Source organism: Lynx rufus, unplaced genomic scaffold, assembly GCF_022079265.1.
Source record: "Lynx rufus isolate CCGP_SWC_20201006 ecotype Redwood Valley unplaced genomic scaffold, mLynRuf1.p SCAF_14, whole genome shotgun sequence".
NCBI classification, from domain to species: Eukaryota; Metazoa; Chordata; class Mammalia; order Carnivora; family Felidae; genus Lynx; species Lynx rufus.
In genome coordinates this window covers 63608005-63752183 of record NW_025814828.1, presented here as the reverse complement: position 1 = coordinate 63752183, position 144179 = coordinate 63608005, and the positions used below count along the sequence as shown (strand labels likewise).

At 40.4% G+C, this 144179-nt stretch overlaps 3 protein-coding genes across 3 annotated transcripts in view; 2 read left to right on the top strand and 1 right to left on the bottom strand.

Moving 5' to 3' along the window:
- Nucleotides 1–77170: 77170 nt before the first annotated feature.
- SYTL4 (synaptotagmin like 4) lies at nt 77171–100101 on the top strand. The gene is made up of 16 exons (XM_047075708.1): nt 77171–77280; nt 77532–77747; nt 77881–77990; nt 78233–78335; nt 85073–85174; nt 85651–85726; nt 86168–86258; nt 86370–86473; nt 86965–87057; nt 88349–88527; nt 88853–88955; nt 89464–89625; nt 93171–93279; nt 95120–95219; nt 96113–96321; nt 98462–100101. The coding sequence occupies exons 1-16, from the start codon at nt 77171–77173 to the stop codon at nt 98608–98610; spliced, it is 2016 nt and encodes a 671-aa protein (XP_046931664.1). The 3' UTR covers nt 98611–100101.
- Nucleotides 100102–104521: 4420 nt separating this feature from the next.
- On the bottom strand, nt 104522–127596 carry SRPX2 (sushi repeat containing protein X-linked 2). Its single transcript, XM_047075707.1, has 10 exons — nt 127515–127596; nt 122904–122984; nt 112783–112974; nt 110279–110455; nt 109850–109976; nt 109577–109698; nt 108297–108476; nt 107825–107958; nt 105795–105916; nt 104522–104702 (listed from the first exon to the last, which is right to left on the bottom strand). Exons 1-10 carry the CDS (start codon nt 127594–127596, stop codon nt 104522–104524), a joined length of 1398 nt encoding a protein of 465 aa, XP_046931663.1.
- A 10583-nt stretch (nt 127597–138179) lies between these two features.
- TSPAN6 (tetraspanin 6) overlaps nt 138180–144179 on the top strand; it is a 6464-nt gene continuing 464 nt past the window's right edge. Inside the window, exons 1-7 of the mRNA XM_047076290.1 lie at nt 138180–138355; nt 139328–139516; nt 139796–139870; nt 141014–141112; nt 141612–141746; nt 142139–142222; nt 143578–143683. Of these exons, the coding sequence (XP_046932246.1) occupies nt 138269–138355; nt 139328–139516; nt 139796–139870; nt 141014–141112; nt 141612–141746; nt 142139–142222; nt 143578–143646 (738 nt within the window). The 5' untranslated portion in view covers nt 138180–138268 and the 3' untranslated portion in view covers nt 143647–143683. The remainder of the gene's footprint in view (nt 138356–139327; nt 139517–139795; nt 139871–141013; nt 141113–141611; nt 141747–142138; nt 142223–143577; nt 143684–144179) is intronic.

Sequence of the window (144179 nt, the reverse complement as noted above, 5' to 3'; positions counted from 1 at the left end):
CCTTTCCCTCTCTCTTCCTCCTCTGGGATACCAATTATGCGTATATTATTTCTTTTTAGTGTATCACTTAGTTCTCTAATTTTCCCCTCATACTCCTGGATTTTTTTATCTCTCTTTTTCTCAGCTTCCTCTTTTTCCATAACTTTATCTTCTAGTTCACCTATTCTCTCCTCTGCCTCTTCCATCCGAGCCGTGGTGGTTTGCATTTTGTTTTCCATTTCCTTTAAAGCGTTTTTCAGCTCCTCGTGACTGTTCCTTAGTCCCTTGATGTCTGTAGCAAGAGATTCTCTGCTGTCCTGTATGCTGTTTTCCAGCCCAGCGATTAATTTTATGACTATCATTCTAAATTCACTTTCTGTTATATTATTTAAATCCTTTTTGATCAGCTCATTAGCTGTTGTTATTTCCTGGAGATTCTTCTGGGGGGAATTCTTCCGCTTGGTCATTTTGGATAGTCCCTGGTGTGGTGAGGGCCTGCAGGGCACTTCCCCTGTGCTGTGGTGTATAACTGGAGTTGGTGGGCGGGGCCGCAGTCCGACCTGATGTCTGCCCCCAGCCCACCGCTGGGGCCACAGTCAGACTGGTGTGTGCCTTCTCTTCCCCTCTCCTAGGGGCGGGATTCACTGTGGGGTGGCGTGGCCCGTCTGGGCTACTTGCACACTGCCAGGCTTGTGATGCTGGGGATCTGGCGTATTAGCTGGGGTGGGAAGGCAAGGTGCACGGCGGCAGGGGGGGCAGGCTTAGCTCGCTTCTCCTTAGGTGATCCACTTCAGGAGGGGCCCTGTGGCAGCCGGAGGGAGTCAGATCGCTGCCGGAGGTTTGGCTCCACAGAAGCACAGAGTTGGGTGTTCGCGCGGAGCGAGCAATTTCCCTGGCCGGAGCCGGTTCCCTTTGGGCTTTTGGCTGGGGGATGGGCGGGGGAGATGGCGCTGGCGAGCGCCTTTGTTCCTCGCCAAACTGAGCTCTGTCGTCCGGGGGCTCCGCAGCTCACCCTCCCTTTGTCCTCCAGCCTTCCCGCTTTCCGAGCAGAGCTGTTAACTTATGACCTCCCAGACGCTAAGTCGCGCTTGCTGTCGGAACACAGTCCGTCAGGCCCCTCCGCTTTTGCAAGCCGGACTCGGGGGCTCTGCTTGGCCGGCGAGCCGCCCCTCCGCCCCGGCTCCCTCCCGCCAGTCCGTGGAGCGCGCACCGCCTCGCCGCCCTTCCTACCCTCTTCCGTGGGCCTCTCGTCTGCACTTGGATCCGGTGACTCTGTTCTGCTAATCCTCTGGTGGTTTTCTGGGTTATTTAGGCAGGTGTAGGTGGAATCTAAGTGATCAGCAGGACGCGCGGTGAGCCCAGCGTCCTCCTACGCCGCCATCTTCCTTCTCTCCAGTTGAGATCTTCTAATGGCGTAAATGTCAGTGCTTATTGCTTCTGCTGGAGTGATTGGTTAGGCGGTTGTGCTGCTCTTGGCTGTACCTGCTCACTTGTCAGGGGTGGGAGAAGCTTGTGTTCAATTTTATGCCTTTTCAAAAAACTAACTGTTTCATTGTTTTTCTGTATGTTTTTCTATTTTCTATTTCATTTTTTCACACTCTAATTTTTATTATTTTACCTTCTATTTGTTTTTGATTTAGGGTTTTCTTTTTCCAGTATCTTAAAGTCGATAGTTACATTATTTATTTGAGATTTTCTTCTTTTTTTAGTGTAGACATTTACACTACAAATTTCTCTCTAAGCACTCTTTAAGCTCTATCTCAGAAGTTTTGGTATGATGTGTCTTCATTTCTTTCAACTCAAAGTATTTTGTAATTGTTCTTTTAATTGTTTCTTTCATCATCATTTATTTAGGGATCTGTTGTTTAATTCCTACATATTTGTGGATTTCCGACATATGTTCTTTTATTAATTCATTGTTTCACTTCATTTTTATAGGAGAGCATACTTTGTGTGACTTAAATCCTTTTAAATGTATTGAGGCTTGTTTTATGGCTTAGCATAAGGCCTATCCTAGAGAATGTCCCATGTGCACTTGAAAATAATATGTATTCTGCTGTAGTCAGATGGAGTGTTATAGATATCCGTTAGGTCTATTTGATTTATAGTGTTGTTCAAGTCTTATGTTTCCTTGGTGATCTTCTGTCTGGTTTTTCTATCCATTGTTGAAAGTGTAGTATTGTAGTCTCCAATTATTACACACTGTGTTTAGAGAGTCTAAAGTCCATTATGTGTGGTGGGTAATTGAACTGTGCAATTCTGATGTTGCATTGTGTATTTCTTGCTTCATTTCTGTCAGTTTTTGCTTCATTTATTTTAGGACGTCTTTTATTAGGCCTATAAGTTTGTAATTGTTATATCTTCTGAAAGATTAATCATTTTGTCATTATAAAATGCCCATCTTTACCTTTAGTGACTTTTTTGTTTTAAACTCATATTTGCTGACATTTGTATTGCACTCCAGCTTTCTTATAGTTGCTGTTTGCATTATTTAACTTTTTCCATCATTTTACGTTCAGGCTATTTGTACCTTTGAATTTAAAGTATGCTTCCAGTGCACAGCATGTGCTTGGACCTATTTTTTAATCCAGTCTGACAATTTCTGCCTTTTGGTTATACTGTTTAATTCATTTACATTTAATGTTATTATTGATATAGTTGGATTTATATCTGCCATTTTAAATTTTATGTTTTCCGAGTCTCATGTGTTTTTGTTACTTATTTCTCTTTTACTCTTTCTTTTGCATTATATGAATACTTTTAATGTAACATTTTAATTATTTTAATCATATTTTATATTTTTATTTTTATGTAATACTTATATATATTTATTTCATCTTTTATTGTATTTATATTACCTTTTTATATTTATTTTTTTCAGTGGTTGCTCTAGGATTTACCATATACATCTTAACCTATGAGAATCGATTTCAAATTTATACTAATAATTCAAGTGAGTATAGAAACATTAGCCTTGTATAGCTCTATTTCCTCTTTTTTAAAATGTTTATTTATTTTTGAGAGAGAGAAAGAGAGAGCACGCACATGTGCTTGTGAGAGAGAGAGAGAGAGAGAGAGAGAGAGAGCAGGGGAGAGGCAGAGAGAGAGTGACAGAGGACCTGAAGCAGGCTCTGCATTGACAGCGTCAAGCCCGACGCCCGGCTCAAACTCTTGTACTGAACCATGAGATAATGACCTGAACCGTGAGATCATGAACTGAGCTGAAATGGGCCACTCAACCGACTGAGCCATCCAGGTGTCCCTCCTCTTTCCCTTTTTTAATGCTATTATTGTTATAATATTATATTTGTATGTTGCCAACCAACAGCACATTATTATAATTATTATTTTATATGATTTTGTGTCTATTAAAGAAGCCAAGAAAAGAAAGGAGAGTAAGTATACATTTATAGAATTTGTGGTCTTAACCTTCCTATGTACCATTTCTGGTTGTCTTCCCTTGTTCTTATGGATTTGAGTTACAGTTGAGTCATATCAGAATTCCAATACAGCTTTTCTTCCACCCACTCCTGTCTGCTGTTTTTATCATATATATTATTACATTAATGTATGTAATAGACTTAACAATACAATTATATACAAATTGTTTTATATAATTGCTTTTTAAATAAGAAAGGAGAAGAAATAAGCAATTATACTATTTTTTATAATTGTATAAATGCCTTTACCAGTAATTTTTTTTTTTCCTGAGTAGTTTTAAATTACCATCTATGGTCACTGGCTTTCTGCTTTGATGAGCTTTCTTTAATATTTCTTATAAGGTACATCTAGTAGCAATGAATTTTCTCAGTTTTTCCATTGTCTTAGAATATCTATTTTGCCATCATTTGAAAAATAGTTTTTATATTTATTTATTTATTTATTTATTTATTTATTTATTTATTTTTAATGTTTATTTATTTTTTAGACAGAGAGAGACAGAGCATGAATGGGGGAGGGTCAGAGAGAGGGAGACACAGAATCTGAAACGGGCTCCAGGCTCTGAGCTGTCAGCACAGAGCCCGACGCGGGGCTCGAACTCACGGACCGCGAGATCATGACCTGAGCCGAAGTCGGCCGCTCAACCAACTGAGCCACCCAGGCGCCCCAGAAAAATAGTTTTTAAGATATATGATTCTTGGTTGACAGGTTTTTTTTCATTCAACACATTGAATATGTCATTCCACAGCCTTTTGGCCCTCATTGTTTCATATGGGATTTCCTTGTATGTGATGAGTTCATTTTCTCTTGTTACTTTCAAGATTTTCATTTTCTCTTTTGCTATTGACATTTTTACCATAATGCATTTTGGTATGAACTTTTTGTATTTATCCTATTTGAGTTCACAGATTCTTGGATATGTAGAATTGCATTTTAAGCAAATTTTGGAAGTTTTCAGCCATTATTTCTTTGAATTTTTTCTGCTTCTCTCTTTCTCATCTCCTCCCAGTACTCACATTATGTGTATGTTGGTGTGCTTAATGGTATCCCACATTTCTCTGAGGCTCTGTTTATTTAGCTCTTTTCTTCTACTTTTCAGATTATATGATAGCTCTTAACCAGTCTTCAAGTTTGCTGATTCTTTCTTCTTCCAGTACGAACTACTGTTGAATCTCTCCCCTGAATTTTTCATTTACATTATTGTACTTTCAACTTCAGAGTTTCTATTTGGTTCTTTTTTATAATTTTATCTCTTTAGTGATATTCTCTACTTGATGTGATATTGTCATTATACCTTCATGTATTTCTTTAAGCATGATTTCCTTTTACTTATTTGAACATATTTATAATGGCTACTTTGAAGTTGTTTTCTGTTAAACCCAACATCTTGGTCACTTAGGCACTTTTTATTGTCTGATTTTTTCTTGTATATGGGTCACTCTTTCCTTTTTTTTTTTTTTTTTTTTTTGCATGTATCATGATTTTTTGTTGAAAACCAGACATTTTAGGTAATATATGGTAGGTAGCAAGTCTGGATATTTTCCCCTCTAGTTTGTTTTGGTTGTTGTTTGCTTGTTTATTTGTTTAGTAGCTTGACTAGACAATTTTAATAAAGTGTATTTTCCAGGCAGTGTGAAGCCTTTGATATTTCTTCTCAGATAGTGCAGACTTGAACATATGTTTCAGCAGGTTCTCTAAATGTCTCTCTTCCTGTTCTTTCTGTTAAGATATCTACCTCTGTTGGTATCACACTCAATTGTTGGACTCCACTAATGCCTGGTTGATTGTTCTATTGTTTTAAACAATTCCCTAGAGCTTAAATTGCTCTACAGTTTGATCCAATTAAATTTGGGCTCCTTTGTAGGAGAAGTTTCTGAGGCACAGGTTTGAAGTTTGTTCTGATACCTGGAGGGTTAGTCTTAACTTTCTATGTCCCTAATTCTTTCTGTGAAATTTGTCATCCTACTATTTACCAATGTTGCTTTAATGGATTTATCAGTCTCTTCTTTTTTTTTTAATATGAAATTTATTGTCAAATTGGTTTCCATATAACACCCAGTGTTCATAACACTCTCCAGTTCCATCCACATTGCTACAAAAGGCCATATTTCAATTGCTTACTACCAAAATGTCCATTGTTTCTAAGACCACCTTTAATCTTGAACTTCCCCACACACCATTTCAAATTAAGTCAGTTCCTAGGAGGAGAACTTTGGAACTCTCTGTTATGGGCTGCCTCTCCCCATAGGAAAAAAAAAATCTCTGAACTATTCTCTGGGTATTGTATGGGTACAGAAGCCTCTGGTCTTCTCAGTTTTCTTCTCCTGACATGGAGCCTTTACACTTAGAGTGAGCTGGAGCAAAGGTGATTGGGGCCCCAGTATTCTGGCCTGCTGTGCCTGGTGTAGAACCTCTGCCTTGTGAAGGGGCTGGGTAAGGGAAGGCTGCTGCCCCAACTTCTTGGCCATATTCACCAGGAACTTAGCATTTTCAACTGGGAGTGGGAAGGAATAAAAAGTGCTGGTGGCTTGCTTCTCCCAGTGAAGTATGGTAACCCTTGATTTGAAGTAAAGGGTGAGAGAGACCTGTCTTTTTGGCCACATCCTCCTGGAGAGGAGCTCCATTTAAATTCAGCTGGGGTAGGGGCGCCTGGGTGGCGCAGTCGGTTAAGCGTCCGACTTCAGCCAGGTCACGATCTCGCGGTCTGTGAGTTCGAGCCCCGTGTGGGGCTCTGGGCTGATGGCTCAGAGCCTGGAGCCTGTTTCTGATACTGTGTCTCCCTCTCTCTCTGCCCCTCCCCTGTTCATGCTCTGTCTCTCTCTGTCCCAAAAATATATACACGTTGAAAAAAAAAATAAATTCAGCTGGGGTATGAGGAGGAAGGGAATGTGTCTTGGCTGAACTGCTACAGATTCTTGATTTTCTTACTGGTTTTTAGTAGATTTTCTTAAATAAATGTTTCTGCATTTGCTATTTACCCTATGACAATTTCCAGGGACTTTAAATGGTTGGCTTTTAAAATTATTTTAATCAGTTATGCTTGCTTCTGGAGTGGATCTACAGTGCTCCCTATATGTCATTCTGGATATGAAATTTCTTCACTTCTACCTTTAACAAAATGCTACGTTGTGTGAGGAACTATGATTTGGTGGATCAGATAGTACTCAGTTTATGAAAACAAATGTGGTTTGTATAGTCCCTTTGTATCTTATGGTCAGGTGGTCAGTCCCTACCAGGGTCCAATAGTAAACCAGTAGGTATTTTTTCAAATGCAGAGAAGTTGGCAATAGAGGAGGGCATATCCTTACTCATAAGTGATAGTGATCTTCATAGTGATTCCTACTGGTACTTTCTAGAGGTTTCATACTGCTTCTCTGCCTGCCACAGACATGAAATTTAGAATAGTATTGGGTCTGCTGGGACCCAGTAAGACCCAAGGGTCAGATAAACTTCCATCGGAATCAGGACCTGTCTCAAAGCTGTTTCTTGTTTTGAGGTTCATTCAAAAGTGCAGCCCTACAAGGTTCCTATTAAATGGGTCAGAGCAGCATAATCAAATATGGTAAATATTACCTTCAAAATTCAAAGAGGCTCACTGAGCATTGTCCCTCTTTATTCATGTTATATGGTACAAGGGCAGGAGGGTATATCCTATTTTATAAGGAATATACAGACACACCCCATACCACTTGACCCTTAGAAACTTCATCAATGTGGCAGATACCTGAAGGTTTATCCCCTACCCTCTGGCATACATATGTCTTGCTAAGATATTTATTTTTTTGTTCTTTCATACTCATTGGGTTCACTTAGCATAATATCATCAATATACTGGACTATTATTACATTGTGATATCAAGACAATCAAGTAATTTCTGGAGTATGACAGTGAGCAGAAGAGTTGACATAGCCTGGGGCAACAGTAAAGGTATATTGTTATCCTGTTGTCTCTGCCCTGTAAATGTAAATTGTTTCTGATTTTGCTTGTTAATTGAAATGAAAAAGAATGTATTTTCTGGGTCAATAACTGCATACCAACACAGATGGCACATATGGAACTCCAGTTTCAAATGGTATCACTAATTTAAATTTGTGATAATTTACTCTAATTTTCCACAAACCATCTGACTTACAGTGGCCAAGCAGATGAGTTAAATGGAGACTTGGTAGAAATTGGCTTTTTATAGCATCTCTTAATTTTTGATATGGCATTGGTTTTTGCAGTTCCCCCAGGGACACAATAATGTTTTTGGCTTAACTATCATGGTAGGGGTGGGGGCTCTTCCACGGGCTTCCAATTGGATTTTCTTCCCATAAATAGTTATCATCCCATGAGTCAGAGAATCATTTTGTGAGGTCTGCCAGTTAGTAAGTCTATCTACTTCCATTATATATTCTGGGTCTTGGGAAAAAAAACTGTAGGATGTGTCCTTAGTCCCAACATAAGACATTCAAGCCAAGACTCCATCTATCATCTAAACTTCATAGGTTTCCTATTGTCAGTGGATAATAGTGGTTATTTCAGTTGCTTAGGGATCAGCATTCCTTCAGAGCCAGTATCTAATAATCCCTATAATGTCTGGATATTTCTTTTTCCAGTTTTCCAGTTTTCTGTACAGTTACCCTGATAAATTGCCATAAGACCCTTGGGGGCAGATTCATAGTACATATCTGTGGCTGCCTTGCAAGATCCTTATTTTTTTTTTTTAATTTTAAAAATATTTTACTTATTTTTGACAGAGAGAGAGAGAGACAGAGCATGAGTGGGGGAGGGGCAGAGAAGAGGGAGACACAGAATCCAAAGCAGGCTCCAGGCTCTGAGCTGTCAGTACAGAGTCTGACGCGGGGCTTGAACTCACAGATCGCAAGGTCATGACCTGAGGCTAAGTCAGACGCTCAACCAACTGAGCCACCCAGGCGCCCCAATGCAAGATCCTTATTTGATTGGGGTCTCTGAACTGGCTTATGACTGGGAACTGAGCCATGAATTTCCTCTATGGTGACCAAAGAAAGTTAGGTTTCTGCCCAGCAGACCTATAATTTTTCTCCACATATATGCCAAGCAGAACTTTTGTGGACTAATCATACACTCTATTTCATTTCCAGGAACGCTAAAATCAATTAACCATTGCCACAGATTCTTACGGGTCAAAACGCTCATATTACCATTCTGTCCCTGCGTTTTATTGTGGTAATAGTTCTTATTTTGTGCTAGGCTGCCACCTGATTTTTATCACTTTGAGATCCTACTAAGTTCTGTTTGAGATCAGGGAACCCAATTCCACCACAGTATTTCCCATCATTACCTCTGACCTTCAGAGTATGGCCACTACTGAGTGTGTCAAGGATGCAGGTACTCCCCTTAGTAATGTGTATTTTTGTGAATTTTTTTTTTTTATTTTGAAACAATCACAAGTATATAGAAAACTTACAGAAAAGTTGCAAATATAAGTAACCTTTTTTTTCTTGGGGCCTTTAGACACTAAGTTGCCAACCTGCTGCCCTTCTACTTCAGAATACTGAAAGTGTATATTTCCCCAGATACTTAAGTATGCATTTCTGATAAACAAGGACATTCTCCTAAATAATCACAAGACAACAATCAGTATCAGGAGTTTACCACTGATACATTATTACCATATAATCCTCAGACTTCATTCAAATTGTGCCGATCATCCTTCAAAGCAAAGGGTTTCAGGACAGAATCCTACATTGTATTAAATAGCAATGTCCAGGATTAAAGGAAGATGGCGGCGTAGGAGGACGCTGGGCTCACCGCGCGTCCTGCTGATCACTTAGATTCCACCTACACCTGCCTAAATAACCCAGAAAACCGCCAGAGGATTAGCAGAACAGAGTCACCGGACCCAAGTGCAGACGAGAGGCCCACGGAAGAGGGTAGGAAGGGCGGCGAGGCGGTGCGCGCTCCACGGACTGGCGGGAGGGAGCCGGGGCGGAGGGGCGGCTCGCCGGCCAAGCAGAGCCCCCGAGTCCGGCTTGCAAAAGCGGAGGGGCCTGACGGACTGTGTTCCGACAGCAAGCGCGACTTAGCGTCTGGGAGGTCATAAGTTAACAGCTCTGCTCAGAAAGCGGGAAGGCCGGAGGACAAAGGGAGGGTGAGCTGCGGAGCCCCCGGACGACAGAGCTCAGTTTGGCGGGGAACAAAGGCGCTCTCCAGCGCCATCTCCCCCGCCCATCCCCCAGCCAAAATCCCAAAGGGAACCGGCTCCGGCCAGGGAAATTGCTCGCTCCTCGCGAACACCCAACTCTGTGCTTCTGCGGAGCCAAACCTCCGGCAGCGATCTGACTCCCTCCGGCTGCACAGGGCCCCTCCTGAAGTGGATCACCTAAGGAGAAGCGAGCTAAGCCTGCCCCCCCTGCCGCCGTGCACCTTGCCTTCCCACCCCAGCTAATACGCCAGATCCCCAGCATCACAAGCCTGGCAGTGTGCAAGTAGCCCAGACGGGCCACGCCACCCCACAGTGAATCCCGCCCCTAGGAGAGGGGAAGAGAAGGCACACACCAGTCTGACTGTGGCCCCAGCGGTGGGCTGGGGGCAGACATCAGGTCGGACTGCGGCCCCGCCCACCAACTCCAGTTATACACCACAGCACAGGGGAAGTGCCCTGCAGGCCCTCACCACACCAGGGACTATCCAAAATGACCAAGCGGAAGAATTCCCCCCAGAAGAATCTCCAGGAAATAACAACAGCTAATGAGCTGATCAAAAAGGATTTAAATAATATAACAGAAAGTGAATTTAGAATAATAGTCATAAAATTAATCGCTGGGCTGGAAAACAGCATACAGGACAGCAGAGAATCTCTTGCTACAGACATCAGGGGACTAATGAACAGGCACGAGGAGCTGAAAAACGCTTTAAAGGAAATGGAAAACAAAATGCAAACCGCCACAGCTCGGATGGAAGAGGCAGAGGAGAGAATAGGTGAACTAGAAGATAAAGTTATGGAAAAAGAGGAAGCTGAGAAAAAGAGAGATAAAAAAATCCAGGAGTATGAGGGGAAAATTAGAGAACTAAGTGATACACTAAAAAGAAATAATTTACGCATAATTGGTATCCCAGAGGAGGAAGAGAGAGGGAAAGGTGCTGAAGGGGTACTTGAAGAAATCATAGCTGAGAACTTCCCTGAACTGGGGAAGGAAAAAGGCATTGAAATCCAAGAGGCACAGAGAACTCCCTCCAGACGTAACTTGAATCGATCTTCTGCACGACATATAGTGAAACTGGCAAAATACAAGGATAAAGAGAAAATTCTGAAAGCAGCAAGGGGTAAACGTGCCCTCACATATAAAGGGAGACCTATAAGACTCGTGACTGATCTCTCTTTTGAAACTTGGCAGGCCAGAAAGAATTGGCACGAGATTTTCAGGGTGCTAGACAGCAAAAATATGCAGCCAAGAATCCTTTATCCAGCAAGTCTGTCATTTAGAATAGAAGGAGAGATAAAGGTCTTCCCAAACAAACAAAAACTGAAGGAATTTGTCACCACTAAACCAGCCCTACAAGAGATCCTAAGGGGGACCCTGTGAGACAAAGTACCAGAGACATCACTACAAGCATAAAACATACAGACATCACAATGACTCTAAACCCGTATCTTTCTATAATAACACTGAATGTAAATGGCTTAAATGCGCCAACCAAAAGACATAGGGTATCAGAATGGATAAAAAAACAAGACCCATCTATTTGCTGTCTACAAGAGACTCATTTTAGACTTGAGGACACCTTTAGATTCAGAGTGAGGGGATGGAGAACTATTTATCATGCTACTGGAAGCCAGAAGAAAGCTGGAGTAGCCATACTTATATCAGACAAACTAGACTTTAAATTAAAGGCTGTAACAAGAGATGAAGAAGGACATTATATAATAGTTACAGGGTCTATCCATCAGGAAGAGCTAACAATTATAAATGTCTATGCGCCGAATACCGGAGCCCCCAAATATATAAAACAATTACTCATAAACAGAAGCAACCTTATTGATAAGAATGTGGTAATTGCTGGGGACTTTAACACCCCACTTACAGAAATGGATAGATCATCTAGACACACGGTCAATAAAGAAACAAGGGCCCTGAATGAGACACTGGATCAGATGGACTTGACAGATATATTTAGAACTCTGCATCCCAAAGCAACAGAATATACTTTCTTCTCGAGTGCACATGGAACATTCTCCAAGATAGATCATATACTGGGTCACAAATCAGCCCTTCATAAGTTTACAAGAATTGAAATTATACCATGCATACTTTCAGACCACAATGCTATGAAGCTTGAAGTCAACCACAGGAAAAAGTCTGGAAAACCTCCAAAAGCATGGAGGTTAAAGAACACCCTACTCACGAATGAGTGGGTCAACCAGGCAATTAGAGAAGAAATCAAAAAATATATGGAAACAAACGAAAATGAAAATACAACAATCCAAACGCTTTGGGACGCAGCGAAGGCAGTCCTGAGAGGAAAATACATCGCAATCCAGGCCTATCTCAAGAAACAAGAAAAATCCCAAATACAAAATCTAACAGCACACCTAAAGGAAATAGAAGCAGAACAGCAAAGGCAGCCTAAACCCAGCAGAAGAAGAGAAATAATAAAGATCAGAGCAGAAATAAACAATATAGAATCTCAAAAAACTGTAGAGCAGATCAACGAAACCAAGAGTTGGTTTTTTGAAAAAATAAACAAAATTGACAAACCTCTAGCCAGGCTTCTCAAAAAGAAAAGGGAGATGACCCAAATAGATAAAATCATGAATGAAAATGGAATGATTACAACCAATCCCTCAGAGATACAAACAATTATCAGGGAATACTATGAAAAATTATATGCCAACAAATTGGACAACCTGGAAGAAATGGACAAATTCCTGAACACCCACACTCTTCCAAAACTCAATCAGGAGGAAATAGAAAGCTTGAACAGACCCATAACCAGCGAAGAAATTGAATCGGTTATCAAAAATCTCCCAACAAATAAGAGTCCAGGACCAGATGGCTTCCCAGGGGAGTTCTACCAGACGTTTAAAGCAGAGATAATACCTATCCTTCTCAAGCTATTCCAAGAAATAGAAAGGGAAGGAAAACTTCCAGACTCATTCTATGAAGCCAGTATTCCTTTGATTCCTAAACCAGACAGAGACCCAGTAAAAAAAGAGAACTACAGGCCAATATCCCTGATGAATATGGATGCCAAAATTCTCAATAAGATACTAGCAAATCGAATTCAACAGCATATAAAAAGAATGATTCACCATGATCAAGTGGGATTCATTCCTGGGATGCAGGGCTGGTTCAACATTCGCAAATCAATCAACGTGATACATCACATTAACAAAAAAAAAGAGAAGAACCATATGATCCTGTCAATCGATGCAGAAAAGGCCTTTGATAAAATCCAGCACCCTTTCTTAATAAAAACCCTTGAGAAAGTCGGGATAGAAGGAACATACTTAAAGATCATAAAAGCCATTTATGAAAAGCCCACAGCTAACATCATCCTCAACGGGGAAAAACTGAGAGCTTTTTCCCTGAGATCAGGAACACGACAGGGATGCCCACTCTCACCGTTGTTATTTAACATAGTGCTGGAAGTTCTAGCATCAGCAATCAGACAACAAAAGGAAATCAAAGGCATCAAAATTGGCAAAGATGAAGTCAAGCTTTCGCTTTTTGCAGATGACATGATATTATACATGGAAAATCCGATAGACTCCACCAAAAGTCTGCTAGAACTGATACATGAATTCAGCAAAGTTGCAGGATACAAAATCAATGTACAGAAATCAGTTGCATTCTTATACACTAACAATGAAGCAACAGAAAGACAAATAAAGAAACTGATCCCATTCACAATTGCACCAAAAAGCATAAAATACCTAGGAATAAATCTAACCAAAGATGTAAAGGATCTGTATGCTGAAAATTATAGAAAGCTTATGAAGGTAATTGAAGAAGATTTAAAGAAATGGAAAGACATTCCCTGCTCATGGATTGGAAAAATAAATATTGTCAAAATGTCAATACTACCCAAAGCTATCTACACATTCAATGCAATCCCAATCAAAATTGCACCAGCATTCTTCTCGAAACTAGAACAAGCAATCCTAAAATTCATATGGAACCACAAAAGGCCCCGAATAGCCAAAGGAATTTTGAAGAAGACCAAAGCAGGAGGCATCACAATCCCAGACTTCAGCCTCTACTACAAAGCTGTCATCATCAAGACAGCATGGTATTGGCACAAAAACAGACACACAGACCAATGGAATAGAATAGAAACCCCAGAACTAGACCCACAAACATATGGCCAACTCATCTTTGACAAAGCAGGAAAGAACATCCAATGGAAAAAAGACAGCCTCTTTAACAAATGGTGCTGGGAGAACTGGACAGCAACATGCAGAAGGTTGAAACTAGACCACTTTCTCACACCACTTACAAAAATAAACTCAAAATGGATAAAGGACCTAAATGTGAGACAGGAAACCATCAGAACCTTAGAGGAGAAAGCAGGAAAAGACCTCTCTGACCTCAGCCGTAGCAATATCTTACTCGACACATCCCCAAAGGCAAGGGAATTAAAAGCAAAAGTGAATTACTGGGACCTTATGAAGATAAAAAGCTTCTGCACAGCAAAGGAAACAACCAACAAAACTAAAAGACAACCAACGGAATGGGAAAAGATATTTGCAAATGACATATCGGACAAAGGGCTAGTATCTAAAATCTATAAAGAGCTCACCAAACTCCACACCCAAAAAACAAATAACCCAGTGAAGAAATGGGCAGAAAACATGAATAGACACTTCTCTAAAGAAGACATCCAGATGGCCAACAGGCACATGAAAAGATGTTCAGCGTCGCTCCTTATCAGGGAAATACAAATCAAAACCACACTCAGGTATCACCTCACGCCAGTCAGAGTGGCCAAAATGAACAAATCAGGAGACTATAGATGCTGGAGAGGATGTGGAGAAACGGGAACCCTCTTGCACTGTTGGTGGGAATGCAAACTGGTGCAGCCGCTCTGGAAAACAGTGTGGAGGTTCCTCAGAAAATTAAAAATAGACCTACCCTATGACCCAGCAATAGCACTGCTAGGAATCTACCCAAGGGATACAGGAGTACTGATGCATAGGGGCACTTGTACCCCAATGTTCATAGCAGCACTCTCAACAATAGCCAAATTATGGAAAGAGCCTAAATGTCCATCAACTGATGAATGGATAAAGAAATTGTGGTTTATATACACAATGGAATACTACGTGGCAATGAGAAAAAATGAAATATGGCCTTTTGTAGCAACGTGGATGGAACTGGAGAGTGTGATGCTAAGTGAAATAAGCCATACAGAGAAAGACAGATACCATATGGTTTCACTCTTATGTGGATCCTGAGAAACTCAACAGGAACCCATGGGGGAGGGGAAGGGAGAAAAAAAAAAAAGACGTTAGAGTGGGAGAGAGCCAAAGCATAAGAGACTGTTAAAAACTGAGAACAAACTGAGGGTTGATGGGGGGTGGGAGGGAGGGGCGGGTGGGTGATGGGTATTGAGGAGGGCACCTTTTGGGATGAGCACTGGGTGTTGTATGGAAACCAATTTGTCAATAAACTTCATAAAAAAAAAAAATAGCAATGTCCTTTTAGTCACTTTTAGTCTACAGTGATTCTTCATTCTGTCCTTAACTTTCATGATTTTGAAACTTTTGAAGGTTACAGTTACTTTGTAAACTGTCCCCCAATTTGGATTATTTTGATATTTGTTCATGATTAGATTCACATTATGTATATCTGTTGACATTGTAATGCATCAGCTGGTTAGGGTGAACTCCATTTTCAAAAATTTTCTGTATGTTTCTTATTGAGGTGGTCACAAAAGAGATTTTTGTGGGAGATTTGGAGGATGGAAGTGAAGCAGCAACCATTTTGTAGCTTACATAGATGCTCTCCTCATCCTTCTTGGCTGCTGACACCCTATACTAGTCTATGTTTTTGTGGGTATACCCATTCCACCCCACTAAGTTTCTGATATTGCACACTGCCCACTCCACCTCTCCTCCACAGTGTGAATGTACTTTTAACTACACATAGGTTGTGACATCACATGCCAGGCCACCGCTTTGCAAGAATTCTTTTCACACCCTTTCCTGCTCAGGTTCTGATCCCTCAATGCCAGGATGTCCCCTTTCCCACATGGATGCTTTTCTTATACTGTTTGGGCTCTGATACCCCACATGAGGCAGCCTCTCCCTGGAGACATCATCCTCACTCAGTAGCTCAAACATCCCTCCCTTCCTTACCTGTATGGAAACCGTTCTCATCCTGTTTGGACTCTCATATCACATGCTAGTAAGTATTTTCCTTGTATGGAGACTCTTCTCACCCTTCTTGGGCCTCATTCCAGGCCTCACACCTCATTCCAGGCCTTACCCCTGAATGTATGCCTTCCTTGGCCTTCTCAGGCTCTGACATCTTGCTTTAGGTTGCCATATTACTCTTATGGATGCACTCTTCATCTTGTTCAGGATCTGATTTCCTGTACAAGGCTGCTTGCCATCATGGACACCTTTCTTACTCCATTTGGGCTCTGATACTGCATACTAAGTTGCATCTGTGTTTATGCCTTCTTCATCCTGCCCAATTCTGACTTTGTATGCTGAGTTGTGCTCCATTATGGATACCCTCTTAACCCCACTTAGGCTGGGATATCCCATTCCAGGCCACTTCTTCCATTGATGCCTTTCTGTCATCAGGCCACCCCCCCTTCAAGGGGCTTTGATTCCCCATACGAGGCAGCCCCTTTCATTCTATGTGGATGGTTTCCTCACTGTATTTGGACTCTGATAACTCATGCAAGGTCACCTCTCCTTGGGAATGCCCTTCTCAGCCTGCCCTGGCTGTGACTCCCCATGCTGAACTGACCTCTAGTATGAACACTCTCCTGACTCTAGTTGGGTGCTAGCACACTATGACCCTGCATGAATCCCCTCCTTTCCCCATTTGGGCATTGACACTCCATGCTAGGCTGCCCCCATGTGTGATTCCCTTTATATCTGCATAGGTGCCCTCCATACCTTACTTGGGCTCCATAACCCTATGTCATGCCTTTCTTTTTTTTTTTTTTTTTAAATTTTTTTTTCAACGTTTATTTATTTTTGGGACAGAGAGAGACAGAGCATGAACGGGGGAGGGGCAGAGAGAGAGGGAGACACAGAATCGGAAACAGGCTCCAGGCTCCGAGCCATCAGCCCAGAGCCCGACGCGGGGCTCGAACCCACGGACCGCGAGACCGTGACCTGGCTGAAGTCGGACGCCCAACCGACTGCGCCACCCAGGCGCCCCTGTCATGCCTTTCTTGCCCCACTCAGGCTCTAACTGCCCTGCCCTCCAAATGCCTCTCTTGCTCTGCCCCCACCCAATGGCTTTCAGATGGAATTTCTCAGGAATGGGAGGTAAGTGGAAGGGCATCAATGCATTTCTTAAATGCCTTGGAGAGGGGAGTATCATAGGTATCTTCCCAGGAGGTATGGTTAAGGGTAGCCAAATAGTCTGCAAGTAGACCCATTCCATTATATCCAATTCCCTGAACCTTTGAACTCTTTCTGAAGGATGTCAGAGAAGGTCAGGCATTTTGACTTCAATGACTGCAGGCCATCTCTGTCTACACTTTGATTAGCCAGTTTAATAGACTATTACCACATATCTTGTTGCTTGAGCCAACACTTTAAATTTTGAATTCTAGGTGAGTACATGAATGAATTTCACCCTATTAATTAAGTCTTACATTTCTTCCCCCTTGGTCAACACCCTTAGAACTCACTTCTGTATATGCTTTCTGTGCTCTTGTCAATACAGGCTGGTGAAGTCTTAATGAGTCTTTTGAGGTAGAGGCTTTCTCTAATTTGTGCTATGTTGGGCTCAAACTGTCCTTATGGACTTGGAGCATATAAGAATGTGGATCTAAAGGAGGCTAATTATTATCTTGTTTGGCAACTGCCCCAGGGCATTTATTGAAAGGACTGTAAAGGTTATGCATATTTTATGTTACTCAGTTATCGCTTTTTCTCACTTCTCTTTCCTAGCTTCATATATATATAGGAATCCCATATATAGGAATATAATTGAATCAACACCACCTCATGATGATATGATGTCTCATAAATTTTCTGTGTCCTCTGTTGGAGATGAGAGTTCTTCCTTTGTACGAAGGACAGGAATCACTTCTGAGTGATAAAAAGCGTAGACCATGCTGAAGTGACCTAGGAGGTTTACCCCTGCAGACTTTATATTCCTGGCTCTTTTCCTTTTGGCTTGTAGTTGAGTATGGTAAAGGGGTAGTAGAAATGGTAAAAGATTAACTAGTAGGAAGAGAGGGGGGTCAGGATATTTCTCCCTTACTCTCTCCCTCCTCTGGCTCTGTGTCTCTGGCAGCAGTTGCATCCCTGTACAACTGGAGCACCTACTGGGCTCCTCTTCCATGGTTCTAGCACTCACTGGTCTCTGATAACTCTATTACTTCCACTGACTCCTTGGCTTTAGGGGTACTAATATTTTCCCACTCATACCTCATTATCCATTGTTTCTTCTTGTGACTCCGACCACTCACTGTAAATAGTATTTTCACAAACTGTATTAATACGAACCATCTGGAGTGAATTATTTTGTTGCCGAGGCCCTGCTGATAAAGTCTGTTTGTATCTTCATCCTTTGTTTTATCTCCATGATTTTATTTAAAAAAAATTTTTTTAACGTTTATTTATTTTTGAGACAGAGAGAGACAGAGAATGAACAGGGGAGGGTCAGAGAGAGAGGGAGACACAGAATCTGAAACAGGCTCCAGGCTCTGAGCTGTCAGCACAGAGCCCGACGCGGGGCTCGAACTCACGGATCGCGAGATCGTGACCTGAGCCGAAGTCGGCCGCTTAACCGACTGAGCCACCCAGGCGCCCCATCTCCATGATTTTAAAGAACAATGATGCTGGAAGTGGAAAACTCCTCACTTGGGTGTTTTTCTGTACACTTTCTGGGCTGTTCTACAGTGCTTGGAGATAGAGCACCAAGGAAATAAAAATGACTCATCTAGGAATGTTATCTTTTTTAAAAAAGAAGTTTAAAAAAATCTATATAAGTAATAAATATATGGTCCTGATGGAAAATTTAGGAAACTACAAAGAGAAAATAAAAATATCCAGTATTCCCTTTTCACAGAAATAACCACTGATAACATTTTGATAAATACCTTTTTAAACTAAGTTGTGCACTTCTTTAAAACATCCACATTTCCCGTAGCAATGGTAGCTTGAATTCTTGGGCTTTTAGAATTTTCATAACTTCCCCTATCTGTGGGAGTATGTACAAAGCAGGGGCAATTGAAGAAAAGAGAAACACAGTGGAGCAGGAAACAGACATGGGGTGGTTTTATAATTAAGCCCCTATCTGGACTGTCATAATTGATGCACTGGATGGACCCCACCCACTCCAAGTCCTGGTATGCTGGGCTGGGCTTGTGTGCTCTCTGGGAGGGGCTGCCTTTTCCAGTTCTCACACTCGAAGGAATCTAAGCCAGAAGCATGGGTAAATAAGCCACAGTTGCACAGCTGGCTGCCCTGTACAAAGCTCCTTTGGAATACATGGAAGCCTCTAGAGCCCAAGGCAGCCAGAGAGAGAGGTTAAGAACCAATTAATTCTTCAGCAGTCCTGAAAAGGTTAATCCCAAATTGACTGCAGAACACAAATGTGTTCCCACAGGGCAGAATCTAATCTTATTGTGGGTAATAACTTCAATCTTCAGAACTGGAGCTTATTTTCTAGATGCCAAGGTCATTATGTTTTCCCTCAGAATGAGAAGAGGTAAAAATCCCTATTTGATTCCTGTGTCTCCTCAAAAAAATTATACCAATATGAATGTGTAGAACATCTTGTACCTATCCCCTGTATTTGCTTTTCCACTGCTCAGTGTTATGCTGACCCCAGATAATACAGCCTTTTGTCATCAAGTTTATAAATTAGACTGGGTCTATAAAATAGACCCCAGAGAGTGGGGAATCTGCACAGGCAGAGATGTACACAAGACTTACTCTAAGCTAGATGATTGGTGCCAATGCACAATTTTTCTTCCTGGGGAATGTCCTCTCTGATTATTTGTCTCACTACTTCATAGCAACTGGAGCATCAACTTTCTACTAGTTTCCTCCTCTGGAGAGTGAGCAGTAGTAACAGAAGGATGGAATTTAGACATCATCCTTATTGCTTGTCCTTACTTTCTTGTTCTATTATTCTTCAAGTCCCTAGCTTCACCCTAAACAGATCCTATTGTGACTCTGCTTTTATAAAGACCTGAAGAATGAGATATCATGTGGAAAATCTGTCATAGGCCAATTATATGACTTAAAGTACAGAGAGAACCAATCTTCCTATTTACAAAAAGACTACTTTCACTTTAACTCTGCTAGTCATATATGTTCCTTTTGGAAATCTTGTTGCACCTTTTAAGTTAGTGTTGAAGTGAACTAGTTGTCAGTTTACTGAACTTCAAATAGAAAAGTATGTGGGAAGGGTGGACTCTGAGTAAACTTGTTTGCTCAAAATGAGTGCCAGGATTCAACAAATTTGCTGAAGCTTCCTAGTAACTACCTGCACATCTAATTGAAATCTATTTTCATCAAGCTTCATTCTCACAGGCCTTTGGCTACACATTAAGAAGAGCTTTAAGACTGTCGAGCAGGAGTGCAAGAAGAACCACAAAGAGAATTTTAGTAGCAAGAAGCAGGAATTAAACCCAGGTGAGGAGATGTGCAGATAGTCCCTCCTTTTAACTCTGAAGAGGGACATTTTGATACACTTTATCAAAAAGGAATGGCAACAGCAAGTTAGATGGAGATAGGACCTCAAGATCCTTGAAGATGAAGCTTGTGATTTTAGAGGAAGGTATAAATAGAGTGGGAGGAAGGCTAATAACACAAGTTGTGGTGTGAAATGGTCAGACTATATATCAGCACAAATTGTCCTTTGCATTGAGGCTACTGTTGACAATTGAGTAATTGAAACATTATAAGGCAGGAAGGATTTTATTATAATGACCACTATTCCTGTGAACCATTACGTATGGTGCTAGAGCAGTGTTCAGTGTTGTTCTTAATAAAAGAGAGACGTTGTGCAATCCATGCTTTCCTCTGATTCTGGTCCACCCAATAGTTACTACCTGTAAGGGAAGGATTAGCTTAGTAATGATATAAAAGTCTATGCAAAAAGAACTCTTTGTGATTGCTTTCTGGAATACTGAGATTGTTTCCCATTCTACAGAATGGGGGAAGGAGAATATTGATGAGAACGCTGAGGAGATAGCAGCACTTTTGGAAAGATGGAAAAGTAGACTGAATTGTAGACACCTTTGGCTAGGGAGTGGGTCTGGGTCTGCAAACGGACCATGAAGTTGCACATTTAAAAGGCCTATATGTGGAATATATCACATCTATCATAGCCTGTTGTTACCATAATCAAACATTATCATTTTGCAGATGAGAAACCAAGGAATAGAGAGATAAATGCCATAATCATTTTTTCAAGTACACATGATTAACTTTATGAGTTAATATCTTTTGATTCCCAGCTCAGGCATGATCTTATTGGATTATAGTGCCTCTAGATGGAAATGTACCAAAGGAAGATGGGTCCTACTCAAGTAGGAAGAATCAAACAAGGGTTAACTGGTTTTAGAGTGGATGTAAAAAATGTTTTTTTCTTTTTAAAGTTTAATACAAGCAAGCAAAATGTTGAAAGTACTAGAAGATATCTTCTGCCTTGAGAACTCAATTTTTATGTGCTTTGAGCACTGAATCATCCTACCATGGTATAATAGAAGGACATTGGATTTAAGGACTTACTTCTTCACTTAGAATTAATGTTATCAAACTTCTCTGACCCACAGCTTCCTCATTTGTAAAATGGAGATAATAAAACTGCCTAATTTATACTGCTATTGTGAGCATTAAAAGAGATAATGCATAGAAGCACTTTATACAGTGTTTGGCATATAAAAATAGCTCAACAAATGCTCATTTCTTTTTCCTTTTCCACTTATACAGAAGTTTGTCTAGTATGCTTAGCTTGAATCAAAAATGGTGGCTCTAAACAGTTCTCTGAATTTAGTTAAAGCCCTTCAGACCATATGTAGAATGGCCCATCTCCCTGTAAGTGAGCATTTTTCCAAATATGGGTTTTAGCATACATTCAAGTGTAATTTTGTTCATCCAGAAAGACCAAGTGAAACCCCAGGCCACAAGAACTTTATCATTATGACTTCTTTGTCCTCCTCCCCATTATCTTAGACCCCAGAAGACAGGACTGAATTTCATAGGCAGCTCTGTAATTCAGCACAAGAGAAATAAAACTAGAAAGTACATCATCGTTGAGAGACTTTCCTTGTCCTCATGCAGGGTTTCTTAGCCTTAGCACTATTGATGCTTTCAGCTGGATAATTCTTTGTTGTGGGTGACTGTCCTGTGCACTATAGAACATTTAGCAGCATCCCTGGCCCCAATCCATGAGCTATGAGTAGCACCCCTTCCCTGAGTTGTGACAACCAAAAGTTTCTCCAGATATTGCCAAATGTCCCCTGGGGAGGGGGATAATATTGTTACCAGTGGAAAACTAGTTTTAGGAGAAACAAATCAGCTAGCTGTTTGGCATACAAACATCCTGTACTGGAAGACTAATGAAATCTTTATGGATGATTGGAAATTCAAAGGGCAAGGAAGAGTGAGGGAAAGAAAAGCTGAGGCAGAGGAACAGTCTAGGCTTAGGAAGAGAACCTAGTTCATATGCCAGGCCTTATGGATACAAATATTAAGAAGACGTAGGTCCTGCTTTTGGGGGGCTCACATTTTAGTGGAAGAACACTACAGTGAGTGCTAGAGGAGGGGCACCCATCCTCCAGAGTGCAGGGAAAGCCTTCCAGAAGAGATTACATTTGAACTGAAGAATTAATAAATATTAGAATGGAAAAGATAAAGGGAGAATGGAAGAGATGTAAAAGAATTTGGGGTTTGGAGGGAAATGCAAATCATTTAGATTGACTGGGAGAAGAGTAATCAGGAACAAGGAGTGGTAGAAGAGAAGGCTTAAAAGATAGATAGGAAGCAGATCTTGAAAGTCCTTCTAAGCTATGTAAAAGACTCAGTTCTGAACTACCAAGAGTCACTGAGTTTCTCCATGATCCAATTTGGATTTAGAAGAGATTACTTTGGCAGCAGTGTGGAAAATAGATTGGAAGTAGGTGACCAGTTAGGAGGCTATTGTTGTAGTCCAGGTGATTATGGCCTAAGTAGTGGCAGTGGTATGAAATTCAAGATCTATTTAGGTAGCTAGAACAACAGGATTTGGGGACTTATCAGATATGAGGACAGTCTCTGGCTTGTGATACTCAGTAGATTCTAGTGCTGTTCACTGGGTTGGAAACATTGGTGGCAGAGTTTCGAAGGAAGAGAAAGTTTGAGGTGGTTGCAATCATCAAGGTAGGGATATTTGGTAGCCATTAAATGTCTGAGTCTGATGATTAGGAGAAATTTAATGACAGAGGTACAAGATTGAGAGTCATCAGGGGAAATTGAAGCCATGGGAATGAAGGAGATTGTCTAAGGAGAATGTGTGAAAAGAGATGAGGGGCAAGGATATTCCCATGGCTTGCTTCTTCACTTGATTTGTGTCACCTCCTCTGGGAGTCTTCCTTAGAGTGTATACAATTATCACCCCTATAGCTCTATATTTCTTTACCCTGCTTTTTTTTTTATATCATTGCTATCCTTTGTTATGTATGTAACCCGTTCGCTTTTTGGTTACTCCGACATATTTACAGTAGTTTAATTCACAGGCATTAAAATGTTCAGCAATTCAAAATAAAAATTTCCAACTCACATTCATTTTAAGCTTCTCCAGCTCCCAACCTCTAGTGCAGCTTGATTAGAGATGGACAGATCTCCAGTGGAAAAAAAGTGACTGTTCTTTCATTCTTCTTTCTGCACCTCGTCCCCTAATGCTGTGCTGCTACTGGCTCCTCTGGGGTTGAGGAGTAAGGTGGTCAGGGAGAGGGAGTCTTAAAGGAAAAGTGAGAGGCTTAATTCACTGAAGCTGGTGTAATCAGGCTATCAATATCCTTTGTGAGGTTGATGCCCAAATACTGGGTTTTATAGCGCTGTGCTTTTGTGGTTTCTTTATATATGTAAAGATGGTTTATATATACATATATATGTATATGTATATATATATGTATATGTATATGTATATGTATATGTATATGTATATGTATATATATATGTATATAAAGATGGTTTATATATACATTATATATATATATAATGGTTTATATATACATATATATATGTATATATAATGAAATTTATTGTCAAATTGGTTTCCATACAACACCCAGTGCTCATCCCAGCAGGTGCCCTCCTCAATACCCACCACCCAACCTCCCCTTCCTCCCACCCCACATCAACACTCAGTTTGTTCTTAGTTTTTAAGTCTCTTTGGCTCCTCCCTCTCTAACCTTTCTTTTATTTTTTTTCCTTCCCTTCCCCCATAGTCTTCTGGTAAGTTTCTCAGGATCCGCATAAGAGTGAAAACATATGGTATCTGTCTTTCTCTGTATGACTTATTTCACTTAGCATAACACTCTCCAGTTCCATCCACGTTGCTACAAAAGGCCAGATTTCATTCTTTCTCATTACCACGTGGTATTCCATTGTGTATATAAACCACAATTTCTTTATCCATTCATCAGTTGATGGACATTTAGGCTCTTTCCATAGTTTGACTATTGTTGAAAGTGCTGCTATAAACATCGGAGTACATAGGCCCCTATGCATCAGCACTCCTGTATCCCTCGGGTAAATTCCTAGAAGTGCTATTGCTGGGTCATAGGGTAGATCTATTTTTAATTGTTTGAGGAACCTCCACACTGTTTTCCAGAGTATCTGCACCAATTTGCATTCCCACCAACAGTGCAAGAGGGTTCCTGTTTCTCCACATCCTCGCCAGCATCTATAGTCTCCTGATTTTTTCATTTTAGCCACTCTGAATGGCGTGAGGTGGTATCTCACGTGTGGTTTTGATTTGCATTTACCTGATGAGGAGTGACATCGAGCATCTTCTCATGTGCCTGTTGGCCATCTGGATGTCTTCTTTAGAGAAGTGTCTATTCATGTCTTCTGCCCATTTCTACACTGGATTATTTGTTTTTCGGGTGTGGAGTTTGGTGAGTTCTTTAAATATTTGGGGTACTAGCCCTTTGTCCGATATGTCATTTGCAAGTATCTTTTCCCATTCCGTTGGTTGCCTTTTAGTTTTGTTGATGGTTTCCGTTGCAGTGCAGAAGCTTTTTATCTTCATGAGGTCCCAATAGATCATTTGTGCTTTTAATTTCCTTGCCTTTGGAGATGTGTCAAGTAAGAAATTGCTGCGGCTGAGGTCAGAGAGGTTTTTTTCCTGCTTTCACCTCTAGGATTTTGACGGTTTCCTGTCTCACATTCAGGTCCTTTATCCATTTTGAGTTTATTTTTGTGAGTGGTGCAAGAAAGTGGTCTAGTTTCATCCTTCTGCATGTTGCTGTCCAGTTCTCCCAGCACCATTTGTTAAAGAGACTGTCTTTTTTTCCATTGGATATTCTTTGCTGCTTTGTCAAAGATTAGTTGGCTGTACTTTTGTGGGTCCAATTCTGGAGTCTCTGTTCTCTTCCATTGGTCGATGTGTCTGTTTTTGTGCCAATACCATGCTGTCTTGGTGATTACAGCTTTGTAATAGAGGCTAAAGTCTGGGATTGTGGTGCCTCCTGCTCTGGTCTTCTTCAATATTACTTTCGCTATTCAGGGTCTTTTGTGGTTCCATACAAATTTTAGGATGGCTTGTTCTAGCTTTGAGAAGAATGCTGGTGCAATTTTGATTGGGATTGCATTGAATGTGCAGATTGCTTTGGGTAGTATTGACAGTTTAACAATATTAATCCTTCCAATCCATGAGCACGGAATGTTTTTCCATTTCTTTATACCTTCTTCAATTTCCTTCATAAGATTTCTATAGTTTTGAGCATACAGATCTTTTACATCCTTGGTTAGGTTTATTCCCAGGTATTTTATGATTCTTGGTGCACTTGTGAATGGGATCAGTTTTTTTATTTGTCTTTCTGTTGCTTCATTATTAGTGTATAAGAATGGAACTGATTTCTGTACGTTAGTTTTGTATCCTGTGACTTCGCTGAATTCACGTCAGTTCTAGCAGACTTTTGGTGGAGTCTATCGGGTTTTCCATGTATAATATCATGTCATCTGCAAAAGGTGAAAGCTTGGCTTCATCTTTGCCAATTTTGATGCCTTTGATTTCCTTTTGTTGTCTGATTGCTGATGCTAGCACTTCCAACACTATGTTAAACAACAGCAGTGAGAGTGGACATCCCTGTCGCGTTCCTGATCTCAGGGAGAAAGCTCTCAGTTTTTCCCCATTGAGGATGATATTAGCTGTGAGCTTTTCATAAATGGCTTTTATGATGTTTAAGTATGTTCCTTCTATCCCGACTTTCTCAAGGGTTTTTATTAAGAAAGAATGCTGAAATTTGTCAAATGATTTTCTGAATCAATTGGCAGGATCCTATGGTTCCTTTCTTTTATTAATATGATGTATCACATTGATTGATTTGCGAATGTTGAACCAGCCCTGCAGCTCAGGAATGAATCCCACTTGAACATGGTGAATAACTATTTTTATATGCCGTTGAATTTGATTTGCTAGTATCTTGTTGAGAATTTTTGCATCCATATTCATCAGGGATATTGGCCTGTAGTTCTCTTTTTTTGCGGGTTCTCTGTCGGGTTTAGGAATCAAAGTAATGCTGGTTTCATAGAATGAGTCTGGAAGTGTTCCTTCCCTTTCTATTTTTTGGAACAGCTTGAGAAGGATAGGTATTATCTCTGCTTTAAATGTCTGGTAGAATTCCCCAGGAAAGCCATCTGGTCCTGGACTCTTATTTGTTGGGAGGTTTTTGATAACCGATTCAATTTCTTCACTGGTTATGGGTCTGTTCACGTTTTATATTCTTCCCTGTGTGAGGTTTGGAAGTGTGTGGGTGCTTAGGAATTTGTCCATTTCTTCCAGGCTGTCCAGTTTGTTGGCATATAATTTTTCATAGTATTCCATGATAATTGCTTATATTTCTGAGGGATTGCTTGTAATAATTCCATTTTAATTCATGATTTTAATCTATTTGGGTCATCTCCCTTTTCTTTTTGAGAAGCCTGGCTAGAGGTTTGTCAATTTTGTTTATTTTTTCAAGAAACCAACTCTTAGTTTCATTGATCTGCTCTACAGTTTTTTTAGATTCTATATTGTTTATTTCTGCTCTAATCTTTATTATTTCTCTTCTTCTGCTGGGTTTGGGGTGTCTTTGCTGTTCTGCTTCTAGTTCCTCTAGGTGTGCTGTTAGATTTTGTATTTGGGATTTTTCTTGTTTCTGAGATAGGCCTGGATTGCAATGTATTTTCCTCTCAGGACTGCCTTCACTGCATCCCAAAGCGTTTGGATTGTTGTCTTTTCATTTTCATTTGTTTCCATATATTTTTAAATTTCTTCTCTAATTGCCTGGTTGACCCATTCATTCTTTAGTAGGGTGTTCTTTAACCTCCATGCTTTTGGAGGTTTTCCAGACTTTTTTCCTGTGGTTGATTTCAAGCTTCATAGCATTGTGGTCTGAAAGTGTGCATGGTATGATCTCAATTCTTTTAGACTTATGAAGGGCTGTTTGGTGACCCATTATGTGATCTATCTTGGAGAATGTTCCATGTGCACTCGAGAAGAAAGTATATTCTGTTGCTTTGGGATGCAGAGTTATAAATGTATCTGTCAAGTCCATCTGATCCAATGTATCATTCAGGGCCCTTGTTTCTTTATTGTTCCAGTGTCTAGATGACCTATCCATTGTTGTAAGTGGGGTATTAAAGTCCCCTGCAATTACCACATTCTTACCAGTAAGGTGGCTTATGTTTGTGATTAATTGTTTTATATAGTTGGGGGCTCACGTATTCGGAGCATAGACATTTATAATTGTTACCTCTTCCTGATGGTACACCCTATAATTCTTATATAATGTCCTCCTTCATCTCTTGTTACAGCCTTTATTTTTTTTTTATTTTTTTTATATGAAATTTATTGACAAATTGGTTTCCATACAACACCCAGTGCTCATCCCAAAAGGTGCCCTCCTCAATACCCATCACCCACCCTCCCTTCCCTCCCACCCCCCATCAACCCTCAGTTCTCAGTTTTTAACAGTCTCTTATGCTTTGGCTCTCTCCCACTCTAACCTCTTTTTTTTTTTTTCTTCCCCTCCCCCATGGGTTCCTGTTAAGTTTCTCAGGATCCACATAAGAGTGAAACCATATGGTATCTGTCTTTCTCTGTATGGCTTATTTCACTTAGCATCACACTCTCCAGTTCCATCCACGTTGCTACAAAAGGCCATATTTCATTTTTTCTCATTGCCACGTAGTATTCCATTGTGTATATAAACCACAATTTCTTTATCCATTCATCAGTTGATGGACATTTAGGCTCTTTCCATAATTTGGCTATTGTTGAGAGTGCTGCTATGAACATTGGGGTACAAGTGCCCCTATGCATCAGTACTCCTGTATCCCTTGGATAAATTCCTAGCAGTGCTATTGCTGGGTCATAGGGTAGGTCTATTTTTAATTTTCTGAGGAACCTCCACACTGCTTTCCAAAGCGGCTGCACCAATTTGCATTCCCACCAACAGTGCAAGAGGATTCCCGTTTCTCCACATCCTCTCCAGCATCTATAGTCTCCTGATTTGTTCATTTTGGCCACTCTGACTGGTGTGAGGTGATACCTGAGTGTGGTTTTGATTTGTATTTCCCTGATAAGGAGCGACGCTGAACATCTTTTCATGTGCCTGTTGGCCATCTGGATGTCTTCTTTAGAGAAGTGTCTATTCATGTTTTCTGCCCATTTCTTCACTGGGTTATTTGTTTTTCGGGTGTGGAGTTTGGTGAGCTCTTTATAGATTTTAGATACTAGCCCTTTGTCCGATATGTCATTTGCAAATATCTTTTCCCATTCCGTTGGTTGCCTTTTAGTTTTGTTGGTTGTTTCCTTTGCTGTGCAGAAGCTTTTTATCTTCATAAGGTCCCTGTAATTCACTTTTGCTTTTAATTCCCTTGCCTTTGGGGATGTGTCGAGTAAGAGATTGCTACGGCTGAGGTCAGAGAGGTCTTTTCCTGCTTTCTCCTCTAAGGTTCTGATGGTTTCCTGTCTCACATTTAGGTCCTTTATCCATTTTGAGTTTATTTTTGTGAATGGTGTGAGAAAGTGGTCTAGTTTCAACCTTCTGCATGTTGCTGTCCAGTTCTCCCAGCACCATTTGTTAAAGAGGCTGTCTTTTTTCCATTGGATATTCTTTCCTGCTTTGTCAAAGATGAGTTGGCCATACGTTTGTGGGTCTAGTTCTGGGGTTTCTATTCTCTTCCATTGGTCTGTGTGTCTGTTTTTGTGCCAATACCATGCTGTCTTGATGATGACAGCTTTGTAGTAGAGGCTCAAGTCTGGGATTGTGATGCCTCCTGCTTTGGTCTTCTTCTTCAAAATTCCCTTGGCTATTCGGGGCCTTTTGTGGTTCCATATGAATTTTAGGATTGCTTGTTCTAGTTTCGAGAAGAATGCTGGTGCAATTTTGATTGGGATTGCGTTGAATGTGTAGATAGCTTTGGGTAGTATTGACATTTTGACAATATTTATTTTTCCAATCCATGAGCAGGGAATGTCTTTCCATTTCTTTAAATCTTCTTCAATTACCTTCATAAGTTTTCTATAGTTTTCAGCATACAGATCCTTGACATCTTTGGTTAGATTTATTCCTAGGTATTTTATGCTTCTTGGTGCAATTGTGAATGGGATCAGTTTTTTTATTTGTCTTTCTGTTGCTTCGTTGTTAGTGTATAAGAATGCAACTGATTTCTGTACATTGATTTTGTATCCTGCAACTTTGCTGAATTCATGTATCAGTTCTAGCAGACTTTTGGTGGAGTCTATCGGGTTTTCCATGTATAATATCATGTCATCTGCAAAAAGCGAAAGCTTGACTTCATCTTTGCCAATTTTGATGCCTTTGATTTCCTTTTGTTGTCTGATTGCTGATGCTAGAACTTCCAGCACTATGTTAAACAACAGCGGTGAGAGTGGGCATCCCTGTCGTGTTCCTGATCTCAGGGAAAAAGCTCTCAGTTTTTCCCCGTTGAGGATGATGTTAGCTGTGGGCTTTTGATAAATGGCTTTTATGATCTTTAAGTATGTTCCTTCTATCCCGACTTTCTCAAGGGTTTTTATTAAGAAAGGGTGCTGGATTTTGTCAAAGGCCTTTTCTGCATCGATTGACAGGATCATATGGTTCTTCTCTTTTTTTTTGTTAATGTGATGTATCACGTTGATTGATTTGCGAATGTTGAACCAGCCCTGCATCCCAGGAAGGAATCCCACTTGATCATGGTGAATAATTCTTTTTATATGCTGTTGAATTCGATTTGCTAGTATCTTATTGAGAATTTTGGCATCCATATTCATCAGGGATATTGGCCTGTAGTTCTCTTTTTTTACTGGGTCTCTGTCTGGTTTAGGAATCAAAGGAATACTGGCTTCATAGAATGAGTCTGGAAGTTTTCCTTCCCTTTCTATTTCTTGGAATAGCTTGAGAAGGATAGGTATTATCTCTGCTTTAAACGTCTGGTAGAACTCCCCTGGGAAGCCATCTGGTCCTGGACTCTTATTTGTTGGGAGATTTTTGATAACCGATTCAATTTCTTCGCTGGTTATGGGTCTGTTCAAGCTTTCTATTTCCTCCTGATTGAGTTTTGGAAGAGTGTGGGTGTTCAGGAATTTGTCCATTTCTTCCAGGTTGTCCAATTTGTTGGCATATAATTTTTCATAGTATTCCCTGATAATTGTTTGTATCTCTGAGGGATTGGTTGTAACCATTCCATTTTCATTCATGATTTTATCTATTTGGGTCATCTCCCTTTTCTTTTTGAGAAGCCTGGCTAGAGGTTTGTCAATTTTGTTTATTTTTTCAAAAAACCAACTCTTGGTTTCGTTGATCTGCTCTACAGTTTTTTGAGATTCTATATTGTTTATTTCTGCTCTGATCTTTATTATTTCTCTTCTTCTGCTGGGTTTAGGCTGCCTTTGCTGTTCTGCTTCTATTTCCTTTAGGTGTGCTGTTAGATTTTGTATTTGGGATTTTTCTTGTTTCTGAGATAGGCCTGGATTGCAATGTATTTTCCTCTCAGGACTGCCTTCGCTGCGTCCCAAAGCGTTTGGATTGTTGTATTTTCATTTTCATTTGTTTCCATATATTTTTTAATTTCTTCTCTAATTGCCTGGTTGACCCACTCATTCGTTAGTAGGGTGTTCTTTAACCTCCATGCTTTTGGAGGTTTTCCAGACTTTTTCCTGTGGTTGATTTCAAGCTTCATAGCATTGTGGTCTGAAAGTATGCATGGTATAATTTCAATTCTTGTAAACTTATGAAGGGCTGTTTTGTGACCCAGTATATGATCTATCTTGGAGAATGTTCCATGTGCACTCGAGAAGAAAGTATATTCTGTTGCTTTGGGATGCAGAGTTCTAAATATATCTGTCAAGTCCATCTGATCCAATGTCTCATTCAGGGCCCTTGTTTCTTTATTGACCGTGTGTCTAGATGATCTATCCATTTCTGTAAGTGGGGTGTTAAAGTCCCCTGCAATTACCACATTCTTATCAATAAGGTTGCTTCTGTTTATGAGTAATTGTTTTATATATTTGGGGGCTCCGGTATTCGGCGCATAGACATTTATAATTGTTAGCTCTTCCTGATGGATAGACCCTGTAACTATTATATAATGTCCTTCTTCATCTCTTGTTACAGCCTTTAATTTATTTTTTTTATATGAAATTTATTGACAAATTGGTTTCCATACAACACCCAGTGCTCATCCTAAAAGGTGCCCTCCTCAATACCCATCACCCACCCGCCCCTCCCTCCCACCCCCCATCAACCCTCAGTTTGTTCTCAGTTTTTAACAGTCTCTTATGCTTTGGCTCTCTCCCACTCTAACGTCCTTTTTTTTTTTTTCCTTCCCCTCCCCCATGGGTTCCTGTTAAGTTTCTCAGGATCCACATAAGAGTGAAACCATATGGTATCTGTCTTTCTCTGTATGGCTTATTTCACTTAGCATCACACTCTCCAGTTCCATCCACGTTGCTACAAAAGGCCATATTTCATTTTTTTCTCATTGCCACGTAGTATTCCATTGTGTATATAAACCACAATTTCTTTATCCATTCATCAGTTGATGGACATTTAGGCTCTTTCCATAATTTGGCTATTGTTGAGAGTGCTGCTATGAACATTGGGGTACAAGTGCCCCTATGCATCAGTACTCCTGTATCCCTTGGGTAAATTCCTAGCAGTGCTATTGCTGGGTCATAGGGTAGGTCTATTTTTAATTTTCTGAGGAACCTCCACACTGCTTTCCAGAGCGGCTGCACCAATTTGCATTCCCACCAACAGTGCAAGAGGATTCCCGTTTCTCCACATCCTCTCCAGCATCTATAGTCTCCTGACTTGTTCATTTTGGCCACTCTGACTGGCGTGAGGTGATACCTGAGTGTGGTTTTGATTTGTATTTCCCTGATAAGGAGCGACGCTGAACATCTTTTCATGTGCCTGTTGGTCATCTGGATGTCTTCTTTGGAGAAGTGTCTATTCATGTTTTCTGCCCATTTCTTCACTGGGTTATTTGTTTTTCGGGTGTGGAGTTTGGTGAGCTCTTTATAGATTTTAGATACTAGCCCTTTGTCCGATATGTCATTTGCAAATATCTTTTCCCATTCCGTTGGTTGCCTTTTAGTTTTGTTGGTTGTAGCCTTTAATTTAAAGTCTAGTTTGTCTGATATAAGTATGGCTACTCCAGCTTACTTTTGGCTTCCAGTAGCATGATAAATAGTTCTCCATCCCCTCACTCTGAATCTAAAGGTGTCCTCAGGTCTAAAATGAGTCTCTTGTAGACAGCAAATAGATGGGTCTTGTTTTTTTATCCATTCTTTAACCCTATGTCTTTTGGTTGGCGCATTTAATCCATTTACATTCAGTGTTATTATAGAAAGATACGGGTTTAGAGTCATTGTGATGTCTGCATGTTTTATGCTTGTAGTGATGTCTCTGGTACTTTGTCTCACAGGGTCCCCCTTAGGATCTCTTGTAGGGCTGGTTTAGTGGTGACAAATTCCTTCAGTTTTTGTTTGTTTGGGAAGACCTTTATCTCTCCTTCTATTCTAAATGACAGACTTGCTGGATAAAGGATTCTCGGCTGCATATTTTTGCTGTCTAGCACCCTGAAAATCTCGTGCCAATTCTTTCTGGCCTGCCAAGTTTCAAAAGAGAGATCAGTCACGAGTCTTATAGGTCTCCCTTTATATGTGAGGGCACGTTTACCCCTTGCTGCTTTCAGAATTTTCTCTTTATCCTTGTATTTTGCCAGTTTCACTATGATATGTCGTGCAGAAGATCGATTCAAGTTACGTCTGAAGGGAGTTCTCTGTGCCTCTTGGATTTCAATGCCTTTTTCCTTCCCCAGTTCAGGGAAGTTCTCAGCTATGATTTCTTCAAGTACCCCTTCAGCACCTTTCCCTCTCTCTTCCTCCTCTGGGATACCAATTATGCGTATATTATTTCTTTTTAGTGTATCACTTAGTTCTCTAATTTTCCCCTCATACTCCTGGATTTTTTTTTATCTCTCTTTTTCTCAGCTTCCTCTTTTTCCATAACTTTATCTTCTAGTTCACCTATTCTCTCCTCTGCCTCTTCCATCCGAGCCGTGGTGGTTTGCATTTTGTTTTCCATTTCCTTTAAAGCGTTTTTCAGCTCCTCGTGACTGTTCCTTAGTCCCTTGATCTCTGTAGCAAGAGATTCTCTGCTGTCCTGTATGCTGTTTTCCAGCCCAGCGATTAATTTTATGTCTATTATTCTAAATTCACTTTCTGTTATATTATTTAAATCCTTTTTGATCAGCTCATTAGCTGTTGTTATTTCCTGGAGATTCTTCTGAGGGGAATTCTTCCGCTTGGTCATTTTGGATAGTCCCTGGTGTGGTGAGGACCTGCAGGGCACTTCCCCTGTGCTGTGGTGTATAACTGGAGTTGGTGGGCGGGGCCGCAGTCAGTCCTGATGTCTGCCCCCAGCCCACCGCTGGGGCCACAGACTGGTGTGTGCCTTCTCTTCCCCTCTCCTAGGGGCGGGATTCACAGTGGGGTGGCGTGGCCCGTCTGGGCTACTTGCACACTGCCAGGCTTGTGATGCTGGGGATCTGGCGTATTAGCTGGGGTGGGTAGGCAAGGTGCACGGCGGCAGGGGGGGCAGGCTTAGCTGGCTTCTCCTTAGGTGATCCACTTCAGGAGGGGCCCTGTGGCAGCCGGAGGGAGTCAGATCCGCTGCCAGAGGTTTGGCTCCGCAGAAGCACAGAGTTGGGTGTTTGCGCAGAGCGAGCAATTTCCCTGGCAGGAACCGGTTCTCTTTGGGATTTTGGCTGGGGGATGGGCGGGAGAGATGGCGCTGGCGAGCGCCTTTGTTCCCCACCAAACTGTGCTCTGTCGTCCAGGGGCTCAGCAGCTCTCCCTCCCTTTGTCCTCCAGCCTTCCCGCTTTCCGAGCAGAGCTGTTAACTTATGACCTCCCAGAGGCTAAGTCGCGCTTGCTGTCGGAACACAGTCTGTCAGGCCCCTCCGCTTTTGCAAGCCGGCCTTGGGGGCTCTGCTTGGCCGGCGAGCCGCCCCTCCGCCCCGGCTCCCTCCCGCCAGTCCGTGGAGCGCGCACTGCCTCGCCGCCCTTCCTACCCTCTTCCGTGGGCCTCTCGTCTGCGCTTGGGTCTGGTGACTCCGTTCTGCTAATCCTCTGGCGGTTTTCTGGGTTATTTAGGCAGGTGTAGGTGGAATCTAAGTGATCAGCAGGACGCGCGGTGAGCCCAGCGTCCTCCTACGCCGCCATCTTCCCTGGGAGCTCCTCTTGTTACAGCCTTTAATTTAAAGTCTAGTTTGTCTGATATAAGTATGGCTACTCCAGCTTTCTTTTGACTTCCAGGAGCATGATAGATAGTTCTCCATCCCCTCACTTTCAATCTGAAGGTGTCCTCAGGTCTAAAATGAGTCTCTTGTAGACAACAAATAGAGGGGTCTTGTTTTTTTTTTTTTATCTATTCTGACACCCTATGTCTTTTGGTTGGAGAATTTAGTCCATTTACATTCAGTGTTATGGAAAGATATGTGTTTAGAGTCATTGTGATATCTGTAGGTTTCATGCTTGTAGTGATGTCTCTGGTACTTTGTGTCCTTGTAACATTTCACTCACAGAATCCCCCTTAGGATCTCTTGTAGGGCTAGTTTAGTGGTGATGAATTCCTTCAGTTTTTGTTTGTTTGGGAAGACCTTTATCTCTCTTTCTATTCTGAATGACATACTTGCTGGATAAAGGATTCTCATCTGCATATTTTTTCTGTTCATCACATTGAAGATTTTCTGCCATTCCTTTCTGGCCTGCCAAGTTTCAGTGGTTAGGTCTGCCACTAGTCTTTTTTTTTTTTTTTTTTTGTAATTTAACTTTATTTTTTATTTTTAAAAATTTACATCCAAATTAGTATATAGTGAAGCAATGATTTCAGGAGGAGATTCCTTAATGCCCCTTCCCCATTTAGACCATCCCCCCCTCCCACAACCCCTCCAGCAACCCTCAGTTTGTTCTCCATATTTATGTGTCTCTTTTGTTTTGTCCCCCCTCCCTGTTTTTATATTTTGTTTCCCTTCCCTTATGTTCATCTTTTTTGTCTCTTAAAGTCCTCATATGAGTGAAGTCATATGTGTTGTCTTTCTCTGACTGACTTATTTCACGTAGCATAATAACTCCATCCATGTAGTTGCAAATGGTAAGATTTCATTCTTTTTGATTGCCGAGTATAACTCTATTGTATATATATACCACATATTCTTTATCTATTCATCCATTGATGGACATTTTGGCTCTTTCCATACTTTGGCTATTGTGGATAGTGCTGCTATAAACATGGGGGTGCATGTATCCCTTTGACATAGCACACCTGTATCCCTTGGATAAATGCCTAGTAGTGCAATTGCTGGGTCATAGGGTAGTTCTATTTTTAATTTTTTTGAGAAACCTCCATTCTGTTTTCCAGAGTGAGTGCACCAGCTTGCATTCCCACCAACAATGCAAAAGAGATCCTCTTTCTCTGCATCCTCGCCAAAATCTGTTGTTGCCTGAGTTGTTAATTCTAGCCATTCTGACAGGTGTGAGGTGATATCTCATTGTGGTTTTGATTTGTATTTGCCTGATGATGAGTGATGTTGAGCATTTTTTCATGTGTCCATTGACCATCTGGATGTCTTCTTTCGAGAAGTGTCTATTCATGTCTTTTGCCCATTTCTTCACTGGATTATTTGGTTTTTAGGTGTTGAGTTTGATAAGTTCTTTGTAGATTTTGGATACTAACCCTTTGTCCAATATGTCATTTGCAAATATCTTCTCCCATTCTGTCGGTTGCCTTTTAGTTTTACTGATTGTTTCCTTCGCTGTGTATAATCTTTTTATTTTGATGAGGTTCCAGGAGTTCATTTTTTGCTTTTGTTTCCCTTGTCTCCGGAGACGTGTTGAGTAAGAAATTGCTGGGGGCAAGATCACAGAGGTTTTTTCCTGCTTTCTCCTCGAGGATTTTGATGGCTTCCTGTCTTACATTGAGGTCTTTCATCCACTTTGAGTTTATTTTTGTGTATGGTGTAAGAAAGTGGTCCAGGTTCATTCTTCTGCATGTTGCTGTCCAATTTTCCCAGCACCACTTGCTGAAGAGACTGTGTTTATTCCACTGGATATTCTTTGCTGTTTTGTCAAAGATTAGTTGCCCATACGTTTGTTGGACCATTTCTGGGTTCTCTATTCTATTCCATTGATCTGAGTGTCTGTTCTTGTGCCAGTTGCCACTAGTCTTATGGGTCTCCCTTTGTAAGTTAGAGCCTGTTTATCCCTAGCTGTTTTCAGAATTTTCACTTTATCCTTGTATTTTGCCAGTTTCTCTATGATATATGGGCCAGAAAATTGATTCAAGTTACTTCTGAAAGGAGTTCTCTGTGTCTCTTGGATTTCAATGCCTTTTTCCTTCCCCAGATCAGGGACGTTCTCAGCTATGATTTGTTCAAGTATACCTTCAGCACCTTTCTCTCTCTCTTCCTCTTCTGGAATTCCTATGATACGGATATTGTTCTATTTGATTGCATCACTTAGTTCTCTAATTCTCCCCTCATACTCCTGGATTTTTTTATGTCTCTTTTTCTCAGCTCCCTCTTTGTCCATAATTTTATCTTCTAATTCACCTATTCTCTCCTCTGCCTCTTCAATCTGAGCTGTGGTTGCCTCCATTTTATTTTGCAGCTCATTTATACCATTTTTTAGCTTCTCATGACTATTTCTTAGTCCCTTGATCTCTGTAGCAGTAGATTCCCTGATGTCCTCTATGCTTTTTTCAAGCCCAGCGATTAATTTTATGACTATTATTCTAAATTCTTGTTCCTTTATATTGCTTAAATCGTTTTTGATCAATTTGTTAGCTGTCACTACTTCCTGGAGTTTCTTTTGAGGAGAGTTCTTCTGTTTCATCATTTTGGGTAATCGCTGTGGTGGCTCCAAACTGCAGGGCACTCCCCCTGTGCTGTCTGGAGTAACATGTGTTAGTGGGTGGGGCTGCAGTCAGACCCGATGTCTGCCCCCAGCCCACCGCTGGGGCCACAGTCAGACTTGTGTGTACCTTATCTTCCCCTCTCCCAGGGTCAAGACTCACTGTGCAGTGGTGTGGCCCCTGTCTGGGCTACTTGCACACTGCCAGGCTTGTGATGCTGTTTTGATGGGATCTGGCGTATTAGCTGGGGTGGATCCAATTGGTGCACAGCGGTGGGAGGGGTAGGCTTAGCTTGCTTTGTCATTGGTGGTCCCCTGCGGGAGGGGCCCTGTGGCACTGGGAGGGAGGCAGACTCATTGGAGGGATGGATCCACAGAAGCACAGCATTGGGCGTTTGTGTGGTGCAAGCAAGTTCAGTGACAGGAACTGGTTCCCTTTGGAATTTCGGCTGGGGGATGGGTGAGGGAAATGGCACTTGCCAGGGCCTTTTTTCCCCCACTGAGCTGAGCTCTGTCTTCCGGGGCTCAACACCTCTTCCTCCCGGCGTCCTCTCACCCTCCCTGCTCTCTGAGAGCAGAGCTGTTGACTTTTAACATTCCAGATGTTAAGTCCCGCTGGCTGTCAGAACTTACAGAGTCCGGCCACTCTGCTTTTGCAAGCCAGACTTTTGGGGCTCTACCTTGCCAGGCGGGTGCCCCTCCACAGCCCCAGCTCCCTCCTGCCAGTCCGTGTAGTACACACTGTCTCTCTGCCCTTCCTACCCTCTTCCGTGGTTCTCTTTTCTACGCTTGGCTCTGGAGAGTCCGTTCTGCTAGTCTTCTGGAGGTTTTCTGGGTTATTTAGGCAGATGTGGATGGAATCTAAGTGATCAGCAGGACGAGGTGAGCCCATTGTCATCCTTCGCAGCCATCTTCCTACTTTTGTGGTTTCTTTAGAGACAGCTTCACTCCACACAACTGTCTTCTCATGAGCTCCTCATTCTTCTGCCTGGGTTGCCATCTACACACAGAGGAAACTATCTGGCCTGTACAAAACATAGTTCCTTGGAAGTCTAGATGCTTTTCTTTGCCCTGAAACTGTGAACAACTTCAACCAGACTTCTGCCTTTAGACTTTTTCAGGTAAAACTCAAGCACAAGTTTCTTTCTTCTCCAGACACCACATGACATAGGTGAGGTTCTCTCATGAACTCTTTCTGTTTCAGTGGCAACACAGCAGGCCTAAAAATTTCTGTAGCATAGTCAGCCTTCAAGCTGGAAGTAAGATGCCAGTCTCCCCTATGGAAAGGTTTAATTAGGACCTGTTTGCTCAGCTACAGGAGAGGTACCACAGTGATCTTTATTCCCATGAATTCCCTTAAAAAAGCCTCCTTTTTGGGGTGCCTAGGTGGCTCTGTCGGTTAAGCGTCTGACTTCGGCTCAGGTTATGATCTCATGGTTTGTGAGGTTGAGCCCCACATCAGTCTCTGTGCTGACAGTTCAGAGGCTGGAGTCTACCTCAGATTCTGTGTCTCCCTCTCTCTCTGCCCCTCCCCCGCTTGGGCTCTGTCTGTCTCTCCCAAAAATAAATGAACATTACAATGTTTTTAAAAATGGGATGCCTGGATGGCTCAGTCGGTTAAGCATCTGACTTTGGCTCAGTTCATGATCTCACAATTCGTGAGTTCAAGCCCCGTGTTGGGCTTTGTGCTGACAGCTCAGAGCCTGGAGCCTGCTTCAGATTCTCTGTCTACCTCTCTCTCTGCCCCTCCTCCACTCACGCTCTGTCTCTCTCTGTCTCTCAAAATAAATAAACATTAAAAATTTTTTTTTTAAAAATTAAAAAAAAAATTAATCCTCTTTTCCTTCCTCTAATTAATCTCTAGAATTCTACTATATAGACTGGAGTTGAATGGTGAAGAGTGATAATTGAAATACCAGTTTGGCCACCTCTTAGGAAGTCCTATTTGATATATTTGTTTATTGTTAAGAGGCCATATGGAGTACTAGTTAAGAACATGGACTCTGGAGCCATACTGTCTGACTTCAAATCTTAACTTAATCATTTAACCTCTCTGTGCCTCAGTTTATTTGTAAAATGGGAATTATAATAGTATTTATATCATAGGATTTTTGTGAGGACTAAATGTGTTGTGTATATCTTAGATTAATACCTTAAAACAGTATTTAGAGTAATAAGTGCTATGTGTGTTTGTGATTAGTGCTATTGCTTATTTTTCTTTGATTTAGAATGTAAGCTCCATGTGTACAACATCTTTTTTTGCTTATTGCTGCATTCCCAGCTCCTAAAACAGTGCATAGGAGAAGCACCAGTAAATGTTAGTGCTCTCAGACTTCTTCTGAATAAATTAATATGACATTTAAGTCTTAAGTGTCAAGATGTGGACATAGAAAGTGGGGTTTGAGGTGATTAAGAAAGATAGCCAGAGAGATAGGAGAGCCAGCAGGCTGTGATGCTCCAGAAACCACAGGAGGGGAAAATTTAACAAGGAAAGAAGGGCAACAGTATCAAAACATTACTAGAATATCAAAGGAAAATAAAACTAAAATACAGTCAGTACATTTTGTAACAAGGAACACTATGTTTTGCTTTTATATCCTGGTATGTAATGTTTTTCTTTCCTCCATAGATGCTTTTATTAAAACTAATAACCACTCATAATAAATCTTTGAATAGGTCTTCAAAGTTTTTAGCCCTGCATTATCAACCTCCAAGGAACAAACCAGTCCAGCACTTACTTATTTTTGTTCATAAACACAAAGGACCCAGCCTCAATACAATTTAGTACATTTTCCCCTGACCTGGACTCTCCTCTTGAATCAAACAATGAAACCTGCTGTGAACATCTGCTTCTAATTCTATGATAGTTCCTTTCCTAAGAATGTTCTTCCCCTTTCTCCCTACCCACTTTCCCTCCTCTCAAAAGTATAAGTGGAATGTATAAAAAACTCTTATAACTCAATAATAAAAAGACAAATAATCAAATTTAAATATGGACAAAGGATCTGAATAGGCAGTTCTTCAAAGAAGATATCCTAATGGCTAGTAAGTACATGGAAATATTATTAACATCATTACTTATTATGGAAATGCAAATCAAAACTACATAATTAGATCCTACTTCACACCCACCGGGATGTCTATGATAAAAAACAAAAACAAAAACAAAAACAAAAACAGTACTGACAGGTGTCACTGGGGATGTGGAGAAATTGAAACCCTCATGCATTGCTAGTAGGAATGGAAAATGGTGCAGCCACTTTGGAAAGCAGTTTGGTGATTCCTCAAAGGTTACCCATAGAGTTACCATATGACTTCACTATTCCACTCCTAGGTATATACACAAGAGATTTGAAAACATGTGTTCAAAAAAATTTGATACATAAATGTTTATATCAGCATTATTCATAATAGCCAAAATGTGGATATTACCCAAATGTCCATCGACTGATGAATGGATAAGCCAACTGTGGAATATTCAGTGTCAGCCCTAAAACAAGAATGAAGAACAATTTGAATAATGTCAACAATAATAACGGAGTAAAGAACTCCAGGGCTCCTTGAATTGTTGCAGTTAGCCACTGAATAAAGTCCAAATTCCTTAACATGACGGATAAGGCCTCTGAAGTTCTAATCTCTACCCATCCGTTATGGGTTTCATTGTGTCCCCCACCCTCAAATTCATATGGTGAAGTCCTAACCCCCAGTACCTCAGAATATATTCCAATTTGGAAATAGGATCATTGCAGATGTAATTAGTTAAGATGAAGTTATCTGGGTGGGCCCTAATGAAATAGGACTGGTATCTTTATAAAAAGAAATATTGACACAGGGACACACGCACAGAGAGCACCACGTAAAGATGAAGGTAGACATCAGGGCAATGCTTCTATAAGCCAAGAAATGCCAAAGATTATCAACAGGCCACCAGAAGTTAGGAGTGAGTCATGGAGCATATACTTACGGCCCTCAGAAAGAATTAACTCTACACCTTGATCTCAGACTTCTAGCCTCTAAAACTGTGAGACAGTAAGTTTCTCTTGGTTAAGCCACTCACTTTTGGAACTTTGTTATGGCAGGCCTAGCACACTAATATACCATCTTTCTAGCCTATCTACTATCACTTTTTCTTTACACTTTATGCTCCAGCAACGCTAACTTTCTTGTACTTCCTTTGCGTAGATTTAGTGTTTCCAGCCTTTTTGTTTTTGCTTATGCTATTCTTCTGCCTGCAATGCCTTTTTGGTCTAGCTTAGTACGACTCATCCTTTAAGATTCAGAGACGCTATTACATTTTCCAAGGACCCTTCACTGACTACTCACCACGAGGATGGTGTAAATAGCCTTCCTAGGTGCTCCCACATATCCTGTGCATCTCCCCAGCTTTATACTTTCCACATTGTATTATAATTTGATGTTTTCTTTCTGCCTCCTTCCACTCCACACAATACACTGTTAACTCTTTAAGGAAAGGGTCACCAAAATACTGGGGTCTAGCATAGTATACTTTGCACATAATAGAGGCTCAATATATTTCTTTGAATGAAGGGACTTTTTTTCAGTATTTAGTCATTTTCTTTTTTTTCCCCCATACACCTACTAAAGTGCTTCACATATAATGGGTGCTCAGTATATCTTGGCCAGTGGTTCTCAACTAAGGACATTTGGCAATATCTGGAGACATTTTTGGTTGTCACTTCTGTCATCTAGTGGGTACAGACTAGAGATGCTGTTAAACATCTTACAATGCACAGGATAGCTCCCCACAACAAAACATTATCCAGTCTAAAATGTCATTAGTGTAGAGGCAGAGAGACCCTAATCTTGACACAATAAGAGACTGAATCTACTTTTTATACCATAAACTCACTGTAGACCACTAGTGTACTAAATCTGCTTTGTCAGAAAGCCTGATTGTTTTTAATAAAAATAAACTATTTCCCAACAAGAAATATAGAGGGATTGTCCTGGCATCCAGAATTAAGATTTTGACAATTGAAAAGTACCTGATCCATAGGAGAACAGCCATATCAGTTACAATATCTTTAAATCTGAAATGCTCTATAGCAGTGAAAAATGAATGAATTAGAGCTACATGTATCAACAGGGATAAATATAAGCATAATGGTGAGTGAGGAAAGCAAATTGCAGAAGGTACATACAGAGTGATACTATTTCTGTAAAGTACTACATATTGTTAAAGTATAGACACATATGTAGTAAATGTATAACAATATACATGGAAAAGATCAAGATCAAATCTGGCAAATAAAGAAATAGTGAAAACCTCAGGATAGCATTGTATACAGTGGGCTTCAGCTGCAGTGGTAATGTCTTATTTCTTAACCTGGATACTGGGCATATCCTTGATATATGGTTCTATACACATTTTATAAAAGAGCAACTGCTTAATACTGAGGCATCCTGTCACCTGGGGCTGAGGAAAATCTAATCTCTATCCTACTAGTTTGTACTAGCCAGAACTCCCTCAATGTGGTAAAATCGAGCAATTCATTGAATCTAATCTTTCAGTATGGGACAGGAGCTTACATACTATACATAGGATAATATTCCATAAGTTCCTATTTGTATTGCCCTGAAATGTCTACATTTTGTGATAAGCACATATTTACTGAAATTTTGTGTTTTACAGTCTAAAATATCGTTAATTTTATTATTATTCATTATTTTTCAAAACTATGAATATATCCTTTGATGTTTATCATTTAAAATAACAAGATAATGTGAAAAGGACACTCTTTCCAACAAATGATGCTGGGAAACTGGTTGGACCCTTACAACATATATAAAACATAGGCAAAAATTACTTCAAACTGGATCAAAGTCCTAAGCATAGAGCTAAAACTATAAAGCTATTAGAAGAAAACACATGGATATTGGATATGGCATATTTTTCTTGGATGTGATACCAAAGCACAGACAACAACAACATAACAGATAAACTGAACTTCATTAAAATTAAAAAGTTTTGCACATCAAAAGATACTATTAAGAATGAGAAGACAACTCACAGAATGGGAGAAAATATTTGCACAGCATATATCTGATAAAGGATTAATACCCAGAATATTTAAGGAACTGCTACAAGTCAACAACAACAACAACAACAACAACAAATCCAATTCAAAAATGGGCAAATGACTTGAATAGACATGTCTCTAGAGAAAATATACACATGACCAATAAACACAAGAAATGATGATCAACATCACAAACCATTAGGGAAAATGTAAATCAAAATCAAAATGAGATACCACTCCACACTCATTAGGGATGGCTATTATATAAAAAAGCAAAAACAAAAAACCCCAGAAAATACCAAGTTTTTGTGAGGATATGGAAAAACTGGAATCTTTGTGCATTGCTGTTGAAAATAACTTGGCAAGTCCCCAGAGAGCTAAATATAGAATTACCAGTTAATATAGTAATTCCACTTCTAGATATATACCAAAAGACTTGAAAGCAGAGACAGATACTTGCACACTAATGATCATGGCAGCATTGTTCACAATAGCTGAAATATGGAAACAAATCAAATGCCCATCGACAGATTAATAAACAAAATATGGTGTATTCATACAATGCAGTATTATTCAGCCTTAAAAAGAAATTCTGATACATGCTACAACATGAGTCTGCTTGCATTGGACCCCTCATGATATTTGGTTATAAGAATTTAAGTGCAGAATCCTTGTGGCAAGCAAGGAGGACCAAACAGAAATGGACACCACAGAGTCTATGCGGACAGGCTACTGACTAATTTTGTTTTGGTTCACTGTTTACATTTGTCTCTTTCTGTGTATTTTCAGTTGGTTCACTGAGATCGTCTTAGAGTAAAGGAGTCAGATCTCCACATCCTCTTTAATGAGGTAGACCATACAAAGGGAGAAACTGCACAAGTAGAAAGAAATAAAAACATAAAACATTATCTGGAAGTTTTGCTTAGGAATAAGGGGATTGGACCAAATGTTTTCTGGAGGTCCTTCTGGCTGAGGGTATTTCCAGCTCCTGCCAACCACCACCTGCCAAAAAAGGAGCAGAAAAGTGCTTGGTCTGAATTCCCACAGGCCAGGTGAGGGAGATGGAGCACAGGCAAAGGCCTAGGGTTCAGCACAGGGGCCCTGAGGGCTGAGTTGGCAAAACTAAACAGATCAAAAGGATTTCCTCTTTGAAGTGGCTTCTTCACACTTCAGGCTGTGCACAGGGTACTGAAGCTAAAATATGGAAGAAAACTTTGGGTAGAGCCTGGGGGCTAAATTTTACTTTTTTGCCTATCACAATTGAAATGATTTTTTCTTTACTTTTTAAGATTTTTATTTAAAAAAAAAATTAAGTTTTATTTATTTATTTATTTATTTTGAGAGAGACAGAGACAGCGTGAGCGGGGGGAGGGGTAGAGAGAGGGAGGGAGAGAATCCCAAGCAGACTCTGCACTGCAGAGCCCAATGCGGGGCTCAAACCCACAAAACCATGAGATCATGACCCGAGCCGAAACTAAGAGTCGGACACTTAACTGACTAAGCCACCTAGGTGCCCTTCCTTTTTAAGATTTTTCAAAAGAATTCTTTATGTTATCAAAGCTGCACACTTCTCATTAGAATAAAGTTGAAAAATACAGAAAAAAGTAGGAGGAAAACAAAATTTCATTTAGTTCCACCGCCTAGAAACAGGTACTACTAATATTTTGCATATTTTGTTTTAGTCTTTTTCTCATGCATTTTCATTAATTGTTGTGATCATATTTTATATTAAATGTTGTATCCTACTTGCAATTAATATTAGAGCATAAGCATTTTCCTGTCATAAACTATGTGTAAATTTCAGTTTTTATTGGCTAAAGAATATTCCATTGTATAACTATACTGTAATTTACTTAACCATTGAACCATTAGGTTTTTCCATAGTATTTTATTATTCTAAGTAATACTAGGATTAACATAGTTGTACAAAAAATTTGTGTACATCTGTTTTCCTTAGGATAATTTCATTCATGCATTATATAAATACTAGTGAGGGCCTACTATGTGCCAGGTACTATGCTAAATGTCATGTTTCTGCCTTGAGTAGCATGCTATCATTTACTGAGATAGGAAAGACTGGAGGAGGAGCAAATTTAAGAGACAATATGGTGTGTTCAGCTTTGGATGTGTTGAATTTGAGGTGCCTGGAAGATGTCCAAATGGACATGTCAAGAACACAGAGCTCAGTGAAGAGGTCTGGATAGAGCTATAATATTACAGTTGTGGCCATATAGATAGTAATTAAAACCAAGTGAGTGAAAGAGATCATTTAGGGAGACAATATACATAGCCTAGCTCTGAGAATGTCTGACTTCCAGAGGTTAGATAGCAGAAGTGGAATCTACAAAATGATTCTGAGGAGAGGGCAAAGGGGTAGGAGGAAAAGCAAGAGTGTGGCATTATAGATGCCACAGGAAGACTTTCAAGCAGGAGGAAATAGTTAACAGCGTTAAATGTAAGGGAGATGTCAAGCAAGGTAACGATTAAAAATATCCCCTTTATTTTTGAATTTATTTCTGTAGATTTACTGACACAGAGGTCAGTCATTGGTTGGGTATTTTGTTGAGCACAGTTTCAGTGGAGTGTGGGGGAATGACGCCAAATTGCTAAGTGAGAAGAAGAAAATGGAGATGGCAAATGTACCTGCAAAGTACATTTGCAATAAATTTGCCCATAAAGAGTAGCTGGAGAAGTACCATGTGTGTAGGGAGGATTTTTTTTTTTAAGATGGCAGACCTGAGCATGTTTAATTGCTGATGACAGATGAGAGGGACTTGAGCATGGTTAATGGCTAATGAGAAGAAGGTAAGAGAGAGGGAGGGAGAGAGGGGGAGAGGAATCAACCATTACTGGGTAGATCTAAAATTTTAAAGCCTATTGATATACTGTATATTGCTCACATGCCTTCTTAAAGGGTTTTTAAACAAAACACACTCCTGCCAGCATTTATGGAAGAGCTTTGTTTTTGATACCACTTTGTCATCAAGTGTTATAAAAACAAAAAAACCTTTGCCAAAGAATCACATTATTGTTCTAATTTGCTCTTATTTTTTTTTCTACTGGTGAGTTGAATGTTTTAAACAAGTGTGTGTGTGTGTGTGTGTGTGTGTGTGTGTGTATTTAGTCTATATCCTTTGCCCCAAACATTTCTATTTTAGAGGGACACTTTTATTTGCCACAAAAAGCTCAAGGTTAAAGGATCAGAATGGTATCATATTTTATCTTCCCAAATTATATGGTCTAGGGTCTTCATCTTCTTATAAGTACATGGCAGTTTGACAACTTTTGGCTCAGCTAAGCAGAAGAGGCAGGAGATTGATCATCTGAGAAAGTGAAAAAGGGGGCCATGTCCAGTCTTAGACCCCTATCGTCAGTCCTTAACCTCCCTTTCCTAATCTGGGAGGGCATCCTTCCAGAGACTTAAGGCTTTGGCTCTGCGAGCACCCTTTCCGGGGGCACGGCCCCCTACTAAGGGGCCCGGAGAGCTGTACGGCCCCTTTAAGAGTCCAGCTCCTCCCCACTCCGGGGAAAGTTGCAGCTTTTTCCGCCTCCCGGGAGGCTAAGTAGGGCTGCCCACTTGAACAGGATTGCAGTCTTAGCGGAGCAGCCCTCCCCCGAGTCCAGCACTGAGACGTCTCGCCCTCTCGCGGCACCTGTTGCAGTTGACAGGTAAGTCCGCGGCCAGCGGCCTCCCCTTCACTCTCGGTCCCAGGCTCCTCCTGGGCCCCTTGCCCTTTTTCGCTGCCTAAGCGTCCCCCACCCCTATTTCAGGCACCTGAACCCTTCCCTCACCCCCCTTCTGCTCTCCCAAGTTTTCCTTCTCCCCAGCTGACCGCCTGTTCCCTCTGTCTCGTCTGCCTGTCTTGACCGCACCCCCCACGCTTTGACTCCCGTCTGCTTGGGGCGGTCCTTCCCCGCCAGTTTGCTTTCTCTCGGGCCTCTTCTGGCCCCTTCCCTGGCCCACCTGTCGCTAACTCGAGCGGTACCCCTCTGGGCTCTGCCTCTCCCGGGTCTCGCTTGGCACAGAGTGGCTCGACTTTTCCCGCCAGCCGGAGCTGAAGCCACTCCCGAGCTGGCCCTGGGGGCGGGGATGGGGCCGAGCTCCTAAACGGGAACTGCACCGTCGGAGAAGTCGAGTCACCTTTTCCGTGGTTCCATTCTCAGCGCTGGGTCATTGCGCCCGGTCTCAGTCTCTCACTGTTTCCGGACCTGGGATCTCATGGTGTCAGCTTCTCTGGCCTCTGTAGGTCCGCCAAAGGTAAAGGCTGAGCCCCGCGTCGGTGGGCTCCCTCTGTGCTTGGGGGTGGGGACCCAGCTGTGTGCTCTGGAGTTGAACCGGTTTATTTTGCCACCTTTCAAGGTGGCTTCGGAGATCTGCTCCTGGAAGAGGTTCCCTAGAGCCCTCAGAAGGGGCACAGAACTCTCATATCCCCTGTGATGGTTTGTCAAGCGTCAGATGTTCCTTTAGCCCCTAAAGTTGAATGAGATGGTTGGGTTTTTGGCGATGAAATCATTTGGTTAGAATTTTGGTGAATGAACAGGTGATTTGTTTTTCATTAGCCAACATTCTCTTCCACCCAGTAAATACCCGGCTTCTTCAGGACCAGAGGACCTAGCATTCCAGAATATTGCTTTTGGCAGGGTTGACCCTAGACCTTGTACATTTGTGACAGAAATTGGTCTTCATTGCATCCTGGACCTCCTATTTTTAACTGGCTTGTTTTCTGTTCTTTCAGCTCCCCACACCCTACTTCTCATAAATCCATTAATATTAAGGTGTTAATGACTTAATGTGTTTACCTCACTGGGCTGTGGAGAGAACAATGTTGAGGCCCTGATGAAGTTTTTTGTTGTAGTTGTAAATTGTTTTTAAGCTCCTGTTGGAAATCCAAGTAGAAAAAGACCACTGGCTTGGCTTGTGGGACTTCTCCTGGAAGGGGATGAACATTTCTGGTAACATGATTTTAGGTGCCTCACTTTAGGTCAGAGCAGTGAAATGGAACTTGGAGGCCTATTCTGGGATAGTTTGTCAGTGACTGTATGTAGCATTCTAGTTGATGCTCTCTGAACTTATCCCCTTAGTGCTACTAGTAATGATTGTTAGCATCTATTGAGCCATGTACTGTGATCAGTTCTTTACATAGTTTTCTCATGTAATCCTCATAATAACTCTGTGTTGTAGGCACTACAGTTATAGCCATGTTAGGATGGAAAGGAGACTAAGAGGTTAAGTGCCTTGCCCCCAAATCACCCAACTAATGAGGGGCTGAACTGGGCCATCTGACTTGTGTTCCTATCCCCTGTTACACCACTTGTGCTGTCTTATATTTTAGGAACACCAAATAGCTCACAGGTGAGGACTAAGTGATGAAAAATTTATCTTCCAAGCTGAAGCATGAGTTTTGTTCCTTGACTCCATCTCAGATGCGCTGCAGAGACTTTGGGCCACTCTTACCTCACTGATTTCTTACCCTCTTCACAACTTAACTTTTAACATGGGGCCAATTGCCACATTACCACTATAAGCCCCCACCCTTGAGTATACCTGGCTTAATGAAGCTTCTGGGGCTCTCAGTTCAGTAGTAATTATCCTGAAGTTAGGAGACGGTAACCCTGGATTCTAGGGATGTGTGCCTGACTCAACTTCTTCCTTTCCTGCTAGCTAGGGAAGAAATGAGGGTGGGGTAAATGATAAGGATTTCCCAGCAGCCATCCCAGAGAGCCTGAGGGTGAGTGTGTGCTTGTTTTATCTGGGATGGATGGAGCACTTTAGGCAGGGACACCACAGGAGAAAATGTCCTCCTTGATCCCATTTCTGGGCCTTTGCTCAAACTGTTTCTTTTTCCTGAAAAGCTAACTTGCCACCTGTACCCATCCTCCTGCCTTTAATTCCTATTCATCTCTCAAGATTTAGCTCTAAGGCCATTTCCTTTGTGACAACCTTACCACACACACAGTTCCTTCCGCCAAGCCAGATTACCGGTTATCCTGTCCTAGAGCACTTTTTTTACACCTCAGGGAAGCCCTGACCATCTCCCTTAGTTGTTTTTCCACCTGGAAGGTTGTAACCTCTTTTTATTTTAATTTTTTTTTTAATGTTTATTATTTTTGAGAGAGAGAGAGAGAGTCACGAGCATGAGTGGGGAGGGACACAGAGAGAGGGAGACACAAAATCTGAAACAGGCTCCAGGCTTTGAGCTGTCAGCATAGAACTGCATGTGGGACTTGAATTCACAAACCATGAGATCATGACCTGAGCTGAAGTCAGATGGATGCTTGACCACCTGAGCCACCCAGATGCCCTTAGAAGGTTGTAACCTCTTTAAGGGCAAGGTCTGGCTCTTGGCGCTCCCTTTCTCTTAAGTACAAGAGATTAACAAATATTGGTGCCAGCCTGGGGATACTAGGCCTTTAAGGGCCTGAGGTCTGGTGGTGGTGGGATTAAAGTACACAAAACACCTTCCTGAGGCACTAAATCCTAGAACTAGGAGTTTGTACTTATAAATGTCACTTCAGTGAGGCCTTATCCAATTACCTATTTAAACTTGCAACCCCATCCCTGAACATTCTGTGCTCCTTCTCTACGTTATTACTCTAATGTAACATATTGTGTATTTTTTTTTCATTTTTCTTATTATCTGTCTCTCCCTTGCCCCTCCATAATGTAAATTCCATGTGGGCAGGATTTGTGTCTGTTTTATTCATCAGTGGACCCCAGAACCCATAACAGAGCCTGGCACATCATAGGTGCTTAACTAATAGTTGTTAAATCAGTTAATGAATTATAGTACCATTCTAGGAATTGGCTCTTTTGTGCTCTCCTGGACCTGAAACTAGGTATCCCTAGACTGTCACCTTACAGCTATAAGGTTGCTTCAGGCTCAGTTCTCACACAGCTTTCCTTCTGCTGAGTTTTGCTTTGAGACTGTATTCCTGATGACAACTTTGACCTAGTTGGAAGTACTTCCTCTCCTTTTTTAAGGCCCAAGTTTCTGAATGGAAACTTCTTTTTTTTCAGCTATAAGCATTATTTTTATTTATTTATTTATTTATTTATTTATTTATTTATTTATTTAATTTAATTTTTTGTCCCCTTTTATTTATTTATTTTTTCCTGAATGGAAACTTCTAAAGTGAAAATGTAAAGGGGCTGTACTTCTTGTTGGTAGGAAGGTGGACTTACACTGAGAGGAGAGGGTGTAGATTCTCAGATGTCTCGAAGCCTTTCAGGCATTTGGCAAGGAAGAAAGTTATTGTGCAATGGGGAAGTGTGCAGCTCCAAAGAATAAAAGGTGGCCCAAGTTCGGTTTCTGGCCTCAAGTTTCCCTTAGCTTTTTAGGCATGAGGAGACTATTGGATTATAAACTTTATGGAAAAGACACTGCTGAGTGCTATGTGTGTAGTACTTGACTAGTTTTATACTAGGAGAATTATTCAGTGTGAGGAAACCACTATGTGACATTAAAGAAAAAAAGTTACCATTGTGTTTAAATGTTGTTTGAAATATTCAGCAAGAAAAAAAAAAAAAAGCTAGAATTCCCTAAAAGACAGGCTTGGAAGGAGTTGGGTCTTTGACAGGGTGGTAAATGTGTGATTTTCTATCATGTGATGTGTGTTAAATTCTTTAAAACTGACATTTGTATTAAAAAATGTCTGCTCAGCCTCCTCTTCTCCTAAATTTATCTTCCCAGCTTCTGAACAGTGAAGTGACCTAGGGCTCAGTCCATGCACTTTTTTCCATCCAAAATCTTCCCAGAAGCACCCATCCAGCCCCATGGCTTGAAATACCATCTATCTATACACTCGTCACTCCCACATTTATTTGTGTGACCCAAGTCTTTCTTCTAAGCTGCAGCCTCATACATCCAATGGCCTATTCGACATCTCTACTTGGGTGTCAAATAGATATCAAATGTAACAGGGCCAAAACTGGATTCCTGATTCTTCTCAAATCTCCAGCCCTTTCCCTCAGCCTTCCCCATCTCAGTAAAATGGCACCATCATCCACTCAGTTGCTCAAGTCAAGAACCTAGGTTTGCCCTTGATTCCTCCCCTTCTCTCACCTCTCCATATCCAATTCATCAGCAAGTCCTGTTGACCTGATCTTCCAGCTGTGTCATATATTCTGCCACATGTCTCCATCTTTTCTGCCTATTACCCTAGTCCAGGCAACACAAGGCCACAATAAACATATTTGCACAGTACTCAAGAATGGATGTAGATATATATAACACACACAAATATTTCTATGGGATAGCTTTCTAGTAGAATTGTTGGGTCAAAGGATATTTACATTAAAAAATGTGAATAGGCTGTGCCAAAGTGACATCCAGGAAGGTTTACATTCTTACCACAGAGAATGCTTTTCTGTATGCCCTTGCTGAGGATGGCCAGATTTTTGCTAATCTGGTAGGTTAAAAATGGTATCTAACTGATTTAACTTTCATTTCTCTAATTACTAGTAAGGCTGAGTATTTTTGTGTGTATACTAGCTATTTGTATTTTTTCTGATACTTGCTCTTTAATATCCTTTGAACACTTTTCTTTTGAGTTATATATTTAATTTGTTTGTAAGAACACAATGTTTATTAGGGGTATTTATTCATAGCCTGTTACACAGTACAAGTTTTTTTCTCTTGTCATATGTCATAGCTTTGTTCATGATGTGTACCCCTCTTGTAATCAGATAAAACACACTATAAAACATTTAAAAAAACCATGTTCATGGGATGCCTGGGTGGCTCAATTGGTTGAGCGTCTGACTCTTGATTTCAGATGGGGTCATGATCCCACGTTCGTGGGGTCGAGCCCCATGTTGGGCTCTGCACTGAGCATGGAGTCTGCTTAGGATTCTCTCTTTCTTTCCCTCTCTCTCTCTCTCCCCCCCCACCCCACTTCCTCACTCGTGCACACTCTCTCTTTCTTAAAAAAAATGTTCATTAGATTTAACAATTAGGAGATCAGTGATGACATCAGTGCAGCAGGAGAAGAGAAGGCAGATTGTAGAGGATTAGGGAGTAAGCACTAAAAATGACTGATAAGGAATATGGTATACACTTTGAAAGGTTGTCTACAATGAGAAGGAGAGAGTGTTTCTTATAGACAGTTGGGCTCAAGGAACAAGATAATCTTGTAAATTTTGTTTATTTTAGGAGAGAGATGAACCCATTTATGTGTAGATGGCGTAGAACTTGATACGTCATTGCTGAGGAAGCAGAAGGGTGAGGGCTCCAAATTGAAAGAGGTGGAAAGACTGGCCTTAGAGAAGGGGAGATAGTTCTTCCATTGAGACAGGAGGGAAAGGGGCAGGATTCATGAAGCTGTCGAGAAGGAAGGAGCTGTGGAAGGACAAGATTTTGAGGAAGGTCCCATGTGATGCAAGCAGTGAGGGATTGGGATAGCATTTGAGAGGGATGAAAAGAGGAGCTTTTTAGAGGCCTATAATCCAGACTACGACATCATAGGGAGCCAAGAAAGGCTTGAATAACTTGAATTTGTCTCCATGCCTACTCACAGAATCCTGTGTCCATTCTCTCCAGCAGCACTCATCAGCCCAGGTGTAGAAGCAGAGTGTAGATGATCTAGTTTGGGGGATTTTTCTGGGTAGCTGTGACAGAAATACAAAAGGGCAGGAGATTGGGCAGTGCTGGCAGAATAGAAATAGAAACGGAAATTGAAACGGAAATTGAAATGGAAATAGAAATAGAAATAGAAATAGAAATAGAATAGAAATGGTGGAACTCTGTGGCTTTCGTATCTGTGATTATCTAATTCTACTTTGAACTTGAGTAATTCTTTTTTTTTTTTTTTCAACGTTTATTTATTTTTGGGACAGAGAGAGAGACAGAGCATGAACGGGGGAGGGCCAGAGAGAGAGGGAGACACAGAATGGGAAACAGGCTCCAGGCTCTGAGCCATCAGCCCAGAGCCCGACGCGGGGCTCGAACTCACGGACCGCGAGATCGTGACCTGGCTGAAGTCGGACGCTTAACCGACTGCGCCACCCAGGCGCCCCTGAACTTGAGTAATTCTTAAGAGATGGAAAATTTTCATGGCATCTTGCACTATTTTTTGTTTGTAGCTGTATTAATTCAGGCATCAGAATAGCTTTACTAACAGTGTCCTTAAAGTATTGTTTGTAACTTGCCAGAAAGCATTGGTTGATTTACTGAGGGCCTACAATGTGCTAGTTTCTAGGCTAGGCACTTGAGAGAGAGTGGAGAAGAAGACCATAGCCTTTTGTTCATGGAACTTACTTCATCAGGAGAGGTATGTGTTAAATGTTTAACTATCACATAATTAGTGATTTCATTGCATTTGTGGTAAGTTCAGTGAAGTTTAATTTTTTAGAAATCAAATTGTCACATTGCTTTCTCTAACAGGTTTTACCAATTTACATTTGCCAACAAAGTGTGAGAGTACCTCTTACATCTTCCCTTTTTAAAATTGAATATTGTCTTTTAAAAAATTGCTTAATTGATAGGCACATATGAAAGCATTGTTATTACCAGTAAGACTAAAACTTTTTCTTTGTTACATCTACTGGCCATTTGATCTTCCTTCAAGAATTATCTGTTCATGCTCTTCTTCCGTTACTTACCTCTCCTTGTTTTTAGTAGATCTCTCCTCAGTGTTTGAACCCATTAGCCACCCTTCTCTCTCTCCTCCCTTAGCTCTGGAAATTATAAAATATATTTTACTTAGTCTCTGGCCATTCCCTTTGGATCTCCTTTGAACTTCTTTCTTATCTACCTTGGAAATGTTGGTGTGATTAGGGATCTGGCCACATTTTATTCCTTGACCCAACAAAAATATAGCAAACATAAGTCTTATGTTCTTCTCTCCATATCCTACTCCCCAGAGGTAACAGTATTAAATTTATATCTCTTCCCAGACATTTTCCATGCATATATAAAATATTTCCTTCCTTCCTTCCTTCCTTCCTTCCTTCCTTCCTTCCTTCCTTCCTTCCATCTATTCATCCATCCATCCATCCATCCATCCATCCATTCTGTCTTCACTTATATGTTAAAAAATACACATGGAATCATCATGTATATGTTTTGCAATTGATTTTTACTTAATATTTGAGGCAAGCCTTTGATGTCAGTAAAAATAGAATTATCTCTTTCTTTTTAACAGTGGCATAGTATTCCATTATATGTATATGCCATAATTTATTTAGTCAGTTTCTTATTGATATATGTTTATATTGTATAACTTTTTTGATTATTCAAACACTGAGCATCCTTATGATATATACAGTAAAACCTTGGATTGTGAGTAACCTGTTCTACAAGTGTTCTGCAAGATGAGCAAACATTTCTAATAAATTTTAACTTGATAAATAAGTGATGTCTTGCAATATGAGTAGTATGTGATGCTGAATGTCACATGATCACAACTGAGCCAATGGTTCATGAAATTAACTTTGATATACAAGTGCTTTAGATTACAAGCATGTTTCTAGAATGAATTATGCATACAAACCAAGGTTTTACTGTATTTGTGTATATACTTGAATATCATTAGGATAAGTTTTTCAAAATGGAATTGCTCCATTGAAAAATGGTAAGTGGTAGGGTGTCTGGGTGGCTTAGTCAGTTGAGCGTCCGACTTTAGTTCAGGTCGTGATCTCACAGTTTGTGGGTTCAAGCCTCATGTCAGGCTCTGTGCTGATAGCTCAGAGCCTGGAGCCTGCTTTAAATTCTGTGTCTGCCTCTCTCTCTGCCTCTCGCCTGCTTGCTCTCTCTCTCTCTCAAAAATAAATAAACATTAACAAAAAATCTAACAGAAAAGTGGTAAGTGGTGCTAAAGATCCAGAGAAATTTAGGAAGATAAAGGCTGACTACTGTCCACTGGATGGAGGTTTCTGGTGAACTTAGAGCAATTTCAGGGGGTGAGTGGGTTAGAATGCTTCTTTTGGTGGGTTAAGAAATGATTGGGGATAGGAAGTGGAGGTAGTGAATATGGACAATTCCTTAGAGAAATTTGGCTCTGCAGAGCAGTGAGAGTGGTAGTAGGGGAAGGGTTGAGATTTATGGATTTTTTTTTAATTTAGGAGGGACTTAGACGTCTTTAAAAGCTGATGGGAAGGAAGGGATAATTTTTTATACAAGATTCTTTTTTTTAGTTAATTTTATTTATTTTTGAGAGAGAGAGAGCAAGCGGGGTAGGGGCAGAGAGAAACGGGAGAGAATCCCAAGCAGGCTCTGCACCATCAGCACGGAGCCCCATGTGGGGCTTGAACTCATGAACCTCAAGATCATGACCTGAGCTGAAACCAAGAGTTGGGGGCTCAACAGAATGAGCCACCCAGCTACCCCGGAAGAAAGGGATAATTAATGGAACAAAGTCCCTACAGGGTGAAGTTTTTATGCCAGATGAGAGAGGATCCAGAATGAAGTGGAGGGGATTACCCTGAAATAAGAGGAAGAACATTACAGTTGGGAAGAACAAAAAGTGAACATAGATGAAAATAGGTTTAAAGATTTGGTGACGGGAACTTGTCTGAGGGCATTTATTTTTTCTGTGATGTAAGAGGAAAGGTCATTCTTTTTTAAAAATATTTCTTTATTTTTGGGAGAGGACAAGCAGGGGAGGGGCAGAGAGAGGGGGACAGGATCCAAAGTGGGCTCTGCACTGACAGGCTGACAGCAGTGAGCCCAATGTGGGGCTTGAACTCATGAGCCATGAGATATGACCTGAGTTGAAGTCAGATGCTCGACCAACTGAGCCACTCAGATGCCCTGAGAAAAGGTCATTCTTGTTTTTTTTTTTAATTTTAATTTTAATTTTCTAAAATTTACATCCAAATTAGTTAGCATATAGTGAAACAATGATTTCAGGAGTAGATTCCTTAATTCCCCTTACCCATTTAGCCCATGCCCCCTCCCACAACCCCTCCAGTAACCCTCAGTTTGTTCTCCATATTTATGAGTCTCTTCTGTTTTGTCCTCCTCCTGTTTTTATATTATTTTTGCTTCCCTTCCCTTGTGTTCATCTGTTCTGTGTCTTAAAGTCCTTATATGAGTGAAGTCATATGATATTTGTCTTTCTCTGACTAACTTTGCTTAGCATAATACCCTCTAGTTCCATCCACGTAGTTGTAAATAGCAAGATTTCATTCTTTTTGATTGCCAGGTAATACTCCATTGTATATATATATACCACATCTTTATCGATTCATCCATTGATGGACATTTGGGCTCTTTCCATACTTTGGCTATTGTTGATAGTGCTGCTATAAACATGGGGGTGCATGTGTCCCTTCGAAACAGCACACCTATATCTCGTGGGTAAATGCCTAGTAGTGCAGTTGCTGGGTTGTAGGGTAGTTCTATTTTTAGTTTTTTGAGGAACCTCCATACTGTTTTCCAGAGTGGCTGCAACAGTTTGCATTCCCAGAAAAGGTCATTCTTTAGAGCAGGGGTTGCAGTGGGGTAAGGTGTGGGTTGGAGATTTTTAGTGCTTGAGGAAGGTTTGAAATAGTTATTGTGGTGAACAGGAAAGCATAGTTGGAGTGTCAGGCAGTATTGAGGTGAGCTTGGTGACAAAGAATTCATATTGATAATCATCTACCAGATTGTGTTTTTTTTTCCCCACTAGATCTCAGTAGCTCCAGTGCAGGCATAAAGCACAACAGTTGGGCTCTTCTAGAGTTACATTTTTATCAGATATTTACAATGAAAATGGGTTATTGAGGATATTGACAGAGTGAAGTTGAAACATTAGAACTCAAGCTATCTAGGAAAGGAAGTGAAGACAGGAAGGAGCTGACATAACAGCAGCAGAAGGGTGTTTGAATTCATGATATGAAAAGTAAAGTCCTGGATGATAAACTCTTAGGTGTGACTGAATATGATATTTGATATTTTTGATGCCAGCTCAATCAACAAATATTTATTGTATGAATATTATGTGCCAGTGCTCTAGGCACTGAAGATACTGAGATGAACAAAACAAAGTCCCTTTTCTCATCCAGCTTACTATCTAGTGGGGGAGATTATTCATTTTTATAAAAGGTCATCCTCCTTGATATGCTGATTACTGATTGTGTAGTTTTACTTAGAACTAATAATAAAGTCAAATATTTACATATACAGGGTGAGGAAAGTCCATCTAGACATTTTGAGTGCCTTGCTTTATTGTAAGTTATAGTAACTGGATTATGAAAATGCATACCTCCCCCCATAAAACTTTTTAATGTACTTTCATATGCTATGTCAGAACTGAAGATAAACCAAATATATATGTGCATAATTTGAACATTTTAGCAGTTTTAATTTTTTATGCTTTAGTATTTTTGAATATCAGGCATTGTTTCTAGCTTAGACCAGATGTTGATAATGCATGTAGTAATCTTGTTCCGGGGATTTGATGTAATATGTAAAGTAATTATGGATAAGCAGTTTAGAAGGGAAGGAGGGCTTGTAGTACATTCATATTTTACCTTTATTTTATATTCTCCATGTATACCTACTCTTTTGTGTATATATTTTATGTATATATTTATTAATATTTTATTTGAAATAAATTAGCATTTATTTTATGTCTTATAGGTCTTAAATAAACCTTAAGATTGTCTGCCACAGGTATAGTTAAGTTTAACCACAGGTTATTTGATTGTGTTTAAGGTTTCTGTGGCCATAGCTAGGTCACAGTATCCCTAAAATTAAAAAAGAAACCAAATGCATGAAATCACAGTTAGGTGTGAACATGGGCTGGATTAGTCACAAACCATCATGATTTCTCATCTAAGGGGACTGTGTGGGTGAGTTTTAGGTGACATGGCCTGCAAAAAAGAATTGGATGCTTAACTAGAGTTCAGTTAGAAATCCCCATCATCGGTGACCCTGGTAGAAGAGGGTCTTCTCTGAAGGGATGATGGTTTATAATAGCTTGTTGACTAAAGAAAGATAATGGTGTTACACACAGTCATGAGACTTAATGAAGAATGACAACGTGTTGGTTCTCACCACACTTTAAAAATGTTTTATGCATACAAATGACCTGGATTTATACCACAATTTCTTTATCCATTCATCAGTTGATGGACATTTAGGCTCTTTCCATAATTTGGCTATTGTTGAGAGTGCTGCTATGAACATTGGGGTACAAGTGCCCCTATGCATCAGTACTCCTGTATCCCTTGGATAAATTCCTAGCAGTGCTATTGCTGGGTCATAGGGTAGGTCTATTTTTAATTTTCTGAGGAACCTCCACACTGCTTTCCAGAGCGGCTGCACCAATTTGCATTCCCACCAACAGTGCAAGAGGGTTCCCGTTTCTCCACATCCTCTCCAGCATCTATAGTCTCCTGATTTGTTCATTTTGGCCACTCTGACTGGCGTGAGGTGATACCTGAGTGTGGTTTTGATTTGTATTTCCCTGATAAGGAGCGACGCTGAACATCTTTTCGTGTGCCTGTTGGCCATCTGGATGTCTTCTTTAGAGAAGTGTCTATTCATGTTTTCTGCCCATTTCTTCACTGGGTTATTTGTTTTTCGGGTGTGCTACGTGGCAATGAGAAAAAATGAAATATGGCCTTTTGTAGCAACATGGATGGAACTGGAGAGTGTGATGCTAAGTGAAATAAGCCATACAGAGAAAGACAGATACCATAGGGTTTCACTCTTATGTGGATCCTGAGAAACTTAACAGGAACCCATGGGGGAGGGGAAGGAAAAAAAAAAAAAAGAGGTTAGAGTGGGAGAGAGCCAAAGCATAAGAGACTGTTAAAAACTGAGAACAAACTGAGGGTTGATGGGGGGTGGGAGGGAGGGGAGGGTGGGTGATGGGTATTGAGGAGGGCACCTTTTGGGATGAGCACTGGGTGTTGTATGGAAACCAATTTGTCAATAAATTTCATATATATATAAAAAAAATAAAAATAAAAAAAAATAAATGACCTGGATTTTAAAACGTTGTGGTTGTTTTTAGTTGGGGATTTTTGATCTTTTTAAGTTTTTGAGCTGTTAAGGAAGGGACTTTGGCAGAGAAGAGGATGAACTGGCCATCCTCCCCGGCCCCTCATCAATCTCATGGCGCTCTCATGAGACTGCCTGGCTCGTATGAGAGGTAGCTCTAAGTGTAGGTCTTGCAAGCTGGAAAGAAAAATGCAATTTGACTTATATATGCATTTCTCCTGTTGCCAAGGGTGGTATTTGGACACATGGTCTCATTTTTATGATCTTTTATATATACTTACTTCTATGTACCATGTTTATGGATATCTGCCTTCCAGAACTGGTGGTAGGTTTAAGACATCTGGAGTTGCTGAGGAGCAGGAAAAAGTGTGAAATCATGAAAATAAGACCATATTTTCATGTATCCAAAAAAACCACTCTGCAGGAGAAATATGTGTATTAAGACAGCTTCCCTCTGGGACTTACTTTAGAAAAGTATGTATTATTTTAAGTGGGAATTTCTTCAAACCACTTATGACCAGAATTTGGTGGCATTGAAAGGTAACCATGTGGTTTCAATCGGGAGGAAATTATCCCCACCTGTGTGTGATTCTAAGCACTAAGGAAACATTATATTTTAGTTACTTCCCCCATATATTCCTACTGTCCTTTAGAAGGGAAATGCTGGATGAGGGGAGGTCAGGGGACTGAGAAAGTAAGCCAGACTGAGGGCCTCTCAAATGTTTATCTGTTACTAGCTGAAGACTTTTAAAAAACTCTTTTCCAGTTACTTAGGGTAAGATGTCTCTTTTCCAAACATTACCATGTATAAGCAATATTATCAGACAAAGAAGAGACTGTATAACATGGTGGTTAAGAGCTCAGACTCTGGAACCAGACTGGGTTCCAAAACCAGACTGTCACTTATAGGACAAATGACCTTGGGCAAGTTGTTTGCTCAATATGTGCTCCCTACCCTCATTTGTAAACATAATAATGTAGTATCTGCCTCACAGTATGCTCATGAGGACTAAATGACTCCATCTTATATGAAGTGCTTAGAAAAGTGTTTGGTCCATAGTAAGCATTCTAGAAGTGTTACTGGCTTTCTACTCCTCTTCCTCTTTCTTCATCTTCATCAGCTGGTGGCTATCTTTAAGATATCTAAAACTGCTCAATGCCTCACTATATGCAAACTCCACTTTTATGGAACCTGTTTTGCAAAGGATTGTAAGGGGCAAAAGAACCATGGTGCAAACCCAAAATCAGAATCTTGTAAACTTGAGAACTAGTTTATAAATTTCTCGTTGTTAGGGGAAAATAACAACTTGGCTACCATAACACTTCTAAGAATGGACCTCAGTGTAGGAAGGCCTGGACACATTGTCTGAGGCATGGATGTGCTCTGTGGGTGAGGTTGTGGGAGTCTGGACCCCAGTTGACCATTGGGAAGCCTAAGTTGCCCTTTGGGTTTGGAGCCTTGATTCTGCTCTTCTACATTATCACCACTCTTGTTTTTCTTCTTTTTGATTCTATTTTTAAAATTTATGCTATTTTGTTATGTTTTATGTATCTTTGTAAGTCATTTTAAATCCTGTCTGGAACAGTGTATAAATAAATATCTTTTAAACTGATCATATCCAATTACTAACATTTACTTAATATTTATGCTTGTCAGCCTACCTCCATGCAGAGAGATATGGTGACTTTCCATCTGGACAAGACTGCTGATTAGATTTCTCAAATTTCATAGTAAGATGTCAAAACAGCCATATGCTTGTATCTTTTTCAAAGCATATGGTGAATGATAATTAAACATCTACCAAATTGGCTGCTTATTGTAGACTGGGCACTATGTTCTACCCTTTATTCATGATGTACACTGGAATCCTCACAGCCTTAGGCAGGAGCTCCTATTATTTATCACTGTTTTTATAAATGGGGAAACAGAGACTCAGAGAGGTCAAATAACTTGCCCAAGGTCACACAGCAAAAAAAAAAAAAAAAGTAGGAAAGCTCTGATTGGAACCCAGGCAGCCTGCCCCCAGATTCAGTGCTTATAGGCACTATTCTAAGCAGTACTACTCGTAATTAGAAATCTAGCACATCAGAGCCCCAAGTCCTAGTAGAAGAGGCTGTTCTGTGTTACAGAACATTCACAGGTTCTGAAGGTTTTACCTCAGTGTTATGTCTTTAATATGCCCCTTTCTATCTCTACTACCACTGCCTTCTACTTTGTGCTCTCATCATCTGCCCTCTAGATTTATATCACAGCCTTCTCAAATCCATATTCTGCACAACTGTCAGAGTGTTCTAACAAGCGTTTGCATTACGTAAAACCCTTCAATGGTTCCCATTGTGAAAGGTTGATTATACGTTTCTGAGCACAGTATATCAAACTCATGGTATGATCCCACCCTACCCCCTGTCTCTTTCACATCCTCCTTTACAATTTACTATCCAGTATTGCTATACTGCTTGCCCATACTGTGTTGCTTTATGCCTCCATGCTGTGTTCTCTACTTGATTAATCAACACATACACATTATTTATAGCTAGTTCATGTGCTATTATTGTTGGTATCTCTTTCTAGTTCTCTTTCCCCAAGCTGGACTTAGTGTCCATCCTTGGTATTTTCAATAATACCTTGTGAATATATATCTTTGATCACCATGTTCTTTTATGATTATCTATTTAAGTATCTATTTCAATAGACTGTGAACTGCTTTGGGGCAGGGGCTATGAATTATTTTATCCTTAGCCAGTTAGCACAACACTTAACATGTAGTTGGTCCTCTGAACTAGTGTGTATTCTGTAAACAGTGCAAAATATAGAGCTGCAGGTCAGGGGAAGAAGTCGGATTTTAAAGGCCTGAAACCACACAGACATTCAAAGGTAACTACCAAGACAGTAGAGGGAGGTGTCACAGAAGAATCTTTGGGCCAGATACATTTACATTATTTAACCCAGGGGCCAGAAGGGCTCAGGGAGATGGGAGTAGGGGTCTGTATCCAAAGAAAACTTGGAAAAAGAGAAACCAGATTTAGCAGCTTTATAGTTTGAATCTACCTTAAATTTGTTTGCATGGCTTTGATTAGATGTCTAAGACAGATTTTAATAAAATATTTAGAGTTGTTTTCTTGGAGGGACATCACCCTAAAATTGAAAGAGACAGTTGAGGGGCACCTGGGTGGCTCAGTTGGTTAAGCATCCGACTCCTGATTTTGGCTCAGGTCATGATCTCACTGTTTGTTGAGTTCGAGCCCCATATTAGCCTGCATAGCCTGCTTGGGATTCTCTCTCTCCTTTTTTCTCTCTCTGCCCCTACCCTGCTTGCTCTCTGTTTCTTAAAATAAATAAATAAACTTAATAAGAAAATTAAAAAAGAGAGACAGGGACAGTTGATAAAATGACCAACACAGTATCCCAATGTAAACATTTTATTGACTGTAAGCAGTGTTACATGTTCACTCAGTTGTTACCAACCAAAAAATGTTATCAGTTGGTGCCTTTGTGCATAGGTGGCTGGATCCAGACAAGGGGATTTAGGGAAACCCTGCATTTCTGGAAGCTTTCCTTTAATGGATTTTTTTTTTTTTTTGGTATAGTGTGCAGACTTATCACATAATCTGTTTTGGTCTCACTTTTCTGTGCTCTAAAATTCACTCTTTTACCTTCAGATTTTCAAGTAGTATTTTTTTTTCCAAAAGGGGATGGATTTGCTGGCTTTTAAGGGCTATGCTTCATTTATGTTTTGGAAAACCCACACATATAATAGGTATTAATTCTGACAGTGCTTTAGATAGGTCTGCCTCAGATACTGTAATTGCTGTGGTCACAATTAGTTAATAGAGTTCACTTCTGAATATACTTTATGGCAGCACAAATCCATATTCATTATGCTACCCTACATGCATCAGGGCAACTGTATTTTACAATCATCAGAATGATTTATTCTTTCCTAATTAACATACATCATAAATATATGCAAGGAGAATCACAATGACATATGGCAATTTGTAAGAATGGTTTCCCTTCACCCTACTTTAAGCAAAGCATTTCACAACTTTTTTGATCAGTCTCTCTCACCACCAAAAAATTTTTATCACCCCTAATATATGTATATTTCCTTATAAAGTGTATATTCACCACTGTACTAGTATTATATAAGACATTCATTTCTATAAAAATAGAAATACAGTTGAAATGAACACTTTACAGTTAATTTTAATATTTGTTAATGGTGTCATAACCCTTACTCTCATTTTGGTGAGAAAACTGACATTAATGTGCTTTATTTATTTATTTATTATTTTATTTTTTACAATTTAAAAAAAATTTTTATTTTTTTAAAAATTTACATCCAAATTAGTTAGCATATAGTGAAACAATGATTTCAGAAGTAGATTCCTTAGTGCCCCTTACCCATTTATCCCATCCCCCCTCCCACAATCCCTCTAGTAACCCTCTGTTTGTTCTCCATATTTATGAGTCTCTTCTGTTTTGTCCCCCTCCCTGTTTTTATATTATTTTTGTTTCCCTTCCCTTATGTTCATCTGTTTTGTCTCTTAAAGTCCTCATATGAGTGAAGTCATATGATTTTTGTCTTTCTCTGACTGACTAATGTCACTTAGCATAATACCCTTCAGTTCCATCCACATCGTTGCAAATGGCAAGATTTCATTCTTTTTGATTGCCGAGTAATACTCCTTGGTATATATATACCACATCTTCTTTATCCATTCATCCATGAATGCACAATTTGGGCTCTTTCCATACTTTGGCTATTGTGGATAGTGCTGCTATAAACATGGGGGTGCATGTGTCCCTTTGAAACAGCACACCTGTATCCCTTGGATAAATGCCCAGTAGTGCAACTGCTGGGTCGTAGGGTAGTTCTATTTTTACTTTTTTGAGGAACCTCCATACTGTTTTCCAGAGTGACTGAACCAGCTTGCATTCCCACCAACAATGCAAAAGAGATCCTCTTTCTCTGCATCTTTGCCAACATCTGTTGTTGCCTGAGTTGTTAATTCTAGCCATTCTGACAGGTGTGAGGTGGTATCTCATGGTGGTTTTGATTTGTAGTTGCCTGATGATGAGTGATATTGAGCATATTTTCATATGTGTATTTACTATTCATATATTTTCTTTGGTGATGTATTTGTTCAAAGTTTTGTCCACTTAAAAATTTTGGTTGTGTAGGGTTTTTTTTAAATTATAGTTTTGAGAGTTCTTTGTATATTCTGGATACAAGTCCTTATCACATACACTATTTACAAATATTTTCTTCCAGTAAAGGGCTTGTCATTTTATTTTTTTATTAGCATCTTTCAAAGAGAAGAAGTTTTTAATTTTACTGAAGTCTAGTTTACTAACTTCTGGATCATATTTTAAGTGTCATAACTAGGAAATCTTCACATTTTTAAAAATTTTACTTTTGGATATCCAGTTTTTCCAGCATCATTTGTGGAAGTGACTATCATTTCTCTGCTGAATTCTTTTGTACCTTTATCAAAAATCAAGTGACTGTAAACATAAGGTTTTATTTCTGGACTCTTATGTTCTGTTGTTCTCTTTATCTTTCTGTATGCCAATTCCACTCTCACTTGATTATTGTAGATTTACGATAAGTCTTGAAATCAGGTTATGTAAATCTTCTAACTTTGTTCTACATATGTTTTGAACCTCACAATATATTGTTACATATTTTTTTTACTTTTAAAAGTCAATTATTGGGGCGCCTGGGTGACTCAGTCGATTAAGCCTCCAACTTCGGCTCAGGTCATGGATCTCACAGTAGTTTGAGCCCTGTGTCGGGCTCTGCACTGACATCCCAGAGCCTGGAGCCTATCTCAGATTCTGTGTTTCCCTTTCTCTCTGTCCCTCCCCCACTCACACTCTGTTTCTTTCTCTCTCAAAAATAAATAAACATTAAAAATTTTTTTAAAGTCAAGTATTTTTTTATGTTTATTTACTTACTTTTACAGAACAAGAGCATGAGCTGTGGAGGGGCAGAGGGAGAGGGAGAGGTAGAGAAAATCCCAAGCAGGCTCCATGCTATCAGCATAGAGCCCAACACAGGGCTTGATCTCACACACCATAAGATCATGACCTGAGCTGAAACCAAGAATAGGATGCTTAACCAACTGAGCCACCCAGGCAGTCTGGCAGTCAATTATTTTTTATTAAAGTGTAGCTGACACACACTGTTACATTAGTTTCAGATGTACAACATGGTGATTTGACAAGTTTGTACATTATGCTCTGCTCACAAGCAAAGCTACCATCTGTCACCATACAATACTATTACAATACCATTGTCTGTATTCCCTATGCTATACCTTTTATTCCTGTGACTTATTTACTTCATAACTGGAAGCCTGTATCTCCCATTACTCTTCACCTATTTTGCCCATACCCCCATGTTTCTCCCCTCTAGAAACCATCAGTTTATTCTATATATTGATGGGTCTGTTTCTGCTTTTTGTTTGTTTGTTTGCTCATTTGTTTTGTTTTATAGATACCACATGTAAGTGAAATCATATTTTGTTTGTCTTTCTCTAACTTATTTCACTTAGCATAATATTTTCTGGGTCCATCCATGTTGCAGATGGCAACATCTCATTTTTTTATGGTGAGTAATATTCCAGTGTGTGTGTGTGTGTACACCATATATTCTTTGCCCATTCATCTATGAGAAAAAAATATTTTTAGGGTGCCTGGGTGGCTCAGCTGGTAAATATTTGAGTCTTGATTTTGGCTCATGTCATGATCTCACAGTTTGTGAGATCGAGGCCCGAGTTGAGCTCTGTGCTGACAGCATGGAGCCTGCTTGGGATTCTCTCTCTCTTCTCTCTCTGCCCCTTCCCCTGCTCATGCTCTCTGTCTCTCAAAAAATAAATAAACATTAAAAGAAAAACTATTTTTACCCACATAGTTTGCCATTGCATGTGCTCTTCATTCCCTTTTGCAGGACCACATTTGTATCTGGATTATTTTTCTTCTGCCCAAAAGACTTTAACAATATTTATAGTGCAGGTCTACTGGCAATTAATTCTTTCAACTTTTTCATGTTTGAAAAAAGTATTTATTTCACCTATGTTTTTGGGTAATATTTCACTGTGTTTGGAATTCTAGGTGGACAGGTTTTGGTTTTTTTTTTTTTTTTTTACTTTCAGTATTTTAGAGATGTTCCACTGTCTTCTCATTTCATTGTTTCCAGTGATAAATCTCCTTTCATCATTGTCTTGTTTCTTCGTGTGTAACATGTACCCCTGGCCCTAGCTGCTTTGAGGATATTCTCATTATCTCTGGTTTAAAAAAAATTGACTGCAGTGTGCCATATGGTGTGTTTTTCTTTATATTTCTTTTGCATAAAGTTTATTGAGTTTCTTGGATCGGTGAGTTTATAGTGTTCATCAAATTTAGAAAAATTTTGGCCAATTTCTTCAAATATTTTTTGTGTTCCCATTTCCTTTGGTTACTCCAATTACATATGCATAGCCAGCTTAAAGTTGTTCTACAGTTCATTAATGCTCTCTTTTTATAAAATTATTTTTTCTTACTGTTTCATTTGGATAGTTTCTGTTGCAATGTATTCAAGCTCTCTAATCTTTTCTACTACAATGTGTAATTTGATGTTAATCCCATCTTGGGTATTTTTCATCTTAGACATTGTAGTTTTTGTCTCTAGGTTTGATTTGGTATTTTTAAATATCTTCCATATCTTTATTTAACTTTTTAAAATTAGAATACAGTTATAATGACTGTTTTACTGATTTTTTTTGTTAATTCTAGCCTTTGTGTCAGTTCTTGGTCAGTTTTTGATTGTTTTATCTCCTCATCATGGACAGTATTTTCCTGCTTTTCTGCATGCCCATTAATTTTTTTTATTGAAGTATAGTTGACACACAATGTTATATTAATTTCAGGTGTACACCATAATGATTTGATAACTCTGTATGTTATGCTATGTTGAGCTCACCTCAAGTGTAGGTACCATCTGTCACCATACAACACTATTAAAATGCCTCTGCTGAACCTTTCATCCTTGTGACTTATTCATTCCATAACTGGAAGCCTGTGCTTCCCATTCCCCTTCACCCATTTACCCCTTCTTCCACTCCATTCCCTTCTGGCAACCACCAGTTTGTTCTCTGTATTTATGATTCTTTTTCTGTTTTTTTTTTTTATTTGTTGTTTGTTCATTTTTTTTTTTTAGATTCCACATTTAAATGAAATCATATGGTATTTACCTTTTCCTGTCTGACTTGTTTTACTAGCCTGATACCCTCTAGGTTCATCCATGTTGTTGCAAATCATGCCTGTTAGTTTTTTATTGGGTACCAGATATTGGGAATTTTACTTTGCTGGGTACTGCATTTTTTTATATTATTATAAATATGCTTGAACTGTGTTCTGGGATGCACTTGAGTTACTTGGAAACAGATTGATCTTTTCAGGCTACTTTATTTAGATTTGTTAGGCAGGACCAGAGCAGCACACAGTATAGGGCTAATTAGTTCCCAGTATGGAAGCAAGACCCTTCTGAGTACTTTGTCCTATGCCCTGCGAATCATGAAGTTTTCCAGTTTGGCTGGTGAACAGGCACTACTCCTGGCCCTGTGTGGTTGACAGACACTGTTGCTTGAATCCTTTCAGTTGGTTCTGTCCTTGGCCTAGGTAATTTCCTCACAGGCATGCCATGCACTGATCAGTGCTGTGCTGAATACTCAGGAAGACCCTTGATAACTCTCCAAAGATCTGTGTGTGGCTCTCTCAGTACTCTGTCCTATGAACTTTTGCCACGTGGGTTTTCCCAGACTCTCAGCTCTGTCACCTCAGCTCAAGCAGTGCACCAGGTTCTGCCTATATTCCTCTTCCCTGCACCATAGTCTGGAAATTGTCTCGAGACCGTAAACCTGGAAAAAATTGGAGGTCTTGCCCTATTGTTTATTTTCTTCCAGGGATCACAGTTCTTCACTGCCTGAAGCCACCACTGTTTCACGTATTTTATCCATTTAGGGTGGTGGCTTATTTTAGGCAAGGTGGAAATCCACTTTTCGTTACTCTGTTTTAGCTAGAATTAGAAGTCCACTGACTTTCTAAAGTTACAAATTTCATTACCAAGTATAATTTGTAGCCCAGTTTCAATTAACCTTTCAAAAATGTAGACACCATCACATTTCTTGTCATAGCCTTATCAGTTCTGATTATGTTCAAAAGTATACAGGATCTGACATGTAGCAGTGTAAATCTTCTCACATCACTAGTTTCTGTGTAAAACCGAGTATCATTTGCTTAACAATACCAGTTTCTATCCTTTGAAAGACTCTGATTCACTTTTTTGTGTTTAGTGAAGTATAAATTTTACCAAAATTGCTTATTTTCCTTGGCCCAAAGAGCAAAATTCTCTTATATCACTTTAGTGGGACATAATTGATATTCCAATAGGATTTATATGCAAAACCGTCAATAGTTACTACTTGTAGGTTTAGAGGAATACTTTAATACCAATTCAGTCTTTTTGCCCTTGAGCATGGGTCACTTTTTCTGAGATTCTTCTGTAATCTTTAATATTGTTAGCATAGTTTCTCACTTTTAAAAACAATGCTTGAAACTTTAAATGGTGTATAGATGCACTTTAACTCACTGTATTCTTTAAAAGGAAGTACGTGTCCTTTTTCAAGGACATTCAGGTAAGTCTTAAAGCATGAATACATATATAAACCTGACAAAATAAAAATAGCTAACACTTAGCATTCTTTGTGTTCACATTACTTCAAGCACTTTACATATTTTAGAAACTCATTTAATCTTTATCACAAATCCAAAAAGGTAGGTAAAGTTATTATCTTCATTTTACAAATGAGAACATTGAGGCAATGATTAGTAACTTGCCTAGGGTCACACAACTAGTAAATGGTGAAGTTGGGATTCAAATTCAGGCAGTCTGGCTCCAGAGCCCATGCTCTTAACCACGACACCATACTACTTCAGGAAAACAAAACCACTTTTGTCTCAGCTCTATTACTGCTCTTCAATTTCTGTGAGTTAAGTTTAAACATATAAATTAGATTTATTTCTGGGTGAAGACATTCAGTAAACATTTATTGACCTTATACTATGTATCAGACAGTGTGCTAAATACGTTCCTTGGAGTATGAAGTCCAGATACAGTGTCTGCCCTCAAGGAGGTTACATATGGTAGAAGTTTCTAGTTTGAACATGCCCTATATATATAGGAGACGGGGAGGTACCAAGGTGTCCAACAAATGAAACACAGCAAAATCTGTTTATTTGCTGCCCAGTCCAGGGACATTATGTGATGTTTTTTCTAATTCACATCAGTTTCCATTTGGGGAACACCAACAATGATTTTTAATGTACATACTATTCTTATAAGGATTTCTATATTTTTGATAATCTTTTTATATTTTGGGCCCTTGTCCAAGGTCATATAACTAATAAATAGCAAAGCTAGAATTTGAACACAAGTCTGTCTTACACCACTATATTCATTATTCCATGATTCCTATCAGTTTGGCCCAGTTTTTCATTTTTATAACTGGTATTCAGAATTTAAAATAACTTGAGAGAGCTCTCCCCACCCTTCTTGAAAACTAGCTGTTAATGTTCACTTATTAATTAATGTTATCTCCTAATCTATAGGTTTAGGGTATAAATTAGATATATCCATTTGGATATATAATCAAGAGAGGTATGTTAACCTTTCATTTTCATAGATTTTTCCGTTCCTTCTTGCTTTTGTGTTTGCATTAAAATATTATCTTGGATTTTGAGCACTAAATGTACATAATTTTCTGAATAAACAAACCATCTTTTCTAAAATAACTTCTTGGGGCGCCTGGGTGGCTCAGTCGGTTGAGCATCCGACTTCGGCTCAGGTCATGATCTTACAGTCTGTGAGTTCGAGCCTCATATCGAGCTCTGTGCTGATGGCTCGGAGCCTGGAGCCTGCTTCCGATTCTGTGTCTCCCTCTCTCTCTCTGCCCCTTCCCTGCTCATGCTCTGTCTCTCTCTGTCTCAAAAATAAATAAAAACATTAAGAAAAAAAATTAAAAAAAAATAAATAAAATAACTTCTTGTGTGTATGAGGTCCCACAAGGATGCTATATTAAAATATTTAATCTGAGTCTTGACACCCCACGACTAACATAGAACAAATTGTCCATCAGAGCTTGGGTTCGGACACTCATGTTATCTGAGCTATGGTTTTCTCAGTGGATAATCCTTGCTCTTTTGGCTTCACATCTGTGGCTGAATTTCAGTGAACAGCTTTAATAAGTTTTTTGGACTTTGGTCTCTCCACTAAACCCTAATATTCATCAGTTGGGAGAATATGAAAGGTCACAGATTTCCTAACTTCAAATCTGTCTGGTTTCATTTGTGCTTCCATTATTTTTCTGAGTTATGTTTTTCAAAATGTGTTATATCATTTACCATAAAACTTTGCATATGAAAGCATTATTTTTATTCCATATTTTCCTTTTTGAATTTCTAGAATACATTCTATGATATGGGAGTGGTAGTGGTGGTAAAGCAGGCAGCAGATTTCTTCTTTAAGATATTAATGATAGATTTAGTACAATTATAATTTTTCTTTGACATATAAGTTATTTAGAAATGTCTTTAAATTTCTAAAATGTTTTAGGATTAAAAATGATCTTTTGTTATTAACTTCGTATTTAATCTTCTTGAGGTCAGAGAGCATGATCTGTAGGAGAATGATTTTTCTGAAATTTACTGAGACTTGTATTATAACCTAGTACATGATTATTTGGGGAGGTAAATGGTCCATATGCACTTGAAAAGAATGTGATTTTCCAATTGGATATAGATTTCTACATATGTCCACCAAATCAAGCTTATATTGTTGTTCAACTTGTCTATATATTTACTAATTTTTTATCTCCTTGTGCCATTAATAACTGCAAAGAAGTTATATTAATGTCCCATTTTGATGCTTGATTTTTCAATTTCTCTCTAGCGTACTTAATCTTCCTTTATATATTTAGAAGTGTTTTTATGAGTGCATACAGGTTTATTTACTCTATGTACTAATTTTCTTTATTATTATAATGCTTTTATTGTCTTAAAGTTTTATTGTATAGGTGTTAATATAGCTGACCCAACTTTCTTTGGGTTGGCATTTACCTGGTATATCTTTTTCCATATTTTTTATTTTCAATCTTTCCTCATCTTTGTTTTAGATGTGTCCCTTGTAAAATGGCACATAGCTGGATTTTTAAAAATTTTATACAATCTGTTAACCTCTGCATTTTAACGGGTGAGTTTTGCTCATATATGTTTTTTTTTATGTTTATTGATATATTGGAGTTTGTTTTTACCATCTTCTTTTTTCTTTTTTTTTTTTTTTGGCCTTTTATTTTCATTTATTATTATTTTTTTTTATATGAAGTTTATTGACAACTTGGTTTCCATATAACACCCAGTGCTCATCCCAAAAGGTGCCCTCCTCAATACCCATCACCCACCCGCCCCTCCCTCCCACCCCCCATCAACCCTCAGTTTGTTCTCAGTTTTTAACAGTCTCCTATGCTTTGGCTCTCTCCCACTCTAACGTCCTTTTTTTTTTTTTTTTTTTTCCTTCCCCTCCCCCATGGGTTCCTGTTAAGTTTCTCAGGATCCACATAAGATGAAACCATATGGTATCTGTCTTTCTCTGTATGGCTTATTTCACTTAGCATCACACTCTCCAGTTCCATCCACGTTGCTACAAAAGGCCATATTTCATTTTTTCTCATTGCCACGTAGTATTCCATTGTGTATATAAACCACAATTTCTTTATCCATTCATCAGTTGATGGACATTTAGGCTCTTTCCATAATTTGGCTATTGTTGAGAGTGCTGCTATGAACATTGGGGTACAAGTGCCCCTATGCATCAGTACTCCTGTATCCCTTGGGTAGATTCCTAGCAGTGCTATTGCTGGGTCATAGGGTAGGTCTATTTTTAATTTTCTGAGGAACCTCCACACTGCTTTCCAGAGCGGCTGCACCAATTTGCATTCCCACCAACAGTGCAAGAGGGTTCCCGTTTCTCCACAGCCTCTCCAGCATCTATAGTCTCCTGATTTGTTCATTTTGGCCACTCTGACTGGCGTGAGGTGATACCTGAGTGTGGTTTTGATTTGTATTTCCCTGATAAGGAGCGATGCTGAACATCTTTTCATGTGCCTGTTGGCCATCTGGATGTCTTCTTTAGAGAAGTGTCTATTCATGTTTTCTGCCCATTTCTTCACTGGGTTATTTGTTTTTCGGGTGTGGAGTTTGGTGAGCTCTTTATAGATTTTAGATACTAGCCCTTTGTCCGATATGTCATTTGCAAATATCTTTTCCCATTCCGTTGGTTGCCTTTTAGTTTTGTTGGTTGTTTCCTCTGCCATCTTCTTTTTTCTATTTGTCTCATTTTTTTTCCTATGCTTTCCTTTTTCTCCTTGCCTCAGAAATTTTTTATTATCCTGTTTTCTTCTCCACACTACTGATTGTGCAAGATTGCATCTCAAGTGAACTGGCTGGCAACAGGGTTAGTGTTTGAAATAGCAACCCATGGTCCAAAGAGGGGTTGGGGTGGGATATGACTTTTCTGAAAGGAGTCAGATTGGCAAGTAATGGGAGAGGAGGTGGGGAGCTGAGGAAGTCATGAGTGGTGTATTCTTTACAAGTGTGAAATAAAGATGTCTGATGGGAACTGGAAGAAAGGGAAATGGGAGTGTGAGATCAATGAAGGCTTAAAAATAGAACCTGAAAAGACTAGGCAAAGGAACTGGACTAAGGGCAAGTAAAAAGACTTATGAGTAACAGTAAGGGTCCAGCTGAGGTTGGAGACTGAGAATTATGTAGGACTTGGGTATAGGAGCATACAAGGCAAGACTATATTATTGGTACAGGTTTGGGATTTTGATGGGCAGATGCAACAGAGGGATGAAGGTATATGCATATGGAAGATACTGGTGAGAGTAGTTCAAATGTTGAGCCATCTGGAGACCAGAATGGGTTGGAAAGGAAAATAAGTAGGAATCAAGTAGACCAAGAGAAAATGGGACATGGGCTCAAGAGACTGTGGTCTTGATTAGGTTGAAGAATAGGTATAGTGAGAGTGTGCTATGGTCAGAAAATGGGGATTCCTGAATTTAAGATTTTAGAAGAAGGCAATTCCGGTTGTTCAAGTCCATGAGAGCGAAAAACAAGAGATATATAGTATTAGCAGTTCCATTTTCTTATGGTGCTATCTTTATTTCCTCAAGGATTTTCTTACTTCCCTGGATTTTGATGTTACTTGGTCTCATTATTGTGCCAATGTGCCTATCTCATCACAGAACTCTGCTGCCACTCCACAAATCTGACTTCATTCTCATTTCCAATGTGCCAGTAGTGCCATCTTTAGTCTTTAACTGCCAGGCAATTGGTGATATCTATTTTATCCATGAGCTGCTGATATTTTGGCCAGTGCTTCACTCATAATCACCCATATGAGAATCAATTTGTACAATGCTTTTAATTGCCCTGTTCAATATTTTATAATTGTTTTGGCCATGATCCTGCCTGGACAGGGCCAGTAGAGCACTAGCTCTAGAATCAGATTGCCTGGGCTTGAATCCCAGCAACTTCAGTTGCTTTTTGTTTATTAATGGGCAAGTTAACCCAACCTCTCCTGGGTCCTCATCTATAAAATGGGATAACAATAGTACTTCATTCTTGGGGTTGTTGTGAGGATTAAATTAGTTAATATATAAAGTACTTGTTGCCTGGCATATAGTAAATTCTCAATAAATGGAACTGGTGGGATGATGATAGTGATGATGATCAACAATAGTGGCAGCATATGCAGCACTATGTGCCAAATATTGTGTTAAGTGGTGGGCCAGATACATAGAAGAATATTGAAAAAGTCTTTGTTCTCACAGAGTGTATACATTCTCCATGGGTATAAGAACTAAGAATTCTTGGGGCACCTGGGTATCTCAGTTGGTTAAGTGACTGACTCTTGGTTTCCACTCAGGTCATCATCTCACGGTTAGTGGGATCAGGCCCTGCATCAGGCTCTGCGATGACAATGCAGAGACTGCTTGGGATCCTATCTCCTTCTCTTTCTGCCCCTCCCCTGCTCACACTCTGTCTCTCTCTCCAAATAAATAAATAAATAAATAAACATTAAAAAAAGAACTAATCATTCTTCCTCACGATTATCTAAGAAAGGGTCTATGAAGGAAGCTTAGTATCTTATAGTTCAGTAAAGACCAGGAAATAGCCAAGTCAAGAAACTGTTGAGGTTTCAGGAACCTTGTAACTGTGCTGTGTTGTTTATACTCTCAATTGTCCTGTAGGTAATTAGTAAAACAAAACAAAAGAGTGAAAAAGGGCTCTTGGTCTAGTTTCAAGGGGGGAGCAGAGAATGTAAATATGGGCCTCACTTCCTTTCTCACTGGGTCTACCCTGAGCTCTTTGACTCCCATGACTACCAAATCTATACTTTCAGATACAGTCTCTCTTCCTGAGGACCAGCCCTGTGCCTCCAACAATTTTCTGGGTCTAATTACCTGGATGTCCTGTATATAGTACAAACACAATTATGACTAAAATGAAACTTCTTGCCTTACTTCCATACCTGTTTCTTCTCTTATAGCTCTTATCACAGTTAAGATTATCACTAATCTACCAGTTGATAAACCCAGACATGCAAGGTGGGCATCTTTGACTTTGTCTTCCTTCTTCATCCTCTTAGTCACTCCATTCTGTCAGTTCTGCTTTGCAAACTTTATTCTCTGTTCTTTGACTTGCTGCCCTGGTTTACACCTGCCCTGTAGCAGATTCATCAAGTATGTGTATTCCAAACATGTGTTCCAAATATTGTGATTAATTAACACACATTATTTCATTTTCTTGAGAACTTTTTGAGATAGGTCATTTTTGTGAATGAGAAACCAGAGGGTGACGGAAATAAAATGGCTTGCCAATTTGGTTAGAGGCACACTTAGTAAACTGAAATTGTCTTTTGTCTGGACTATTACAATAATCCTCCTGTCTCTTCTGAATTTTCTTTTTTGGTATTTAAAAGTAAGACACTTTTATGTAAAAAAAATCATAACCATACAAAGCAAAAATTAAACGTTGCCCCTCCCAATTGTAGTCCCCAAGAAAAACCAATGATCATGGTTTTTGTTCCAGACCTTTTTTCTCTACATATGCAAGTGTATGGATAAATACTTTATCAAAGGTATTCAGTATAGTCCTGCAACTACCTTTTTTTCTACTCCAAGATCCATCTTCATACAGATCTACCACATTTTTTAAATGGTTGCATAATATGCGGTTATATGGAAGTATTATTTTGTTTAAAGAACTATTTTGTTTTGCTCTTACAAATGTTGCAGTAACATTCTTGTGTATATACCCTTGTATGCACATCTATATGGGTATTTCCATCAGGTACATTCTTAGAAGTGATATTGCTTGGCTAAGGAATGTACATATTTTACAATGTGTTATGTACTTCCAAATTGAACTTCAATTTGTCCTTTGAATCAGTCTTTCATACTATAGCTAGAGTGATCTCTGCAAGATGAATTTGATCACGTGATTTCTCAACATCAAAAACAAAGCAACAATAAAGATGTTTGATGGATTTCTATTGTCTGTGTAATAAATTTAAAAATTCTTAATTTTTAAGAGTGAGAGTTATAAAATTTAGCCCCCCCATCTTTGCTACCATTTCCCCCCACCAACAAAAATTTACTGTTTTATAATGAAAAATACACCTCTCTGTAAAACCTACCATGTATACAAATCTTTCTCTTCTCTCTCTATGCAAGATAGAATTAGTTATTTTCTTCTTTAGGTTCCCATAGCATTGAATTTATTATCCCTCTCATAGCACTTAGTACATTGTGCTGTTTTTATGTGTATCTGTCTCCCCTACTAGTCTGTGGACTTCTTTTTTTTTTTTTTTTCAACGTTTATTTATTTTTTTGGGACAGAGAGAGACAGAGCATGAACGGGGGAGGGGCAGAGAGAGAGGGAGACACAGAATCGGAAACAGGCTCCAGGCTCTGAGCAGTCAGCACAGAGCCGGACGCGGGGCTCGAACTCACGGACCGCGAGATCGTGACCTGGCTGAAGTCGGACGCTTAACCGACTGCGCCACCCAGGCGCCCCTTTTTAAATTTTTTTTTTCAACGTTTATTTATTTTTTGGGACAGAGAGAGACAGAGCATGAATGGGGGAGGGGCAGAGAGAGAGGGAGACACAGAATCGGAAACAGGTAGTCTGTGGACTTCTTAAGGACAGGAATTGTGTCTAACTCATCTCTATATACCTAGCACTTTGCACAATGCCTATCAGAGTGGGTGCTTAACAAATGTGTGAAGACATTCTTGAGGTAGTGACAGCAATAAGAACTTTGGAAGATAGAATAGCTTATGGAAGTTTTGTAGTGTAGCATGAAGCTGAGTCCTGAGTACATGGAAGCTGGTCAGGAAAGGAGAAATGGCTTCAACTGGCAGGAGTCCCCATGTGGTTTTCTCCTCTACTACAGAGACCATCTGTCTGATTATTTGGATTAATACACTTGGGATGTGAGAACATTTAAAGTATTGAAAATTGGATGATTGAGGATCCACTTGGTAGAGGGGGAGTTTTACTCAGGTGTTCTGTGCTTATTCCAGACTAAGTGGCTTATGCTGAAAGACTCAACCCTTTTTCTTCAAAAATCAAAGCCGCTTCATTTTCAGGGCAGGATTCAGGTGGGAGTAGGAATAGTAAATAGGTCAGCTACTTCAACGTTGTGTTTTTATCCTGACTTAAGGGGAAAGTAACCTATTAAAAGGCCCTAGGGCTGTGGTCTACTCTGGAGTAAATTATCTGTGTGAAATTAGTTCTTATCTTATTTCAGGCAACTCTGGTAACTCTGCTGGTCTGATTGCTTTGAAGAAAGAAGAGTAGAAGAAAAAATAGAATAAATCATGTCAGAGATACTTGACCTCTCTTTTTTGTCTGAGGTGGAGAGGGATTTGATCCTCAGTGTTCTACAACGAGATGAGGAGCTCCGGAAAGCAGATGAGAAAAGGATTAGGTAAGAGTTCCAGAAAAAAGCATGAGTTCCCAGACCTTTGACCAGTTTTATCTGAACCTCTCCTTACACCTCCCATGTGACTTTTAGAGGAACATGTGTGAGGTTTACAATTCCTCACTGGGTCAGGTTGGGCTCTGAAGTTGTTGCTTTCACAGAACCAAATAGTCTTACTGTCTCTGCCCCTCAACATCTCTCCATCCAACCTGTGCAGATCGCAAATGTGCTTGTGCTTCTGTTTGGGGTCTTGGCAGGCGACTGAAGAATGAGTTACTGGAGATAAAAAGGAAAGGGGCCAAGAGGGGAAGCCAGCACTATAGTGATCGGACCTGTGCTCGGTGCCAGGAAAGCCTTGGCCGTTTGACTCCCAAGACCAACACTTGCCGGGGCTGTAATCATCTGGTATGTCGGGACTGCAGAATCCAGGAAAGCAATGGTACCTGGAGGTGCAAGGTGTGCGCCAAGGAAATGTGAGTATCACCTATGGAGAGAGGAAATGAGGCCCCTGCTGTGGTGAGAATTTCTCTCCTTGGCCTTTGTTAGCTGAATGATGAGGGCCATTTTTTTTTAATTCATCTGTCATTTTCTTCTATACCTTCCCAGAGAGCTGAAGAAGGCAACTGGTGACTGGTTTTATGACCAGAAACTGAATCGCTTTGCTTACCACACAGGCAGTGAGATAATTAGGATGTCCCTGCGCCATAAACCCTCAGGTACTGATCTTCCTGGAATTTTGTGGTTTTTTTTTTTTGTTTTTTTTTTAGGTGCTTAAGTTCAGTGATAGATCCTCTGGTGTGGAATCCTATTATGTTCTTACTGGTGGTAGTTTCACTTCATGGGCTCTGGGGGCGGGGGTGTAATATAAAGATAATACTGCCATCCCGTCTGCAAGTGTAATGTATTTCCCTTCCCCTCTCATCACCACCACCCTGCCATGCTTTTGTTTGTCTTGAAGTGAATAAAAGAGAGACAGTGGGACAGTCCCTTCTTCATAAGTCACAGATGGATGATATCTGGCCAGGAAGAAAGATCATTCAGGAGCAAAAGAAGGAGCCCAGGTAAGAACTAGCAATCACTTTCAGAAATGCTACACATCCTTTTAATTCTATCATTTTTAACTTTCTTCTATTTAGAAAATAATAGTTGCTTATTACAGGAAAATTTGGAAAGTACAGAAAAGAATAAAGAAGGAGGGAAAAAATCCTAATCCCACTACCCACATGTAAACATTAACATTTTCTCATATTTACTCTGTTCTTTTAAGAACAATTTAAAGATGAATAAAAATGACACATACTTATTATTAAAAATTTAACTAGTATAGGAAACAATAAAGAAAGCAACAAATTGCCCAAATTCCTACTACCACAGTATTCACATGTAAAAATTATTTCCAATACCTTTTGTGCATATATATAGATAGAAGGATGGGTGGGTAGATAGACTGAAAAATCTGCATTATATTAGATCATAATATATACATTAAAAGCATGCTATTTAATTTTACTTGAATTTAACAGAATAAAACACTGAAATAAAATTGAAGAATTGCTAATCTTCAAATGTTTCTTTACCATAAAAGATATTAGTCATTAACATCCCACTAAGTTTAAGAAAAAAATATAAAAACCATTGAACAATCATTTTTTTCCTAGTATCTTTTTTGGCAACAGCCTTATTGAAATACAATTCACGTAACCATACAATTCACCCATTTATAGTGTATAATGCAGTGGTTTCTAATATGTTCACATAATTGTGAAACCATCACCTCAATTGATTTTAGAACTTTTCATCACCTTAATAAGGTACTGTACTCTTTAGTTGCCACTCCCCCAACTTCCTTTTCCTTCCCCATCCCTCAACAATCACTGATCTTTCTATCTCTGTATTTGCCTATTGTGGACATTTCATCTCAATGGAATCAAAGACTATGTGGTCCTTTGTGACTGTCTTCTCTCACTTAACATAATGTTTTCAGGGTTCATCTATGTTATAGCGTGTAGCAGGACTTCATTTCTTTTCATTGACAAACAGTATTCTATTATATGTATATGCCATATTTATCCATTCATCTGTAGATGGGCATTTGGGTTGTTTTCACTTTTTGGCTATTATGAGTAACGCGGCTGTGAACTTTCACTGTGAGTTTTTGTATGAACATACATTTACATTTTTCTTAGGTAGATACCTAGCAGTGGAGTGCTTGGCCAGTCATTTAGTCATTTAAAAAATCTACCTGTTTCAATAATATCAGTGGACTGTGTGCTATGAAAGAGGAGGAAATTAGCTTTCTTACACTTCCTACCAATGCTTTCCCCTACTTCCTTTTTTTATTACTCAAATTACTTTTACTTTGTTAGCACTTATAACATTTACATCCTGCTGTGCAACCATAAATCATCTGCTTGTTTTTAATTTTTTTAATGTTTATTTATTTTTGAGAGAGAGAGCACACACGTGCCCACAGGAGCCCACACGAGCAAGTGGGGGAGGGGCAGAGAGAGAGGAAGATACGGAATCCGAAGCAGGCTCCAGGCTCTGAGTTATCACCACAGAGCCTGATGCGGGGCTTGAACCCACAAACCGTGAGATCGTGACCTGAGCCGAAGTCAGATGCTTAACGTACTGAGCCACCCAGGTGCCCCTGAATTAAATCTTTCTTCTGTTTTCTTAGCCATGACTTTTTGAACTTATGACTTGACACTTTATTCCTTATTTGGCTGCTGCTGGTGAATTGTTTTGGCTTTTGTGTTTTTCCCCTACATTTCCCTCAGCCAAAGAGAAGTAACTTAATCATATTTTATATGATTGTTGAAAAGCAATATAATATAGAAATATGTAAAATGAGTCCCCTGTAGCCTCACTGCTTCTGCCCCCAGCTATTATCATTAATAGTCATTACTAGTTTTGTTGTATGGACTACCATAACTGTCTAAATGTATAAATATGGATTGGATTCTTATATTTTTCATTTCTTTTTAAAAAAGGATTATACTACATACATGTTAATAAATGATAATAAATGAAAGAGAAAGAACTTTGAAAACTCCATAATATAGATAATCCAGTAGAAAATTGGCAAAGTATTTGAACAGACATTTTTCCAAAGACACTATATAGATGTCAAATGATGCTCAACATCTTTAATTATTAGAGAAATGCAAATTAAAATCATAATAGGATACTACTGTATACCCACTAGAATAGTTAAAATTAAAAAACAGACCATACCAATTGTTGGTGAGAATGTAAAACAACTGGAATTTTCATACACTGCTGGTGGGAACGTGGAACAGTACAGCCACTTTGAAAAACAGTTTAGTAGTAGTTTACTTAAATGTGCACTGCCTTGTCATTCAGCCATCCCATTCCTCAGTATTTACTCCAGAGAAGTGAAAGCGTATTTCCATGCAAAGACTTGTACATGAATATTCATAGCAGCTTTATTTGTAATAGCCAAATGCTGGAAACAACTCAAATGTCTACCAATAGGGTAAAGGGATAAATCATGGCTTATTTTTACAGTGGAATACTACTCAACAATGGAAAGGAATAAACTATTGATACAAAGAACAAAGAGACAAAAAACAACAAACAAAAAATAGAAGCTATACTGTATGATTCTACTTATATAAAATTCTAGAATATGCAATCCAAATTTTAGTGGCAGAAAGCAGATCAGCACTTTCTGTCTGGGGTCAGGTAGGGAGTGAGGAATGGATTATGAAGGAACAAGAGGAAGCTTTTAAGAGTGATAGATGTGGGGCGCCTGGGTGGCTCAGTCGGTTAAGTGTCCGACTTCGGCTCAGGTCATGATCTCGCGGTCCATGAGTTCGAGCCCTGCGTCGAGCTCTGTGCTGACCGCTCAGAGCCTGGAGCCTGTTTCAGATTCTGTGTCTCCCTCTCTCTCTGACCCTCCCCCGTTCATGCTCTGTGTCTCTCTGTCTCAAAAATAAATAAACGTTAAAAAAAAATTAAAAAAAAAAGAGTGATAGATGTGTTCACTAACTTAATTGTGGTAATGGTTTCACAAGTGTCTGTATATGTTAAAACTCATCAAATTGCACACTTAAACATGTGCAGTTTATTTATGTCAGTTATAACTCAAGGTGTAAATCACAGAAAAATATAACATCGACATCTTTCCATGTCAGCACTAAGGGTCTGGCTCATTCTTTTTGCTATCTGTATGGTATTTCCACACAGCTTTGTGTGGGTGACTCATCTGTTCTAGGTGATGAGGCCCCCTTCTTCCTTTGTGGATAAGGATAAGAATGGCTTTTATTTCTTGAATCTGATGAACACATCTGACATCATCGGTCAGAATGTAATTTCTGAAACCTGCTGCTTCTGGCTGTCTATGACCTCTTGTCTCATTGGACCCAGAAGACTTATTTACCATAAACATGGAAGCAGATTAAGTGGCCATAAATGATCTTTGCCATAAAATTATGGAGCCGCAGAGGTAATCAAATTCAGCCCTCTTATTTTTACAGAAAAGAAAGCAAGATAAGTGATTTACCTGAGATTATACAGATAGTTAGAGCCCAGGACTAATCTCGTAGTCTACTTTTTACTGCACAGATGTCAATAATTGCCTTTTTTCCCCAGGGTTATTTGTATCATCTCTAAGTTAGTACATATTAATATTTAGGAAAAATACAAGCAGAAAACACACTCCATGAGTTATTGTTCAACTACCTCTCTAGAGGAATGGTTCCTCTTTGGGTTCTTTATTCTTTGGAACAAAGGGGGGAAAAGAATGATTCTAAAGTAAAAATGAAATCAACTTCCCTGCTGTGCCTTAGACTATAAAGCTAATACATCTCTCAAGAAATGACTACTGTTTCATGCACACCCTAGGATTTCAAACCCTGCTGTTTTCATGAAGTTATTGCAAACATCATGTGATAACCTGGAAAGTTTATTATTTACTGCCTAAAACATTATAGATTCTGGTTACTTTGTTCTTTGTTCATTTAATAGTTCACTCATTTTTTAAACAAATGTCTATGAATGCCTACTATTTGCCAGGCACCATTTTAGGCAGTGGGATACATTGGTAAATACAATAAAGTCCCTTGCTTGTGGAGCTTAGATTTGGGGGTGGATGGACACAGACAATAATCAAATAAATATATCATATCACATGTTGACAAGTGCTGTGAAGAAAATGAAGTAGGCTAAAGGGATAGGGAGTGCCAAGAAAACGTGTGTATATATGCTATTTCACTTAGGGTAACCAGGGAAAAGTCTTAATAACAAGGTGACATCTGAGCAAAGACATGAAGCAAATAAGGGAGGAAGCAATCCCTGGGAGTACATGGGGGGAGTGCACTGTGGGCAGAGAAAGCAGAAGATATAAAGACCCGAAGGTGAGTTTGTATTTGGCACGTTTGGGTAATCTGGAACTGAATGGGCAAGGGGAGAACAGTAGGAGATGAGGACAGAGAAGGGATGAGAAGCAGATCATGTAAGACTTTGTTGGCACCTGTAAGGACCCTGTCTTTCACTCCGCATGAGGAGGAGGAGTCTGAATGACGTGATCTTTTTCTCTTTGTTTAAACTGAGGTAAAATTCACATAACATACATTAAGCAGTGGCTCCCCATTTTCTCCAGTCTCTAGTCTGTTTTCTAGAGACACCAGATTTGCCTATTCTGGATCTTTCATATAAATGCAGTCATGCAAAATGTGTCTTGCTTATTTCACTTAGCATAATATTTTCAAAGTTCATTCATGTTGTAGCATGTATCAGAAGTTTCTTTCTTTTTATTGACAGTAAAGTTTCATTGTATGAATATACTATATTTTGTTTATACTTTCACCCATTGGTGGACATTTACACTGTTTCAGCCTGTTGGCTATTATGAATAATGCTGCTATGAACATTCATGTACAAGTTTTTGTGTGGACATATGTTTTCAGTTCTCTTTGGTATATACCTAGAGGTGGAATTGCTGGGTCATATGGTAATTCTATATTTGGACTTATATGTTAAAAGCTCATTTTGACTGCTGTATTGAGGATAGATTGTATAGGGACAAGGGTAGAAGTAGGGAGTTCAGTCAGGAAGCTATTGTGATCATCCAGTAGCTAGATGATGGTGGTATGGACCAAAAGTAGTGGCAGTGGGGGATGAGAACTGGTCAGATTCTACATACAATTGAAGATAGAGCCAAAGAGTGCCTGGGTGGCTCTGTCAGTTAAGCATTCGACTCTTGATTTTGGCTCAGGTCATGATCTCATGTTTCATGAGTTTGAGCCCTGTGTCAAGCTCCACACTAGCAGTACAGAGCCTGCGTGGGATTCTCTGTCTCCCTCTCTCTCCCCCCCTTCCCTGCTCATTCTCTCTTTCTCTCAAAATAAATAAATAAACATTAAAAAAAGAAGAGAGAGCTAAGAGTATCTGCTAACAGATTGTATTTGTATTGTGAGAGAGTAAGGAGAGTCAAGGAAAATTAAGATCCTTGACCAGAGAATGAAAGGAGGAAGTTGTCAGTTGATGAAATTGAGGAGATAGCAGATTTGGGGGAGGATTAGGGCCTTAATCTTGTACTTGTTGTCTTTGAGATATCCAAACAGAGATGTGAAGTAGGCTATTGGAAATACCAGCCTGGCATTTGAGTGAGAGATAAATTTAGGAATTATTAGTTTATAGAGGATATTTAAAGCCATGAGACTAGATGAGATCATTTAGGGATAATTCTAGATATTGAAGAGAAGCAGTCTAAGGAATAAGCCTGGACATAATCCAAAGATTAGAGGTTTAGGAGATGAAGGACCAGCAAAGGAGCCTCAGAAAGAGACCCCAGCAAGGTCAGAGGACCAGGAGAGTGTCATGTCCTGGGAGTTAAGTGAAATTAGTTGAGATTCTTGAGGAAGAATGATTTTTCCCCTTTTCTTAACTGCTCTCACAAATTCCTTGAGTCCCAGGAATTGTGTTCTTCCCTTTAGAGATGAGAACTGCTGTTTTGAATGCCCATTCATTAAGCCGAGAAAGAATTCTGGTCTTCTGAATACTGTCTTTGAAACATACTAGTTATTTATGTGTATACATTAAGCCCCACTGAGAACATTCGGTCAACCAATATATGAGTGCCTCCCTGTAGGGTAATTTCTCTTCTAGGCATTGGGAACACAGCAGTGAATAAGATTTGTAGTCACTGATCTCACAGAACTTAGTCTAATGGAGGAGAAAGACATTAAATAAATCATTTGTTTAAATTATTGAATAAATTAAATAACTTGAAAGACATAAATAATTACATATGTGATGACTGCTACCAAGAAATCAGGGTGCTTTAGGAGCATATAAGAAGGTTACTAATCTAGACTTGGAGTGGGGGCATAGTCAGAGAGACCTAGAGGAATTGACATACAAGGAGAGACCTGAAGAAGGAGTTGATTTAGCCAGGTGAAGAAAAGTGCTCATCGTACAAAGAACATCCCAGGAAGAGACAAGAGTAAAAGGGAGAACTTTGGCATGGTCAAGGAACCAAAAGAGCTTAGTCCTTCTGGAAATGTAAAGTATAAGGAGAGGTTGAGGGTGAAAGATGAGTCTGGACAGGTGAGCAGGGGTCAAAATCATAAGGATTTTCTTGCCCTCCTGAGGAGTTTTAACTCAATTCCAACAGCGATGAGGAATTGCCGAAAAGTTTTAAAAGTATATACTCAGATATTTATCTTAGGAAGATCGCTTAGGCTACCACTGTGAATGGGTTGGAAGGAAGCTTGACTCCCAGCAGGAGAGCCCACTTTCTTTACACATTGGCTCTTGGTTTTTATTCTAGCGTGCCATTTGAAGTGCCCAAGCTGAAAAGTGGAAAGAGTGCACTGGAGACTGAGAATGAGAGTCTGGATAGCTACACTGCTGACTCGGATAGCATGTCAAGGTGAAACCCCTGCGAGTCTCTGCACTTCTGCTCAACTGAAGTCTCCATTTTGTTGTCCAGCTCAGGATGCATGGGTCCTGTGCCTTCAGTGTTCCTGACTTCTGTCCTCAGCAAGTCAAACGAAGTATTTTCTCTGACCTTGCCACAAGTTTGTCAGTAGTACATTTACTGTTGGCTTTGAGCACAGCCTTCTGGAGCATGCTAACTTCCACAGGCTGCTGCATCTTGGAGGACTCTTCTTGGACCAGTAGCAACTGTCCCTGATGTCCCTTAGGAAGGGGGGAGTGAGTGCTTCTGTTTGTGCAAAGTTGCTTATCTAATTGTTTGCATTCCTTCAAGGTAAATCAGATGTGAAGTTTACCTTCTGGATTTGGTTACTACAATCACCCCAAGCCAGTGGATCTCCTTCCATAGAGCTTCCATAGATGGGGAAGGTGATGAGGTGATTTTGTTATAACTTCTATATCTACCTCCAGGAGAGACTCTCTGGATAAATCTGGACTCTTTCCAGAATGGAAGAAGATGTCTGCACCCACATCTCAAGTAGAAAAGGTAAGCTTTAGGTATTGGTCGGTTGGGGTCTCTCTCTCTCTTCTCTCTTTCTTTTTCCCTTCTCAGGAATAGTTTACATCAAGAATTCAGTTAAATGAATTTTAGTTCAGATTCACTTGGGAGCATTTAAGGTTTGGTTGAAACATGTGAGAAAATAGGTTTTGTACTACTTCCTAGGATTAAATTCCTAAGATTAAATTAATCTTTCCTTTAACTTTGCATAATTTAGCAAAAGTCTGAGCCTTATTTTTTTTTAATTTTCTAACATTTATTTATTATTGAGAGACCAAGACAGAGCATGAGCATGGGAGGGGCAGAGAGAGGAGGAGACACAGAATATGATACAGAGTCTGAGCCTTATTTTTAAGTCAATTTTTTCCTTATTCATCCTCCACCTACCCAGCAGTCCTTTTCCATTTCCTGGCCCTCATTCCTTCCTAGGAAACTCAGCCTGGGGGTCAAAATGCAGTATCAATTGATGAGGGTGAAATGATATTTAAGAAGAACACCAGAAAAATCCTCAGGCCTTCAGGTAGGTTTCCCTTCATGGCCTTAGAGATTGAAGTTCTCAATACCCTGGATGGGTTCTTGGTACGGAGAAGAGTACGTTTCTTTTGATTTGGGTTTTTGTTCTTCCACTCAGAATACACTAAATCTGTTATTGATCTTCACCCGGAAGATGTGGGACATGAAAGTGGTTCCTTGGGAGACAGAAGCAAATCTGTCCCAGGCCTCAGTGTAGATATGGTAAGTACCCTTGTATTTCACTTGTACACTCTATGAAATTTTATAAATCTAGAGTTGACCTTAGTACTTGATACTCTTAATCGACCTAATTCTTTAGCAAAGGGCAACATGAATCTTTATTGTAAAGTAAATCTTGTTGCTGAATTGCTTAAAGAAAAATACTGTCTTCATTGTCTCTTTCATCTTCAAATACATTGCTTGATATATAGTTGGGGTTCAAATAAATACTTATTTTGATTCAAATGTAAAGGGGTGGTTGGGTTGGGCAGACAAATGAGAAAAAGATATTCTTATTGTCTTTAAATTTGAGAAAGATGGTTGGAATATAGTTTGGAAACCTGAAATGGGAGACACAAAATAAGGATATGTGCATGCATGTGTACATGACACCTCAGAGTTTAGCAATAATTATGGCTCCCACCAAAGGAAGTTAATTAGTCTTTGAACTTTTTCTCATTTTATTAACCCTGAATCTATATTTATTGTTCCAGGAAGAGGAAGAGGAAGAAGAAGACATTGACCATCTAGTGAAGCTGCATCGCCAGAAGCTAGCCAGAAGCAGCATGCGAAGTGGTTCGTCCATGGTAAGTTCTATTGGTTCTGTGGCTATAGACATGTTTGGGTACCAGGAATTAAGGAAGTATCTCTCTAGAGCAGAGTCAGGACCTGGGAATCATCCTAGTCACTCTTTCCAGGTAAGTGAGATACATTTGTTTATTCATATCCTCAGTTTAGATAATAGTTGCTTAGTGCACAGCTAGGTGATTTCCCTCAGCCTCTGCCCTGGAAGTAGTTAGGTAATTCGGTAATTAGGGCTAGAGACATTCTTTATCACAGTTTTGTGAACAGTAAACCATAACTTCTCCTCTAAAAAGGTAACAGGCCATGAAGTGAGCAAGATAATATTTCTTCATCAGAGCCCACTCCAAATCTCACATTCAAAAGTATTGTCAGGGTGCCTGGGTGGCTCAGTTGGTTAAGCATCCAACTCTTGATTTTGGCTCAAGTCATGATTTCATGCTTTGTGAGATTGAGCCCCGTGTTGGGCTCTGCGCTGACAGCTCAGAGCCTGCTTGGAATTCTCTCTCTTCCTCGCTCTCAAAATAAATAAATCAACATTTAAAAGAAAAAGAACATTGTCATGAGGGGACCCTGGCAGGGTTAATTGGCATCAGGGTATGATTAAGGAGTAGCAATACAAATCAAAATCATAAAGTTAAAGGGACAGTTAAGAATTAGGGCCTAGTTCTGTCAGAAGTACAAAGATTTGTGTTTAGGGGACACGGAGTCAGGAACCAGAGTGATTAGGGTTTGTTTCTACTCACACACAGGAATAGAATGGCAGGCTTACAGAGACGACTACTACCTGAGAGGAAGAGGTATTTTCACCTCTGGTGGGATTCCTGCCCTCCACCATTCTTAAAGAATCACTTTTTCTATAGGTCTTGATAGGGATATGGTGGATAAAAGAAACCCAAAGATAATTGAGGCACTTTGTTTTAATGAGCAACTGATCCCCTCTAGCCAACATTTTAGTGTATGTAACATATTAAAACCATAGTTTCCTCCTACCTGTACTCCTTGTCTACCTTCTGGGACAAGTGAAAACTAAAAATAAAATTTATAAAAAGCAGGGAAGAAGAGAGACAGAACATAGGTGAGCCAAGAACTGATTATTAACCTCAATAATTATGAGTGTGCTACTAGGCTGTCTCATGCTCTGAGTACAAGCCTGTTGGCAGTACTGGCTTATAGCAGGGGCTTCTGAAGCTTTTGTTTTGTTCCGTGACTGTGGCTTTATTTTGAAGGAAGATGTGAGCAATGTGGGAGGGGGAGTATGCCTTTACCAGATGTTTGTGGGTGCTTTATCTTCAGAGTACAATTGGCAGCATGATGAGTATCTATAGTGAAGCTGGCGATTTTGGAAACATCCTTGTGACCGGCAAGATCGCCTTTTCTCTCAAGTATGAGCAGCAAACACAGACTCTGGTCATCCATGTGAAGGAGTGCCACCAGCTGGCCTGTGCTGATGATGCCAAGAAGCGCTCTAACCCGTGAGTGCTTCTGGAACCTGACCGATGCTCTGAGATGAGAGCTCAGACCCTGGCATCTATGTGGGCATTCTTGAACTGAGGTTATCACTTCCTGGGCAGACAGGGAGGTGTGACTGAGAGTGGTTAGGAAAGATATGGGAGATGGACCAGGACTGGGAAAATACAAGAAGGACATGTCTAAGAGGACTAAAGAAGGACATGTCTAAGAAGACTAAAAGATGTGACATTTTCATTTCACCATGGCATATGTATATGGAAAGCAGAGAAGTGAAGAATGGGCTTCAGAAAAGACAACAAATGACTCCGTTCTCTCTTTGGTCTCTAGATATGTAAAGACTTATCTTCTGCCTGACAAGTCCCGCCAAGGAAAAAGAAAAACCAGCATCAAGCGGGACACTATCAATCCGCTATATGATGAGACCCTCAGAGTAAGTATCTAGACCCTGGGAGTAGAACTTGCCCTGTCTTATGTCTTATGTGGCAATTCCTCTGCTACACAGCTGGTTGACATGGCTTTCAGTGGCCATGTCTGTTTCTGAAGATGCACCATTCGCATCTGTTCATATACTAACTTCCCAGAGAACAAAGGTGATCTGGCTTTCTTGGATTGTTGTGAAATCGGAGGTTCATGTGACCACAAATATTTTAAAAAGTTATTTTGGATTAGGAGTTTCTGTGGCAATCCTTTTTGAATGTTCCATTGTTCTTTCATCCAGTCAAGGAAAAATTAATTTTCCAGGTCCTTCCATAGAATAGGGTAGGTTTTTGTGAAATGGGGTAAGTGGAGGCTTTCATGAAGGAAATTCAGAATTCTTAGGGATTAAAGTAATTTGGTATTCAGGATTATGGACTTTGGGTATGGTTGCTCGGATTTTTGAATAATCTTTTCTGAGGAATTACCACAAACTAATCATCCTGGGCTTCTTTTTTTCACAGTATGAGATCCCAGAATCTCTCCTGGCTCAGAGGACTTTGCAATTCTCAGTTTGGCATCATGGTCGTTTTGGCAGAAACACTTTCCTTGGAGAGGCAGAGGTCCAGATGGATTCCTGGAAACTTGATAAGAAACTGGATCATTGCTTACCTTTACATGGGAAGGTAGTCTGCTTTCACAACTTACACAGTTGGCTCTGAGGTAGCATTGTCTACATTGATCTCTGCTGGTACATATTGGTAGCGTCTTTGAATGAAATCTTCTGTAGAGTTCTAGCGCACCCTGCTGGAGCTTCTGAGTTTGACAGTAATTTCAGATGCAATTGTAGGCCAGGCAAAGGATGAAGCCATAGTTTTCCTTTGAAAAGTCTTTCATGTGTGTGCCAAGCTTTGCCTCATAATGTTCCAGAGTTTGGGCATATTCTAACATACTAACTTGCATCTTTTCTCCAAGCTAACCTTTTGGGTGTATCCTAATCTATACTCCTTTTCCAAGCTAATCTTTTTACTAAAGCAGTGGGAAGTAAAGGAATTCATGGAGATCTAATTATTGTGCTCTTTGTCACACAAGCCAGGGACAATTTTACTTTGGAGATGGCATCTCAGGCGAGAATATAGCAGTATGCATTGTAGTGCCTGGGATCTGAGTGCAAACCTGGGTTTGAGTTCTGGTTCTGTTATTTGCCAGCTGGGTAAGTCACCTCTCTTATAAAATAACTTAGGTAAATCACTTAACTTCTGTGAGTCTTAGTTTACTCATCTACAAAATGGAGATAACAGTGCCTGGCATATAATGGACATTCAGTAGGTTACTGTCATTCTGGTTAAGATCGCTAAAACAGAATTAGGATTTCTTGGTAATATGAACTGTTCAATGGAAAAGTTCCTTGGTAAAATTTTTTTACACCACCATTTTAAATGCTAAAAGTAGTATGTGTTACAGAGACTATCTTTGGAAAGATAGACAAGAAGCTAGTAGTAGTGGCTGCCTCTGGGAAGAGAGACTGAGATGAGAGAGCAGTTTAGTTTTCTCTGTATGCCCTTCCATGACGTTTGAGCTTTTTACCATGTCTGCATATGTTGCTTAAGAAATTAAGAATAAAAGGATTTCTGTGCACATGGTTAAAAATGAAAACAACATAGAAGTGTATAAAAAGAAAAGTACATTTCATTATCTAGAAATAAACACTGTTATCAACTACTTGGATATCTTCATAGAGATTTGGTATTAAGCAGCATGGATATAAATGTAAGGATTTATATTTTTTTTCCTTTTTATGCAAATAGGCTTATATGAACCTCATCATGTACATGTCTTGAGTGTTTTCGTTTAACAATTGATTATTTATCATGGGCCTCTTTCTATGCCATCACTTACATATCTATCTCATTTTCATTGCTGTATAGTATTCTTTCATGTGCCTGTATAATAAATTGTTTGCTTTCTCTGCTGTTAAAACTATGCTGTAATATGTCTTGGCCTTCTTATGTGAATGTAACTATAGAAGAAATTTCTGGTGGTGGAATTGCTGAGTCAGAGGAAAAATACATGCAATATTTTGATAGCTACTGCCCTCCATGGAAAATATTAACAATGTTAAATCTGCCCCTTTAAATACTAATAAAAACAGGAAAACAATTATGACCAAACTATAGCACATCATTAGAAATTTAGAATTTCTTAAGCATTTGGCACACAAGTCATTCTCTCAGGGGCCTACAGTTGATATAATTATATTGGAAACATCACCATACACCATTATGAAGCAGTGCCAATAAAAGTGTCTTACATCAAAAGAAAAAAAACTGCATTAAAATGGAGTCATTTGCTCTTAAAATATGCCACTGAAAAAATACACCAATTTCTAGCTAAGGCTGAACTCTAGTTTTTAAGAGTCTACTGAAGTTCACAATCTAGGAGTTAATAAATTCTGTAGACATTTATAAACATCAAAGAAGACTACTCCAGTATTACATAACTATTTTAACTTAAAACATTTTACATTTATTGTCTCTGATCTATCTTTACGTGCGTGCGTGCATGTGTGTGTGTCTCCTAGCAATCCATTTGCTCCCATTCAGTTTTCTCTTCCTGGCATCCACTTCCCTATTCTTTTGTATCTCTCCCATACACTAAACTGTGCATTCTGGGTAAGTGGTACATTTTTCCAAACCAGTGGGGATTATGCTTTCCTGGCATTGGTATACTCCATGCTAAGGACCTTAGGTTAGTGGACCCCCAGCGAACACAGGCAGATGACAGGGTACATCTAGTCTGCACCAGCTCACATTCTAGATACCAAAGCAAAAAGAAAAGAACCATGCCAAGAAAGTCAATAGAGGGAAGCAATTCTGCTACCAACAGCCAAAGATAACAGGCCACTTGCTGCTCATTCCAGTCATTCATTCATTCATTCATTCACTCACTCACTCTTACATTCATTCAGTAAATATTTCTGGAGCATCTCCTGTGTGCCAGATACTTTGCTAAGTGTCAGGCATACTAGGCTGAGCAAAAATAGGGTGATTCCTGTCCTCCTGGCATTGAGGTTCTAGTGGTAGAGACAGCCATTAATCAAAAGTAATGTAAATAAATATAAAATTATAAATTGTGACATATTTAAATCCTTGCAGTGGAGCTCCCTCCGCCTAGCCCTCAAATCTTTGCAAGCTCTCTTTAGAAAAAATTATGCTTTGTCTTTGAAAATCATATGAGTGATACATACCATTTTCTTTAAAAAGACACTGAAGATATACACACAGTAAAAAGTGAAAGCCCTCTCTCCTTTCCCCAGTCCACTCCTCTCTGTAGAATAAACAAGTGTTAAGTTTGTATGTATCCTGGGTTTTTCTATGCAGTGTAGTATAGTTATTAAAAGCATAGACTCTGGAGCCAATCTGTCTGAATTTGAATCCTGCCTCTGCCAATTGCTAACTGTATGACCTTGGCAAGTTACTTAACCTCTGTGTTCCATAACCTGTAAATGGGGATAATAGTACCTATCTCATAGGGACTGTCTTGAGGATTACACAAAATGATATACTTAAAGTACTTCTAACAGTGCCTGGCACATAGTAACTATTATACAAGTGATAATAATCATTATTTATATACATACATATTCACATGTACAGACATGAATATATTTTAATAAAAGTGGGAAACTTTTTATGCATTTCACTTTGCTGACTTAACAGTACACCTTGGCTATCTTTCTGAGTCAGCATGTATGGATTCCCTGCATTCTTTTTGATGATTGCATGCCATAATCTATATGCCATACATGGCATTAAAATCACTCATTTAACCTTTCCTATATCGATTGCCATTTGGGCTGTTCCCACTTTTTGGCTCTTACTAACGATGTTGATAGCAAGACTCTTCACCATGGTGTCAGTCCCTGTGAGTTTGTGTGGCAACTTTGCTGGAAGACCTTTGAGGGTATTTGGAATCTAGTAACTGTATCCCCAAATTAGCAAAATAGTGGGAATTGCGGAAGACTTTGTTGGTTCTTCTGCAGCTCCTTCTAAAGGAACTGCCTTGGAAACCTGTGGCTGCCATGGCCTTGGGACCCTGGATTGTATTCACAAGGTGGATTCTCTTACATTATGAAGCTGTTCTTAGGGCTAATTTTAGAATCTCCTTAGCGAGAGGTCTCAACAACTCCTGAGAAGCCCAGCTTGACCTGTCGGGTTTCCCTGTGTTTCAGATCAGTGCTGAGTCGCCGACTGGCTTGCCATCACACAAAGGCGAGTTGGTGGTTTCACTGAAATACATCCCCGCCTCCAAACTCCCTGTTGGAGGTGACCGGAAAAAGAGTGAGTTTGGGGTGTGTGTGCTGGATTTAGCCCTTAGTGTTTTCTATGGGGTGTCTGTGAGATAGTGCAGCTGGTGGCTAGCACTGTTGGAGAGACCAGATTGAGAGGCTCCCTGGATCATCTTCTGGGAAAGATTCCTTTACTGAGTAAGGTTTTTCTGCATTGTTTTCAGCCAGAAGGGAATATTTTAGGGTTAGCACTTATTTTTTTAGGCTATTAAACTGACTTGAACTTGGTCTAGCTGTGGCAAGCTATTAAGAGGGCAGAATAGAACAGAAACTTCGGGGGTGAGAACGGGTGGTTGCAAGAGGTAGTGAAGTATGAGGGACAGGAAGGTCAAGGTTGAGGAAGAGTGAATCAACACACCAGGCACTGTGCTAGTGACTGTGGATATGTAGATGAATAAGACATATTTGTCTTCCCCTGAAGAGCTTAGTTTAGCAAGAAAGACAGACAGGAAAAGACCACCGATAATGGGAGTCCTGAATTCTCTTTGGTTATATGTGGGAGAGCTTCAAAGAAGAAGTAAGGATGAAACTGGACTTAAGATTTTACCAGGAAGAAAAGGAAGTGGATGAGGTAGAAGGGCAGTTCCAGAAGAGATAGCAGGAGCAAAGGTTTTAAAAAGGCATGCTAAATGCCTTTAAAAAGGCATGGTAAAGGGCTGTATGTAAGTAGTGAGGTAGTGACATGGGATCAAGATCAGTGGCACTGGAGTTACAGGAGTGGGGTTGGAATTGTTGATGAGGCTGGTGCCTAACTGAAACGGGCTTTGAACATAATGGTAAGGAGTTGAATTCGATCCATTTGTGCAATGAGAAGCCAGAGTTCTTAGAAAGATACCTGTAGCAAGGTCTAATCTATAGGACTTGGGGAATCAAAGAGATCCTCAAAAAGGGAGTGCAGAATGACTAGAGAAGAGAAGCAAGGACAACCTTTTAAAGGATGAAGAGAGGAAGAAAAGCCAGTGAGGGTAGAGGGTTATTAGGAAAGATATTGAAGAAGAAAAGAGTGGAGTTGTCAATAGTATTGGGATATCAGGCCAAAGAAGATTGAGAAGACATGGTGCATTGGCGTTAGGTTGAGTATTCAGTGGATAAGTGGAAGCAGAAGCCAGATTTCACCAGAAACTAGCCTGAGTGAATGAAGCAAAGAAGTAGAAGTAGTGAATGTGGGCTCTTTCAGGATACTTGTTGGTGAAAGAAAGGAGAAACATGGAGGATAGTTTGAGAAGCCAATAAGGGTAAAGGGAGATTTTCTTTTAAAAGGATTTTTAAAAGAAGAAGAAGAAGAAGAAGAAGAAGAAGAAGAAGAAGAAGAAGAAGAAGAAGAAGAGATATTAGTGTATATTTAGACTGAGGGGATAGGACTGGTAGAGAAAGATATTAAAAATGGGAAGTGGGGATTGAAATTGATGACATCTGATGAGTCCTATGAAGTGGGCATGGGATCAAGAACACAGGTAGAGGAGTTCCCTTTTTAAAAACTCTTCAACAAATTTCAGGCAACTTTATTTCTCTAAACTCCCATTTTCTCATCTATAAAATAGGAATAATAGTACATATCTTATACGGTTGCTTTGAGAATTAAATGCTTAATGTAGGATCTGCCACATAGCCAGTTTTCTAAAAGTATTTGTTGCTGTTGTCCTTATTAATTGAGCACCTGTTGGTTACTGTCAGGCACTGTGTTAGGTCCTAAGACTCCAAGTCAGGTGTGGTCCAGTTGTCACGAAGCTTGCTGCCTTTAGGGGCAAGGGATGGAAGGTGCTATATAGATAAAGATCAAGACAAATCTGAAGGTGTAGGGGCTCACTTGCTATGGCTGACATCCCTTACAGGTAAAGGTGGGGAAGGGGGAGAGCTCCAGGTGTGGATCAAAGAAGCCAAGAACCTGACGGCTGCCAAATCAGGAGGGACTTCAGACAGCTTTGTCAAGGGGTAAGTCCCTGGACCAGCATCAAACTAACCAGTTCTAGGACAAGACAGCTAAGAGATGAACCCAATTTAACCTTTCTCTGTGGATATTATCCTTGTATATCCTACCACCTCCAGCAACCAACTTTGCTCCTGAAAATAGGTAACAGCAAAGCCTCCACAGCCACCTTTGTACTGGTCTAAGCTCAGTTTGGACTGTGACATAGTGTGGATTTCCAAAGAGGAGGGTTGTAAATAGGCTGGACTTTCCCTCTCTTATACACTTATGCTTTTAATTAATCCTGAATAAAAATCTGTGTCCCCTGACTATTAAGATTTAGGAACTCAGGACTTTGTTCTCCACAATATTTCAACAATGCCAGCTTTCCCCAAATTATACATCACCCCACTGACTTTTAAGGTCTCTTGAAAATCATGTTTGGCTAGGCCTATAGTTATTACTATTGATTTTATTTAAAGAGAACCTCGTCCAATAGAAATGGAATCATGAGCACTGAGTGTTATATGTAAGCGATGAATCACTGGGTTCTACTCCTGAAGCCAATATTACACTGTATGTTAACTAACTTGAATTTAAATTAAAGAATGTAAAAAATAAATAAAAAAGAAAGAAAGAAATGGGATCCAATATCTAACACCCATGTCTGGTAGAGTGTAGATAACAGTTTACTATAACATTATGTTAATTTTCTCTCCAGGTTAAAGGAATTGAGTCAGGTGAATGATCTAGTGGAGGTAGTGAGAACTCTGCTTCAGCATATTCAAAGGAGGGAGTGTGTGTACTCGGATCTGAATGTTGACTTACCTGCCTGGGCTAGCTAGGGAAAGGGGAATTTAGATAGATAGTTACTTGCCAGGTTTGAGTAGGTTGTTGATTACTCCCCATCCTCTGCCAGATACCTTCTTCCCATGAGGAACAAGGCCAGTAAGCGTAAAACTCCTGTGATGAAGAAGACTCTGAATCCCCACTACAACCATACATTTGTCTACAATGGCGTGAGGCTGGAAGATCTACAACACATGTGCCTGGAACTGACTGTGTGGGACCGGGAGCACATGGCCAGCAATGACTTCCTGGGAGGGGTCAGGCTGGGTGTTGGCACTGGTGAGAGCCTCTCTCCCATCCTGACTATTTTAAAGGCCTCTTATATATTTCACTCCTACTATACCCAACCCCCTTCCTTCAAAGCTCCTCTATAACAAGAGTTGTCTTCTTTCCTTTCAGTTAACCTTTGGACAATATTTACTGAGTGCCTACTATGTGCAGACCTAGGGGAAGGCTGAGCTCATGCACTGTTATCTGTACAGATAAATGTGACCCTGATGGCCAAGAATGCCATCATCCTACCACCAAAAAAGTCTAAAAACCTACCTGTATCTGTACTTATAATTTCCATCTTCCATTGTGTTATAATGAAAGAAGGGTCCTTTCTAGCAAAGGCCAAGCTCTTTCCAAGTGTTCTGGATCACACCCTCACCTTCCTAACCTCACTTCTGGAATCTCTTCTCTCTCCTGTCTGATCACTTGCACTCTCTCTGCCTCCCTCCTGGAGGTGAACACAGATAACCTCTGGTATTTCCAATATTAAGAAACAGAAATAAATCTTTTATTGACCCCACATCCCCCTTCTAATTTCTTAAATTGTCTCTACTTCCTCACATCTCTTTTAGTGCTCAATCCACTGTGATCTGGCTTCTGTCTGACCACTTCACTGAGCAATTGCTCATGACAAAATTTTGTTTTCATCTTACAAGAATATTCATGCTATTTAACATAGCCGATCACTCCCGTTTTCTTTTCTTTTTTTTTTAATTTTTTTAATGTCTATTTTTGAAGGAGAGAGAGACAGAGTGTGAGCAGGGGAGGGGTAGAAGAGAGGGAGACACAGAATCCAAAGCAGGCTTCAGGCTCTGAGCTGTCAGCACAGAGCCTGACACGGGGCTCAAACCCATGAACTGTGAGATCATGACGTAAGTCGAAATTGGACACTTAGCTGACTGAGCCACTCAGGCACCCTGATCACTCCCCTTTTCTTAAAATACTTAGCTTCTACTGATACTACACTTTTCTTTGTGGGTTTCCCATTCTCTACCCATTCTAAATATTGGTGCTTTTCAAGACTTAGTTTTGAATCCTCTTTCCCCTCTCTATAGTCTCTGCATGCCTGCAGCTTTTAATACTACTTGTATATTAATAAGTCATACAAAGCATTTAACACAAAGTGTCTAGAATGATGTTTTTACAAATGTAAGCAGGGTCATATCAGTCTCCTGTTTAAAACCCTTCAGTGGCTTACTACTGTACTTTAGAAGACAGTCCAAAGTTCTTGCCATTCTGACAGGCCCCTATAGATTCTGGACCCTTTGTTCCTTTATGATCCATCCTATATCACTCTCTTGCTTGCTCAGCCATGCTCCAAGCACAATGATTCTTTCTGCTCTCCAAATATACCAAGCTTATTCCAATTTCATAATCTTTGCAATTATAGTTAACCTCAGTCAGGCTCCTTCCCATCTTTCAGAGCTTAACCCAAATGTCTCCTTGGACAGGCCCTCAGACCACTCCATCTAAACAAGGCCCTGATCTAGGCACTATAGATCATCCTGTTTATTTACTTCATGACATATATCTCATTATCTGAAGTATGTTGACTTGCTTGTATATTTCCTGCTTTCCCTGTCCAAATATAAGCTGCCTGCAAGGCAGAACTTTTTTTGTTAACCACTGTATCTCCAGAGCCCAGAAGAGTACCTGGTATACAGTAGGCACTCAATACATGTTTGTTGAAGGAATGAGTGTACAAAAGAATAGGAATGAGGCCACATACAATCTGAACTCTAGTCCTGGAATCTACAGCTAGAGAAAAAGGTGTTCAGCTGCTGCTGCTTCCTTTTTTTTTTTTTTTAATTTTTCAGTTAAGTTGGCAATAACAGCAGGGCAGTAGCTCTGGCATGAGGTGTCAGACACTTAGAGCTCTGTAATGGCCCCAGAATAAGAGGTCTGAAGCTACCATGTGCTGTTTGGAGTCCCATTTCATCAACTTGAAGTCTCCTGATAGAGTCTCAAGAGCACAGAAATAGCTTTTCGGGGTCAATAGGGAGCAGTTTACAGACTGTTGTCCCAGCAACCTATCTTCGTAGCACACTGTCTTTTACAGGATGGCTACCCTTGCTGTATAACCCTTCTTTTCTGGTGGGCTGTGGAGTGGGTTCCCTGTTCAGCTGCTTCTGGTGTTTCTCCTCAGGGATCAGTAATGGGGAAGTGGTAGACTGGATGGACTCGACTGGGGAAGAAGTGAGCCTGTGGCAGAAGATGCGACAGTACCCAGGGTCTTGGGCGGAAGGGACTTTGCAGCTCCGTTCCTCGATGGCCAAGCAGAAGCTGGGCTTATGAGCCCCTGTCCTTCTATGCAGGTCTTGTCCTGTCCAGGGCAAGTCAGAGGAAGCGAAGAAACCAAGAGCAAAGATTTATATTTAGTGTATGTATGTGTGTGTGTGCATGTGTGTTATGTATGTGTGTGTAATAAACATATTTCTACAAATCTCATTATGTTAGAGTGATGAAAGTTTGTTCCTCTTTTTAAAGCAGGCTCAAGAATAAGGGTCTGTTTAAAATGTTTTCATTTGTGCATAATCTACTATATTTCCAGAGTCCATTCTTTTATCTTTATGATGTTTAATTAGCTTAAAAATCCTTTAAAACAAGTTTTTATCTCCTGTCTTGCAATTCTTTTCCTACTTCCCCAGGAAGCCCTGGCTACCTTTGGCATTTGTATAGGTCTGAGGCCAGGGCTCTGGGAAGCAGGGTTGGGTTACTAAAGACAGGAGAAGATGGGAGAGAGGTGAGTAGGTCTGCTCTTTCCTTTCCAATTTATGTTTTGAACTCTATTTTTACCTTGATATATTTCTGGAACTTGGTTTTTAACTCTTATTGTTTTTAAGCAATTTCCATATTACTTTGGTCTAATTGTTTTAAATGCTAAGAAAATTCCTGTTTCTTCAAGCTCCATACACCTTCCCTAGACCTTTAGGGGACCCTTATAATGGAGCTTCTTTAGAAAAACACTTTAATTAGATAGTGGCCTTTTGACTGAATCATGGACATGTCCACAATGGCTTCTCAGTGGTCTCATAGGACCAGAGGGACTGACAGTGAAATGTCTCCCAGCCCACGCTGGATCCTTGCATTTTATACAGATACAGCTCTTGTTGGACACCTCCTCACTTCTCTAATAAAAGACAAGATATCGTCACTCTCATATACCACATCTTTCTTAGCATTTGTGTCTGCAGTGTGGTACCACACAGAATATGATGGACATACCATTACACCAGCCAGAATAGCCAAGTGCTGTCTAAACTGGCCCAGTGTTTCTCCAGACTGGGCACGGTTAGGGCTCCAAGAGAATATGTTCAGAGAATCTCCCAGTTATTCTGACTTCCTTCGTGAAGTGGTTTCACTTTCTATTTTTTCTGTTGTTTCCTATACTTGACCTAGATGTAACATGGGTGTGGTGTGCTGAGACCTTTCTAAGAAGGGTCTGGTGATCTAAGGTTCATTTTCTGAAACTCACTGTACCAAACTGACCTTGTTATTCTTGCAACAGTATCTACACAGAGTTGTTTGTAAAAGGAGTGTATACTGGAGAAGAAATCCCTTTTGGTAGAGTCTGCTAGCTGACTCTCCTATAAGGCCACTGGACTAGGGGTGGCTGCAGTGGTTTCTATTGTACATGTGAACTGAATAGAGGAGTGTTTTTAAAAGGTTTGGTGTGGGTGTGGATTAATATTGTAACAGAAAGCATCATTTGGGATCCTGGGCTGTAACTTGCTCCTTTGTTCTCTACCCCCTGAAATGTATGTGTGCTTCAATAAAGCTTTTTCACCTGTCAAGTGTTTGCATTTGTTAGTTCTGTAGATGCTTTTCTTTCTGATGTCGTCACTTACTGTTGTTGCTGCTCAGTGGATTGAAGGAGAAGAACCAAAGTGACAAATGCCCTTCCCTAACCATTCTGTGCATATTGAAAGAAAATTTCCCTTTCCCTACATTGCTGCCTGATACCTCTGCCAAGCTCTGATCCATTGACCTTTGTGTTTGGTATCTATGGAGAGAACTGAGAATTCTTCTTAAAAGTGCATCACTTTTCTTTCTCTCTCAAGTACCAAGGGAACTTTTCCTTTAGCTCTGTAGCCCCGTACCACGAGGAAGGAGAGAGATGTGCACAGGGGAAGGAAAATGTTGTTTGCTGTGTTTCTTTCTGGATCCTTCAGTATTTCTAGGAGGTGGGGCCTTTTTTCCCCTTTGCTCCTACTATCATCATTTAGTCTTGAGAAATAATTAACACATATACTAAGCAGCATTAACAACTCAGGCAACAACAGACGTTGGCGAGGATGCGGAGAAAGAGGATCTCTTTTGCATTGTTGGTGGCAATGCAAGCTGGTGCTGCCACTCTGGAAAACAGTATGGAGGTTTCTCAAAGAAGTAAAAATAGAACTACCCTATGACCCAGCATTGCACTACTAGGTATTTATCCAAGGGATATAGGTGTGCTGTTTCGAAGGGACACATGCACCCCCATGTTTATAGCAGCACTATCAACAATAGCCAAAGTATGGAAAGAGCCCAAATGTCCATCGATGGGTGAATGGATAAGGAAGATGGTGTGTGTACACACACACACACACACACACACACACAATGGAGTATTACTCCGCAATAAAAAAAATGAAATCTTGCTATTTACAAGTACGTGGACGGAACTAGAGGGTATTATGCTAAGCAAAGTTAGAGAAAGACAAATATATGACTTCACTCATATGAGGACTTTAAGACACAACAGATGAACACAAGGGAATGGAAGCAAAAATAATATAAAAACAGGGAGGGGTACAAAACATAAGAGACTCTTAAATATGGAGAACAAATAGAGGGTTACTGGAAGGGTTGTGGGAGGGGGAGGGGCTAAATGGGTAAGGGGCATTAAGGAATCTACTCCTGAAATTATTGTTGCACTATATGCTAATTTGGATATAAATTAAAAAAATAAAATTTAACACACACCCACACACGCACACACCCACACACGCACACACACACACACGCACACACACATACTAAGCAAACCCATCTCAGGAATAAGGCCCTGGGTTAAAAAACCTGGGTTTCTAGGTAGAGCCCAAGTGACTTTTGACCTCTTGTGCAAAAAGGCATTAATATGGGGGCGCCTGGGTGGCGCAGTCGGTTGGACGTCCGACTTCAGCCAGGTCGCGATCTCGCGGTCCGTGGGTTCGGGCCCCGCGTCGGGCCCTGGGCTGATGGCCCAGGGCCTGGAGCCTGCTTCCGATTCTGTGTCTCCCTCTCTCTCTGCCCCTCCCCCGTTCATGCTCTGTCTCTCTCTGTCTCAAAAATAAACATTAAAAAAAAAATTAAAAAAAAAAAGGCATTAATATGTACTGAATGCCTTTTTTGTACAAAGTTTTATGCTAGGCACATTATATATTATTCCTTAACTTCTCCAAGCACCTTATGAAGTAGGAAAATTTCCCTGCTTACAGGTGAGCAAAGTCAAGCCCACTATTATGCAACAGAGTTAGGATTTGAATCAAGGTCTGACTCTGCTGCTTCCTGTGAGGATGTTCTATGCATTATGGGCAAAGGCTCAGAGGAACGGATGAGTCCTTTCTTTTAAAATATCTTAAAGGAATCAGTTTAGTTTGCTAAGTAGGAAAACCCGAATGCTTTAGATGTTACCTAACCAGCTGACTGACTGAATAGCTTGTGTGTGTGTGTGTGTGTGTGTGTGTGTGAGAGAGAGAGAGAGAGAGACATCTTGGGGGAGATGGGAGTCAGAGGAAAACAGAAATAAGGTTGGGGTAAGGCTAGCCCCTTGTCTGGCTGTGAACCTGATTCTGCTGCTGCCTGCTTCTGTTCCTTTAGCACCTGGAATTTCTTGCATCATAATGCAAAAGAGGTTACAGTAAATCTTTACCTAAAGAAAGCAAGATTGACTTGCCTGTCTGACTACTCAATAAAATGAAACAAAACAAAAGCTTCTCAATTTTTTTTAAACAAGAACATTTCGATACGAAAGTCAGGCCCAGGTGGAAACTTGATTTAAGAGGTGGTGGGCCTCTTCATGTTATCATTTGGGTCTTTGACCTAGTAGCATGCCCTGCCTTGGCACTTGAGGTGTAAGTGATAAACACAAGGAAGGGCATTTATTTTAACTAATGTGCAATCTTTGCCTTTGGAACCACAGACCTGTCTGACTGGAGATTTCCCACATTAGCTCATTGGATTTCATCTTCTGCCCATAACTTGTCTTTTGACTTTCAAGCTCCTGTATTTCCTTGGAGGGAAGAGGGAGAAGGGACATTTTTGCTCCAAGTTTGGTCATTTACTCCATGTCTTGTTCCATTCAGCAACTGCCTTTTTATTTTGCATTAAAAAATGAGATTTCCACTGAGCCCACAGTGAAAACAGCTTCTTTCTGACTCAGTACTATCTCCATATGTTCTGGGCTCATGATTTATGTCCCATCTCTCTTCTTTGGAGAGTGACTTTTCTTGGGTTGAAAGCCTTCCATTTCCCTTTTTCCTAACCGGGGCCCATTTCCAAGTCTTGTGTCTGAGTAGGATTGTATATAGAAACCTTTGTCTTTGCTTGGAGCAGTCAGCTTTCTTTAAATGAAAAGTAGAAAAAGTAGAGGCTGTGCAGCATAATATTTACAAACAGTGACTCTGGCTCCAGACTGCTGGTGTTTAAATCCCAACTCTGGCACTCCCTGTCTGAATCTTAGGCAAGTTGCCTAATCTCTCTGTGCTTCAATTCCCTCATCTGTGAAATGAGACCTGCCTTATAAGGCTTTTGTGAAGATTTCAGAGTCCATTGATAGACGGTTTGGAATGGCACCTGGCACATAGTGAGTGCTCAAGCATTAGCTCTGCCTCTCCATTCAGCCTGCTTCTCTAATTTTCCACGGTGACCCCCTAGACAAAGCTGAGTCTTAACCATGACATCAGGTTCCATGAGTATAGAAAAGAAAGTTCTCAGCAGCATGGGAAGAACACCTTTCTTTCAAACACTGACACACCATAGAGTGTTGCTCCATTTCACAAGAGCCCAACCGCAGATTTACTTTCAGGCCTGACTCTTAAGGCTTGACTTTGTGCCGTGGTAGCTCCCACCTGCTCTGTGCTGATCTCTCTTTTTTTAAGCTTTATTTATTTATTTATTTATTTTGAGGGAGATAGAGGTCAGGGTAAGTTGGGGAGGGGCAGAGAGAGAGGGAGAGAGAGAGAATCCCAAGCAGGCTCCATACTGCCAGCACAGAGCCTGTTGCAGAGCTCAAACCCACGAAGCCATGGGATCATGACCTGAGCCAAAATCAAAAGTCATATGCTTAACCGACTGAGCCATCCAGGTGCCCCTGTGCTCATCTCTTAAAAGCGATAAGCTAAATAAGTTAATACATGAGGCTGACTCTCTCTCTCTCTTTTTTTTTTTTTCTCCATTACTTAGTTTTACAGAGGCTTGGAGTGGTGGTTTTGAGGTTCTCTAGATCATGAGCTGGGGGCTTCCCTGAAGAAGGGACAGCACTGGTACCTTCTGCTATGACACTGGAGGCTCAGTAAAAAGAGATTGTTGCCCATGATCCAGCTGGAAGGGCCAGGGCAAAAGATTCTGCTCTGGCCTGATTTTTCTTCCCAAGCTGCCTCCCATTGCAGCATTTCCCTTATTCTTAGATGAAGCAATGGTTAATGTGACATTTGTAACCCAAGTCCTAAAAGGGGAAATGACAAGTTCCAGAATGTTTTGAAGCTCCCACCACCTCCAATGATACAGTTAGCCTATAGGGAAAATCCAGCTACACTTGCTTAAGTGTCCTGGTTGTTGTGATGGTGCTGCCCTCTGCTGTCACCTCAGGGTAGAGGAACCATTTAAAACACAGCCGTTTAGTGAATGAATTGAGAATTTACTTATCTGGAAGACTTTGGAGCGCTGTGCAGAGGCCCAGTTAGGGAAAGAAGACTTTCACCCCAAGCCCGTTGCCCAGGGCCTGACATCAGTCCCTGCCTAGCTTCTTATGCTCCTCAAGTGCTACTGAAAGCAGAAATTTGCTTGGGGAAACTATTACACAGCCCTAAAAAGGGACCTGGGAATGTCCCAGGATTGGTAAATCTCACCCACCTCGGAGTCCTGTCCTTAGAACTGTGGAAAACCATTTCTTCCTTTTATTAGGCCTCAAGTTTCAGCTAAGAGAGCTTTTTTCCCTTGACCTCAATTATGCCCTGGCTGAAGTTCACTCGCATATATCCCTTTGCTCCCGTCGTTGGGTCAGCTCCTGGTTGCTCAGTAGGTAGTCATCAATGAATGTGAAGATTTCCTCGGGGGTGACAGGTTCCATGTAGCGTTCCCGGTCAATTCCCTGCTTGTCAATCAACACCATGTTGAAGTAGGAGGGAGTGAGGCGCTGAAATTGCCTAGAGAGAGGAGCCCAGGAGGTGTGAGACCTTGTCTGGGCTTCATCGCACCAGGTTCTATTACCCTCTGACCTTTCACAGCTCTGCCTATGGACTAATCCCTTCCCTCCCTTGTCCTCATCCCCTCTACTACCTATCTCAAGCCTCTTTGTTTTTCTCTGCCCAGACCCTACTCTTGCTGTCCCTATGCATCTAACTCTGCTAAGCCATGTCTTCTTCCCCTCAGATGGAGCAACTTTATTGACAGCAGGCTAGGCTTCCCTCATAGGCCCCCTTCCTTAAGCAGGGTTATCACAGGTAGCTATGCAGGCTGCACAGAATACCTCCAGGGAGTACAAGTCATATGCACTATGATGTAACTAGTGTTTTCTAGAGTTAGGCTGGGCATAACGTGCACAAGCATATATGGCAGTCCTGAGGTTGATTAATACTATTACCTGGTCAACTCTTCTATCTGCACCTGCAAGTTTGCGGTCTCTTTCCTCTGCGTGCTTCCCAGTTTCTCCCCTACCTGGGATTGAATCTTTCTGTCCTAGCTGAGACTGAGCCCTAAAGGCAGGTATTGTTTATGAACAGAGAGCAATGATGACTTTATTGGCACTGAGTGTATGTGGAAGCATTGGAGGGGTGGTAATGGATAATGAGAAAAGTCAACTTCTACCACCTGCCACCCACTCTTTGTCCAGGGGCAGAGGGGTATGATTCAGATTTTAGTGCCTACAGATGCCTTTTGTTCCTTTGTAGACTGAAGACATATGAGGCCATGAGGCAACAGAATCAGAGGCTCCTCTGAGTCATATTTGAGTCTGTATCTCAGTCCTGGCTGTGCTTCAGAGTCACCTGAGGTACCTAATAAAAGCATAGTCCTGAGGTGGTTTGGGGTGGAGCCTGGTGATCTGTCTTTTATGCTCTCCCTCCACCCATTTGATTTTGATGTTCTACCACTCTCTAGTTTTACCTAATGTATCCCAAGTGTTCAAACATAAGGCATGCCTCAAGATAGTGTCTGCTGATTTCCCCCCAACCCTCTTGTTGCCAGTGTCCTGCCTAGGGTTGCTGCCCACCCCTTCCCTGTGGCCTCTGAGCCTGGACCTGAGCTCCTCGATTATGTTGGCTGACAGCTGTTGCTCTCGGATGCGCCCCACCTCCTGAGGTGTCTGCCCCACCAGTTCAATGATGGTCACGTGGCGCAGGTCCAGTCCACAGGTGGATTGCTGGGAGGGAAGAGAAGGTTTTATGGAATAGGCTCTCAGACTCAAACCTAAGGCTACTTAGCTGATTCCTCCTAGGACCAGGCAGTATGGGAAAGGAAGGGCTTCTCCCCCAACCATCATACCATAGCATTTAACAACCTCTTTCATCTGTCATTCCTGAAGCATTTGCCCTAATAGTGTTTCTTTTATTCTAATGAAATGAACCAAACCTGTCACACCACGGGGAGTAGAAAAGTGAAATGTAATTGATAAATTGCAGGAACATAATCTCTCCTTGTTTGGTATTGCATTGGCTTTAAACTACATAGGTTCTTAACAGATGGCTATGGTGATATGATTATAATGGCTATCATTTATTGAACATACATACCTAATGCTTTGTAGGAATAAGTTGATCCTTACAACACCCCTAACAAGGTAGGTGGTATCATTCTTATTCTGTAGAAGAGAAAGTAATTTGCCCAAACTTGCATGACAATGAGATGCTGAGCCAAACTGAAGGCTGATGCTGCCTACCCTTGTACATGCTCCTTACCACTAGGCAACATGGCCATGGCCTTTCCCTCAGTCTCCAAGATTTCTCCAAAGTAGTGCCAGTGCTCTTTTCATTGCCCTTTGTTGCCTTCCTCACACTGGGCAGGACACCCCTGTAACCCCACCCTGCCTCTTCGTCCTACTTTGTCCTGCAGGATCGCCTCTTAGCCAGTTATGGGGAGTGAGGTTTAAAACAACATTGAACACTCCCTGGTGCCTGACCCCTTATTTAATCTGTGGGCTAATCCTCTAGTCCTGACCCTCAGAATCACTGTCCTTACTGACTGTTCCTGTTCTTGCTTTCTGTTCAAGCCAAAGTATTGCCTTTGCTCCTCCCCCTAGCCCCCATTTTCTTTGGATTGCTGGAGGAACAAGGTCCTTTTTGATCTAGACACCTAGGGTCATCCTTTTGATAGAGCTGCTGCCATCATGGGCCTCTGAATATTGACTTAGCAACTTCTAAGATTTAACCTTTAGAAATCCCCCGATTTAACCTTTAGAAATCTTCCTAAATAGCATTTTCCCTTACCTGGCTATCCAGTCTCTTGCAGCATCTCAGAGCCATTTCTCTTAGTCCTGTCAGTGCACCCTGCATTCTCTTCAAGAACCTTTTTATAAGACCCAGTGGGTATATGTGTTGTGTCTTATCAACTCCCCCCTCTTCCACAAGTGGATTCAGCCAGATAACTCTTAGTATGTTAAAAATTGTCATGCAACTATCTCATTTTATTTTGTAATATCACAACACTTTTCCTTCTCTTTTGCTACTATAGTGGTGAAGAGCACAGATCCTGGAGTTAGACTGCCTGGGTTCAATCCCAGCATGACTACTTACTATCTAGTAATCGTGGGCAAATCCTTTAACCTCTCTACGCCTCACTTTCCTCATCTATGTAATGGGGATAGTAATCGTACTTACCTTATAAAGGTTGTTGTGAGAATTAAATGAATAGGTGTAAAGCATGCGCTTATATACCTAGTACTTAATAGCACTTATTATCTAAGTGTTAGTGCTATTACTCCTTGAAAACATAAACACAATTAATTCTCAACATTTACATTTGCTCACACCCGTTTTACCAGTCTCTCCAGAGTGCTTTGCCATGCTCCCTTGCCATCTTTCACCATGCCCCCTGCAAGTCACACCCACTATTCCTGTGCCCTCACTGCCTTTTCAGTAAAAACAGCACTTTTTAAAATGTGCTAAATTTGTCTACAGAAAAACTGATCAAATGTTCCCCACAAAAAGTTTGAGGAAGTGGGGTTTGTGCTGCAGAAAAAGCAACTCTTTGATTTGAAAGAGGTAAGGCAGTAATGGAGTGGGGTTAGGGGGTATGTAAAAGAGCTAAGCCCTCATTAGGGGGTGGGTCTCACCTGCAGCATAGAGATCTGCATTTTATAATATCTGTTGGAGGGGTCAGGAGCTGAGATGATAAGGAGCCGCTGTTTCTCAAAGAACTGATCCAGAAGGCCAGCAGCTGAGTTGACATTGACATTAATCTTCATAGCTAGGGCAAAAGCATATGGTCAGTCGGAGTATGGCTTTTTTTGTTACTTGTAATGCAGATAACAACACTGTGAGTTTCAGTCTTTCAAGTTAACCCTTTTTGGGTGTTTCTGCCTTTCCTTGGGGGAAATCCTGAAGGAACATTTGGACAGTTTGAATCCTTCTTGGGTAAGAGTATTGTACGGGGGAACATTAGCCCTTAAAATAAACACAGGTCAGAAACCCCCATTCCCACATCATACATCTTGCAATTGGACCATTGTGGCATACATAAGGAAAGATACTGAAAAGTAGCCCTGATCAATATGTCCACTTTCCCTATCCCCTTGTTTCACTCACGAGCACAGATGGGTGGTGATCCTGACCACTGGCGGCTAGACTGGCAGACCCGGGAGGGGGTTCCTTGGCGTTCATAACCTCCATCACAGTGGTATTCACAGGTGGCACCATAGTTGTCCCCTGCTGAGGTGCAGGTGAGGTAGCCATGCTGTGGTGGTTTGAGAGTTGGGCAGCGTCTCACTGTCAGGGAGAATTTCAAATTAGGGGCTATGGTATCTCTTTTAGGGAAAACGTGTTAAGAGGGTGCCATGCTGTGTTTTCTAGACCAGGAGACCTAGGGTGATCAGAATGAATGCTTTCTCTGTGTTTGCAGTGGCCAAGAGTGGAGCCAGATTTTTCCTCTTAAGGAATTCAATCTGAAATGCAGACAAAGGTGTTCATAAAATCTGGAAGTGCAGGGAGTATACATATTGTCATAAAAAAAGCTATCAATCTGTAAAAAAATATGTTTGTTTTCAGATGTTGTGGATACCCTGTGCAAAGATGACTACCTTACAAAATTAATTTTAATATCAAAAATAAATTGGAGAAGACTTAAATATCCATTAGTGGTAGAGTGTTAAGAAAATCAAAATATATTCTTAGAAGTAGATTGTTATGTTGTCATTCAAAATATTTCTGAAGAATTTTTAAAGAGTATGAGAAAATTACTTGTGTTGTAATAAAAATGAAAAAGAGCGATCTAAGATTGGATATAAGTATGATGTCAACTATATATTTTTTTCAAAGTATATGTAGATAAAAGACTTGAAGGAAGATACCAAAAGATTAACAATGATTGCCTCTGGATGACTGGGAAATGGATTTTTTCCCTTTGTACATTTCTTTATTTCCAAAATGTTCAACAATGAGCATGAATTATCTTTATAATGGAAAAACCAAATCAACACAATACAACACAAAACAAAGAGGAAGAATCAGGCAGCCAACACTACCTATTTCAGCAGAAGTGAAAGACTGAGAATGAAAGCTGATTAGATTTGATAATTAGAAGACTAAGAAAAGAAACAAATTTTATACAGAGTATCTTCATGAATTTTATCTAGATTTAGGAGAGCGAGAAAGTCTTGCTGGGGAGTCAGGGTTTCTGAAATATGTATACACCTGTAATGCAGCTTCCTGAATGACCCTGTTTAAGTGAACTTGTTTTTTTTCCCTTTTCCAATATAAAAGAGGCATCTGCTTCAGGCCTACAGAGGAGAGGGTTCTGGTGGACATGTAAAGGGTCAGGATAGAGCAGGAATAACGAGCAATGTAGAAATGGAAGACTTCTTTCTGACCTTGTACTTTCACAATGAACTTGCAGCTGGCCCGATTATAGGCTCGATCGTAGGCAGTGTAACGAATCACATGCTCTCCTTCGGGAAAGTGAGAGCCAGGCTCAGGGCCCCGAACTGTCACCCTGCATGGTACAGAGTAAGAGAGCCAATGAGGAACGAGACTCTTAGAATTGGGGTTTGGGGCACATAATCACTGTGGCATCGGCCCATGCAGTTCAGTGTGGGCAGAGCCTGAGAAACTGCTGGGAGGCATAAGGGGAATCCAATACTCACCTGGTGATAGTACCATCAGCAGAATCCTTCACCAATGGCGGGTCCCAATATACTCGGGCAGTCAGTTTCTCTGGCTCTGCCATCTTCTCACGTGAGTGGGGACAACGGATCTTGGGGGGATCTATGTCTGTCAAGGTCAGAAATCAAGTGCTGACTCATGGGCCCCATACCTTCCCTTGAGGTAACCCATAGAAGCAGCACTACACTACTGGGTAGATAAAAGATGCACACTCAGTTCAAGATACTCAGTGAAACTGGGGGAGGAAGCCCAGCTCCAGAGGGAAGTGATGACTTTGTTAAGCTTATGGCCAGGGTGCCACCCTCATTGTGAGCAGGAATGTCTTCTGTGGTGAGAATTCCACATCCTTTGTGGATACAATGCTGGGGTGGTTCTTTGTAGCAGGACAACAGGGAGTGACCACCATTTACCTACACATACAGGCTCGCCTCCACTCCATCGCCCATCTTCCATGCAGATTCGGCTGTGGTCACCTTCCAGGTGGTAGCCACTGGAACAGCTGTAGTCACAGCGGGAGTCGAGAAGCACCCCATTTGTGCAGGTGTAAGTGCCACTAGTGATGAATGGCAGTGCGTGGCATCTCACCTCTAAGAGAGAACCAAGTGGCAAGCTCAATGGCCTGTGGACTATCTGCAGGTGATGCCTCAGCATCTAGCACAGGAAGAACCATATCAGAGACATCAGAAAAAACAAACAGAAAACCTTACCCCAAACTGTCCTTATATTCTTGTGCCTAATTGCCTTTTAATTTTCATATTATAAAGCACAGCAGTGCCCTTGGAGGTGGGGGGAGTCTTAAAGAAGTAAATTACTTGTCCAAGTGCATGGACTTCAGAATCACACTCAAGTTTGGATCCCAGCTCCACTTCTTACTAGCTCTGTGACCTGAGCAAATTACTTCATCTCTCTGAGTCTCACTGTTTTCATCAGTAAAATGTGGATATTTCATAGGATTGTTGTGCAGATTAAAAGACATAATGCATATAAACCTCTGGACTCATTTAGGGCCTCAGCAGCTCCTTTCATATCTTGTTCCTAAGATCCTACATGCCCTTTAGCAAATTCAAAGCTTCCTTTCGAGTATAATTTTTGCGTTAACCACCTTACCCCTCAGCTGAGGCTCACTTTCATGTGGAAGCAGGCTTGTCTTATATCTGGGTGAGAATACAAGTCAGACCAGTGCCTGGACATCCAGACTTGATGGTATTTGATTAAAGAGGCATCCATGGGCTTTAAACACCACAGGTGTTAGAAGTGGAGACTGCTTCCATGAATTGATTGTGACCCTGATTGTGAGCTTGCCAAAGTCTGGTTTGAGATGCCTGATACTCAAGAGAAGTAGGCAAGTTATACTTTTGGCTATCTAAGTTCTAGCCTTGCATATGTTCAATTATTGGAGCTTTGAATAAAGATTCTATATAAACTATGTTCACTTGGCTTCTTGGCTAAACCAGACTTGAAGAGGAGTGCCTTTTATGTTTTCTAATATCCTTTATTTAAAGACCTATAAAATAATGACTTCCTTGAAATCAGGGCCAAGAAAAAAGGGTTGTCTTTTCAGATGAATTTGTTTTCTTAGTATTATATGACTGAAAATGATCCAAGGTATTTGCCCTTTTATCTCTTATGAGGAAGAACAAAGACAGATTCAGTATTCAAACATTGTAATTAACCCATTTTAAGCACCTGGAAATATGTATCTCTCCATTCTTTTAACTGATTTTATGTTCATTTACAGACATATTATTTTATTTTATTTTTGTTTAATTTTTTAAAAATGTTTATTTTTGAGAGAGAGAGAGTACGAGCAGGGCAGGTGCAGAGAGAGAGAGAGAGTGAGAGAGAGAGAGAGACAGAATCCGAAGCAGGCTCCAGGCTCTGAGCTGTCAGCACAGAACCCAACCCGGGGCTCGAACTCATGGACCGGGAGATCATGTCCTGAGCAGAAGTCGGATGCTTAACCGACTGAGCCACCCAGGTGCCCCTAGACATATTATTTTAATTTTGTAATCCCAATTCAAATTCATTTTGGAAATGATGGCATCTAAGTCCTAAAGCAAATTACTTACAATCACCTAGAGGGGTGTGCTGGCTTCTTTCTTTGTGGCTATCAAGCTTCCCCTTTCCTCCACAGCATCTTCTCTGACCAATCCCATCTGTCTCTAGATGCTCGCTATGTGTCCACTCACATAGCATTCATGTGCACACATTTGTGTTTCTATCCCATTAGTCTTATAAGCAGCTTGGGGGTAATTGAGGAATTGAGTGAGCTCATGAAGAGACCAATTCAGCGCCCCCTCCCCTCCAACATGGGTGCCCTACAAATGGCATTCAGTGATGGACATATGGACAGGCAAAGCTCAGCTACTAAAAGTGGGTAGGCTGTAGAGCTTGAATAAGAGGCAGGGATTTGGGAGCTGCGGGGGACATGATTTAGAATGTGTGTATTAGTATTCCCACATTCTAGTTTTAGGGATTCTTCTGGACTTTCAGAAGAAAATGAAGAACAGCAGATGTCTTGTGCCTTCACTGCCAAGGCCCTCTATGCCAGGAAATATAGCAGTTGGCCATGACTGGGAAAGAGAATGAGACCACACACATCCTTGAGAACTTGAGAGAAAAGCCCAGGTTTGCATTAGGCCCCACACCCAAACTTTATATGCATTCCTGGGCCTGCTGAGCCAGAAGGACTTGTTACATAAATGCCCACATTGCTTGGGCAATAACCACAGGAAGGTAAAATGAGCTAGAATGTTAGGATGTGGATAGGTCCTGCAGGACACCTGTGGAAAATCCTCAATTTACACTTGACAGAGGGCATAGTAACACCTCTGGACATATACCCTCAAGTGGTTGACTGGCTGGCTGGCCTCTCTCACATACACTTGTCAGTATATGCACACACACCACTTACGCCTGCAGTAGGCAGTTCCAGACCAACGGCGGTTTGGCAGACATTGCACCGACCTTCGTCCGATCAGTCGAAAGCCCCGATCGCAGGAGAGCTCACAACGAGTACCCAGGGTGCTGTGATAATTTCCTCCCCTCGGTGAATAGCACGTGGCTTCTCCATCCTGGACATTTAATGTATAACACCATCGGGGGACTGTAGCAATAGAAGAAAAGTAAGCTAGTGGTACAGTAATCAAGACAGTGTAGTATTGGTGAAAGGACAGCACATAGATCAGTGGATCAGAATAGAGAGCCCATAAATCGACCCATACAAGTAAGTCTGTCAAAATGATTTTTGACAAGGGCACCAAGGCAATTCAATGGAGGAAAGCTTTTGAACTAAAAAGTTCAAAACTTTTGAACAAATGGTGCTGGAGTAATCAAACTTCCATAGGCAAATGAAACAAAACAAAACAAAACAAAACTTCTGCCTAAGTGTCATAACTTATACAAAAATTAACTTAAAATGGATCATGGACTTAAATGTAAAAAATTAAATTATAGGGGTGCCTGGGTGGCTCAGTCAGTTAATCATCTGTCTTTGACTAAGGTCATGATCCCACAGTTCGTGAGTTCAAGCCCCATATCGGGCTCTGTGGTGACAGCTCAGAGCCTGGAGCCTGCCTTGGATTCTGTGTCCCCCCCCCCCCCGCCCTTCCCTGGTTCATTCTCTCTCTCTCTCTCTCTCTCTCTCTCTCTCTGTCAAAAATCACTAAACATTAAAAAATAAAATAAAATTATAATACTTTTAGATAAAAAAAAAAAACAGGAGAAAATCTCTGGGATCTAGAACTAGGCAAAGAGGTCTTAGACATGACACCAAAAGCTCAATTCATAAAAGAAAAAAAATCACAAAATTTAACCTTGTCAAAATTTAAAAAGTTTGTTCTGTGAAAAACACTGTAATAGACAAGACAAATCACAAACTGGGAGAAAATATTTGCAAACCACATATCTGACAAAGGAGTAGTATTTCGAATATATAAAGAACTCTCAAAACTCAACAGTAGAAAAGGAAAGAATCCTGTTAGAACATGGGCAAAAGACACCAACAAACATGTCACTGAAAAGGATATACGGATAGCAAATTAAGTACATGAAAAGATGTTCAGCATCATTAGAAATCATTAGTCATTAAAGAAATGCAAATTAAAACCACAGCGAGATACCATTATACACCCATTAGGTTGTCTAAACTTAAAAAAAAAAAAACCACCTGGTAATATCAAGTGTTGGTGAGGATGGAGAGAAATTGGGACTCTCACACATTGCAGGGTGAAATACAAAATGATACTGTCACTTTGGAAAATATTTTGGTAGTTTCTTATAAAGGTAAACACACACTTGCTGTGCAACTCTGCAGTTCCACTTTACGTATTTACCCAAGTGAACAGAAAACCTGTGTTCATACAAAACACTGTATGCAAATGTTTAAAGTATCTCAATTCACAATTACCAAAATGTGGAAACAGCTCAAACGTCCTGTGGGTGAATGGTTACACTTACTGTGGTTTATCCATACAGAAGAAGGGAGCACCGACAACATGCAACAACATGGATGGATCTCCGATGCAGTTTGTGACCTGGAAGAAGGCAGACTCACAAGTCTGCATACTGTAGGAGTCCATTTATATGACATTCTGAATTAGGCAAAAATACAGGGACAGATGAATGGTTGCCAGAGTTCAGGAGTAAAGGTTGGGGATAATTTTAAAGGGGAAGCCCTAGGCAAATTTTTGAGGTGATGGAACTGTGGTGGTGGTTACCTGACTATGTGCATTTGTCAAAACTCATAGAACTGTACACCAAAAGAGTGAATTTTATAGTATGTGAATTTATTTTTTAAATTTTGCAATGTTTGTTTATTTTTGAGATCGAGAGACAGAGTGTGAGTGGGGGAGGGGCAGAGAGAGGGAGATACAGAATCCTAAGCAGGCTCCAGGCTCTGAGCTGTCAGCACAGAGCCCCATGCAGGGCTCGACCTCAAGAACCACCAGATCATGACCTGAGCTAAAGTCAGACGCTTAACCTACAAAGCCACCCAGGAACCCCGCAAATTTATTTTTTAAGTTTATTTTATTTTATTTTTTGAAAGAGAGAGAGAAAGAGAGAGAGAGAGAGAGAGAGAGAGAGAGAGAATAGGTGGGGGAGGGGCAGAAAGAAAGGGAGAGAGAGAGAATCCCAAGCAAGCCCGGCACTGTCAGTGCAGAACCCGATGCAGGGCTTGAACTCACCAACCGTGAGATCATGACGTGAGTCGAAGTCAGATGCTTAACTGACTGAGCCACCCAGGTGCCCCTACAGCATGCAAATTTAAAATGACTTAAAAAAAATTAACACAAAGATATAAGCTAGAGAGGGGAAGGGATTGTGATAACCAAAGAAGGCTGCTTAGGAATAAAAGTCAGACCCCAGTTCAGTACTGAGCACAAAAGGTAATAGAGCCATTAAATTATAAAGACATTAGAAAGGTGCCTCATTGGCTACACAAAACAAATGACTCTTCGGTGGCTTCAGATTTTAAAGGAGCACATATAAACAAGCAAAGGTCCACATGCCCAAGGATGCATACATAGGATGACCCAGAACTGTTAGCCTGGGGTTGGAAAGGCTAAAGCCCCATAAAAGCTGATTCAGCTCCCAAATCCTAAAAGCCAAAAAAGGGAGGGCTTAAAAAAAAAAAAAACACATCAGGAGCTAAAGGAACAAAGAAAGGCTAGGAACCTCTGCCTGAGGGCAGCTGGAGAATGAAGACAGATGATAGTGGGAAAACTATCCTTTAAGCAACGATATGCTTGTGGCTTCCCTTGTTAGTTTTGAGCCTGCATCTGTGATACACGACTGCCATCTGGGGACAACAGCTCCAAATTACAGAAAGTCTCTGAAGCACTATAGTTGCAGAGCTGTTGATTATATGTCACAACACAATGACTTTACATGGGAGGCTGGGACCCCAACAAGCACTCCCATTCTATTGCTCACCCATATTCTGTCAAGGAAAATACACATCAGATTGGAATGAATGGAACAAACAAGCATAGCACAGGGAAATATAAAGTTCAGGATAAATGCTGAGACAGGAGAGGGCCTAGTTATTGCAAATAAGGTCAAATTTGCTGGCCCTGAGGAATCGTGGCACAAAGCAAACACATTGGAAGGCTCATAAAAAGCAAAAACACTATTCTAATTTTCTTTTTTCCCCAGCTTTATTAAGGTACAATCGATAAATAAAACTGTATATATTTAAGGTGTACAACGTGATGTTTTAATATACATATACATTGTGAAATGATTACTGAAATCAAGTTAATTCATACAACCATAATTTCACACAGTTACCATTTTTTTTGTAGTAACCACACTTACGATGTAGTCTCCTAGCAAATTTCAAGTATGTAACACAGTATTATCAACTATGGTCACTATGTTTTATATTAGATCCCCAGAAGGAAGAAGGCAGCCTCTGGGAACTACAGCCTGATGAGGCTGACAGCACTGATAGCAAAGGGTTCTAGAATATTTAAACATAGGCTAATGAGGAGTTAGAAAAAGAAGCAGTTATCTCCAGGTGCCCTCAAGAACAATTCCAGAATGATCTCATTTCCTTTTTGGTCACCAGACTGGTCCTTTATGGTCACCAGACTGGTAGAGCAAGGTAAATGGTGGATACACTATATGGAAGTGAGGCATGTGGCAATACCTTTCAGGCCATTGATGTGGATTAGGTGAAGACATACAGGAGAGGTGACAGTACAGTTGTGGAGATTTAGAACTGGTTGAACGACTGTACCTAAAGAATGCTGATGGGAAACTGAAACTAAGAATGTGGCAAAATATTGCTTGGCAAACTGTCTAGTAGGAAATGTGTTAGTCATTTTCTTTTCTTTCCTTTTCTTTTTTAAATTTGAGATAGAGCATGAGAAGGGGAGAGGGCAGAGAGAGAGAGAGAGAGAGAGAGAGAGAATCTTAAGCAGTCTCCATGTTCAGCATGGAGCCTGATTCGGGGCTCGATCCCACAACCCTGCGATCATGAACTGAACCAAAATCAAGAGTTGGACACTCAACTGACTGAGCCGCCCAGTTGCCCCTAAAGCCCATATTTTTTCTGATCACAATATCTGCCACTGCAGTATATTAGGCTGCCATTTTGAAGCATAAATTTACATTCTTAAATAGGTAATATAGCCACATGATTCAAGACACAAAAAGTATAAAAAGTTACACAGGAAAAAGTCTCCCTCCCTCCCCTGCTCCCTTATCTACCCCCATTTAGTACCCCCATAAAGAACCACTGTTAACTGTTTTTTAAGCATATAAAGCAAATCTTGCTATAGATTCTTTTTACCTCCTCCTTTTAACACATAGAGTAATATACTATGCCCATTGTTCTCACCAATGCTTTAAAAAATAAACACCATGTGTTTTAGAGATCTTTCCATATTACTACATAGCAAGCATGCAATTTATTTAAATGAAATAACATTTACAAAATGCATAGCACAATGATTGGCACACAATATGTGTTTGTCCAGGGTGAAATTGCTGGAAGGTAGAGGGGCTGGGACTTGTAACTCAGACCCGTGGTCTCTTCTCTGTGCAGCTATCCACCTATCTTTTTTAGGGATTATAAGAAAACAAAGTGCTGGCAACAGAGTTGAAATGGCCTTGTCTGTGATTATTTTCAGATAACCCAGGCAGAGTTACCAGTTAGCTCAGGGCTGAAGCAATATGCTGGGAAAGCAGTGCCCCCAGAGGACTTAAGGCATACCTCAGAGAAGGGCTTCTGACTCCAAGCCAGGAGTCAGGTTAAGGGAATGAAATAACGTTCAAGATTAGTGAAAATGGTACCAAACTACATGGTCAGTTTGCTCTAAAATAATGATCTGGTTTTTACCAGTTATCTCTTTTAATCTTTTTTCTTTTAGTGACAGATTACATTTCTTAAAAATTTTTGATGTTTATTTATGAAAGAGGGAGAGAAAGCATGAGCAGGGGAGGCGCAGAGAGAGAGGGGGAAAGAGGATCCAAAGTGGGCTCTATGCTGACAGCAGAGAGCCCAAGAGCCCAATATGGGGCTCAAACCCACCAACTGTGAGATCATGACCTAAGCCAAAGTCAGACGCTTAAACCCACTGAACCACCCAGACACCCCACGAAAGGTTACATTTTTGATGAAAGAGATGGAATGACCATGGCTTTGGAGTCAGACTGAGGGACCTGGTTTTAAATTCCTGTTCTGCCACCTCTGAGCTCTGCAACTCTCTAAATTTACCTTCTCTGAGCTAAGTTTCCTGATCTGTAAAATGGGGATAATAGACCAATTTCATGAGGATGTTCTGAGAATCATCTGAAATTGCATGTGTAAAATATATCTATCCCTGGGAATGATATTCCCTAAATCAGTGCCTGGGTTTGAGCCACCAGCTCATTTGGTGTCAAGAAACAACACGCTGCACCAATTTGCATTCCCACCAACAGTGCAAGAGGGTTCCCGTTTCTCCACATCCTCTCCAGCATCTATAGTCTCCTGATTTGTTCATTTTGGCCACTCTGACTGGCGTGAGGTGATACCTGAGTGTGGTTTTGATTTGTATTTCCCTGATAAGGAGCGACGCTGAACATCTTTTCATGTGCCTGTTGGCCATCTGGATGTCTTCTTTAGAGAAGTGTCTATTCATGTTTTCTGCCCATTTCCTCACTGGGTTATTTGTTTTTCGGGTGTGGAGTTTGGTGAGCTCTTTATAGATTTTAGATACTAGCCCTTTGTCCGATATGTCATTTGCAAATATCTTTTCCCATTCCGTTGGTTGCCTTTTAGTTTTGTTGGTTGTTTCCTTTGCTGTGCAGAAGCTTTTTATCTTCATAAGGTCCCAGTAATTCACTTTTGCTTTTAATTCCCTTGCCTTTGGGGATGTGTCGAGTAAGAGATTGCTACGGCTGAGGTCAGAGAGGTCTTTTCCTGCTTTCTCCTCTAAGGTTCTGATGTACCCCAATGTTCATAGCAGCACTCTCAACAATAGCCAAATTATGGAAAGAGCCTAAATGTCCATCAACTGATGAATGGATAAAGAAATTGTGGTTTATATACACAATGGAATACTACGTGGCAATGAGAAAAAATGAAATATGGCCTTTTGTAGCAACGTGGATGGAACTGGAGAGTGTGATGCTAAGTGAAATAAGCCATACAGAGAAAGACAGATACCATATGGTTTCACTCTTATGTGGATCCTGAGAAACTTAACAGGAACCCATGGGGGAGGGGAAGGAAAAAAAAAAAAAAAAAAAAAGGACGTTAGAGTGGGAGAGAGCCAAAGCATAAGAGACTGTTAAAAACTGAGAACAAACTGAGGGTTGATGGGGGGTGGGAGGGAGGGGCGGGTGGGTGATGGGTATTGAGGAGGGCACCTTTTGGGATGAGCACTGGGTGTTGTATGGAAACCAATTTGTCAATAAACTTCATAAAAAAAAAATAAAAAAAAAATAAAAAAAAAAAAGAAACAACACGCTGCTGCCATCTGGAGACACCATCCCCAAATTACAGAAAATCTCAAGCACTACAATTGCAGAGCTGGTGTGAAAACACAAAAAGACCTTACAGGGGAGGCTCGGATCTCAGGTTGTACTTTCCCAGCCACCCACTCCCCACTCAACACTGATAACCCCACTCAATTAGTTTTGTGTCCGGAGACCAAATTCCTGAACAGAGCCATGACACACATGACCCCAAGGCCAAAGGCCACCATGTGGCTGACATTTTTCTAAGGGGCTTTATGACATTTAAAAATAACCAATGAGTCAGGTTAATATTAATCAGAGGGCTGCTGGACCCCCCTGAAACCACTTTTCTGCATCTGTTACTTTTTCCTATCCACTTCTTCCATTTACAATTTTCTGCAATCTGGGTTCTGCTCCCAGGATGTCAATGACCCAGTAAACGTTTCTTGAGCACTACTTTTGACATAGTTCTGTGGGGGTATCACACATGGCTCCTTCTGTTAAACAGGTAACTATTTTGTTGAGGGCAATAAGAAGTAAACCAAAGGGGCAATACCTAATGAATGCCAAATGAGCGGTCCAGATAATAAAAGTTTATTTCAGAAGAGGGACATAGTAGATACTCAATAAATATTTATTGAATAAATGGAAGGGAATGAGGGAATGAATGAGGAAAAGCTCAGTGTGCACTAAAGCAGTCAGGGAACAGAGTAGAATTCTACTAATCTGGCTGAAGCATAGATTTCATGTGGGGATAAGGGGTAATGAGTTGTTAGCCTGGGCAGCTGAACTGAGGCCAAATTCTGTTCGAAATGGTCACATTGGGCTACTAGGTTTGGAGAAAGGAGAAGCATGAATCAAAGAATCCAGTTAGGGGGGCAACTGTCATTATCCATGTGTGAGGTAATAAAAGTTTTGATCCCATGGAGTAATAAAGAAATGACAGTTCTCGGTGAATGGCTGGTGAGAGGTGATGAAGAAAAGAGGCTATTAAAAATGCCATTGATGGAGAAAGAGGAGCATTCTTGCACTGTCAGTGTGAATGCAAACTGGTGTAGCCACTCTGGAAAACAGTATGAAGGTTCCTCAAAAGTCCAAAATAGAACTACCCTGTAATCCAGCAATTGCACTACTAAGTATTTACCCAAAGTATACAAAAATACTGATTTGAAGATACACATATTAAACACTGATTTGAAGATACACATATTAAACACTGATTTGAAGATACACATATTAAACACTGATTTGAAGATACACAGTCTTTCTCTAACTGACTTATCTCACTTAGCATAGTACACTCTAGCTCCATCCATGTCATTCCAAATGGCAAGATTTCATTCTTTCTTATGGCTAATATCCCATTGTGTATATGTGTGTGTGTGTATATATATATATATATATATATATATATATATATATATATACCACATCTTATTTATCCATTCATCAGTTGATGGACATTTGGGCTCTTTCCATGATTTGGCTATTGTTGATAATGCTGCTATAAACATACTGAAATGCCATGGAGCCCAAGTGGTGGTAAGAAGAGAGGGGCTTTCACATTGCTGCTGAGAGACTAGAGAGATTGAAGTTCAAGAAAGGGCCATATGATTGATGCATTGGGAGAGAATTGTGATCTTCAGGGAATGTTGTTTCAGCATGTAGATTTGTGGGTGAATGGGAAATAGACTGTAGGGAGTTTAGGAGTTAGTGGGTGCTTAGGCAGAGAGGCAGTGGGTGTGGACTCTTTGGCAGCAAGAAGATAGAAGGTAGGTAGAAAGAAGCATAGAGAAACACCAAATCTGATCATTTCTCTATTGAAATTATTCTCTCAAAAGTCACCATTTACCTTCTTCTTGCCAAGTATAATGTTTGCAATACCCTCAATTTTTCTCTGCAATATTTGACACAGATTTCTCATTCTTCCTCCTTCCCAAAACTCTCTTCTTATGTGGCTTCTGTGACATGATATATAGTACCCTGATCTCCTTCTACATGGCTTATTTCTGTCCCTTTTTCCTTTGCTGGATTCTCTTCTTCTACTCACATCTGTATATGGTTTCTTTTTTTTATTTTTTAAAAATTTATTTTTATTAAAATTTTTTTAACATTTATTTTTATTTTTGAGAGAGAGACAGAACATGAGCAGGAGAGGGATAGCAAGAGAGGAAGACACAGAATCTGAAGCAGGCTCCAGGCTCTGAGCTGTCAGCACAGATCCCGATGCAGGGCTTGAACTCACTAAATGTGAGTCAGATGCTTAACCGACTGAGCCACCCAGGCTCCCCATAGGGTTGATCATTGCTCTCTATTTCTTTTCCATACCCTCAATCATCTTTAATAAACATTACTGTAGCTGATTAGTGGAGAGTCTCCCTGACCCAGGCTCTACCTTTCTTGACCCCCTACTTCTGTAGACAATAACAAGGGTGATATGGTGAAATTATCATTACCATGCCATCCCTTGTGGGAAGACATATGATGGCTCCTTATAACTCCTAGCACAACAGCTAAACTCCTCTACATGCCTTGTAAAGCATAGAAACAAAGAATCTTAGAAATGGAAGAGATACTAGATATCGCCTGGTCTAACTTCCTTTCTGTATTTTTTAAAATGTTTACTTAATTTTGAGAGAGAGAGAGAGAGAGAGAGAGAGAGAGAGAGAGAGATGAGGACACAGAATCCAAAGCAGGCTCCAGGCTCTGAGCTGTCAGCACAGAGGTTGACACAGAGCTGACAGCACAGAGGTGGAACTGTGAGATCATGACCTGAGCCAAAGTCAGAGCAGACCTGCCCAAATGACTGAGCTACCCAGGTGCCTCTCTAACTTCCTTTCTAATGCAGGAGTCCCTATTCGGCATTCTTCACAGAGAGTCCTCCTGCCTTGCCTAAGAATGGTCCCTAGATTATGGAGCCTTTCCTAATTTTGTCTTACTCTTTATATTCAACTTTATTTTTCTTCTACTCCCTCCACATCCCATCTCCTCCAATCAGGCTGGTTTCTTCTTAGATCCTTCCTCTAACAGCTTTGTTCTTGCCTCTATATCTGTGGCCAAATGCTTTGCTAAACACCCTTGCCTCCCTTCTCCAGTTCTCAAAATCCACCCATCACTCAAGGCCTAATATATGTCATCTTTCATGATCCCTGCCCTGACTTCTTTTTATTTAACTCCTATTGCATTTACTGCTATCCCACAGATACACACTAACTTGCTCTGCATGTGTTAATTTTATTCCCCTCTCACCCATTCCCACCCCCAGCAGACTGTAAGCTCCTTGAGGGGGACAAAACCCTATCTTAGATTTTGTATCATCCACAGGCCTACCCTGCATGGGATTAGGTGTACAGCAGGTATTCAGTCAATACTTAATGATTAATAATAGATGGGTAACCTTAGTACTAGACAGAAAAGGTCATACAGCAAGTCATGACCAAGTTCATGATTGGAAATCACAGCCCCTGATTCCCTGAGCTGCAGTTTTGGCACATATGAGCCAAGCTGGAGGAGGATGCTTCAGGGAAGATCTAGGCCTTAGGCCAGAAAAGACCCTTCCTGAGCCTGAGAAGCAGGGAGGCTTACCTCGGTAGTCTAGAGCTGGGGCCTGTGGGACCTCTTCAGCATATACTTCATTGTAGCTTTCATCTGGGTAGTAGCCTGAACCTGCAACGAAGAAGATAATACCAAGATGACATATTAATTTCTTAAGTGCTTCCCAACCTTTCCTCCTATCCAACCTGGTCCCTTCTTGAGGACATGGCACTCCATAGCTAGGGAGCCAGGTGGATATTTAGTGTGGAAAGTTCTACCTTGTAAAGCAGCAGAACTATTATACATAAATCTCAACATCTCAGGTGCATAGAAGGTGAGCTCATGATCATGGGTGGAGGTGGGGGTGACTTACTGGTAGCACAAGAAGCTTCCATTCAAAAGAAAAAAATGAACTTCTTGACTATCCATCAATCCCACCAATCTGGAATATAACTGACCCATTTCCTTGATGCAACATGCAAGGTTTTGATGAGATATGGATAACGACTAAGCTCTGAGGAAGGACTGTTGTCTCAGGTAGGAGTTAAAAATAGAGTCTGAGTAATGGCTTTGCCACTAGTGACAGGACTGCTCATGGTCCTCAGAGAGAAACAATTCCTCAGGCCCCCACTAGCCCACAGGGCACCACCCTTTTGCCACTTGGTTGCCATTGCTAGGGGTGGCATGCCAAGGCAGAGGGAGGGTTCAAAAGGAAGAAGAAATGAGCGTAGTTTCATGTCCTGAGCAGTTTGTCCTGGTTTGCAGGAAAAGGAAGGCAGAGTCCTTTGGGGAAATTTCTTGTTCCTCTAATCATCAGGAGCTTTAGCAGGGAGCTGCTGAGCTAGGAGAACATTCCCAATCCATTCCCATTCTGTTAAGTGGCCCAGTCCCTAGTGGAGGCAAATCTGTGGCTGTCTGGGAGACTAAACAGTGTATTCCACCAGACTGCGGGAAATCAGTCATGAATACAAACTAATTGGAATATAACTTAGTCCTTTCCGGAGTGAAGTTTCTGGAAGCTCTCTTTCCAGCCTCTCTGAGCCCTAATGTATGCACAGGAATAGAACAGCCAGCCATGCTGGAGTCAGAAAACAATTCCTCATTTCCAGGACACGGTGTGCTTTCAGGACAGGGCTGGGGTTTAGTGCTGGAGGCCTAGGGCCTGTGTAAACACTCAGACCACAAGCTTGTCTGCCTCCTCTCTGGGAAGAGGCACAGCCCCCCCCACACACACACACACAACCCCAGCACTAAAGGGTGGAGCAAAGGGCTAGATGATGGAGCTCTTCCATTACCCACAAGCCCAGACTGGGGGTTGGGGGAGTGTTGGGAAACCATTCCATCTTAATGAACAAGGGAATGAATCAAATTGAAAGTTTGCCTTATGAAATCATGTCTTCATTGGTTTGCCCTCATTCCAGAGGAAAGAGTTCATTTTTTACTTTCCTTTTATTTTTTTCTGTTTTCCCAATTCAGTTATTTTCTTGGCTTTCCTTTAGTTCTCCTTAGGCGTACTCTCCCTTGTTTTCTCTCTTCCCACATGGGAGGGTTCTTTGTGGGGCACGGAATTCTTGTCAGCTGTTTCAGTTTAGTATTAGCCTCAGAGCCTTATAGCTTCTGTAAACAGGAGGCCAGATGTGTGTGATTCCCTAAAGGATTAGTCCCAGCATGCCTGTTCCAGAGCTTGCTTGTGAAGAAATGCCCAGCAGGGTTAAAGCCCGTTTACCAGAAGAGCAAACAGGAGTGTCAGAAGCCTATGGCTGGAGAGCAATAATAACAACAGCGGCGGCAGCAGCAGCATGACTAACATCACTGAGCACATACTTGTCCTCTGTTCAGCCCATTACATATGTTATCTTCTTAAGTCACCCTAACATCTCAGTGAGGTAGACACTCTTATTGTTCTCTGATATACAAATGAAGAAACAGGCTCAAAGGAGTTAAGGGAGTAGCCCAATTTCTCCCACCTTGGAAGGAGCAGAATAGGTATTCCAGCCCAGGGTGCTTTGACCCCTTGATACCAAACTCAGATACACCACTAAAGATGGTAGTAGGAGAAAGTTTTGGACGATATCCAGCAGACATAAAAATCCAAAATGTTTCTTGCCATCCAGCTTTTTAACTCCGTGTGTGGGATAAAAGACCACAATGCAATTTCTATCATTCTAGAATTACAGGGGATGTGGGAAAGCAGAAGGGAAGACTCAGTCAATTACAGTCTCCAGCAGGGTGCAGAGATAGCTTTGCCAAGTTTGCATTGTGATGGGAATGGGTTTAGGCCACCTTACCACTTTAAGCCTTTCTATGTCCCTCTCTTTGCCTGGGTTCAGGTATTTTATTTTGCAAATATTACGATACTGAGATGAGATATAAGAAAATAGAGGGACACTCTCCCCACATTGTTCTATCTGCTTGCCCCTTCTCAGCACTGAGGATGGGAGGTTTGTGCCACATTCCTCAGTTCTTTTACATCAATCAGTGGTCTGTTACTGAGTCCCTCCAAATTCCATAGTACAGTCAGACCCTCCAAGCACTGTCCTTCACAAAGGTATGGTTGGAAATGTAACTGATAGTTGAGAACTATTTTAAGATATACACTAATGCGTGGCTTATGGTAACAAATATGGTCTGACTTCCTGAACTGCACAGATATGTCAATCCACACTTTTTAACCCACTGTTTGCTTTATTAATATTCTTAGCCCTTCCCAACATCCGCTGATTATTCCTGGATCCTTTTCCTGATTAGTCCTCAATCCACACTTGGTTGCTTTCCTTACGCCATTCCCATTTGAGGACAAAGCTATAGCCGTGAATAAACAATGCTGGATGCACGAGGAATGGTCAACAAATATTTGTTGAATGAATGAATGAACATATGAATAGAGCAAGCTCAGACAGCTGAGCTAGTGATGTAGGGTAGGATTATTAAAAATTTCTGAATTTCTCTCAGCATGTAGCCTTCCAAGAACAGAAGAAGGCAGAATGAAGGCTGTCAGAGACCTCACCAACTTGGGCTCCCCAGAAGGAGCCTGGTGATTCTTGTGGAAGTGAACAGTGGCACCCCTGAAAATGGCCCTTTGAAAGCTTCAAATGAGTCTAAGTTTTTTGTTAAAAAAAAAAAACTGGTCTCTCCTCAAGACTCCAATAGTTTGGGCTTCCACTCTAGAAAAGGTAAAGGCCCTTGCACTCCATGAGGTTTCTTTTTTTTTTTTTTAAGTTTATTTATTTTTGAGAGAGAGAGAGAGAGAGAGAGAGAGAGAGAGCAGTAGTGCGAGGGGCAGAGAGAGAGAGGGAGAGAGAATCCGAAGCAGGCTCTGCACCATCAGTGCAGAGCCCAATGTGGGGCTCGAACCCACAAACCATGGATCATGACCTGAGCCGAAGTCAGATGCTTAACCGACTGAGCCACAGAGGCATCCCCTCCATGAGGTTTCTTACAGGGGTTTGAAACTAGGCTTTGAGCCATCTAATTTCCACTCCTTAGTCCTCTGGTCTTTGGATGGATTTTGGTGTTATATACTTGAATTGGCTAGGGGGAGGTTGGGAATGACAGCTGCACATATTATCTTCTGGAGACTTGGGGTTCCTTTAACCCCAAACAGTGTGTACTCTGCCAAGGGCTTGACTTGAATTTCTTCTTCTCAATGTGAGCCCTTGTGCTTTACCCCCTACAAAGCCAGGTTAAGCCAAAGAGGAGAAGAAGTTTGCATATTTGTTTAAAAGCTTGATGCAGCTGTTCCAGACAAACAGAGCTACTGCCAAAGGCCTCCACCAGGAGCTAAGGGCATGTGGAAAATTTTAGCTGCAATGCCTGTGGCTGTGATGGAAGCAGTTTGTTATTTACTCATCTCTGTATATTTTCCTAACTCTATTGGTTGGGTCTAACTCTTTCTTTTACTCCTCCCAGCCCCCATGAAGGTAGACACTGCAGGCCGCAGATTATTCTTAGCACTTGGAATGCCAGATGGGCCCCATCAAAAACCTCTGTCTGCCACCTCATTATCCTTCCTTCATTTCTCTCCCTCCCTCTTTCCTTCTCCTCACTGAGTCTGTTCTCTTCAGCTCCCTATGTCTCCATAGGTAAAGGATGAAACATTTAGGAATCCAGAAATCTCCATCTCTTCTGAAGTAAAAAACAAGCCAGAAGAGACTGGGGAATTCCTGTTTAAGAGATTGTGAACTGTATTGTCATTAACATCTTTGGCAGAAAGGGGCTATAAAAATCTTATCCTATAAGTAAGGTCTAGGGGAAAGAGAGGGAGGGAGAGACTGAGACACACACACACACACACACACACACACACACACCACACATACACACACACACACACACACACACACACCAGATGAGAGAGAGAAACAGAAAGAGAGAGAGAAAGGGAGGGAGAGATGAAGCTGAGTGCTGAGCAGGTGAGACAATGGCCTCAAAAGTCATATTGTCCAACCCTCTCATTTTTGTGCTGATGCAGCCTGTTTTCAAATATTTCTTATTTGCCTCAAAAGCCTCCCTTGGTAGCCTGTTGGAATGTTTAACCATCTTTGTTGGTGCAAATAGTTTTTCTTTATTCGTCTCTTATTGCATTCTAACTCTCCCTTCTCTAATACTTAGTCTAGGTCTTGCCTTCCATGGAAATAATGGGCAACAGATCCTAAAACTTACCTGCATACCATGTTGCTGTCACTGCTGGAGTGAAGAAGAGCAGGATAGATAGAGCTCCTCTTTGGGTTAGTTGACCAGCCATCCTTAAAAGAAGTCGGGCTGAGGGGAGGTTAGGGAGACAAGAATAGAGATATGTGGCCAGAAGTACCAGGGAAAAGAAAATATCTTTCATAAATCAGCCATCAATGAACTTCCAAAAGTGAGAAGAAGCAGAAATGCGGATCTGTGAGGAAGAAGAGAAATTTTTAGATTATTGAATGCCTGTTATATTGTGTCCTCTGTAAGGACCTTCCACTTTATAGAATAGCAAGACTCTATTTGTTATTTCTGATCTCTTTTCCTCCCAGGAGGAGGATGACATAAAACAATCAATTCTCAATTAACCATGGTGAGATCAGATGCAAATGTTTCATTGTCCAAATTATAGACAGGGACATGGAGGATCCAAAATCAGGAAGGGGCCAACATAAAGTCATATAGAACCAAGAGGGAATCCTGCGATCTAAAAGCTGCCAGTTGATGGTTTCATCTGTTTAACTAGCATTTCCTAACCATTAATCTGGGAAAGCATTAGCATATATGGACTAAGAGCTTGAACTCTGGAGTTACACAGATCTGTATGTGTATCCAATTCTGTCCATATTAGCTATGGGGTCTTGGAAAACTTTCTTAACTTCCCTGAGCCTCAGTTTCCTCATCTATAAAATGGGAATCATAATAGTATCTACCTTATACAATAGATTATTGCCTGGCACATAGGGAAGCAATCAATATATATTAGATATTATTATACCCCACTTTGTATTAGACAGGACTACATGTTTCCTTTCTCTAGTCTCTCAGACATTAACTATGGTCTGGATCTTTTCTCAGCTTTGGGTTTTGAGACTTAGTGGTTTGGTAGTGGCTTTTGGCTTTTAAGTCTAGCCTAACCTTCTTGTTTTATTCTGCTGAGCTAGCAGGAAGTCCGTGACGTTGGGAAAAACCTATTGAGGGACATGAGGAGAGGGTGAGCAAGCTTCAATTGCCTTCTCACTTCCTGTCCTGTCTTCACAATGGGATGAGAGTTTTGAGGTTCCCAGTAGGCAAATAATTCATCCAAAACAGTATTAAAACTTGCTGCTTATTGGTATAAACTGGTCACTGAACTTTTCAGCAAGCACCCATTCACCCACATGATGTCAATGAAATGCCATGCTCAGGGGAGGAGTCAGTTCCAGAAATGGAGAAACAAAAGATGGCAGATTCTGGCCAGAGTCCCTAAGGGATGTGAAAAGTCCAAGAATGGCAAAAATTCATTTTCCACTTCAATTCAGATTTTGTCCAGACACTGGCAAGGAAGCAGAATAGAAAAAAAAAATTGAGAACAAGCAAGGGAGGCAAGGAAAGTGGAAAGATGTGGGAAGGAAGCTAGAAAAAGAAAATCTGTTAGGGCTGAAGGAAAGAGATAAAAGCATAAAGAGGGAACAAAAGGACAAGAAAGGGAGGATTCAAGAGAGATCCAGGAAAATGAACAGCTAAATAAACTAATCACTGACCCCTCTCACATATGCAGTCTCAATCCAGTTCCTTGGTCCTGGAACACAGGCTTTCCTTTTCAACCCACTACTCTGCATCTGTGACTGCTTCCCTGACTATCTCCTCCCTGATCGGAGACTGAAAACCTGACTCACTGGGAGTCAGCTACCCTCTGCTGCGGGTCAGGAAGGTAGTGGGAACATGTATCTGCAGCCAGATCATGGTTCAAATGGCAAGTAGCATATAATCCAGTTTCATAAAAGAACCCACCCCCCACTACAACCCATATTGCCCATGTCCTAGGTCTCATTACCTTTGATGATTGTGAAATGAGGTAGTGTAATGTAGAGGGGTTCAGCAGCAGATCTTACTTACCTGTTTTATATTTTTTGTGCTCTCTTTCTCCTTCTCTTTCTCCTTCCTGTGTGCTCCTCTCATCAGTCGGAAAAACTTCTACTTTACCATTCCTAGAACGAGTGGCTCTTGGTCCGTCCGGGCCTCCGGGATTCTGTTAACACTGCCCAGATGTTAGGACATCCACATCTGCCAAAAGTTTCCTTAAAGCTGTATTATCCCCAAAGCTATAAGCTATTCCTCCCTCAGAGTAGGACTTTAGAGAGATGGGGGAGAAAGAACACAAGGATTAGAGGAACACAGTCCATCTGCCACAGAACAGAGGGAAAGTGTGAAAGGTGCTGGCCCAGAGCCCATGAGTATAGTAATAACTAACAGAGGCTGGCTAAAGGGCCTCCAGAGATGTGGTGTACTGAAGAACACTTCTTTTTATGACTCAACATGACATCAGGATTGAATTAAAAGGAATTTCACAAACTCCAAGGAGAGGGGAAGAGTGTAGCTGACTTTGACATTCCCTAGAGATTTCCCCTGTAATTCTTGAGTACTTCCCAGCTCTTCAGTTGCCTTGCCATCCATATATACAAGGTCAAACACACTTTGAAACTATCTCACTGATGACCTAACTTCTATGGACTTTAGTTTCTGATAAGATTATGTTGTTTACAAAAAATATCATGCACTTTTTGCCTGAAGAATCAAGACTGATTCCTGTAATAAGAGTGCAGGGAAAGCATGCTTAGAGAGGCTTTAGGGGGAGCCTATTCAAGCACACCTAGATGATCTGTGCATGGCAAGATTATAGCCCTGACTAAGCTATTTACCAGTTACCTCTGATGGAGGGATATGCTTCACTTATCAACCTTTCTTTTTAGTATCTGGTAATGAGAGTATTCTAACATAGTGCACACCAGCTTCCCACATTCTTCCTCCTCTCAGAGTGGGCATTTCCATCCTTGAAAAATCAGTGATTGTAGAAGAACTTTTTTAGGTGCTGTAGAAAGGGTTTCTTCGCTGTGTGTGCAAGCAAATTAGTAACCTCTTCTCAGTTATAAAGGGAAGAATTGTGCTTCTGATAATAAAATATTCAGTAGCAAGCCTGTTTCATTTCCAATCCACCAATCAGAAATATGTATTGACTGTCTACTATGTGTTCACCAGTGTGACAGTGGTATAAAAAACTGAAGACAGGGGGCATCTGGCGGCTCAGTCGGTTGAGCCTCTAACTTCGGCTCAGGTTATGATCTCATGGTTCGTGGGTTCAAGCTCCACGTCAGGTTCTGTGCTGACAGCTCAAAGCCTGGAGCCTGCTTTAGATTCTGTGTCTCCCTCTCTCTGTGCCCCTTCCCGACTTGTGCTCTCTCTCTCTCTCAAAAATAAATAAACATTAAAAAATTAAAAAAAAGAAGACAATCTTGGCCTCATTTATTCAATAAGTTTATCATGCTTCTACTATGTTAAGGATGGTAGACAGACAAAATCCCTGGCATCCTAATGCATAATTAATTCAACAGTTTTAGTTGAGCATGTATTATATGCCACATACTGTTCTAGGTACTTGAGAAACATCAGTGAACAAAAGAGACAAAAAAACCTTGCCCTGGGGCCCCTGGGTGGCTCAGTAGGTTAAGCGACTGACTCTTGATTTTGGCTCACGTTGTGATCTCAGAGTCCTCCCTCCCCCTCCACCTTCAGGCTCTGAGATGACAGCCAGAACCTGCTTGGGATTCTCTCTCTTCCTCTCTCTCTGACCTTCCTCCCACTCACACACTTGCTCTCTCTCTTAAAATAAATAAACATTGAAAAAAATCCTTGCCGTCATGGAATGTAGGAGGCAGACATTCAATAAAAATGTTCTTGATTACAATTGTGTGTGTTTAGGGAATTAGCTTTCATTGGACATCTGATATAAGCTAAGAACAGAGAACAGTGGTGAACATGAAGTGTTTGATCCTTCATCTAATGAATCTTACTCTACAGCTCCCAGAGGATTTATGTTTAGGAGGGGAGAGAAGGGGGACATAAACAATTTGAAAATAATATATGACCATATAAAATTCTAAAAGTTATGGTATAGACTGTGAGGACTGTGTAAACACTCTGTGGGGAGAGGTAGGCCTTGGTCTTCTCTGGGGCAAGGGAAACCACATAAATAATAGCTCACAGTTAGGTCAGAGGGGAATGGGCAAACTGGTTAGACAGATCAAGAGAGTGATAGGGAACAAAACTGAATAGATACAGTAGGGCCAGATTGTGAGGCCTTTTTACTCAGATATAAAAATTTACTCTAAACTCAGGTGTTAGGAAATAGTAAATCTATTAAGTGCATGTGTTTGTGTGTGTGTGTGTGTGTGTGTGTGTGTAATAGAGAGAGAGGGAGAGAGAGCAGAGTAATAATTTCTAGTAGGGTTGTTTTCATTCTTAAAAAAAAAACCCTCTTGGCAAAGAGTACAGTCTGAGCTCTTAGCAGGGAATTCCATACCCTTCACAAGCAAACCCCATCTATGTCCTCAGCCTAGTTTTAAACATTCACTTCATCAGGTCGTACTGAATTTCTTACTCTTCCTTTCATACTTTGGTACCTTTGCCCAGGCATACTGACTCTACCCTGTATTCCTTTCCTCCCTTTCCTGGACTGTTGAAACTGTATCCATCTTTGCTGCTGAGAAATTTCCCTCAGCCCACCCCAGCGAGATCGGGTTTGTCTTCCTTTTCTATCACATTACTTTGTACATATCTCAATTACAAGTTTATCACATTCATTGTCATTGTTTACCCACAACAATCACTATCCTCTGCTTTACTAGTTTGTTCATCTCAGACTCATCTCTGTCCCCTCCCAGACCATGAGAGCCTAGGGGGAAACAACCTTGCCTTAGTCTTCCTCATTTCTCCAGCACACAACACAGAGCCTAGCACATGCTAGGCTGAGGATGCTGTGTAAGGCCTCATGTCCCACTCATAGCTGGAGGGAGCAGGACAGAGGTGTGGCAGAGAGAAATTAAAGAAGAAAGTGAAGGAGGAGAATATGGAAATCATAGGGAGATCAAAGTAAGTGTATATGGAGACCGGCAGCAGTTCTGTGAAGCACAAAGATGGGCAAGATGAAAAGCTTATGCAAAATAAGAGGGGTCATTTAAAAAAAACCCAGCATTTCTTCAGCATCCACTATGTGTGGATAACACTGTGTCAGACATTGTGGGTGTCAGGTTAAATAAAACACCTCTCTGTGATTTGGTTGGGAAGATAAGACAAAGACACACAAAGAGACCGACAACATCTATACATAAACAAATGTAAAGTTCTTAAAGTTCAGTACTATTTTCAACATGAAGACATTCAATACGAAGTTCCTCGGCAGTCAATAACATATTATTTTAAGAAATGTTAGATGTGGAAACTGACTTGCCTAGATAAGATCTCAGCAAAGCTTAACAAAACTAAAGTAGAAACAACTTCCTTAGAACACTAAGGCAAATTGACATGAAACTGTGAATTTTAATACCATTCAAGAGTATTTCTCATTTCTATGGGTCCCTAATTGTATATTATGAGCTTTTTAAAAGCAGACAAGATCAGGGCTAGAAAGGGAGGAAAATATTCATGGAGAATATGAAAGGAGTAGATGGAAAAAAAGTGAATGAAAAACAGACAAAGAAGAGAATTTCACAGAAGAAATAATAACAATACACAAGACACAATAGGAATAAAGATATTCCTGTTCAGGAAACTTATGTACATATGAATTATCTATTTAAATGATGATGTTCAAATTACCTGTTTAAATGAGGTTAATCTGATGGTTGTAATGTGTAATATGAGATTTTAAGAAAATAAACAAGAGGTGTTTTTTAAATTTTATGATGGGCACTTAGCCAAAGGTAGTTGAAGGGATTCTATAAAAGGTATTAGAAACTGAAAATGGTAAGGTCATTATGTGAATAAGAGATAAGATATATTCTGAATGAAATAGTTGGTGTCTTTTTACTGGTTCCTAGGATAGGGAGTATTAATGTTCGAAGACATTATCCAGCAGCTCAACTTAATTGTTTTGTTTGTGATAGTGTAATGTTGGGATGGCTTAGACATTTATTTATTTAATTGAATTGATCAAACCTTAAGTCACTACTAAGTGGTTAGTCTCAGAGACCAGCTGTAACCAAAGGGCTCAACAGGGATTGGTTGAAACCAAATGAGTTCATCAATTAAGCATTGTGTCCTAGGGTGTTGGGGAGAGTATAAAAGGGGGTGCAAGAGCCCTGCCACACTGGCTCTTCAGTAGTTTCTGAACATGTAGACAGCAGGATGTAAGACAGGTAAGTAGAGAAGCAATCAGGTACCATAGTAATTGGCTAAGGATCTGAGTTAATGTGAATGGTCAGACTATGAGCTCTGATGCTAGAAAAAGAGGTGTGTGTGGGTTAGTGTGGGGAGATGGTTAAAGGGGGTAGATTCACACTCTTGTTGAGTTGGGATTGGGATGTACCTTAAGTAAGGAGTAGGAATTTTGAGTGAGGTTGGAGAATGGGAAGGGAACAGGGAACAGATCTTGTTTATTGGGAGATAATCATACTGGCTTATTGTGGAACAGGAAATTCATGTTGGAAAAGCAGTAGGAAATAAGCTGATATCATATTTCCTGGGGGAGACATAGTTTAAATTCCAAAGAACAACACTTAAACTTAATCTTGAAGGTTACAGGAAATTAATAGAAAGGGACACAAATCCCTACTGAATATGGAATGTAAAACAAAGAGCAACAATACTTAAGGAAAATATTTGCCTTTCCCCCATATTTTCAGCATCAAACAAGTGTTTTTGTGGTCATAAAGAGGGAGGAAAACAGATTGAACCAGAAAAAGTACTGAACTCTCTACTTTGCCACTCTGGGATGGGCAGGGTTATGTCTTAGGTGATTGGGCTATTGGAATGAAGGCAAAAGTAAAACTCAACAAAACCCCCAAGTACAAGGAAGAATTGGGGAAATCATTGAGGTTTTTATGACTCAGGGGATTCTAAGAGCCCTTGTTTGTGGTTAAACATCTGAATATAGCAGTCTTTGCTTGGTTATTCCCAGCCAAGACATCTATTTATACAATGGCAGCCATGTCTCTTCATAGAGTGGACCCTATTTCTGATGAGAGAAACAGAAGGTGGAGGGGCTTGGTCCTAGGCAAGTTAGCCTTTTTGAACCTGTTTCCTCACCTGTAAAGTGAGGGCAGTGGTAGTCTTGACCTCACAATAAGGTAGCTCTTGTGATGTATGCATGAGGTACCACCTGTCAAGCGCTTAGCAACAGTACATATTCAATGCTCAATATTATAGTTACAATATATAATATATAATGGAATGTAATATTGATAATACTATATATAAGTATACAATAGAATGTAATATCAATAGTACAATTAAGTATTACAATATTAATGCTTTAAAGAATATATGTATCTTATGACTTAGAGAATTACTACTTATATTACTTTAGGTGGGATTAGATGCCCCTTTGGTCTGGGTTTGGGCCCAGACCCAGGCCTAAATTTGAAGTAAACTGAACTTCTGGGTTTTGTGACATGGCAGCAGGGTAAGAGGGTGTAGCAGAGTGAGAGGCAATGGTGCAAGGTGTTGCGGCCATAGGAATATTAAATTCTGTGTCAGCCTTTGGTTTAATTTGGCACTGACTGTTATTCAAACAAAGCAGCATTGTAAGTGGTAGAGGAAGGGAGAGGCGGAAAATCAACACATTCTTGGAAATAAGATGTGGCTTTTGCTTTAACTATTTCATTTTCTTTTCAGCCACAAAAATATTTCTTTGCTTGTGGGCTCACAAGGAAACTCCCTTCCAGAACGTGGTACAAATCTAAGCTTCAGAGGAAGCTTCCATTTAAGATGACAAGAAGTTAGCAAGACTTCCCTTGATACTTGTTTGTTTTAATATGAGAACCCCTCACATACTGTTATTTAGCCTAGGGAGAAAGCTTTGCATTTACTTAGAGCCTCCTCAACCTCATTTCTTGTAGTTATGGCACATGTTTCTCTCGAAATTGACATCTGCTATATTTCCTGATAACCTTCCCTCAGTGTTTATAGCTGCAGAGATGTATACTTTACCCATTCTCTCCATGTGTTTATATGTTAGGCTTTTAAAATTTTAAGATAAAATTTTAGGATAAAGACTGTTGGTGCAATATTCATTCTCTAGCAGTTGCTCTCTTGGATCTCAGACATCTGGCATGATGCTATAGGAGCTGGTCCTAAGGCAATATTCAAAGTACAGGGAAGCTCTGTGTGACCAAGTCAATGTAACTTTCTTGTTTTCTGTTTCTGTGGTATATATTTAAAGCAAAGTTTCAAGCAAAAAAGTCTGGGCATCACCTCTTCTTTATATATATAGCAATATAATAGCAATACAGTAAATGCCCACTTGTGATGTTAAGCTTATGTCAGTGATGATGTGATGGATTGCATAGGGGACTGATATTGTCTTTTACTCCCATCCTTCAAGAAACAGCACACACTCACTGGACACTCAGTCTTTGCCATTGAAGAGCTTACACCTTAGTTAAGAAACCACACCTTAATACATACTCTGTGTGCTATAATATAGATCAACCAGTTCATTATACATAACATAGAAATGTGGAGTCATCTACATACATGATTTAATAGGAAAAAAATACACTTCCATACTTTAAGTGCCATCCATAGTTTACTAGGAATGTACAATTATAAACTTTCCTTAAGAGTTAAGTTGTTTTTGGTTGAAACTTAAATGTTCTGTGTCTTACCATAGGGATAAAGGAGCATACATATCTATAGTATTGTTGGTGTTAGGTATCAACTCAGATTTCCTAGAAGTAACTATTTTTTCTCACAAGTATATATTTTTATGGAGGGAGCAAGAAGGGCCAGAGAAAATTTCACAAAGTATGTATTTTCCATTAATCAGAAAATTGAGTCTTCACACCCATTGGTAATCTTTCTTTTCTTCTTGATTATACCTGTCCTGAATTCCTAGAAAGATGAATGCTAGGGATTTAACTAATGTTCCTAAGTAAAATGGGAGACCAGGATGCCTATAGCACTTCCTTAATTCATTTGTATTTAATTCATTTTGTGAATTGCTTTGAACCTGACTAGATAAAAAAACCTCTCTATTCTGAGGTTCCCATGAAAAGTAAATGACCTATTTAAATTGTGGGCAATTTCAATGGCTCATTTAGTCACCCTTGAAGCCTAAGAGGTACCAGAAAGCAGGAAACAGTGAGTATCTATAAGGTCTAGGCTCATTTCTTTTTTCCCTGTAACTACAGGCATAGAATTAACTTATAGCTCAAATATATGCTTATTCTTGTGTGCTGAGCAAAGCACATGCACATGAATCCTTTATGAGATTTCCCTATTTCACAGATGTAACAAGGAACTTTAAATACCCTTTAGGGCCCTGCAGATTTGCATAGTTCAAATTTTCTAGGCCTTTCAACTATCTGGAGACTTGTCTTTACATTTGGCCTTTCCTGAACTCAAGCCCCAAACAAAAAGAGCCTCAGCTTTTGTCACCAATGTTTAGGAGACCCTGAAGAGGGCTGGGTTTTTTTTGTTCCACTTTACCCCTTGGATTCACTCAGGGCTGCCTCTGGACATTTGGGACAGAAAACTTTTGGGTGATTGATCCCATTCTGTAAGCAGTTTAACTCCTCAGGAGCACACTGTCTCAAGTTCTAGGAAGATCTAAGCAATTGGGAGAATTTTAGGGAGATGGACAGACACGCCAAAACTCAATGCCATATGCGGCTGGTGTAACAGGGGAGGGGATCGAAAAGCACAGTGATCTCTAATTTTGGCTTTGCTGTTAGTTGTGTGACTTTCGGTTTCAGCCTCTCTGTGATCAGCTGGTTCTCGATCTGAAAACCCAGGGGGCTCAAATATACAGTGCCGTTCAGTTTTAACATTTAAAATGTGGAGGGGGGAGGTCACACTTACCTGACATTCTCAGTAGCACCTTCCCTTTTTAAAACTTTACTGTTGATAGCTGATGTTACATTTCAATATTAATCACTTTAGAACATTTCCCCTCGACTTTTCAATTGTTTAGAGGATAACAGAGGAGAAAGATAATGGATTTTGCAAATTTCTGTAGGAAAATTGTCAAATTCATTAACAATCTCTCATACTAACTTTGGAATTCTTTCAAGAAGTGATTACTTCCCACAGTCCATTCACTCTTAATGCCCCGCTCCCCACCACATGAAACAATGTTCAAAAATTGAAAATCACAGAACAAGTGAAAAAGAAATCAGCTTAATACCACCACTCAGGTAAATTTTACTTTTCCTCAGTTTTTGTCTAAAAACATATGACTGTACGTGTCGCTTTGTAATACGCTTTCTCATTGGAAATATATTTCTTGAGGATATTTAGCCATGTAATAAAAGATTCTTAGATCACTTTTAACCTCTTTTTTCATTTCTTTCTTTCCCTTTAGGGCACCAGGGGCGGGCAAGGCCGAATCTCAGAGTGCTGCTGGCGCTCCTGGTGATAGAACAATATGATCAAGTTATAAGGGTAGGGAGGGGTGGGGAGCGGGAAAGATTCCTTGAGAGAAAAAATTAAGAAAGCTCTACTTGAAGATCTAAGAAATTCCCGACAATAGAACTTTGTGTATGGTTTTCGGTAACCTTCAGCAGGGGGCGCACAGAAATTGTCGTCACTTTCCGGATAGCCTCCCGGACTTTACCCTCTAGAAAATTGTACAGTGTTTCCGGCTCTTCTCAGTTGTAGACGCTCGTAAGTTTCCGGCAGTTTCCGGGGAGACTCGGGGACTCTGCGTCTCTCTTGCTCTATTCCGCTCGCCTGGTGCGGCGGGGCAGGGTCCTGAGCTAATCATGGCGTCCCCGTCTCGGAGACTGCAGACCAAACCAGTCATTACTTGTTTCAAGAGCGTCCTCTTGATCTACACTTTCATCTTCTGGGTGAGAAACGGAGGAGCCCGGGGGCGGGTGGGGTTGCGGGCTTTGGTGGGGGGTGTGACGCTGAGCAGAGGGCGCTCAAGTCCGGGGTGGGGAGGGAGGCGCGGGAGGGGGTTGGCCGGCTGTCGCCGCAGTGACCCTGACGGTGGCAATGAGTTGCCGGGGTCTTGCTCGGGCATCTTGCCCGCTCCGGGGTCGGAGTGCTGGACGGTGGCAGCCAGTAGGCTGTGCTGGGACACAGACGCGCTTACGATTCGAATTTGAGGCGGGGGACGAGGAAGGGAGTTAACACCCCAGAGCTCTCAGAGGGTGTCCCCGGACCTTTTCAAGAGGCAAGGCTTGTCCCTCCCCTCTGAGGGCTCACTCGCTTAATAGTCTCTTTCTTTTCACTGCTTCGTAAGAGGGGAGTATTTCACAGGTAAGTATACTAATGGCTGCACTCCCGCCAACCTACCATCCGGCTTGCTTTTGTGTAGAATCCTTTTGTACCCTGTGCTCAACTCCGAACTGGGGTTGGGGGAGGGGGAAGTTTCAGGAACTCCTAGAAACACTTTTTTCCCTTCTCCAGGAAGGTGTTCTTCCTAGGGCAGGAGTAAAGCAGTTAAATAAGTTGTTATTCCTAGGACAGATATGCCACAGACTTCTGTTTATATAAAAAAAAAAAAGATGAAGTTTAAGAATTTTGTTAAGATGCCTTCTCTAGCAGCCCCCCTAGTTTTGCCCTGGTTTCCTGGGTTACCTGGTGATCTAGCGTGGATTTATCAAGGCTTGTCCTTTTGTGCAGATCCCCTTCCTACCCCTTGTCTCCCATATCCCAGCCACAGCTCTGTGGCCACAGACTGCTAAATTCGTACACCTATTGTATCTTAAATACCCAGTGGTTTGTGGTTTGAAGGTGCTGCTGTGTATATTATACTTTCTGTTCTCTATTATACAGTGTATATTATACTTTCTGTTCTCTGGTTTCCCACATAGATCACTGGTGTTATCCTTCTTGCCGTTGGCATTTGGGGCAAGGTGAGCCTGGAGAATTATTTTTCCCTTTTAAATGAGAAGGCCACCAATGTCCCCTTCGTGCTCATTGGCACCGGCACTGTCATTATTCTTTTGGGCACCTTTGGCTGTTTTGCTACCTGCCGAGCTTCTGCATGGATGCTAAAACTGGTGAGTCCTTGTTTTCCTTAGAATTGATTCTTGGTTTTAGAAGAGTCTTATATGTTGTAGGCTTTGTTTCTTGAAACTGGCCACGGCCCTTTAGGATTTTTCCCATTACTTCCCAAGTAACACTTCACCTTCCAGTTCCCACTTTTGTTGTGTTTCCCCTGTCCTTTTTAATAAAAAAAGATGCTGAACTGATTGAGCAGACTATATTTTTCTTTGACTGTCTTTGCTGCTGTGATGTATCTTATTTATGCTGACCTGGACTTTCTTTTTATCCCACAGTATGCAATGTTTCTGACTCTCATTTTTTTGGTTGAACTGGTTGCTGCCATCGTAGGATTTGTTTTTAGACATGAGGTAAGCTTGAATTAGGCAACCTATTGATATGTTAAAAGTTATTCTCCTAGACATAAAAAACAGAGTTAAAGGCAATTTTTAAAAGTTCAAAAACCACTCTTAAAGTTTACTTTTATGTAATGCTTATTTTTTCAGCCTGTAGCTGACAATAATGGCTTTCTTGTAAAAATTCTAACCCATTTTTACTAAAAAAATTAGAAAATTGTAAAGACTGACAATCACAGAAGGAAATTACAGGTACCCATAATGACATGTATTTCCAGTTTTTTTTCTGTGTACAAGTACCTACTGAAGTGAAGATAGTACAATTTATAACTTTACTGATAGGACAATATTTAAAGCACAAAATTTATAACACAAGATTGATACCTTCTCCACTTATGCCACACATATTTATTTTTTTATTTATTTAATGTTTATTTATTTTTGAGAGAGAGAGACAGAGCATGAGCAGGGGAGTGGCAGGGAGGGAAGGAGACACAGAATCTGAAGCAGGCTCCAGGCCCTGAGCTGTCAGTACAGAGCCTGATGCCGGGCTTGAACTCACGAACTGTGAGATCATGACCTGAGCTGAAGTCGGAAGTCGGATGCTTAATTGACTGAGCCGCCCACGCGTCCCATTATGCCACATATTTCTAACAGATTGGATATACTTAGTGCAAATCATCAAAACTTTAATATTGAATTAGAAATCAGAGTTCCACTGTTAAACCTGGGGTTGGGGAATCATTTGGTGAGTAGTGAAGGTTCTTCAATGAGAGTGTTTTACAAAGTGTGGTAGTACAGTCTCCCAAAGTAAGGTTTTGTAGCTTAAAAATTTTACAGGCATCAAATTTGTACTTAAAGTAGAGAAAACCTTGGGGAGGGATACAGGAGTACAGAGCTGCCACTTGAATAAATGCTCCCATAGCACTTTGAACTTGAGTGTTTATCATCTTTTATTGTAATGTTTTGCTTAGTAATCCTCTCAACTAGACTATATCCCATAGAGGACAGGATTGCACCGTAGAAATTAATTACCATACATGTTGTTATTGTCAAAGATATGATCATTGGTCAGATGTGGGGATTTTTTATTTGACATAGAAACCTAAGAGACTTTGTAGAATTTTTATTTACTAGCATTGTATTTCTTTGCTGTAGATTAAGAACAGTTTTAAGAATAATTATGAGAAAACTATAAAGCAGTATAACTCTACGGGAGATTATAGAAGCGATGCAGTAGACAAGATTCAAAATACGGTAAGTGGTCATAGGTGGTGGCTTCTCAAGTGGGGAACACATTCCTTATCTCCTTAGAGAAGAGAAATAGGCCCCTGGCTACTAGGTGTTGTCCACTTGTACGATATTCTCATTACAGTCTTTGATCAGGAGAAAATATGTCCCTGGAAAGATAGGTCCCTGGAAAGAAGTGTGGGATGATACTAAGTCACATATCTCCATTTTCTCCTAATCATTCTCCTCACATGTACACCTCTTCACTCTTCACATCACAGACCAAGTACTGTTAGTACCAACTAGAGTAGGAAAGTGAGTCCAGTGCAAAAATGTTACACTTGTTATTAGGGGAAAAAAAGGTGCTAATCTGTTGAATTACAATGCTGATTGAGGACAGCCACTTAAAAATATTAGGATAGGGATCATTGAGTATAATATTGTTTTGAGGACAAATTGCAGTCTAAGATGATAGGTTAAATGTTTGACTACAATGATGTAAACTATAAATGTGTTTTTTTTTCAGTTGCATTGTTGTGGTGTCACCGACTATAGAGATTGGAAGGATACTAATTATTACTTAGAAAAAGGATTTCCCAAGAGTTGCTGCAAACTTGAAAATTGTTCTCCACAGAGAGATGCTGATAAAGTAAACAATGAAGTAAGGAGCCTTTAAAATTGTTTTATTTGAAAATATTAACTGAATACAGAGTTGACTCCATTTTTAATTTTTAGTCACAATAAATATAATCAGAAATAGGCAGGGCAAGTATTAGTCTCATTGAGTAAATGAGGAAACTGAAGCTCAGACAATTTCACTTGAGTTCACACAATGAGAAAATAACACTTTTAAATGCATAATCCAAGAGGTGGAACTTCTCCTCTTCAAACTTCTGTGGAGAACATTGTGCCTGAGAGGAGATAAGATTTGTTATATAAAAGAGTGAATTTTAATAAAATGACAAAGGCGGTGGTAGCTAAAGCTCCTGTTTTGGCAGAAGTGTTCCTTGTTGCTTGTGCTGTACTTAATATTTTATTTTCCACTCCCATTAGGGTTGTTTTATAAAGGTGATGACCATTATAGAGTCAGAAATGGGAGTGGTTGCAGGAATTTCCTTTGGAGTTGCTTGCTTCCAGGTAAGTCCTTGTAGTTAGGAGTGTTTTGTCACTCTTGTTAGATGTAAGCTAGAATATTTCCACTGTGAAGGATTCAGGGCACTTCCAGAGAAGTCACATTTTCACAAAGTGTCAGCTTCTCATCACAGTATTGCATGACTTTTATTTTATATAAGACACATATGGAGTCAATCATTTGCGTTTGGGTCTTAAATAGACCCAGTAAAGAAAACAGTAGGTTTGTTTTATTTTGGAGGGGATGTTTTGCTATTTTCATTCCAGTATTTTGATGCCTTGGATCTTATGTTTTCCACAATTAGAATTCTCTAAATTTTATTCTCAGTTTACCGGCTCTTTTGACCATAGCCTCTCATGCTTTGAAACTACAAAAAGCAAGACTTAGAATTACCTCCTAGTAGTACATACCTGGTTCCCTGTTGGGAATGGCAGTTTTCCAGCATCATAGTTTATTAATTAAACAAAAGCATTAGATAGATGGGAACAGTGTTTTTCGGTGCAGTAAAGATTCTACATGATTCAGATTTTTCTTTCCTGGGCTGCAACTGCCTGATGAGTTGCATATAAGGTCTGACTTAAAAAAATTTGATCACACAATCTCCACATTGAATATTTGCCTGTTACGTTGGGTATGTGCTATGTTGTGGGTCAAATTGTATTTTCTGAGTTGTGCTACTTCTCACTGTGACATGAAAATTTTGTGTTGTGGCTCTAAACAATTTTTTTTAGGGGTTGGGAGGTTTTCCTATATTAAACATCGTGGAGATAAAACTGAAAGAATTGATACACTTCATTTTGACCTATGTGATTGGTTTTGGAAGTCTAACCTTAATGCATTTCTAAAATAGCAGATATAGCTGTATCTCAATCTGTACTAATAGAATAGCCACTAGCACGTTTGAAAGGTTCTAATTAAATGAAATAAAAAATTGAATGCCTCAATCTAGCCCCATTTGAAGTGCTCAAAAGCCACCTGTGGCTAGTGGTTTGCTTATGGAACACCCTTCACAGATGGAGATTTTATGTGATGAGATGCTTATGCTAAGCCAAATCCTTTTTGTTCTGGTAGCTGATAAGTTATCTGGTAAGTTTCCCCAAAACTTAATGACATTTAGGACTTTTGTCAGTGACTGTTGTGAAATTCCAGGTCACAGTAGTGGTAATCCCTTATATTCTTTGAATGTTATTTAGGTGCTGCTGAGTATCAAACACAGCTGTCAAGAAAAACTTCAGGAAATTATTAGTGAATTAGAAGTGAAAGGAAAATAAACCTATATCCTGAGGTCTTTAAGCTCTTTTGTGTGTGTGTGTGTGTGTGTGTGTGTGTGTGTTTAATTGTTTTTGTATTTTGTTTTTAGCTGATTGGAATCTTTCTAGCCTACTGCCTCTCTCGAGCCATAACAAATAACCAGTATGAGATAGTGTAATCAGCAAATCACGGGCTGACTCTTCTCCAATTTTAAGGTATGTTCATTTTAGCCCTCAACTCTGTCTTGGTGTTTCCTTCAGCCTGTTCATGTGATGGATGGACTGAGTTTGCCAAAGTCTTGCTGAGTGGTGCATTCAAGTCTTGTTGGTACTGTGTTAGCCCTGCATAGGTAGGTCAGGTCTCTAAAATACAAGGCATGGCCACAAGGGGCAGAAGAGCCTTTCGGGGTTTTACCTACACATCAATCTAAAGGTCCTAAGTGGTCCCCTTTCTGACAAATTTGTACCTACATGGAAAAAAAATGGAGAATCCTAGTAGTGACCTTACTTGGCAGGTTCCCTGGGAAGTACACTCTGCTCTTGACCCAATATTGGCATTTTCCCTGGTCTTTTACTGAGTTTTCATTTACCACGCTCCCCTGGTGAACTATTCTTAGAGCCATAAACGGATTTAGCCTACCTTGGAACCCGATTTGGAGGAAATATGTGTTTCAATACTTCCAGTATTTGAATGGTAAACCGTGAAAACTCT

Bases quoted from the DNA above. Each gene is read 5' to 3' on its own strand.
- SYTL4 (XM_047075708.1), top strand. From the start codon at position 77,171: ATGTCAGAGATACTTGACCTCTCTTTTTTGTCTGAGGTGGAGAGGGAT. The intron at 87,058-88,348 runs GTAAGTTCTATT...CTTTATCTTCAG, and splicing joins TGCGAAGTGGTTCGTCCATG to AGTACAATTGGCAGCATGAT. The intron at 96,322-98,461 runs GTGAGAGCCTCT...GTTTCTCCTCAG, and splicing joins CAGGCTGGGTGTTGGCACTG to GGATCAGTAATGGGGAAGTG.
- SRPX2 (XM_047075707.1), bottom strand. From the start codon at position 127,596: ATGGCTGGTCAACTAACCCAAAGAGGAGCTCTATCTATCCTGCTCTTC. The intron at 108,477-109,576 runs GTCAGAAAGAAG...TCTCCCTGACAG, and splicing joins GTTCATTGTGAAAGTACAAG to TGAGACGCTGCCCAACTCTC. The intron at 105,917-107,824 runs GTGAGACCCACC...CTTCCCTCCCAG, and splicing joins TGCAGATCTCTATGCTGCAG to CAATCCACCTGTGGACTGGA.